Below are 117,654 nucleotides of genomic sequence, written 5' to 3'. Positions count from 1 at the left end.
TCTACCATGTGTCATGACAAGACTGAGAGTGTGATTAAGATGATGGGTGGGCTCATTTAGAATTTGAGATAGGCCAGTTGAGTCTATTAATCAATTTAATGCAGTGTTAAGGCAGTCGTGTAATTAGAATGTTAAACCGTGGCTGGAAGTCTTCAAATAAACCATTGATGTGATCGCAAAGCTGTTTCAAAACAACTCGTGAATTTTTGCAATTAAAAAAAGGTGAGAAATTGGTCTATGACCATCTAAGGCATCTGGATCAAACAAAGGTTGACTATGTAATGGTTTAATTACAACAAATTTAAACCTATCTGGCCTTTTAATTAAAATAAACTGATCATATTTCAAATAAAAGCCCAAATAATGGTAAGACAATCAATTACATCTCTGTCTAGGGTTAGTTCATCAGTAAGGGTTGTTGCCAGTTCTACTCCTTTTAAGTAGGAAATGGATCTTTTAAACCAACATATTCTTCCTTCAAGAAATTAACACTCAAAATAGAATAAATATTAAATAATTTATTAACAAGGACTTGGGAGAGAAAGATAATGTTCAATAAAGTTAAGTATTTTTTTCTGCTGTAAATAATGATTCTATCTATATAAATTATGTTGCTTAAATAGATGTTTAGATTGGCTTGTTAGCTATTCTGGGAGCAGGAAGAGCAGTGAACTACAGAAAGATAAGGAATTTGATGCCACGTCTTCACATTAAATGTTAAAAGATGGGTTTCCAGATCCATTTTAATAAAAGTTTATATAAGCAACTTTCACTCTGTGTAAATATCCATTTCAAAGTTTATCCTAAACCAGTGTGAGGCATCACTGCTTTGACTTGGTCAAATCAATAACGTATCATGAAACTTTAAAGCCAGTTGTTTTCCAGATTTAGTTTTCCAGTTTCTTATTTGAACTACAGCTCTGTGGATTTTCTCCACCATCACTTACACTGACAAGGACCTCGTAATAGCCGGTATGAACAGTAGAAGCTGGAACAAAAACACTCAACATGTTGTTTTAGCTTTTTTTTTTTTTTTAATTGGCTAAGTTTCTGGAAATTTAAGGAAAATGTGGTTTTCTTTTTTCTTTTTTTAAACCTCTTGTTGTCCTTTCTCTCTCCCTCTCTCTCTCTCTCTCTCTCTCCAATATTATTCCGTTATCCTACATTTTTATTCTGTTTCTCAGTTCTGGATTACCTCTGTGCCCCTGTTCTGCATACTTTCATCTGTCCTTCCCTGTCAGTCGTTTGTCTTTTCGTCTTCCAAGCAGTCAGTTTAGTTTCCTTCTCCTGATGTTGTGTTTCCTGATATCACAAAGCAAAGAAGGACATGTTTATGGGCTTAAATTATGAATTCAAATCTTGCTAAAGATAGACCACAGTTAGGGTGCTTCCTAGCCCTAACCATTTTATCATCTTTAAATGTCTCAAAAATGTGTCTAGATGTCATAACATAAAGTGAAATTCATGAGTTAACTAGCTATTTTCCACCATTACTGGGTTTTTTTTCCTATCATATAAACATATATTCTAACATATATTTGCCACTATTTTTACAAACAATTAGATCCAAACAGATCATTTACATAGACGACAGCTTGATTGATAGAATTCTTTATGTCTTTTTGCAATGACATGCAAAGATTTGCAGGCTTAAAAAAAGCCCAATTATTTTGATGCAGATCAAAATAATTTCCCTGAATATTTGCAAAAAGGGATGTTGGGTCTTATGAAGTATTTGTTCTCTAAAAGCCCTTTTAAATCAGAGAAAGAAAGCAATATGCCCTGACTTTTCACCATACTACATTACTTACAGCCTGAAGAGTTCTGTCACACATGGCTGGCTTTATTTTTAAAAAGAAATATAATTTAAAAAAAAATTGTTGACAGTATTCAACCAGAATTTTGATTTATCCAATGTTCACAACTCCATTCTTGGTATTTCTGCATGGTGATGACTATGTGATGTGATTTTACCTGCTTAAATAATGTGCAGATAATGTAAATTTCATGTCCTATAAGGTCGCCTCCTGCCTCAGCTTGACATAAACTTTTTTTTAGCACGTTAAGACAACTAGTGCAAGGCCTGATTGGGAAGAGTGTAACCTGGATCATTTTTTGCAGCTTCATTTTAAAATGGTCACAATATGTTTTTACTCTGCTGGTACATTAACAATCGTTATTGTTATTGCAGCTTTCAGATGTGCAAACTTAACTGATTAAGGGTATTTATAATAATGAACAGATTAGGCTTGACTAAGTCCCAAATGACAGGAAGTGAAATGGTTTAAACCTACAATGCAATGCTTGAGAAATGGTAGGACACTACTAGCCACTATATATATATTTTTAAAAACAAATAAATGAAAAAATAAATAAATAAGCAGAACGATAGCCTCCAGTTTGACAGTTGGATTCACCTCCACATCTTTCTCCAGATCTGTTATCTGCTTGTGATGAAATATTGAGAAAACAGACCCCGCGTGGCCTTGAGCTGCCTGTCAAGCAGCTCTGCAGTTACGCCATTTCGAGTGTAACTCCCAAACAGTAAATGCAATACCTCTGTAAAACCCTTTGAATCTATTTAAAGGTTATTTACTGGTTTAAGACAATTTTTAAAATATGACTTAAAATCCACTGTGGGTGTGCATGCATAGGCAAAAATAGAAAAAATGATATAATTATCCCAAAAAGTTAAACTAACCAGCAAAACCAGGACTAGCTCCACTGTGGGGTCTAGTTGGACCACACGTGGGATTTATGGTGGATAGATCATTTGTGTTTACCAGCACAACAGCTGGAAAATTAACACGGAACAATGATATATTTGTGCTGCTTTCCTTGTTTTTATCAATTAACTTGACAGGAAACACTAAGAGTTCCCTGATTCTGCAGATCAGCTGCAAACGTCCTTCAAGGTAGTCAACTGTGAGAGGGCTGCCTTTCATAAATTCATATAAATGTGCTCCTATTACTGCAACAATTGCTAAACAAGCTAAATTAACCAGAGGTTAGCCTGTTCTACTTCCATTGAACAAATCTATTTAGATTAAGATGCCTTTAAAAGTAATAGCACACTGGCCTTGGTGGAGGTGGGTTGAGAGCACTTTACCAAGTTTAGATAGGGCTTCTTTAACTATGACTGTATTCATTATGTTTGCTATGCTACAGGATTTCCTGACTCCAGCGCTTGACAAATCGGGCACCTTCTCAATAGCCATCAAGTGGGAAAGAATAACTTTGCAGAGTAAAAATATATGACTAGTTTTAAAATAACTTTGCTGTTACCAGTTAGTAACAGATTAGAAGTCCTTTCTCCTCTTTTATTCCCACCAGTTTCTCATGGGTGCTGTTGTTCTGTCCCCCAAAGCATCAGAGCTTCAGAGGGAAGAACAGAGGAGACGGGTCAACCTCTAATCCCACTGTAAATAGCACTACTGCAACCTCACACTGACCCCCCACTCCCCTCTCTTTTCACCTCATCTAACCCTTGCCTTAACCCCCCTCGCAGCGATAGCTGTGGCTGAACTTAAAGAATCGAACCCGGCTGAAAGCACATTCCTGTGAAGTGAACAGTGAGAAAATCAGGCTTACCGCCACCACGAGGGGTTCACCGCTTTCATGTTGCAGTGTGTGATAATGGAAACTAGAGGAGAAACAGAAGGGGAAACAAAAATAGACATGGGATCTGCAATACCAAAAAAATGAGTCACGCGTAGTGGGCACTTAGAGCCGCATTTATTGCATCATGATAATCAGACACTGGAATAAATCCACTCAAAAGTAGAACAGTTTATTTTAAAAGATTCTATTGTTCTCCATGAGAGCTCAGAGTTAAGCAACATCATCTGTTTTTGCTGATTAATCAAGGAAAAATGCAATTTAATGAACATGCTTTTTGGCTAAATTGTAAGTAAAATCCTCAGAAGGATTGTATTTTGTATTGCTGGTGATGCCAAAGCATTTATTAAAACATCTCTTTCAAATAATTTCCACAAAACTGATCGATGATATGCTGAAAAGAGTGCAGACTGCCTCTTTGCAGTTTCTTCCACCTGATGGTGGTGCTGCAGGAGAGGGAGCTCACCAATGATCAGCTACATGCTTATCTGGAGACTTGTATGTGAGAGTTTGTGTAGATTACAGCTCCCTCTACAGGCTTGCCCATGTTGCTTGTCTGTGTTTATTGTGCTATGGTGTGTTGATATCTGTGCATTCCTGTATTATCCTTTTGTGTTACACATTTCGATGTTTTTTTTCCTCGCTACCTAGCCTGACCTGTCTCCCCAATGTGATGTTTGTGTATTGTATGTACGGTCGGCAAGGTCTGTCATCTCATCTCATCATCATCTCATCTAAACATTCCTCATTCCTAGTGTGCTGTTGCAGGGTTTGCTGCTTTTTCCTGGACCAGCACAAATACCTTGGTCCTGACCTCTACTCACTACTATTGGAAAGATTAATGGCACTGCTTGCTCTTAAAATAAGTTGAGATTATCCACCCTGATCTCGAAAATAATAAATAATTTTACAAGAATATGATTAATCCTTACTTAGGGAGCTGAATTTAGTTTTAACACAGTGATGAATTTGGTAAGTAAAATGGGCAAACAGTGTAGAATAAGCCAAAAGTCAAAAATCGAATCCACACAAACTCTGTGCACAGATCATAGATACTTGCGTTTTATGTTATTTAATGATCAGAATGCTAAGAATAAAAATTGCATCAGATTTGATGGGTGTATTGCTAGGGATAAAACTGGATGTTTAAAGTTGGCTGGATTTGTTTTGTTGGGGGGGGGGTCTTCTGTCTTTTTGTTTTTTTTTCTTCGCAATTCAGACAGTATTCACAGTATATGCCAAGGATGTCAAACACCAAACTGTCAAACTGTTAGCTTAAACTGAGGCTACAACTCTCAAAGACTAACAGAAGATGGGCACTAGAAGAATGGAAAAATGTTACCTGGTCTGATGAGCTACTACTGATCAACTACTTTCTGCTTTAACATTTGGACGGTATGGTGAGAATTTGGCATAAACAACATGAAAGCATGGCTCCATCCTGCTAAACTAATACCATAATGGTATGGGGGGATATTCTTATGACACACTTCCGGCCCTCTACTACAAGCTGGAAACTGTTCACAATTAATCAGTAGTGTTTGTGCATCCCTTTATGACCACGGTGTACCCATCTTCTGATGGGTCCTTCCAGCAGGCTAACACACTGTATCAAAAAGCTCAAATCATCTCAAACTGTTTTCTTGAACATGACAGGCCTCCACAGCCAGGCTAGCATTAGGTGATTAGTGAGTGCATTTTACAGCAGGAAGTGTAACGTTTAAATCTTTAAGAATAGATTGCATCATGAGATTGGTTGCCAAAAGAGTTTGAGTCATCGTCACTTTACAACCTACAAAGACAGACATTACAGAAAATGTCCTCCTTTGTTGATAGATAAAACATTAAATGACCGAGGATCTCCTGTTTGTTTTTTGTCTTTTACTTCACAGTGGTCCACATTAATGTGAAATACATGAAAAGATGGTTTGAAAAGATAGTTTTGGTGATTTACGGCAGTAATAACATTAGATTTCCTTAATGTGAAAAACTTAAGCATTACTGAAAGTGCACTTTATTATCAGTTTTAAGAATGAATTATGAAATATGAACATTTTTAGCAAGTACACTAAATGAAAGCGAGTAATTGAATTGAGGGTTTTTTAACAGTTAAAACCACTGGTTTCAGTGGTCGACCTACTTAAGATTTGACATTGTAATGTTTTCAGCAGTTCAGACAACATGGTTAAAAATTTAAAAAAAATAAAAAAATAAAAAATAAAAAAAAGCCAACATCAAATGACCTACCATGACATCTTCCTTTGCTGATGCTAACATCACTGTTATTATAGATTACATCTCTTGCCTTTGTGCTGTGATGTATGGCAGTCACCTGCTGGGGTCTTGTTTTGCTTTCCTCGATACATTAAAATATGGGAAAAAATCACCCAAAACACTCAAACTCAAACCAACTGTGTCTGTGTGTGTCTTCTTCCGTCCACATTTCATGTTCATATATAAACTGAGCAGCTCACAGAGAAACGTGAATGAGCCAGGAGAGCAGAGTCAATTCTCCACAGATAACATGGAACACCTGCTCTCAGGCTTGTACTACTGCACCATCTGTGTGACATTATTCTCTGGATCCCTGCAGGAGTGAGCTGGGTTTTCTGTTGGCTTGCAAATATTTTCAAGCTGCAATGAATGAATAATTATTTCATGATAAACCGAAATTAGCTTCATCCTGGCGTAGATACGAACATCACTAAAGATAAACAAAAACCTCTCACAGTCGACCCTCAAGGAAAAATTGTGACAAACATGGCGCACAACAAGTAGATAAACAGAGATAGTGAAAGGCAATGTTCATCCTCTGAGGCATCAGCCTCAGAAAGCTACATTTTTCCCAGCAAAATAGGAACACACACATCCCAGCATGCAGCAGGACAATAAGGACTAAGTGGAACTTTACTCTGAGACTGAGAGAGAAAGAACATTTCTGCACAACAATGCTTGCCGTCATGCCACAAAGATGCTCTGAGCTGTTCCTATTGTGTCAGGCCAGCAGCCCAATATGTAAACATCCTCTCTTTACCGAATCACGACTATATTCAGACCCCGAGCAGGAAGTGATTTCATATCCAACATCCGCCTCAGCCTTCCTCTTTCAGGTGGTGAACGATCCTGGCACCCGGACTCTCAGATCAAGGAAAGGGAGTGATGGAAGAGCTAGTTAGTCTTTGCAAATGTAATTTAACAGTAAAACCACCAAATGTCTTTCTTAGTTTTATTTGTGATATGTGTAAAATAAACACCTTGATTTTTTACACTGTGTTACGTTTACACACATAAAGCATAAATGCATTTTATAACACAACAGTCCATTTTAGTGTTTTCTTTTCTTCATGCAAATACCAAACGTCAAATAAGGCCGTCAATTAAGCAATCAAAAACATAACCAAAAGATTTATTTGTAGGAGTCTGTATTTATATAAAATATTACATTTTTTATTTTTTTATTTTGCATAGCTAGTTGCTCAGATTTACAAATTAGCCAGTAAGACAACACAAAACGAAATGCATACAAAAATGGTTTGCATTTTGCCGTAATAGAGAACAAAAGAATTGAGGTACACAATCTGAACAAAAGGTTGTTTGCTTTAATGAATAACAGCAAAATCAAATGAATGCATTTATCTGATGCTGTGCATGGAAAGTCACTTAGCGATGAAAAAAACGTGTGTAAAATCTAAACTACAAGTGACTCTGCAGAAGGAAAATAAACAATTTAAATAAATGGATCGTTCTAAAGGTGAAATATTTTAAACAATGCATTTTGTATGCTTTATAAGGCATTGGTTTCCATGGCTGAGCAGCTCCTTGTAATGTAGATATGGTTTCCTTTATTTATATTTCTACTTGTTTTACTTTATTTTGTATATCAATTTCACAGTAGTTGTTACCTTCTATCATACTGTCTTCTATTATATTGATCTATAGTACTCTTCTGCTAGGCTCTTTTTAAATTACAAAATATGGGTAAATAAAATATATCTTATCTACATCGACCCACATAGTTTTGTTTTTGTTTGTTTGTTTATCTTATTTTGTAAAGTGTAGTACTGTAGTATAGTGAAAAACATGTGGCCGTGTCATGTTGAAAGGTCCTCTGTGGATAGATGTAATCAGTGGAGCTGATTACAACAGACCAAATGTAGAAAACGAGCCAGAGAACCTGCCAGGAACTAATAAGCTGATAAAAATGTAAACATACTTGGTTGAATGGAGAACTACATGTATCAATTTAGTACCGTTTTAAAACAAACCTGTAAACTGTGTATGGGAACGACCAAAGAGAAAACCAACGAGAAACAAAACTAAAAATGAAAGAAATAAATGTAACTTTCTAACTCAATTTAAGGGTCATTACATACCTTCATTTAAAAAAAATCACACACAGGAAGAAAATTACTCACTTTGAATCCCAGGATGTACACAGCTCTAAAAACTGGGTTCAATCAATTCACTCCATTAACATCTGCAGAAGCACTGGAGCTGAACGGTGGTGCTGTTATTTTTTAAATGCCCGAATAAATCATTTAGCTATAACCATCTTAGAAAAACACAAGGAACGACATTGGAAGCATATAAAACATAAACAATAGCAAGTTTCAGCACTACAGTATGTGACAAGGAACGATAAAACAGATAAATGTATTTGATTGCTTTTAATGAATCTAGTCTTCTGGGAGCTTTAGGCTCATATATACAAACTTAACAACTCAGAGCTTCAAGAGGACAGCTGAGAACAAAAAGTCTGTTTTCACCTTCAGAGTAACTGGTCTATTCAGTTATGCTTGCTTTGGTGTGTGTAAATGAGTCAGCGTCCTTCAGGTCTAATAGCTAAATAAACACAGACTGATTGTTGGATCAGACTATTCAAACAGGTGTCCAACAACGGCCGGAGCAGAATCTGTACACAACCGATCTCCTCACGATAAAGAGTGTGTCATCTCTACTTGTTTACAACTTGCAGTACTACTGAATAACATCAAAGTCCTACCGGATCAGAAGTAGTAGTGAAATCTATCGCTGCCATGTGTGACTCCCAGCTGTAAAACAAGCTCGCAAACAACTTGTCACACACGGAGCAGGTGAGGGATGAAACGAGGAAAGTGAAAATAAATGAACTGAGGCAGCAACGGTGGGTGGTGGTGAGAAACAAACAAGCAAGAAGTTAGTTTTTACACCCACCTGTTCCATCAGCTGTTCTATACCAGCTACGACAGAAGGGAACAGAGTGTGACAACTGGCGAGTACACCTAACCAAAGAAGCCTTTTCCATGTTCAAGTTTATCATCAGTGGGAAACATATTTGAAGCATCAGAAATATTTTTATGTTACTTATGCTGGTGGCATGTCTCTGGTGATGACACTGTTAGGCTGACAAGTCAGTGATTCTACAGCTTTGATGCAGGCTGAAATATACATACAGCTACTGGGTGGAATATCGTGAGATTTTGCCCAGATCATAAATCAAACTGATCTGAGCTCCTGACTCTTCCTTCAGTGCCACTGGAAGGTTTACAGTCTTGCTTTAAATTAAAAATCTACTTGACAGATTGCCACAAAACTGTGCTGCAACCTTTTTGTGTCTTCTTGAAAATAGAAAACACAAATCCTGTCTATGAAAACAAATTAACAAAATTTGATGTCTGTTTCACTGACACTTGTGCTTCATTAACATCCAGACTGTACTGGAATATATTTACTGAGCCTTTAAAAATTTAAACTCTATCCTTAATGATAGAGATTAACTTCCAGACTTTGGTTTATGCCTAAATTTACATTCCTATTATAATCAGCAACACTTGGGCTTTATGCAGTTGTATTGACTTGCCACGTCAGTACAGGCTCAGGTGTAATGAATAACCTTAAGGATGGCTGAGTTTCATATCAGTAGTTATCCAATACATGTTACGATTGTGCTATTTCTGTGATGAGGCAAAATGCCTCCTAAAACTTTCAGCAACTAAAGTAGCATCATAAATATCAGTCTGTTAGCGTGTTAGCTGAAGAGCCTGTTAGCTTGTTGGCGTTTACCTAAATGCTAAATATAGAGCATTTGCAGTGAGTGTTGATCAGTGATGGGAATAACGGCGTTACAAGTATGAAATATGATTCATTAAACATGTTTGTGGTTGTTACAGTAAAAAATATAACTTTTTCTACTCTGATTTTATGTTTTTTGTCTGATTTTAGATCAATTGTGTTAATACAGTATGTCAAAATGAAAACATAACTGTAAATTCAGACACGTGAGGTTGTGCTGAAAAGGATGAAACCAAACAAGGCAAATAAATCGTTTTTAAAGGGAAAATGTGGAGGGAAAATCCAAAGTAGTTAAAAATGGCCAATTATACCCTGGACCCCAGAGGGTTAAACGTTTTTTTTTAAAGTAACACAATAGTTACTTATCAAGTAATTAATTACTTTTAAAATATTGTAACTCAGTTACTAACTCAGTTACTTTTTTGAAGAAGTAACTAGTAACTATAATTAATTACTTTTTCAAAGTAACTTGCCCAACACTGGTGTTGATATACCTAAACCTGTAAAAAGTGTCCTTGCAGCGTTATCACCAGGCTGTGATTTCCTCTTGGCTTCTTTCCTGTTTTTGTTCACTTTCACAACTCGTATCAATGCTCTTTTCATTTAGCAGGTAGCTCTTTGGCCTCACTGCCGCTAGACAGATGTAGTGAAGAGCTGGTGAACATAAAAGAGCAATTAGCTGCTAAAGAGAAGCTATATCCCATGAGAGATAGCGGAGCCCCACAAAAGCATGAAGGATCATCCAGAAACAAAACCCCAAACAAATATTGCTCTTTGTTTACCAGAAGGGCTAAAAGGTAAGTGTTTGCATACTATATCTGTGCTGCCTTAGTCAGTTAATCTGTAACCGTCTGAGGCCTGATGTGCTAATCTTACACCACCAACCAAGATGTCTTCAGCTTAACTCTGGCTGAGCTAGCAAAAATAAAAAATACAAATAAAATAGCAAAATGCAAATGAAAAATGGCAATGTATGAATTATAACATTATGTGACTGATTAAATATAAAATACTTCAGAATATTGTCTATTTAAATTCTAATTACAAATTCATATATATATGTAGATTTTTTTTAAAGTAATGTGTAACATGTATTTGAAAGATATAACAAAAAACAATTTTAAAAAAGCATTAAATGAAGTAGGAAAACTAGAGAGGAAACAGATGCACCCCCACACACATAGTTCATTATTCTCCTGCTAAAAGCCTTGAAAGGACACTTGGAACTTCAATAGGCAGTAGTTCAGCTGTGAGATAACACTTCATTGCTTCAAGTGTCCCGACAAAGACGGAGAGCGAAAGGTTGCTGAAGCCATCTGCAACCTTTATACCTCGCTACTCATTTACTTACTCTCCCTCCTTTGCTCTTCGACTTCTCCTTTACTCTCCCACACACAGAGTATGCACACGCAAACCGATAAACTTAGAGAGCTGATTGAACTGAGAAAGTGAGCCAGTGCAGACAGCCGACCAAGCCGGGCCAACATGCTGATAAGAGCTGCTAGTAGTCAGGCTGATGATCAATAGCCGGACACCATGTGTACAAGTGTGTGTTTGTTTGCCCCTGGTCACTGCAGTGATGTGCTGCCACCCACACCCCATCCACGGAAAAACAAAAATTCTGCATACACAGAAGAAATGAATGTTTTTGTGCAAAGGATTCACTTCATATAGAGACAACGGCTCAACCTTATCCAAACACATCTGGCAAGTCACAAAATTTTGAGTGAACACATCTGTGAGATGTTAACTGATAATGTGTTTTAAATATGCAGCAAAGCAATTGTGGTTGTAGCTTCTGCTTTAAGAGTTAAACAGCAACTTCAAGTTTCAGAACCACAAACCTTTGAAAAAGAGCAAAATATTGTGTGTATCCACGTAAAAAGGTTTGGGTTTAAGACCGAAAATAGCAGTTACAAAGCGGGGAAAAGGTCTACACACAATTTGTCTTTATTGCAGTCGTCAGACATGCCCGAAGAAGATCCCATTGCCTTTAAAGGATGTTTAGATAAACTGGAGCCACGCAGTGTGCAGACCTTTTCCCCTCTTCCCAGTCTTATCCAGGTTTTGTTAAACCTTACAAAAGCAATGTCTGTGAACAAAAGCAGACTGAATTTTGGAAATCCAACATCCTTAACCCAGATCTTCGTTGGCCATGTGTGGCAGAAAAGCGATGTGTTCACTGCCCCAGAAACAATAAAAATCTCAGGGAAGCCAGCAGTTCCTTCTTTATTGTTATTGGTAATTCAAATATAGAATTTGTCAGACTGCACAACTTGTCTGGTCAATTAAAATCAGTTTGGATTGAAAACCAAACAAATATCAATTTTTTAAGGCAGTAGTGTGAACAAATTTAGAGAGAAGCAGCTGTTTGATGGTGACATCCAAAATCACGTTAAGCCACTTTATGACCGGTAGCCACGGATGGCGCCGTTTCATGTGAGAGCTGGTCCATTTATCAACCTGATAAATCCCACAGCACTGACTGACAGGCTCTTAAGAAAGACAAATGGGCCTGCAGAGGATTGTTAAAGGTGGGAACCTCAGATTTTTCCTTTGGCCAGGAGCAAGATTTGGGGGAGGGGGGCATGGGTCGTCATTATATTTAGCAGTCTTTAAATCTTACTTCTACTCAGAAAGTCCAACACACATTCATACAGACAGAGAGAAACGTGAACCCGTATTAGCGTCTGTGCCTGTGTGCAAACATGACAGAACCGAGGGGATTTTCCCTGTATGGGATTTCAACACTTTATTAGATTTTTCATTACTACATGTGGGGTTTTTTGTTTTTTGTTTTGTTAAATAATATGTCTATATTACATGCTGGGAAATGCTGCAGATGGTGCCAGTGACTGAGAGTGGAGATGAGGTTGAGAGAAAGAATATCAGCATCAGCAGGTTGCAGGAAATCAAGTGATCGGGCTTGTTTTGTGTCCCTGAATGCAACTTAATACTGACCAAGTATAGTCGAGGCGAGACTGGATTTATTTTTCTTGAGTTACTTTAAAAAAAACTCAACCGGTAACAGGGTCACGGCATATCCACGGTGAATTGAAGACGGAGTGCTGTGTATGTAATTCATCTTTCACTCTCTGGCGGCCTTCACACTAAACCTCATCTTGACGCAAAACCCTAAGCGCAGAGCTTTCCTCTCGCACAAATCACAACAGAAGGTATTCATTTTACACCATTTTCACTGTCAGCTGAACAGCCAGCTTACCCATTTTAATGCTGCTGGCCAAACCGACCACCCTCTTTGTCTATCTGTCTTGCACACAATAGATTTCTACTTCTACTACTGCACGGTTTTGTTAGGCTTTTATCTCCGTTGCAGTCCACCCTTCCCTCCTGTTCATCTCCTCATCTATCAGCCTGCAATGTGACTCATATATTATTGTAGTGTTAACACAGGGAAGCGCCCGCTGACCGGAAGATCTGTTTCTGCAGATTGAGCCAGTAACTAAATGACGCTTCCTGTCTCTCACCCCTAATTCCCTTCTCTAATGTTGCCTACAGAACCATTACATCAACATTAAAAGCCTCATGCCACCGTATAGCCCTGCTTAATGATTTTTTATGAATTTGAACTCTAGCTGTGTGCTTATTAAAGCCACGTTTAGACATTTATCTCGTGGCAAATATGCTCTCGAGTCAGTCATACGTACCTGTACAGTGCAGGAAAAAGTCCAGCCATTTTCAGTTATGGGTTTTGCATATTTATGAAAAAAGAAGTGGATTACACGATGACCATTTGTCACATTCAAATGAATCGTGACAGAATAAACATTCAAGGCAAAAGTGCAGAGTTTTTGAGCAGGGAACCCATACGAGACACCCACCTTCTGCACTCAAGGATATTTTCTTTCTGCCACAGACCCCGAGGCAGAATGCCACATGAATCAGAGGTCAGAGTTCACAGCAGGTTTATATTGAATCAAGCGCAAAATACGCCCTAACGCTTGTTACAGATGTATCCTGCTCATTTCGCCGCCAATACATCTACATTTATTTTAAGTCAAGGGAATTGACTAAAAAACATTAAGTCTGGGCCAGCCGGGGTGGACAATCCCAACCAGACTGACCTTGACTGAAAGAATGAGTGAAGGCTCGGGACCAGGGGGATCAAAGACCGGGAACAATTGGAAGATTTTGTTTTGCTGGATCTCAAATGGGAACCGTGCTGAGGTGCTCAGATATCTGTATGCTTTTTTTTTTGTCTTAACCTTTTTCAGGGTGGGGCCGAGTGGGAGGCGAGTCTGCAGGACTGAGATAAATTCAGAAGGGAGTCGATAGGAAGTGCTCTCACATCACTTCCTCTCTTTGTTTCAGCCGCTATTTTCAAGGCTCGGAATGTAGTTCCTGTCAAGTAGGTGAAGGAATTCAAAACAAGTTCATTAACCTCTGCATAAGTAAGATGGGAAAGCACTGTGGGGTCTATTTGTGGGTTGTGTTTGTGAATGAAGGAGTTTTTAGTCGAAGGCTCCCACAAGAATGCTTTTTATGTCTATTTTCTCTTGTCGGAGCGAATCAAGCCAATCACGCGTAGCTGGTTTTGTGTGCGTGTGTGTGTCGTACGCGTCCTGTATGTGTCCCAAGGTCTGTGGGAGACTGAGAAAAACTTGAGCACCACACCCGCTTCACATCCTGTAGCAGGTCTGTCCTTGTTTCCAGACATACCAAGCCATGCAGTCCCAGCACACTGACATAAACACTGACCCCTAAAAGGAAGTCTGTGTGTGTGTGTGTGTGTGTGTGTGTGTGTGTGTGTGTGTGTGTGTGTGTGTGTGTGCATCTCTGCTCATCTGTGCTACACACTGTTCGCAACTTGATGCTTAAAATGTGCGACTCAAATACTTGTTAACATTCCCAAATAAGATGACTGGCTCAGTGGGTTTCCACATCTTCAAACACCTGGCACTTCCATTGTGTTGGTGAAGACAGGATGTAAGTCATGCTGTGCTCACCAACAGCGTGTCTACAGGCTTTTATTTGTAAGTGGGTATATCTCTCCTGGGACATCTCAAGTTATGCCTCATTCTCTGCTCACAGACATGCGGAAATCCACCATTTTTCTCGAGAAAGACTTCAGTCCCACTAATGACTCTCTAGGAAACTGCAGTCAGCAGCAGAGGGATTTGGGCTGAAACTCAGCAAACCTTTTCCACAGCCAGTCTGACGGGCCTTCACAGATGTGAGCCTGAATTCTCACCCTTTTGGGCTGTTGGCAACCGTCACAGGCTTGTGTAATTCAGTGACTTTGGTATAGTTCGACATCTAAAAGCTTGATGTGAAAACAATCTACAATCTTCTGAACTGCACACATGCAAAAGTGAAAAATAAAGAAACATTGTTAAGCAGACTGTCACTTATTTCATCCCATATATAGGAACAGTTTGACATTTTGCACATTCACTCTCCTGCCAAGAGTCAGATGAGGAAACATGAAGCTTTAGCTCAAAGATGGTGAGCTGCTTTCATTAAACATACAGCATAAACTGTGCTAATTAGTGTGTTTAAACATTCTATATTGACCAGTGTTTTAGCTCCAGACATAGTTATATTAACATAAGCTTCATAGTGAGTGCATATGTAATGAGCATTTCCCAAAATGTCAAACAATTTGAGCTATTGTGACACTGTGAAGAATAAACATGGGTGTGTTGTGCACCACACTGCTTTTGGCAAATGGATTAAGGGTTTGTGCTAAAATAGTTTCGTGGCAGACACACACACACACTTTCCCTTCTTTTACTACCCTTCCTTGCCTCCATTTATTTCCTAATGCCATCATCAGCTCCTTGGTGCCATCAGTGCTATTGCATTTGAGACATTTTTGGGACGGTGCAATACCACACACACTTTTGTGGGCACATTAGTGCTCCGCTGCTAATGTCTTTGACAAAGTTGTGAGAGTACTTTGTCTCATAAAGCCCGTGTACAGTAGCTGTAAGCCCCATCAAAGAGAGGCCAATTTGTCTCATCTGGAGAGGTCACTCTATTTGATAATCTTTCTTTTTCAGTGAATTTTGATTGGCACTGTTAGAGGGAAACCAAAGACTATGTTTCCAGTTGGTGGCAATATAATTTAAACAGGTCTGTTTAAAACAATGCTGAGCAAACTGTCAGTTTAAATTTGCCTTGGTTTGCCCTCCATAGATGCTGTGAATGGTCACATTTATCCTAAATCAATGTCAGGGACAATGCAGCTTTAGATCTCGTGTAAAAACAGAGGCAGACAAGAGCTCAAATAGATGTAATGTTGAGACTGTTGTGCAGAGTTTCCGAGGTTCAGCTGCGGTTTGACATAAATCTCCCCTGTTTGATATGCCATAACTGCTTGTCAGCCATCTGTGCTTAGTTAGAGAGCAAGATACCTTTTTAATGAACCTATCATTAAGACTTTAGGAGAAAGCAACAGCATTCAGCTGGTATTCCCTCTGTGGTTTGCCGATGGCTCTGTAAATACAATATTTCAGACAGCACTGTATGTCATTACAGAACTGCACTGCAAGACTGCACTCTCCCTCATAAGCTGTGGTGGTCCACTTTAATGCTCAGTTCACATCAATCAGAATCAAGTTGTAACCTGACAGAAAGAGCACAGCGGGGGTCTCCGAGGTGGATTCTCATAAAACTCTCATCAGTGCAAGAAGTCATGCTGCTTCACTGACAACAGTTGAGTTTTAACTCACACTGATACTGTGTTTTGTCTGCACCAGCTAAAAAAAAAAAAGCAACCCCCCCCCCCCCCCAACCCCCTCCCAAAAAAAAAAAAAACAAACATCCGTGGCCTGCTGAAAGGAAAGTGCCTAAAAGGAGTGCGTCGCTTTCTTTTTAAGTGCACCATGATTTTTTGGACTTTTGTTTGCAAAAGTTACAAAAGAAGTGTAGTTGGTAAAACATTTACCACTGAGATTTTGCTAATCTGTAGTAAGCACTGGGAGCGCTGATGGGAACGTATCGACAGAATCATCGGTTTACTTAACCTTAATTCAAATATGCATGACATATTATTATATACATGACATTAGCATGTTGCTAACTTGTTGAAAGTAAGCAAGAGATTGTGTAGCACATCTTAGGAAGAAACCGCCAATATGTTGGTGGTCTAGCCTTTAATGAACCGTGGACTTTGTCTCAGCGCAGGAACAGATGGCTGCCTGGCTGAACAGAATCCCCCCTCTGCTCCAGCCTGATGTCACTCAGCCTTTTTGGTGCAATATCCCTCCACTCAGCAGTGCAGACAAAATCCTTGTGGCTGTCATCAAAGCGGCTCCAGACTGGCATGCATCAAAATCTATAAAATTGACTAACTTGGCTTCTTTGGTTACTGCAAGAAGGGAATCGATTATGTTGAGCCTCTAACTTTCAGAGCAGACTTTCAGAACTTTTATATGTTGGTTTACGCAGAGCTCACTGTTGATGGCAAAAGGACAAAGTTCAATTAAATTTTGCCCCAATTTTTACAGCGGAACAATTAACAGGTAGCCAACTAGTAGAATTGTTCTTGACCCAAGTGGAGCTTTCATACCCTTTTATTTAGTGCATCTATAATCTGGCCTGAACACTTGCTCTAAGCTACAACCCTGACCATGTTAGTGTAAAATTTAAAAACTGAATAAAATTATTATGAAGACAGTTTTAAGTCTATAACATTGAAAATTGTAAACTTGAAATGTATCAAATATCCAAACTCAAAACTGTAATTTTAAAAAAAGTTCATTTGTATATAACACCAACAGTTATTTCAAAAACATTCAGATGTGGATCTAAATTGTTACCACTGAGTTCTATACTTCTTCTTTTAACAACTCTCTGTAAGTCTTTGGAGAATTTAAAATAATGTGGTATAGAGTTTTACTTAAACAGCATGGTCATTCTTAAAAAAGGCATCTTGGATTTATGGATGTAGCAACAAACCGTGTTCACTGACAGCAGTTTTCAGACATGTCCCTGTACTCCTTTAGTGCCTGTTCTAAGGCACTTTGGTGCCTGAAGATCACAGCCATTAATTATTGGGTTTCAGCCTTATGCCTTGATTTGAGGGTCTTTTCTGATACTTTGAATTTATTGGACCATTGATAATGTTGAAAAATGCTATTTACTGTTGAACCATGTCTCCACACATCTTTTTTTTTTAGGCCTATTAGTTGCTATATATCTTTACACACCTTTTCTAGTCTTGTTGCCTCTCCCCCTTTTTGGTGCTGGCCTAAAATTTCTCATTTCAACATTTGGTCATTTCTGTTTGTCCTAACAAGAAGACAAAGATAGCTAAGGTAGTAAGCATTATCTGATGATGAAACTATAAGCACGTCAAAATCCTGCCAAAATATCTAGTTTGCTCTTTTCTCAGTAAAATAATTGTACACAAGCAGCATGAATTAGGTAGGTAGGTAGGTGAATGCCATTCAAGACTTTAAAGTCACGTAGAGGAATCCTAAAGACTTAAGCAATCTCATCTTGTCCTCTAGCCTCAAAATGTACTCTTTAGAAATCTTTATGAGCAGCACTTGATGGAAAGAAATTACTATTTTAATGTAATATTCTGTAAAGATCATGCCTATTCAGCCAAAGAGAAAATAAATAGCGCTCCTAACGCTCCTATTTCTGCAAATGTTTGAACCCCCCCCCAAAAAAAACCAAAAAAAACCCAGAAGGTAAATCTAAGAATAGCGTAAAAAACCCATCAGTAAAACACCAAATACTGCTGCTGGCAGGCATCATTAGAGCTGGCAATGGTATCGTGAATCTCATATCCAGGACATATTAGCATTTCTCTTCATAAAACATCACTCCTCGCTGTGACACCTCACCTAGGCAATAAATATCTGTGTGTGAACTAACATTAAATCATGCTGGATAAATGGAGAAAATATTTTAGGATTTGTGCGGCTAAGCAATGACAGCACCCACACTTAACACACAACAAGAACAAATGTTGGATCGACTTTAAGCCACAACTAACATGGCCACTGTTCAGAATATCCTCAGAACAGGAGAATGTGATTACTACGGTAAATAAACCAATCAGACTCACATGTGTTTCTGGGGAATGTGCTTAAAGTCCACACTGTTGACAGACTGACACAGAGAGCTGGCAGGAGGAGCAAAAAATTACTCTATGAAAAAGAGGCCATAAAAGGGGGCATATCAATCAGGACAGAAAAGAAAAATGAAAGCAAGCCTTACAGAATAACAGTATTATTTGACACCTTTTCTGCAAAACAGGGCAAGATGAAGAGATCTCTTGTGGCTGATCTAACAAATAGTGGTCTTTTTGTTGAAAACACACCAATTCAATTCAGTTCAGCTTTATTTATATAGCACCACATCAACATCAACAATTGCCATACATTGTAATGTCAAGACCGTATAATAATTGAGAGAATTATTAGATAACCCCCTGTGAGCAAGCACTTGGCAACAGTGGCAATTAAAAAGTCTCTTTTAACAGGAAGAGGCAAGTAACTGCAACAACAAGTTGGGGGTGATGGAAAAAGAAGAGATCAGAGGATAAACAAATGAATAAAATAAATAAACAAACGTAGACAATACTCTACAGGCCTATGCCCTGTTTCAAAAATTAAATAAAGCGGTTCCCAGATCTCATTTCTAAAGCACGACAGTGAAAGAGAGTTTTTTTTTTTAAAGTGACAACCTAATTAACTTATTTCAGTAGAATAGTGTACCAAATGTGTTTTTCAGTGGACAAATACCAGAATATGCCACATTTTAGGAAGTGATTTTTAAGGAACCATATGGAAGTTTGCAAATTTTTCATGAATTTTTTTGGGAGATCTCACAGAGTAAAAAGAGTCGATAAGAAGGACTAACACTGAATCAATATTTTCCTGAAACTTGTTAGAACTAAATAAGACAAATTTTTCATGAGATATTTTATAGTTTTGTTGGGTCTGTAAGAGTTCACAATCAGTCTCAAACTATAGTATGATATAGTCTGGCTCCGGAACAGAGGAAGCACTGAGACCACCAACATGAAGTCATTAACACGATGGTTTTGGAGGATTGCATGCTTTGGCTTTGGGGGTGACAGGGGAGTGATGGTACTAGTGGCAGGACTTGGACAACAGGATGTCCTGCTTGGCTGCTCAGCATGGAAATCAGAGTCTTGTTCAGCAGAACGAATCAGCAGGGCTTTGGCAAAATCAAATACTTCGCAACTCCTCTGTAAATTCCAAGGTTATATTAACACAGAGATTGGAAATAGAGAAACTATGTGCATCTACATACTGTCATACTAACTATTTAACAGTAAAACCTAAAACACAACTTTGGCGTCACTTTTCTAAAATGTTACATCTCACCCTAAAAGTGGCTTTTATGTTGATTATGTTGCTCCACTGGCACACAACACTGATTAAGGATGACGCAAACTTTAAAAAAAAACTTGAAGTAAAACTTGAATTTAACACTTGGTAGGAATGTGGTAGGAAAAAGAATCGTCTCCACACTTACGTTTCTCTAAAAGGTCTGCATGCTTTTGCGAATGGCCTAACAGACTAGCAGGCTCGCTGGGAGCAACAACTCGCTGCTCTTTTAATAATTTAGATTTTCCTTGACTCCCTTTTTAAGAAGTATCTGATGTGCACGCATTAGCCCTGTATTCTTGTAAAAGTTTGCCCATTACTCCCCATTCTCTGCATTCATACTAACGCAGCTTTCTCCTCAGCACTGATTTGGAATCTGTGTTTTCAAAATGCAAGTAATAAGTTATTGAGTTAAATGAGTTATTGTCGGGGAACAGCTGCCCTCTTGTTCATGCCCCATCCAGGGTCACTGCTACTGCCCTTTAGTAAAATCTGTCAGGCCTTCTTTGACGCAGATCCGTTTCCTGTCAAAGTGAGATTTTTATTGTTCCAAGGGAGCAAGCTCCAGAATCTCACTCCCCCAGCCTTTTCCTGTTTCCTTTTGAAGAGGAAGTGCTGCTTTGCTTCTTTTTTTCATCCCCCCCCCCCTCCTCTCCCCCCACCCCACATCTTCTCTGGGACAAATCTGGAACAGTAGCTAAATGATTTTGCTTTTGTCAGCCAAGTCTTGATTTCAAAGAATGAAAGTTCCTTAAAAAAAAGAAAGGAAAAAAGAGGCACCCTCCCACTTTGTTACACAAGCCTTAATATACAAACACACACAGGCTAATGTGCTGACAAACAAGCCCATGCTGATTTTTGCATCTTATTCTAATGCGCCCCCTCTGAGCAATCAGCGCTGAAGGTGCATGCTCACCTGCGACCCCAAAGTCAAAGGTTCCCATGGTGCCTCAGCACGTAGGCTCTTTGTTATCGGAGAAAATAGTTCTTTGTATGCAGGGAGGGTCTGATTTAGTCAATATAAGCTCTTGAACAAACACTTAAAAAAGGGCCAAACATCCCCCACAGCACCATCATTGCATAACAAAGAGAAACAAGCCAGAACACAAATACATATTTTTTAAAAATCAAGGCATTTATCATTAGTGCAGAAGGAAAGTTCCGGTTTCTGCCACTTAAAGCTCACCCTAAATGCACACACTGAAGTTGTCTGAGTGTGCATGCACACATCAATGCATGTGCAGCAGAGCAGCTCTGCACACTAAATCCTTCTCATCGGATTTGTCAAAGTTAAACTCAGTTTAAATGAGAAGGTTGAGGAGCCTGTTGCTGATACAATGTCAGCTGCAGCCACCGAAATGCACTTTGGTTCAAATCAGATTCCTATGAACACAGGCAGGAACACAGGCAGGAACACATCCAACACGCTCCAGGAGCCTTACAAGACTGAGCGCGGCGATTTAACCCAACAAACGAACGAGTTCTCACACGTCAGGCAAACAAACAAGGATTCAAAAAGTGAATCACAAGGAAGGAATTCTAAAGATGGGAATTCTAAAGTGAATTCATGCATCTGGAAAATGTCAGGAGAAGTTTGGGGTTTGCAGTTTATCAAACTGTTGGTCATTACTGTGGAGGTGGGAGTGAGTATAAGGGAGGTGATCAGGAAAGTCTTTTTTTTTTTCTTAATATAATAATAGTGGTCTGACAGGCTACCATTTGTCCCGCTGCACTGCACTGATCTGCAATGGATGCATGCAAGCAGGGAAAAGAATCTACTTCCTTATCATGTAACAAGCTGCAATTTCACAGATTTGATCTGGCAGTGACCTTAAACAGTTGTAAACTTGACTCTACCCTCTAATGGAATAGTAGTAAGTGCTGTTGCACTGGGCCTAGTGCGAGCTTCACTTTTCTCTATATTTGCATAGGCAGCAGGAGGCCGTGAGGTGAGAAGACTGGAGGCACTTGCCTTAAAAAAAAATAAAAATGTCACAATGGACGTGGTGGTGGGGGAGAAAAAAATGCTTCAAAATCAGATTCGCCAAGCGGTTTGAGCAGGATGGAGAGTGTTTGTGCAGGAGAGGGGGTTTTATCAGCGGCAAACACTCACAGGAATTCCGGTTTGGGATTGTCCATCCAATTCCTGCGTTCCACAGGAAGCTTTGCATAAAAAGCAAGTGAAATACGCCCAAAGACATTTCATTTGCCGCCAGTCGACTCAGAGGGAGCACCTCGAATCAAGCGCGAGGGTTTTTTAATTCGATGCACCAACGCTAGAAGCTCTTAAAAGAAACTGGCACCATGGAAATGTCTCGTTACCCGCCGGTCCAGCGGCGCGTGCTCATGGCCGCCGCTCAGCCTGCGCGCACACACGCACCTGACGACCTCATACTGCAAGGGTAAGATTTGTGCCTATTTCAAAGGTCACATTCCTGCAGGTAGGACACTGCACTAACCCGTGTTTCAAAGTTAATGATAGTTTTCACATACTACAAACAGTGGGCTCGTTACTTTTCAGCTCACTCACAGGAGCACTTCAAAGAAGGGAAATTCGTAAGGCTAGCTAGATAAAACAACCTAATTCAAATTCAGCATAGGCTAGCTGTACTGAGAAGAGTTGCTTAGCAAAATTATCCATGTTGTTGATAAAAGCTATCTATACAGGGTTAAAAGTGCCGCAAATCACAAGAGAGTAGTGTATTGATAACACAGAAGTCGTTTTGCGGATCTGTAGGATCACATAATTATATGTGTTATTGCACCGTGTGTGCTTAGAGTAAAACTTCAAATTGGTGGGGATTTTTTTTCGTTTAAAATCACCAGAGTACATGCAAATACCGAATCACAGGCCTGTACAACTTACATACATTAAAAGAGTAATCTGGTAGATAGACCAGGTCCAACACTTTCTGACCTGGATGAAAAAATACGCTGTTTTTCATCAGTGTGGTGACTTTCTGAGCTCATTTCCATTGGTTGGGGGGCGGGGGGGAGTAGCCATTTGTTTTCATATAACAGGGTTGTAATGTTTAAAGTCTCAATAATAGGTTACATGATTTATAAGTATTGTTGATATAGATTTCCTTGGACTATTTTATTTTTTTCAGCTTTAGTAGTTAATTACAGGATTGGATTATTTTGTCCCTGCAATGAGCTGTTTGCGGAATGGGAAACAGCGTGATTCTTGCTTTGTGCAAAACAAAGAAAAAATATTTATTCCAACAAATGTATCGTTTCACAAAAGCAGTGGACGTGTGTGTGTGTGTGTGTGTGAGACAGAGCAGGAGGAGTGATCCCAGCACCCAAAATCTGCCTCCTTGTGATGGGTAAATTGCTTGAAGGGAGGGGCAGCGTGCCTCTCTCGGGTCTCTTTACCAACCAGTCGGCAGTCGATAGTTTATGAATGAAAAAGCTGAGTAGTCTACCTACTGACGTCATACACGAGTGAACCCCCCCACCCCCAGTGAAGGCAAGAGTGAGCTGCGGGACATCCAGCTGGAGAAGTGGGAGGAGGTCCTACCATCGCCCCCCATGCTCTCTGACAGTCCGAGCTCTAGGACAAACCTGAGTAGTGGCGGAGTTTTATCACTGGACTCTCCCCTCACTTGGCGGAATATAAGGAAACTAACTTTTATCAGACCTCCGGCTGTTTCTCTACTGCCAGCAGTGTACGAGTGTGTGTGTGCTTTTTAATTTTTTTTAATTTTTTTGCGGGAGTCATCTTAGAGGAGCTGATTGTTTATTGCACGGTTTGTCATTATTCTTATGTATCCATGCGGGCGCCCCGGAGTTTGGCTCGTGTTTAATGGTGTGTCCGGCATGCCCGCTTGTTCTTTGATGTAGGACTCTTTGGTTTTTCTTTGTATTTATTTCCGATTCTCTCGTGAAACCATGCGTTTAACGTGACTCTGTGTGCGTGAGAATAGCGCGGAGGAGAGAGGGTCTCTTAGACTTTATGTACAGTGCCTGTAAAACAGCGCCCTCTCGCGGTGAATCTAAAAATGGTCCGATTGCTTTTTAATGTGTCAGTAGGCCAGGATTGATTATGCTTTGAAACACTTGCATGTGCATATACAAACATGGATTAAGTCTCTGGTGTTTGTGATGTACTTCCTGGCACCCAAAAGACTTTAAAATAAAGCTGATAAAACTCCCATGTCCTAACCGACACTAACTTTTTGGACAAGTGTTTCCCCCTGTGGCGATCTTCCCCTGCCAGTGTAATGATGCTGAATCGTTAACATCATCTTGAAAGTGGCTACCTCTCTGAAGTGATTTGTGAATGAATGCAGGGCTTTAGAAGTGAATGTCACGTCTTCAGGCACAAAGCCAGCCAGAGATCAGAGAGACATGCAAACTGTCATCCGTGGCTTAGTGTCACCTCCAGGATAACTGAGGACTCTCCAGCAGGCTACGGTCCTGAAAACTGGTGATACCGCCTGGATGGATTTAATGTGCTCTGAGAGATTTCCCAGGGGTTTAGTATCGGCTGTGTTAAAACATGCCTGTAGGCTTACATTAGGGCAGGAGCGGGTCCAAGCTGACTGTCATGCACTCTGACAGTCCTACTTGGGAATGGGTGGCTCAGTCTTTCTTTTAATCCTCTACAGTATGTTATAATCTAATATGGTGTGAGGGTGGATGAACATATCTGTGAAATGAGAGTGCTCTGGCTTTTTTGTCTTTTACCCTGTGACCTCAGAGGCAGGGCAGGTGCAGGTCATCGATGCCTCTCTGTGTTCTTATTGGATGCATTCAAACATCTGCCTAGCAGCGAGATCTCCAATATCTTTCCAGAAGGCTTTTCTGTGTCGTTGGGGATGTCAACTGGACATTTAGGGTTAGCGCAGAAATCCAAATGTACAGTAGGAGCAAATGAACTCTTTAGATGCATGTTAGGTCTTTATTGCTGTTTTCTCATTGCACCCTGTTTAATAACTTTTAGAAACATTCACTGAGAAAAAACCCAACAGCAACAACTTTATTTGTGATATAAAATACAAATCAGGGATGTTAAAAGTTGAAAGTAAAAACTGAAAAGAGTTATAAACGATCCATTTTGTAATTGAGATGTTTCCGGATGTAAAGTCTCTCATTTTTATTTGACACAACCGTGTGTCTCTGTTGCCCAGACCCATACTGCTCAGCTCAAGCTGCTCCCTGCCGTACAAATGTGACCACTTTCCAGTCTCAGCTAGTTTTTTTATTTGCTACTTAATGACTTCCGGGTTCAGTAATCTGCTGTTTCTCAGGCTTCCCCTTTACCTGTCCTCAGCGACCCCACTAATCATAAGTGACAGAGCTTCTCCAGACCCATTAACATTTTCTACACAGATTTAATGGGTGCTAATCCTTTTTTGAAAAGGAGTGCAGAGGCTCTGGTGTGGTCGCCTGTAGAAATCTGCTAATGCAGACATGACACAGCTGACACTGACACCAGAGTCCTTCCCTCTAGTGGTCCATGGCTTCAAAGGAAGTAGGATTTGCTCTGTGGTTGCAAAAGAATGAACTGTATTCCATTTAAGTTCCTTTATTTATACCCTTGTTCGCATAATTTTTTGTTCCGTTTTTTTGCTTTAACACATCCTCTCCCCATGCCCTCTCCTTATAGGTAGCTGGAGTGGTCCTCCTTGAAGGAAACACATAGATATTCAGCGTGAGGAGACTTTGGATTCAATCCACACCCTTCCCCCCGTCACCCCTTCTTCATCCTCCTCTCCTCTTCCCTCCGACTGGCACGGAGAAGAGTCCAAGAGACCCAGCGAGGGAACGTGGGAAAGAGGAAGACGATGTACCAAATACTGCTCCTTTCCTCCTCCCTCTTCATCCTTCAAGTGATGGCCACTCCCCAGTTCTTCGCTCACCACGGGTAATAGCTCACTTAATACTCTTCATGTGTTTGTAATGGCCTGTCATTTAGTCAGTAGCTCTGTCCTGATTTCAGCTGCAGAGCGCCCCTTTAGCTGTCATTCATACTGTGACATTCTCAGCCAATGTGAATGTATACAGATTGGTCAAAGGACCACAGTCTCTGATCCAACTCTTAGATGCACATCAGTATGGGCAGGCTCATTTTGTCCTTTACAGTTGATTTGTACACAGGCCAAAATTAACTGAAAGGTGAATGAAAGGTCAAGTGGCAACATGGAGGTCAAAGATCAGCTCTTAACTCAGACACATTCAGGAGTGATTACATAGGTCATTCAGGAGCAATTAGACTCCAATCTGGAGTTTTTCATGTGAATTGGGGACCACTTAGGGCTTAAATATCTCAAACTGTTTGAACTTGGGTCTGGAATGACGTAAAAGCTGTAAAAATGTCTCCATTTAAAAACCAGCTCAGCTTCCGGTGCAGCTGGAGCGCCTACAAATGTGCACTTCAGGTCAGTTTTTAACATCAAATCTCACGTCTGCCTTTCACAGGAGAAGGGTGTGCGGCAGAGACCTCCGTCACAGTGTTGTCACTACGACAGAGTCGTTCGTCCAGCCAGTGCACAAGCCCTACCTCACCCTGTGTCAGGGGCATCGCCTCTGCAGCACATACAAGTGAGACAAACTCTCTCAGCCCTCCATACACTGAATCAGCACAAAGACACAACAACTAAATCAGACATCTACAGCTTTTTGGGGGCGAAAAACCAGCCGAACTGCACGGTCAGTTTACATCGAGAGTCAGCCTTTATCTGAAGATGTTTAGTTTATTAAGGAGTAAACAGTGCTTGACATGTTTAGGAAGGGAAAGGGTTAGGAATACAATCATAAATAGATCTTGACTTCACACAAACACACACATATACACATACATGTGCATTTTTCACAGAACTGGGTCATGGTGGCACATATTTGGGTAGAATCTAAATATCGAATACTTTGTGTAACGACGGGAAATGAACTGCCCACAGAGACTGGTCGTGTTTATTTTGGACTCTATCTCCCTCCATACTTCTCTCTCTCCCTTTTTCTAGCTCTGACCCACCCAACCCACCCCTACATTCTCCCCATTTTTTTCTCTTTAATTCCTCTTGCCACCAAAATGCAGCTTCACTTTAAAGTATTTGTAACTTGTGTGCTCATTATGTAGACGATTACAGCCCTAGAAAATAGTTCCTTGTTTTGTTTTAAGAAAGCACATCCCAAACTGGTTCCTTTAGCTTTCGGTTCATCACCCCCTGCAAGCTAAACATACCAAGCTCTCAGCAGGCTGCAGCAAAAGCTCTGATTTTCGATACGATCTCCAGCCCCTCTCTCATCTCTGACACACTCTTGGAAGTCAGTGGTCCGTGGTTCAGTATTCCACCAAATTACCATCCTCTCATCAGCATTCCTGCTGTGTGACAGATCATGGAAAAGGCCTCACAGGCTGAATCCCACACGCACACGCACAGACACACACACTTACAGATGAGAGTGATGACAGCATGAATAATTAGAAATGCCTAAATGCTGTGGGTGTCTGTACTTCGTCTCCGCAGGACTACGTACTTGGTGGCATACCGACAGGTGAACAGAGCAGCTTCTCCTTTGCATTTCTACCCAGATTGCTGCCCGGGCTGGAGGAGATTTTACTCTCACAACTGCAACCAAGGTATTTCAGTGGGATGTGATGAGTTTCAGGGTTGTTTACCTCATTTTCTTTCCCTGTGTAGCATCAAGTCTTAATAGAGAGTTTAGAAAAATGCCAATTTGTTTTCTTGCTGAGAGTTAGATAAAGAGCTCGATCCCACCTTTATATGTTTAAATGTAATATGAAGCTGTAGGCTACAGCTAGCTTAATGTAGCATAATAATTAGAATAATGAGGAAAGAGCTATATTAGCCCAGTTTAAAAAAAAAAACTGGATCAGCAGAAATTCCAGGAAGTCAAAGGCCCTGTCCAAGCTCCAGTCTTGGAGGCAGTTAATATAAACAATACAAATGACAAAACTGCAGTTCCTTAAATGTCCACTTTAGGCTTGCTTTTAAAACTCCACATAGATACCCAAATTTAAATGTTCACATTTAGAGCAGAAATAAGCGGATTTACATCCCGCTACACTATTTATAACTGATTTCTTACTCTATTAGAAGTGTAAGGTTGGTAAGGCTTAAAGTTTGCATTATTTGGGGTGTGGCAACTTTTAGTGACAACTGTCATGGCTGCCTGCTAGGCTTCATCTCTGCATTTAAGCTCTTTAACTGGACAGCTCTGTGTTTATGCTGTTTTTGCCTTTTAGAGCATTTTATTGGATTTAAATAATAGCAAATAATATGGGAAGTCATTCTGTATGTTAAAAAGTCGCAGTTACCAACACAAATATAGAGTCGAGCAGATAGCTTGCTAGCAAGCTCTCTGCAGATGGAATGCAGCTACATTTTTTTTGTACAATATTAACTGTGTTTTTTCTGAAGTTCTGAGGTGGTGTATTTTTTTATTGTTTGTATTCATTTACTTTGATTTATTATTTTGATGTCGATCTTTTTGTCTCTGTCTCAGCAAGAACATCTGTTTCATCTCAGTGAGAAAGTGAAACTGCATATTTCCTAGAACTTAGGTCACTTGTACAGATTAAAACAAACTACATTAAATGTGACAACAATTAAAATGTTAGAAAGCCAGGCTAGCATAAACCAACCCTTGCTAACTGTGATACCATGGATCCATATACAAGAGTGATCTCTTAACCAAATGATCACTTCATAAATGTCGTTCACAGCTGTGTGCGGACAACCCTGTTTGAATGGCGGTACCTGTTTAAGACCCGACCAGTGTGCTTGTCCGTTAGGCTGGACGGGACACCAGTGCCAAACAGGTACATGTGCTCATACCATTTACCTGCAAAGCCACTCTCGGGTGTCTGCGTGTATATTCACAGTGGTCTTTCTTGCCTGTCAGATGTGGATGAGTGCAGTGAGCGGCGGCGGTGCACCCAGCAGTGCGTGAACACAGCTGGCAGCTATCGATGTGCATGCAGAGAGGGCTTCGCCCTTGCTGGAGACGGCCGTTCCTGTCAAAGCCTTCCTCCTCCATCTCCTCCTCCTGCCACTCCTACCTCCTCATCACAAAGCAGCCAGGCAACAGTGGGTGTGAGTCATCACACTGATGCAGGTAAATGAACAGGATAGGAGTGTGTCTAATTTTGTGTTACGCAGCAGCAAAGTGTCTGGACAGAAGAGAGGAACATGGCCAGCTTCGCGGTCCATTATTACTTTTGGTACGCGCTATGCCACTCTCAACTCGTACCGTGAGTAATAATGCACTGCGACTGGTGCCGACTCCAGACAGATGTCTTGCGGTCTGGCCCCGTGCGGCGAGACTGGGACCGATTGGGCTTTGATAATGACTCCTATGAGTCCTGTGAGCAAAGCAAACATCTGCCTCTAATAGAGCTCCCGTGCTAATACAGACATATTTTTATCCCACACACTCCATTAGCTCTCTTAAAAAAAGTTTAAATGTTATCTCCTACCAAGAAAAAGTCATTTTTTCCCCGTGTGTGCTTACTGTATCTTAGCAACAACAGAAAAATACAAACCCCCCCCCCCCCCCTCCCTCTCCATGTCTAGAAATGTGGTCGTTGACCCGAGGATGTTCCTTTTAACTCCAATTCTGTGTCAACATTATCTGCTCTCTCAGAAATTTATGTAACATGAAAGTTTAAAGAAGACGTACCTCATCCTGATCTTTCAAACTTGGGGGATTTTTTTGTGAGTCACCACATTGTTAAAATCCAAAAGGAGAGAGCGTCTCCTGTACTTGCAGAAAAAGAAATATTTCTCTGTAAAGTGTGTGAGATTGCCAAATTTCTCAGGCTCTGCTCCAGACTCCCTTCTGTTTATCGAGTTTCACACTGAGCGAGTTTTCTCTGTTCAAAGGAAAGTGCTCGTCTCCGTGACTCGGCGTGATAGATCAGTGGAAGCATTGCTGAGTCTGCGAAAAGGACAGAAAAACACTCAGAGGAAAGGGAAATAAAAAGCCAATATGACAAATTTTTGTACTTTAAGAAAGCAATGTGTTCTGTGTCAGAGGCAAAAACAATTATTGCAATGTTTTTGTAAGATGTCTTTCCTGAGACAGTTTTCTGTTATTTGTGTTCATATGCACATATCAGAGTGATATTATGCCAGGGGTGTTGGACTACATTTCTATGCTGCAGTCTTTACCCCCCCCTCTCGCCTGCATTCTTTTCACCCTGTTCTTGGCCAACACTTGTGTTCTCATTCCAGCCACATCAACCCCGTCTGCTGGGGGCCATCGCCAGCTCCCCCTCCCCTTTCTTCTCCTGAACCTCCACCTCTTCCTCACCCTGTTTCTCAACTTATTCTTGTCTCAGTAATGGGCCACATCTGGCAGAGATTGAAGGCCTGCAGCAGACACATTCCCCTTCGAGTGGAGACAACCAGGCTTTTCCTCACAGTCAAATCACAGGAGGAATGAATGTTTGCCTGTATGTTTCTCATGATCTGTCTTTGAGCTTATCTACTGGCTTTTTGGGCCATTCCCCCCTCTGTGCCCTGGATTCCCCCTCTCTCTCAGCAGCCCTGCTGTCTTCTTCCTGGTTTATACTTTGGAGACATTGCAGTGGTCATGAATCATTCGAGGAGGGACTGAAGGGGGCTTCCTAGATGCTCCAAGGAATCCAATGCAATATATACTCTGCATCATTCTCACGCATCATCACATCCATGCCCTTACCCCTCTCTCTGTTCTGCTCCTCATCAGTTTGTTTCTACAGATTCAGACTGAAGTCACCACGCTCTGATGAGTATGTCTGCATTTGTGTGGTTTTCTATAGATGGAAAGTTTGGCTTGGTGGAGAATGTGACAGAGGAGGTACAGAGCCTGAGGAACCGAGTTGAGCTCCTGGAAAAGGTACACAGGAAAACTCAAGAACACATGTTCAAACATATAAAAGCCACCTACTCTGATACCTCCCAGTCTGGCTCACCAGGAAAACCTCTGAGCCTTGTGTGTGATCTGACGTCTTAGCTGCTCTTTAATCCCCCAACCAAAGATTTTTTAGATATGCCAGACCTGCACAGTGGCTTTTTAAAACTTTCACGAGTTTACTAAAATCCTTCTCATGTTAAACAATTATAAAGAGCAAATGGATGCATATAAAATAACGATGTGTAATGGTCCTCTTGTGGAGCATTTTTCTCTTTTCCCTAACTTCCTCTCATCTCTCTGTTAAGAAGCTGCAGTTGGTGCTGACGCCCTTCAGCAGCTTCTTCCCACTGTCATTGGATGAGGGCCTGTCGGAGAAAACCACCTTGCTATCCCACTCTTTCCAGCAGCTAGATCGCATCGACTCCCTCAGCGAGCAGATTGGCTTTCTGGAGGAGCGCCTTGGCACATGTGAGTGACCACAGACTGACCCTTTTTATTGTTCATAAGTTTACAGCCAGTATTTTCTTGAACTCCATGGGAACTTGGTTTCCTGGGAAAGTAGGACCTGTAACAAAAAAAAGTCAAATTAAAGACAAGAGGCCACACAAAATCTCAAATGTAATAAAATTCACAATCCAATCCATCAATATAATACAATCTTGTGCCTCTAATGTAATAACCTTTGATTATGATGTAATACAGTAAACTGTACAAGCTAAAAATGACACATTTGCTCTTAAAGTTTAACCTAATTAGGCACAGCTGAAGCTCATGGACAGCCATGTTAGATAAACTACGTTGCAGAAATGTTACTATAATTAATCACAAGTTGTGTATTGGTTATACGGAACTGCAGTCTATCCAACTATCATAAAAAAAATACAAACAGTGGCTCTAAAGGAGTAACCAGGGGTTAAATTCAGGTTTAGTATATATCACCGAATCACAACAACAGTCACCAAAAGGTAAAAACGTAACAATGATACAGAGAAAACCTCCTATGAGCAAGCACATGGAAAAAGTGGCAAGGAAAACCTCGCTTTTAACAGGAAGAAACCTCCAACAGAACCAGGAGCAGCAAGGAGCAGCTGTCTGCCACAGCTGGTTTGGGCTGTTGGGAGGGAGACGGGATATAAAAGACAATAAGGAATTTTTGGAGAATGGTGTTCTGTTGAAGAGCTGCTGAAACAGCGTTAGCCATGCGGCAGACATGCCGCTTTTTATTTAAACACTCCAGTCTCTGCTGTGCTCACTAAAAAACACTTTCTTGCTACTGTGCAGCCACACGAGCCCACATCCCATTCGGCTTAACAACCAACGTCATGCTGGTATTTTAAAGTAGATGAAGAATAAATAGCATACAAGATGAAGACAACCAAGTCTTCTATCAAATTTAACTTGTTTTTAACCAGAATACGTTCATCAACATTAGTGTAAATGTTGAATCATATAAACAAACTTAACCAAATTTAGATTGATTGCATTTTAATAATAGCTACTTTGGGAATCCAAACACTTAAATAAAAGCATTTGAAACAAACCTCTTTTCTATTCTTTGAAAAGATCTCCCGAGCCAGGAATACAGTTTTTTTTAAAAAGTAATGTTTTTTTAATGGAAATCCTGATGGATAGCGCCCAGTGTTTTCAATCATATTTCAAAATCCACAGTTATAAACATACCTGTGGTAAGTCTTTTCATCTTCTTCCCTGCAGGTTCATGTCAGGAGAATTAGCCTCTGAACAGGGCCATCATTGTTCCAGTAAAGTTACCGTCCACGCAAACCTGCCAGACTGGACGTCCCAAGACTGCTGGCATTTGCAGCAAAGAGATGGCAGACGTCAGAAAGCGCCTTGGTCCTCGTTATGCCGTGATGTAATCGCCTCGGAAATCATTTGAGATTTTTACTATTGCTGACAGATTCATTTACTTTTCTCATTGAATCACTGTCACGTTGTTGATTTTCTAACAGTACCTGTGGTAGGGGGCAGTTTCACTATTACACCACCCCAGAAACGTCTAAATTAAACTCCCCTGTTAGGGTTAGAGGTCAAACTTGCTACTTAGTTTGTTTGTTTTTCACCAGTGCAGCTTTGTCCCAAAGTGACCTGGGGCATCTGTATTTATGTATTTAAATTATGATTACTTGTAGGTCTGTCTCAGTGCTCCAATAGACATTTATAACTAGTTTTGTAACATTTTGTAATAAAACTTCCTAATCAAAAACACGACTTACTGATTAATGTGTGCAGATATGTGAGCTTGTCTACAATGCTGATGGAAGAGTGCAATTACAAACCTGCTGATCTCATGTGTGTACAGGAAATACTGCAATCAGTGGTAAAAGTATTCAGATACTTCCAGTCAAAGCACACCAGGAAAAATGGGATTTTGAAAAAAAATATATATCTACAGTCCACATTATGAGAAATGATGCTTTACATAGATACAGTTTTGTACAATGATTGTTTTCTGTAGATAAATGGGATCATTGCTTTAGAATCAGAAAATCATTCTAGAAAATTCATAATTCCCTAAAAGTACATCAATGCAATGTCTTTTCCCCCCTTTTTGCTCCATGAAATTAAAATGTTTTAGGTCTCAAAACACTTTTTGTGCTTCACAGTGCAACATGTCTGCAAACACGCAGTCAAATGTCGCAGAGTTAATGTGGAATATTAATATGAAGTAGCAGAAAGTGAAAATAGAAACAAAGTACCTCCAGGTCGTTATGCCCCAACTTTAAGTGGGAGTGTAGTTTGCTGCAACTGTACGAAACTTATGTATGGATCTGGTCTGATGGTGTGCGGTGAACTTTGAGAACTTCTAGAAACAGCTGGAACAAACTAAGTTCTGTCGTGCCTCAGATTAAAGCCATTACTGCCGAGTCTCATACAGTAAGTACCTTTTCCACTGTTGATTTTAAAATGAGTCCCAGAGGAGGGCAAGACAGGCATTTCAGTACACGACCAATTAAGAAAAAACAAAAAGAATTTATTTACTTAATGTTATGCAAGGCATTCACATTTACCCAGAATATGTGAAATCAAGAACACTACATTAAATATTAACCAGATACTTATAATGGGCATCTATACCATGTGTGCATATGTACACACGTACAATAGAGGGCCACACGCGCGCACGCACACACACGGCTCTGCAGGATGTCAGCTGTTTCTCATATCCATCTAAATTAGACTTTAATAGCTTTGGTGAAAACAAACTTCTTTTTTTTCGCCCACGAGAACTCGGCATGAAAAGTGCTTTAAGAATACTTTGAATATTTTCCAATATCTTACACATTAGTTTGTAAACAACGGCCCTATGGGGGAAAAAAGACAAAAGATTAAAAATAAAAATTAAAATAAAGGGAAGAAATTAAACAGGCAGGACTGTTGCAGAGCCTGTTAGCCAAAGCTAACAAATCACAATCTGTTGTACAAAACACCCCCAACACACACAATGAACAGGGAATGAATGGATAGCACGCTCCATTAAATAAATGTATATGGTATAGATTGTTTTTGGAAAGAAACCGATTTGGTAGAGTGCTTTTTGAACATTCGAAACACCTGCTGCAAAGGTAAAAACTGGTCTTAGACAGCCCCCCCCCCCCCAAACAAAACAAAAAGAATAAAAAAAAAAAAATTATAATAATCATAAAATAATAATAATAATAATAATAATAATAATAATAATAATAATAATAATAATGAACAGGTTGGTGAGTTATTAGTATTGATTAATAGTAAGGGCTTATGATCCAAACGGGATTAGGAACTTGTCTGAAATCCGACTCTCACATGTCACCAAAGCAGGGCTCACTAAAAGTAAGTGCACTCAACTACGAACAGCAACGCACGTAGCAGGGCATACTACCAAAGTATCCATAAATCCATTCACATGAGCTCCTCAGGAGGTCAGTGTGCACAACAAGGTTAGACTAAGCCTAACGCCTTGTGCTCAGCCCAATAAGTCACCTACATTTGATGCCAAGTACATGCAAGGCAACATCACACTTTTAATAAAGAAAGCAAAAGTCATTTTTTTCAAAAATTGCAATTAGTAACAAACAACTGTCCTGAATGCTGTGGTACATTCTCAGATTGTGTTTGATGGGCAGAATTAATGATTTTTGTGGCTGTACTCTGAGCGAAGTGAAACTAAGACCTGGGTGTAAACGAAAGCGGTTCAGTCAGTGGTCCGAAGACATTTTCAGTACAAATCATACAACAAATCCATTTCGAGCAAAACTCACCCAACGATGCCAACAATCAAAATTCAGGCCAACTTTTTGCACTTTTTCCTGTTTAAATAATCTAATAGTTTCCAGTGAGGTTAAATAATCAGAACATCATAACTAAATATAATAACTTATTTTCATAGGATTTAAAAACAAAAAAACAAAAACAAAAACAGGGCTTTCCATCACACCCAATCAACATAACACATCTTCAGTCATTAGATCCTTGAGTTTGTTAGTACTTTGGGATTCCTTGATTTAATCCTAATAAATGAACAAATACTAGAGATCTAAATCATCTCATAGGTTCCCTCCTCTTGTTTATGGCAAGAACTGCCTTAAATAATTTCAGTGGGTCACCAGTTAAGTAGACCGTAAACAAAAAAAACCAAACAAACAAAAATAAACCACCCCACGCACATTGGAAACCTCCCAAAACATCTTTGTCATGGCACAGCAGGTAGCTCGCACTTTGGAACAGTAGTAACGTTGAAACAGTTGGACATTGCACTTAAAGAATTCACTTCTTTTGACACTTTGTATATGAGTAGGAGCATAAAGGTGATCCTGAAAAAACAAAACAAAAAAAACAACAAAACAAGAGTGTGAAATTAGAGTTTGAGTTTAGAGCACTGCTGGAGGACACTTGCTGCTCAATGCTGCAGACCGGTTGCTTCAATTCATTTTTGGAGAGAGAGACAAACTGGAAGAATGTACAGGGATACACCAACATACGACACTGAGAACTGATCAGTTCACTTAAGTCCATAAATCCAGTACAGATGGGTGCTGTTGTTATACACGGTATCTTGCATTCCTTGCCTTCTGACATCATGAAGCGTGTCATGGAGCTATTGGTCATTGGGTTGATGAGCCAATGTGGATACAGAGTTCAATCTAGAGCGACAGAGCTATAGAAAGTTGTGGGTGTCCTTTCCTTCCACATGCTCCACACTTTGTGGAGACCCGCACTCGTTTGTCTTTGGGCAAAAGACTGGAATGCATAAAGGGGAGAAACAGAAAAGAACTAAAAGCGAAGAAAGGAGATGGGGTACTTTGATTTTGTGTATGTCTGTTTAAGCATCCGAAGAGAACTAAAACCGAGGCAGCATGAGAGGAAAACATAAATATCCACTGACATTTATGATCAGAAAAAACCCCCCGCAAAGTTTATCTGCTAAACAGAAGGCAAAACGAACAAAAGCAGGTGAAGATAAAAGGCCAAAGAAAAGTAGAAAACAGCAATAAAGTAAGACAATAAGAAAGCTGAGATTTCCAAAGCAAGGATGAAAGGTGGACAGAGCCATCCAAAAGGCATGCATGAACAACACACACCCAGACTGTTCGGCTCGCCGTCCGTCACTCCGCTCACAAAGTGCAGAGCAGCTGCTGCTGCTGGGACAGTGAGGGTCAGGACTGACTGTGCTGTGTGCTCAGGCCAGAGGTGGACCGGACCAGGCGTCAACTAGACATGAAGAGCTTTCGTCACAAAAAGACTTGTGTCACATTGTTTCCTGGCCAGGCGGTGGGACAACCTGGGGCGGAGATTGGGGGGGTCTTGGGGAGGGGTGGATCTCAGACATGGGGCTGAAAAAACAGGGGGCGGGTGGAAGATCAATGTTCAGTGCCTTACAGGCCCGTTGCTCCGGGTTATGGAGTCAGAGATGTCCAGGAAGGCAGCGCGCATCAGGTCAAAGGATTTGTCAGACAGGGATGACACATTGTCTGAAGTCATCCCCTTTGTCTCGATCTTTGGAAGGATCTTCAATCTGATGATTCCTGCAGGGGCAAAAACCCCCAAAAAACTTTAGAGTCAGGAGTCTCGGGGAACATCAAGCTGTTGTTTTCATGTTATTGTCATTTGACCCAACACAAATTAAAAAGTTGAGGACAGTTACCTGATTTGAACTGCTTTTCTTTCCGTAGGTAGAAGTTGCTGTAGGAGGAGAAAACGACAGGTATGATGGGTACCTGGAAGAAAAAAAAAAACAAAGGCAAAAATAAGAAAAGAGACAGAAAAGAAGCCCTAAAAGGAAATGTTTTCTAAACCAATCAAAAAAAGGCCGAAATGCTTGATTAAACCAGCAGCACATTTCTTCAAACACACACAAACTCAGCATGACACAAGCATTCTCCATCTCCTCCACTCCTGCTAATAGAGGCCGAGTTGCTCTGTCTCAAGGCCCCGAGTGGCCCTTCAGCAGGGCTGACTGAGCCAAACGCGGCTCCCCCTGGGGGCTGTCCTGTTTCCACTCAATCTGGCCGGCCGGGTACGAATGAAAAGGCTGGCCTAACTCAGCAGAAGCAAATGCAGATAGAGAAACAGTCTCAAGTGTGTAAAAAAGAAGAAGAAAAAAGCCATCAGGGAAAGGTGAAACAGACTGTATTCAACACATTTCAAATGGAGTTACTCCAGCACTTCAAATGCAAACAGAGTGCTTTTGTTAACATCCACTAAACACTGTTTGGAGAATGCGTTGGCAAGCGCTCTAAAGTGTAAGAACCTCTTACCAAAATATTAATGTGTTTTCTAACGAGGAGCAGCAGGGCTTTATTTTTGCAGACTCTGGTGCACATCTGAACCCGACTGATATCGATCTTCAGCTGCAAGTTACAAAATCTGGGTTCACACATGCACACACCGTTGTAGCTTCATGGCTAGGTCTCATTCGAGAGTGTTTTTCTTTTTGCGTATGTGTAATTTATCCCACCTTTCTGACCCCGAGTGTTGCTATGAAAATATGAATTAACTGGAGAACAGAGACCTCCCACCTGCATGCACGCAGAGATAAAGCTCATAAATTTGCACAGCTGAGCTGCAGCCATTCTGAACTGGAGGTCATGTCTGCTGCTGTCCCATCAATCGTTTTGTGAGAGCGTACTAGCATTGTGTCAAACACAATGCCGAAAAAATATCATAGAAAATGAAAATGACCTGGCTGCAAGTTGTGCTCTCTACTAAATTATGATTTCATAATTTAGTCTTGCCCCACATAAGTCTGCTAGCTCCCCCACGTGTCTGGAATCAGCCCCCTCACTATTGGGAACCCTAAGCTGCCAGAAGCTCCCTGAAATACCAACAGAATCATCACAGCCTGTCAGAGTTAAGAGAATAAACAGGATGTTTACATGTATGGATGAAGCAAACAGCTAGGAGAGCTCTAACACTCCCTCCCTCTACGTACAAGGTAAAATTTAAGATCTTTAAAGCAAATAAATAAACCTACTTGTGCCTGCACTGCCAGATGGAAAGCACCCTTTTTGAAGGGCAGCAGGTCGCCATTTTGGTTACGGGTTCCCTCTGGAAATACCCACAGACGAATCTGTGAAAGTCATAAGACAAGGTTGATTTAATCAGCTCACATTCTCCAACAAAGACTACAACAGAACCTTGAGATGAAGAGGTTTCTTGTGTTAACTGGAGGCAGGTTACCTGGTCGTCCAACATGGTTTTGGCGGAATCAGCCATCACGCTTTTGGCATCGCTCGTCTTCTTGCGGTTGATGAAGACGATCCCGCCCAGCCAGCAAATGAGGCCCACTGTACCGGCATAGATCAGCTCCTTCTTAGCAATTGTGGTGCAGCGGTCTGGTAGGATCTCCATCAAGCCTGAGAGACAAAACAAGAGACTTAACCTTCAGGATCATGAAACTTTTAGAACCATCACAGCTACTGTATGTACATAGTGGGGTTATTTTGGTTTTGGCAAAGAAACAACGGCTCATCATTTCCATTTCCAAGATGTCTTTGTGCAGTGTATGAGAGACAACTCTAGTACAAACAGGGCTTGGCTGTACTTCCATGTAATACCACTTTGAACCACAAGATGGTGCAGTAAGTCCAATCTGCTGTGTCCAAAATGAGATATACCAGATGTTAGCTCAATACTTGTAAAGAGTTCATGATTCTATCACACTCACCTGACTTATTTTGGCAGCTAGAAGAGCACAGAGACTGCAGTTTCTCAAAATTAAACATATTTCAAACGTCCATAAAAAAATAAAAATGTAATGCTATACTACAACCTAGTGAAACGGTGACACCTTGTGGTGACAGTTTTCACAAAAACTACTTTTAAAACTAAAATATAAAAATAATAAATTAAAATAAAAGTTAAAGACATTGCAGTTAAGCGCACAGCTTTCTACTAGCAACTGCTTTGTAGCTTCAAAGTCTGCTAATATGACAAGTTACAGAGAGTCAATAAGAACTTATACTATAATAAATTGTCTTCCTTTCAGTCATTAAATAATACCACAAATGCAATGCACTTATACCATAGAGACTTTAAAAATACGCCCTCTCAAAGCAGAGAGAGTCCACCTTCACGAAGAGCTGGATATGAACCCTGATAAGTGGTCAGAATGGGATATTTGTAGCACCGCTACATGTCTGAAGTGGCGCTTTCTTAGAAGGGGATAACACCCAAACTGAAATCACATGTTTCTGCCTTTTGACTGGAGCTCATTCAGAGAAGGATCAGTGGCCAGATGAAAACATCCATGCTTTGGCCTCTTTGTCTTATCTCTTTATAAGATGTTACTCTGAAAACAGCAGGTGAGCAGATGCGTTTAAACCAAGCTGAAAAGGCAGCTAAGAAAGGTGAAGACACTAATATAACATCCGCTCTAGGATCAGCATCTCCTAATGGCTGGGGTGAAGCAGTCGGCATGGCAACTTGGACGCCAAACAAACCGCATGCTGAGTTTTGTCAGTGCTAATTAGACGCCTAGCTCTCCTCCTGCTATCACTACCCTGGCCTTGAGCCTGCCCTCATCACTCACCGGTGCTGAAAAACCCTCTCCCCCACACACTGATGGAGAGAAATTGTCCCTCAACACTCAGATTTAGAACAGGGAAGAATGAGATACTGTTAAAAGACATCTCAACTATCAACAATACAAGCTGAAGAAAATAAATAAAAGAGGAATCGAAGCCTTTCTACAACATGCTTTTGTTTCCGACCAGTGTGTAGCTCAGACAGGGTTCTGTGAGGCCTACATTTTATTCATACAGTAAGTGATCAGTATGTAAAGAATGTTTAAAAATCCATACCAATGTAACAGGTTCTTTCTGTGGCCGTGCTTTGTATTATTCAGCTTGCTGAGAAGCAAACAGCACGTGATCCTGTATCAACAGAGGTTGTGAAAACTGTTCTGTTCTGACAAGCACTGTGTACCAACACAAAGCTGGAATGCAGTAATCTAACAATTGGCCTAGTTTTAACATGCCTACTGCCTGTCTGACAAACCAGAAAAGGTGCCCGTTGCTTAAGTAGGTGGGAGTGTAAAGTGAGATAAACCTGGAAGGCCTTAACATTTGGTTCCAGTAAGTTGTGAGTAGCCTGTGCAGACTTTCCCTTAATGAACTGAGCTATAAAGCTGTAGATGGTGGCACAGCTAAAGTCTTGCTCCACTGTTTGCTGGCTGAGAAGAACTAAACTGTGACAGGATGAGACCAGATCACAGTCTGGCTCCATCACGGCTGCCGCAGACAATCCTGCAGTCTGATCACAAAGTGTTTTCGCATGGCATAACCCACAATGTAGCTGTTATTATTTACATATTCCCCAGTTCCTGTTTGCATACAAAGGAACGAGCGTTAAAATTGGAGTACGGCTCAGAAATAGTAGCTACTTAGATCCAGAAAAAAGGGAATTGTTATGTATAACCATCGTGACATAGAATAATGATAGTAGTATATGACTTTCAAAAGGAGAGACCAAGGATAAAGTTTGACACAAAAACAAGTTGCATCTGGTACTACATCTGCAGGAACTGAGCCAACTGCAAACATCTGTACCAGTTAGCTGGTTGCTTTTGTGCTTTCACACAGGCTTGAGTTTAGCTATCACTACATGCTGACCACAATACAGGTGACATGAACTCTTCTGATATTCAAGATTCGTTCTTGTATTAGTTAATATGCATATTTTGTGGTTTTGCCAGCGGTTTGCATGAAGATGCCAACTTGTTTGTAGATACCGGGGAACTAACCACAGACCGGTAGTAAAACTTGAAGAAGAGCGATAAACTGGAGCTGCAAAATGCCTCCAAAGTAAAAGTTGGGCCACTGAACACACTTCCAAAAGCACAACATTTTCCTATTTTCAGTTTGTGTTTACAATTCAAATTTTCTTAACTGCTTGGTGATTAGTTGGCAACTGTTTGCAGACAAGTTGGCATCTTCCATCTTACAAAATGTACAGGTGATGAGAGTAATCTGCTAGTGACCAGCGCAATCACAGTAATCCTATACCTCTTTGTGTTCAATTTCACCAAGACACAAAAACGCCCTCCTAAAGCCAGTAGGTAAATACATTTTTAGCCCTTTTGGGTCCCTGATTGGTCTCTTGGCCTGTGTGATTGGAGCAGACATTAAATTAGCCATCAGCCGACGAGGCTCGATATCAGCTTTTCCTTTCCTACTTTAGGTCATGAGGTAGAGATTTGTCACATGTATATTAAGGTGGGACTCAAAAATTCCCATGGTTGGAGCTTAATGGTACAATTCTTCCATCTGGGACTCATGCATCTACTGCAGAGGAATGCTGCTCCTCCAACTAAAATGTTCAGGACCGCATGCATCATATCTGGTATCAAGTTGCTCAGGATGAACTGGACTCACTGTAAAACAACTCTTCCCTGGTGAGGATTCTCTCTTTTTCCTACTCTTGGTTTGTTTTCTTGAGTCTGTAGGGCTTAAAAGCACAAAAACTACAGCTGAGACAAATCTGCCGTCCGCATGACTGCCTTGCTTTATTCCTCCTCTCAGATTAAAAGTCGGTGTATAGTGAGAAACAGATGAGACAGGATGTCACTGCTAAACTTTCAACAAATGTTTCAATCTGATGTTTATGACCATTTATAAGTAGAGAGTTGAATGTGTTTCAAATAACCTTTAAGTGTGTCATCAAACAGGCCTACCTGATGACAGAGCAGTAAAGACACATCCTGCATGGGTGCAAATGCCCCAAGCAGGATCCTAGCAATTCCCAGCCAGCTGGACCTTTACTGCACATATATATTTTTTGCTAAAATGCCAAAAGAAATTGATTGTATGACTGTATTTGAAAGAATTTAAATCAATATCAAAAATGTCTGTCTTCAGAGAAGCACTAAAAGACTCACCCAAAACATCCAGGGAGCTCTGGTGGTTCGAGATGACGACATAGGGACCCTCGGTCTGCAGATGCTCCCAACCGCTCACTTCAAATCGAAGACCCAGCAAATACTTGACGTGTCGAACCATGAAACGGATGATCCTGAGAGAGGGAAAGGTGAAATACAGTGAGTATGTACTGGTTACTTATGATGCCAGTGTATTGCATATTACTAACCAAAGCCCTGTGAAAGGTAGAAACAAAAGCAGAATGCGTCAGGCAATATAATCACAACTATCTTTAAACACATAGGCTAAATTAATCATGTTCAACACCCCTTTGAGCATTGTTTTTTTCCTGGTTGGGGAAATAATTACTTTCACCAAGTATAACGCTCCAGTAACCATTGAGAAAGCAATGTTCATCCACCTGCCTCATGACAAACATTACATAAAAGAACACACAGGCTTTGATTAGTCAAAGTAAATGCACATTTTTATTTATCTGAACATTTAATTTTTTTATCTCGTTGCAAGATAGTCACTATCTGTCTTACTCTGACAGGCAGGTAGTGAACAGTTCGTTTATCAGAGTTAGTCTGCTGACAACAACAAAAACAGCTGTCTTTTGACCTTACAATAGCTTACAAAACTATAGGCTTCCATGGGAGTGCTCTCCAAGTATCACAAAAAAGTAATCTGTTTGTAGTTAGGGTTAAAAGAAAAAAAATGTTACGAGGAAATTTTACTAGAAACTGTCAGGGCATTCATGACCTGAGGTTTGCTGATGCAATGAGGCAATGGACAAGGAAAAAAGGGAAGAAGAAGAAAAAAATTCAACAGAAGGTTTTTTTGGGCTGCACTGTGCATGATTACTCAAGTTCAATAATGACGTGATTACTGTAGCTGTTTGTTAGTCAGCGTGTGCTTGTTTATAAATGTGATTTGATGATCTATCAAAACCATTTTCTTTCCCCCTTGCAACTATTAAAAGCCTGAAACTGTCTGATCCACCAGATGAGATCTATTGGGACGTGTGAAGCTTAACCTTTGTAGACACAAACATGATAACAGCTCTGACCTCTGTTAAGACAAATCCAAGGTGCCCGCTGGCTTGGCTTGGAAAACTTTCAGTGTGATTCTTAACAACCATGATGAGCTCAGGCAGAGTTCACACATCATGTAAATGCTACTTTACATTTGCAGCTAAACAATCATACTCCCATAACATTCTCCATGCTAAACTGTACCACTAATTTTGGATAGCAAACTAGCTGTGTGACACACTAAAACTGGCTTCTGTCAATAATCTGAATGAAATTTCTCCGAAAAAGAGCAGAGGCACTACCAATCCGGCCTCAGGAAGAGGCTATACATAATACTATACATAATACTTACAGAAGAGACCTTGCTCATCCCTGAATCATATTCCCTCTGTTTGCTGTCACAAAAACAACAAACTATCCTTCTTGTAACGTGGGGTAGTTTTCTTGCTAAACCAGCTATTACAGCAACCAAACTCATCTTCAACTCTGCTTTCATTTAAGCTCAGTTTCATAACTGTACACAAAATGTGTCAATGGACTAAAACATCTACCTAACTACTTAAAACCATCTTTGAGCAAGTTTCAGCCATAACGTGCATCTGATGCCACACATACTCATTAAAACTACACCACTAATGCTAATAATGTGCCATGAAGGAGCAGCTTTAAGGATTTAGGCACATCCCAACTCAATACTGCCAACTCGAAAGCAGGAGTGTCAAACATAAGGCTCAGGACCTAGAATTGGTCCGGCAAAGACTCTAGTTCGGTTTGCTAGAGGGCTTTGGAAAAATGGAGGGCAAAAATTTTTATACTTTTAACTGTATTTTTTTTTTTTTTTAAATAAATTTCACACCCTTTTCTGCTGACAAAGGCCTCACATGCATAGTCTTTTAAGAATTTTATAGTGATTCTACTCTACACTTTAAAAATTAAATAAAAAAAAGAAAAAAAGAACTACCAGACTATTCTTTTTTTCGAATATACACTGGACCTAGTTTCTTACTAAAATACAGCAAAAAAAAAAAAAGTCTTGAACCACACTTCATGTCTTTAGATTTTGGTAGGAAATATAGGACATAAGTACTGTGTATACTGTGTATTGTGTATTTGTTGTACAGTTATTTTATTTTTCAACTTTAACTTATATATTTTATCTTATTCTTTCCCAGTTAAATTTACCCTTCATTCTAATTTGTGTTGTACAGTTATTTCATTTTTAACTTTAATTTTTATATTTTATTTTATTCCTTCCTAGTTAAATTTACCCTTTTTAATTTTCATATTTATTTCCTATCTTATTCATAGCCTTTTCTTTTTTTCTTTAGGTCACGAGCAGTTGTCTAAGCATTTCACTGCATATCGTACTGTGTATGACTGTGTACGTGACAAATAAAATTTGAATTTGAATTTGTATTTACTGAAATGTGCAAGCATACATGCAACTACAACATAAAGAGCAAAAAAACTGAGTTTGCGCAATTCTAACAAGCTGCAATGTTAATATTTGGTATGACCAGCTTTATTCTTCAACACAGCCTAAACTCTCTTAGACAATCGTTCTTCACCATTTGAACAATTTAAAATTGGTTCTTTGATAAGTTATAATGTCTGGACATAACAGGTGCCCTTTTTTATGTTTTAAGCGACCTTCAGGCAGAACCATTACTCAACCACTTCTAAATAAAAATGCAACACAGTCCGGCTCCTTATAAGCAAAATATAAAGTAGTAAGTGGTGGTATGCTATTTCTCAGAACCATCTTCTGATGACTGTAGTAGACTTTGTTTCCACTTGCGCTTGACTGGTAATCTACAGGAAAAATCTTGTTGACCTTTAAACTAGAGTAGTCTTTTGGTTATCTTACATCATAGTGGTGCAGTGATAACACATTCGGTCTGAAGTAAAAGCCACAGGTTATGCAACGATATAGTATTGCAGCAACTCTATGTTCAAGGGTAATGAGTGACCGCTGTTGAATTATATTTTATGATCAGTCCACTAAGCATTTACTTTGGTTCACTTCATTATCTGCAACCCTGAGAGTGCAATCAAATTTGAACAAGAGGATAAATCATATGCAATGTGGCCACTCCAAAGGTCAGCCTGACCTGTTTCGCCAAAATGTAAAACTGCCAAGCTTATTGAGTTTACTCACAAGTTTAAGGTCAGTAGGTTGTACAAAGGACAGGCATCTAATCACAGTCTCAGGGTGACAGCTAACAATTACTTCCATCAGAAATACTATGGCAAAAAACTGGTTGTTTTCAATACAGTAAGTTGAGTGGCAATATTACTCCTTTACCAAAAAGACAGGGCCACTGATCTCCCACTGATGTTCGACACCATTACACAGCACAGAACATGAGCTCATGCAATTGTGAGTGAGAAAACTAAACCCCTGTCCTTTATCTGTTGTCATGAGATCCTACCTAATAACTAACCCATACCCAGAAGTAACCATTCACATAAGTGACGGATAAAACAGTTTCAATTAAACGTAAATTAATGGATGCGTTTCAAGAAATGAAAGCACAACACAAGCTGTAACTTGATGCTTTACAGATGTTATTGACTGAGCGAACTCATGGATACCTGCTGTGGCCTACAGGTTTAATTCAGAGGTAAAGTGACTGGAAAGCAAGTCTTCAGGCTTTGGTGTAACAGTAAATTTAGGTGACAGAACCCTCTGAATTACAGTGCTCTCTCTTCCAGTCCTGTCTGCCGTGTAGAATATCCATCCAAAAAGTCTATTCATTCATCTAAGGTCTGACCTCAGTTCGGTCACTTTGTCACAGACAACCGGTCCAGATAACCTCTGCACTGATGGAACGGTACACTGGTGCAACATGACACCACTGGCACAGCTAACATGACTGTGACACTGTTATTCCTGGAGCACTGAGGCGGTAAGGTCTGCTGTTGTAACCGACATTGCTGCTGTCAGCAGTTCAGGGCCAAGTGAGGTTGCATTGAGGATGGGTCTCATAACTATTCAGTAACCCAGCTCCAATCAGGGGAAAGTGCCATCTGGCATCTGTCTCTTCAGGGTAATTACTGAAATGCAGTCATTTGTGTGCAGCAAGCCATCACCACTGACTAGATTTAACCAACCACACAACAACACCCCCTACAACGTGAACACCAACACTGAAGATGTGTTACATTCCTACAGTAAGGATCAGTTTTGGTGACTGATTTTGGTGTCAGGTGTAAAATAACGCCTTTGTAAAATGTTTAACATTCTGCCCCCAACACAGATGTAAACTGAGGCAGATAATCAGAATCAGAATTGTGTTTATTGGCCAAGTATATGTGCAGACACATACAAGGAATTTGGTTCTGGTAGATGGTGGCTCTCAAGCACAGCAATGTAAATCACACACACACACACGTGTCTATATATACACACATTACACATACATACACAACGCTGTGTAAACCAACTATAAATAACTAATCTAAACTTATATACATAAAATACAGAAATGAAATGAGGTGGAATAAGACAGAAATATAAAGTTAAATCAGCACTACTAGTAACTATGGATTCAATAAATGAGTCACTCCTTTATACACACACACAGATTTAAAAAGACAGGACAAATTGAGCGGATACAGTGCTAGATTACCCGTTCAGAGGGCACAAGTTAGTGGACACTTGTATGGGTTGGGATTCTAAGAAAGTGCCTGCAGAAAATACATTGAAAATATCCGTCATCTAAAGATATTATTGCTTTTCTTGCGTTAAGATTTACCAAACATTAACCCAGCATGAACGCAACGTCACATTAGCACCCTGATTTTTAGCTAATGTCCACACGCCGCTACTGCCAATGTGTCAAGCGAGCTAATAGTAGCATATGAATGATAAAGAAAAATGCATTGGGGATTTCTTCATTTTCTGCTTATTTCTTTCTTTCAAATTTCACACAGTTTGGCAGGAAACACCTCCTGCACCACATTGCTGTAACGCCAACTTAACTCCTCGCAACAATGAGGCCATTATTGTTTCTGCTGAGATTAAAAACCCAAATGCTTCAATATAAACAACCACGGTTGCTAGCCAGCTAACGAGCTAGCGAGGGCTAGCTGTCAGACGGCGCCGCGAGCGACATTTCTGCAAAACTCACCTCATGTTTTCAATGTCTCTGCCTCCGCTCTTTAGTATGCACAGAGGTATACCGATGAGGGCCAAGACCATCATCCAGGCCACGTAAAAGAACTTTTTGAAATAAAAAACAAACGTGCTGCTGGTGCACATCAGGAGCGGAATAATCATGAGCAGCAGCAGCGGTATCATCCACAGCACATCCATAGCGAAACCGCCGCAGAAACTAGCAGCAGCACTGACTCACGCGGGGTGTTTCTGGATGAGGAAGCCGCTAACGGTTTCAGCCAGCTACGGCGCAAGGGACGGAAGGACGGACCGCAACCCCGACAAATATTTACACAGTGAAGTATTCCCTCAGGAAACCACGGCAGCGGCTGTGCTTCACTCTGGCCCAACAAAATGAACATGAAGCGCTGCTCATCTGTTGCTAAATGGTATCATGAGGTGGAGTCAAATCGTCATCGGTTGTGAGTTTTTCTATTTCCGGTTGCTTGACCACTAAATGGTCCGATGTCACTAGAGATAGTCAAGTATCGACAGAGATTTGGGCGTTACAAACCACACATCAATTATTATGCCAGTAGGCGTTTAAACTTGGAAATAATTTCTAGGTACAACCACAGCTTTCCTATTTATTTATTTATGTGGTACGACTGCATGTTCAAAAATTTTAATTCAGTCTCCAAATGGTCATCCTTACTTACAGTAGTTTCACAGCCGATTACAGCACACCATGTGTAATTGGATTAGCAGTGATAATCCAGTCCTCAGCTATAATCTCACACTGTCCGTAGCCATGATCGTGAAGTTTCAGCGACGTCCAAGAGCTCTGCTTGACATGATTTGGAAGATTAGGATCAATCGGTCATTAATCCTAATTTAATATCCTAATCAAGGACTTTAAACTTGGCACTAGAGGCAGTAGCAAGGCTGTCTAATTTGCACTTTGTGTAAGCAGTGAATAAAATGTAATGTGTAGGCTTATGAAAACAAAACTGTGATAAAAACATTAATGGAATATTTTGATCAGCATGTTTTTTTGTTTTGTAATTGTTTTTTTTATGTCGACTTTATATTACCCACAAATTAAATGACTTAACTGTGTTTACAAGTTGGTAATGTTTGCTTTTTCACTGGTAGGGTGTGATGGTGTTTAAACTGGAGTTTAAGCAAACACACTGGTCATGGGTGAAATATTCAAACAGAAACCACAGGCTCACTCTTTCACTGTAAAAGATGCATGTATAGACATCTGCACACTTATATGTATATAATGGCTCACATGTTCACAGTTGAATTTTTTAACAGTACAATTTATTGTCAGAAATACAATATATGACTTTCCAAGTTAAAGAGGGTAAACAGTGAAGCGATTAAAGGTCGTTTAGTGATATCTTTAGTACGGTACCGTACTAAATGTGTACGGTATAACTCCACTTGATAATGTAGCAGTGGTTATGAGTTCATCCATTTGGATGGGTAAAGCAAGGTGGACACGGTGGAAACTGGCAGTCTGAATGTGCAGTGGAACCACTGCTTAGGAAAGGTGGCATGATTTTGCAATTTGCAATAGAGCTGGAGGTTATCCAAGCTCTCTGTTGCACTAAATACACACTGAGGTTCAAAGCACAGGGGAGATCTGGTGATTCTAAATTGGTATAGATGTGAGGTAGATAAAATGCCACAGATAGTAAGATGACATTAAACTGATGCAGAGTTTTCATCCACATTATGATTATAGTCAAGATTGAAATCTCAGTGCTATATAAATGTTGGATCAATGTTAAAATACTGATGAAATCTGACAGTGTATGTGTATGACAGTGTGATTTATAGTTGAAAAGTTGTGGCTTTCTAGTTAACCGGGAAATAAAAGCTATTATCAGTTAGACTGTTCCATCGCACCCCTCTCACAGTGGTACACCCCATCTGTACATATATTGCTGAACATGCAATACATTGACACATATTGTAGATGTATGACTGTCACCATGGTCATTATTAGACACATCAAAAATGTCATTAACTGAAGTTAGATTGCTAACGTAACTGATACTTCAGGCGGATTATATTAGCTAGGATGAGTTAGTGAAACAGAGAGAGGTCTTAGGTGGAAAATTTCAAATCTGACCAAATTATGCCCTTTCCTTAACTTTTTCATGTCCGTCAGTCACTTTTTGGTTTTGGTTTCTTTTGTAGATGAGGTGACTCTGCAAATTGAAGCAGTAACAGTCTGTGAGTTCTCCTTTAACTATAGGTAGCTCACAGTTAGGATCTAGACCAGAGAAGGACATCATTCAGTGCAGGAGTGAATTCACCAAAATGATTGTAAACTAATCTTGATTTCATAAATTAAATAGCCTGATGTTAAGTTGTCTTTTGCTGCTTATATGTTAGAGCCAGTCTTTAATAGAACTGTTAAAATGTTTTAATCAACACCATTACATCATTAATCGGAATATTAGATAAGTAAAATACATTAATCTGAAGTATTTTAAGTAATTTGTTTTGTTTAACATCAGTTGAATTTCCACTTATGTCCTCTTGGTCTTTAGTAGTTACTTTCACATTGTTTTAATATTAACTGAGGGTGCAAAAGTGGTCAGAATTCAATGAAAATTAAGTTGACAGCGTGGCGGACCATCAGGGGACTCCACATACACCCAGCAAGAAGAAAAGTGGGAGGAGTAATGTCTCTGGGTTCTAGGAGATGTTTTGGCACCTTGTGAAACCAGTTGAGTGAAGCTCAGATTAAAGTTGGAGGAAAATGTGATAAGTTCTCGTGTCATCCTTACATACCTCTATAACAGTATAACTCTGATTTAACGTATATTAAATTATTGTTTGCTTTCTGGGGTGACTAGTGACAACAGTGACGATTAGTTGCCCACGTTAAATTATTTGGCTGCCATGAGCAAATTTGACAATGGAAAAAAAGAACCACAGTAATGAAATTACAACTACTCACACTCATGTGAATACAATTCCCAATTGTATAAAATACAATTCACACCAAACCATATTATCCTGGGTTACAATATCCTATTACACATTATATAAAAAACAAATGCATATTAGTACTGTCAATAGATTTAAAAAATTAACTAATTAATTGCACAATTTTCTGTAATTAATCGTGATTAATCGCAATTACTTGATCAGTAGCCCGGTTGCAATTACATTTTTTCAACTTTATATTTAAGCATGTAACTGAAATTTATGCAATATAATGAAGTAAATGCAGAATAAACACAAAGAATGTGTGCTTAAATTCAAAGAGAATTTGAATTGTTTTCTTCAGTCTTTTAGCATAGGTTATCTCCTGTGAAGTACAACTGTTTAAAAAACCTATATTAACAGGTAAGTATATACTAATATATTATATATACTAGTGCTGTCAAACAATTAAAAAATATAATCAGATTCATCACAGGGTTACTGTGGATTAATTTTGATTAATCACGATTAGATATCATCCATTTTTATTCTATATTAATTGCATTTCATTTTGCATGAGCAAACAGAATCGAGAAAAAAGGGAAAATTTACGCACTTAATATGTTTATTGAACATCTTGAACATTCATGTTAACAAAACACTCTGTAAACATTTATCCACTCTCTCTCTGTCACTCTTTGGGGAGGCACTTCAAGTCCTTGAAAGGAGGAACCAAGGCTATGTAAAGAGCGTGTTCTCAACCAGTGTTGGGAAGGTTACTTTTAAAATGTAACATCTTAAAATACCAAAATGATGAAATCCTGAGAAAGAACACAGTGCTCGAGGGACAGAATAAGAACTTAAACTACAAATACAGTGAAATCCTAAAAAAGAGCACAGTGCTTGAGGAACTTAATAACAACTTAAAATACAAAAACAAGAAAATGCTCAAGGAAAACACAGAACTTGAGGAAATTAATAAGAATTTAAAGTGCAAAAACAACGAAATGCTTAGGAAAAACACTGAGCTTAAGAAACTTAATCAGAACCTAAAATACAAAAACAATGAAATGCCCAGGAAAAACACAGAGCTCGAGAAACTTAATAAGAACTTAAAATGCAGAAACAAGGAAATGCTCAGGAAAAACACAGAGCTCAAGAAACTTAATAACAACTTAAAGTGCAAAAAAAATGAAATTCTCAGGAAAAACAGAACTTAATAACAACTTGATGTGCAAAGACAATGAAATGCAGGTGCAAGAGCAAGAACTGGAGAAAACACGTAATGACCTGCACTTTACGCTTGAGGAAATCCAGAGCAGAAATCGACAAAGTATAACACCGGAATACAGATATTCATGCTAATACAGGAGGCAAAATCTAAAGATCTGAAAGAAAAGAGTGAAGAAGAACAAGCAAAATTACAAGAACTAGAGGAAAAATGCAAGAAATTTGAGGAGGAAAATGCAATGACAATAGAAGAACTGAGCTCCAGGAACAGTGCCTGAAAAAGAAGGAAAAACGCTTCCGCTTTTTCAGGAGGAGGAGGGGCCCTTCTGCTTCCTCACTTGATTACATGAAGGCATAGCCTCCTCTTCATCCACCTCTTTTCTACCTCCCTTCTCTCCCTTTCTCCCCTACCAACTCTCCATCACTCCCCGTTTTTTCTTTCTCCCCTCTCCTCTTCATCCTTTTTCTTTTCTTTTCTTTTTTCCCCCCTACCCCCCAACTAGTCATGGCAGATGACCCTCACTGAGCCTGGTTCTGCAATAGGTTTCTTCCTTTTAAAAGGAAGTTTTTCCTAACCACAGTCGCCTAGTGCATGCTCAGAGGGGATTGTTGGGGTTTTCTCTCCTCTGTCTCTTTCCTCCTTTATATCCCTTTATTTTCATCTCTTCTCCCTTTCTCTCCTACCACCTCTCCATTTTTTTCTTTCTCCCCTGCCTTCTTCATCCTTTTTCTTTTCTTTTTTCACCCTCACTTAACTTTTCTTAACTAACAATAAAGGAAAAATTGGAGCTCGCCACGGTGGGAGGGTCCATACCAAGTGCTTCTGACCACTCCAACTGCCTGCAAAATAGCGGAGAGACCCTCCTGGATACATCAGAGCCACTGCAAAAAAGTTGAGGTCCCCGAGGATTCCACTTCCTTCACAGAAATCAGCTAGTAAAGGAAAGTCTCACCCTCACTTGGTTGCTTCAGTGGTGAGGGGGAAGTGCTGATTGGGCGCCCGTAGGGAATTGCTCGCACTTCAACCTCCAGCCGCTGATCAACTCTAGGGCGGCCAAGTGACACGGTGTGACAGACCTGTGTGCAACCATGGGAAGGTGGACCCTCTTGGTTACCTTGAGTACGACGCTCACCCTTACAGGACCCCAGCTGACGCCAACAACAGCCGAACCACGAGGCAGACAGAAAAGATGGACGCACGACAACTCCCACCTAAGAGACATGACGCAAGACCACATACACCCTTGGATGAACAATGGCTGGTACCGTTATATCCACGACAGGACCAAGGCGGAATCGGCAAATACAGACTGTTATGTCTGTTCTCATATGCCCAGCACATCGACACACCCCACACTATATGGTGAATATATGAACAACACTCAAGCAAAGTGTGCAGCCAGCTTCGCTGGCATTGGATTCCAACACAGCCGAATCATCACCAACGACACAATCCCACACGCTGTTGGACTTAGTAATGGAACATGTGATCGACTCTTCTGGATCGATTTCAACGTGACAAACTGGAATACATCCACTTCCCAGTGTTTCTGGACCAACTCCCAGGGAAGAACCACTCCATGTGTTATCAACAAGAGAAAGGTAACACACCCGTTGGAAACACGACAAACTGTGTCCAAACTTCAGGCCACGGAGAGGGCGCCCCTGTGAATATGAGTGGACCTTCTAACGGCACGTACTGGGTGCAAGGAATGGCCTGGCTATGTGGACAACGGGCATATTTCATACTGCCCCCAGGCTGGACAGGAACATGTGCATATTAACATATTCCTGTCAGACCACACTTTCAGGATGACCGCAGTAAACACCACTTCTACAGCACGCCGGAAAAGAAGATCAACGTTCCCTAAACTTCAACCACATGACCCGATATGGGGAAGCAACGTACCCAAGGAATTCAAACTGTGGACTACCGGACAGAAAGTACTCCACACATTGTTCCCCTGGGTGGGAACCGAAAAAAACATGCTGAGGATCGAAACTCTGGACTACCGCTTTGGACTCTTCTTGAACGCTTCGTGCAAGATCAACGATCAGCAGAATCAGGAAATCAATGCATTACGGATCGCAGTGATGCAACATCGAGTAGCTTTGGACATGATACTAGCAGAGAAAGGGGGACTTTGCGTCCTCTTCAACAACGCCTGCTGCACTTACATACCAGACAATGTACACTCATCAAACATGACTGGCGCCCTGAACGCCTTGAGACGGATCCAGCAGGCCCAAAATCAGGACTATATAAGTGATACAAGTGACTGGTTTTCTTGGCTTTACACTGGCTCCTGGCTACAGGTGCTAAACTACTACTGCCTTTTCACTGTGCAATACTTTTTGTTAATAACCAACGGTGCAATAGACTTCAATGCTTGAAATTAGAGCTGGGCGATAGAACGATAACGATATGTATTGCGAAATAACTTTTTCTCGATAGAAAAATTAAACTAAATGGAAATGAGTGTGCCGACTAGAGAAAAATCAACCGAGAGCTTGGGTGACCAGGTTACCGAAGAGAACACAGATGACGGTTCCAATGCCGGAGAGATTGTCAAAAGGAAAGGCCAGAGAAGTTCCGTAGTGTTTAACTCTTTTTTTTTGTGGAAATAATAAAATTGTTAAACAATACAAATCAACACAAAATCACAGAGATCTGCACTGTCATGAACAAATGTTTCACAAAAAATTTAAGCCTAATTTTTCACGCTTCATCGGGTTAACCCTCAGGATTCCACGGCTCAATGCACTATTTTTGACTACTTTTAATTTTACCTTTATATTTCACCTTTAAAACGATTTGCCTTGTTCAGTATCATTCTTTCCTCATGTCTAATTTTACAATTATTTTTTCATTGGCATACTGTATTAATACAACTGAACTACAATCACACAAAATCCAAGTAGCAAAAAGTTATATTTTGTTACTTTGAAAACCATAAACATGTTTAGCAAATTATTTTGATAATTTGAAATGACACTTAAGCACAAAATTTGCAAACAAAGTTATTATTAGTTACAATTATTTACATCAAAGTGTTTGGTGATATAAATGTACAGTACATTAGGGTATTTCAGTTCCACTTAAAGTTTTTTCTCTATTGCTATGGAGCAATTATTTAATTTGATGGTTTTTCATGTGTCTGTTACTAAATGTTTTACCAAGAGGAGACTTAAAGGTCAGGAAACAGTTAAAGTCAGAACTGTCCCATCATGACACAAATCAATAGATTCATGACTTAATATCTCACTGATATTTATTTTTCATCCTTAGAAACGACCTACAGAAAACCTCTCCTCTTTCTGTATACCACACAACATATTACTGCATCATTATCAACAGGTAGGTCTGAAGTTTTCTCTCCTACAGTGTCAGTGAATTGAGCCAACACAGCCAGCAGATGGCAGTGCAGACACTCATATCATCATAAGCTGCATTTAAAAAAATATTTAATAAACTTAATAAAAGTCTTAATAATTGCAATTTTCAAAACAATTCAAGTTGTTCGAGTCCAATGAATAGTGTGAAATGGTGGAAAAATTAAGTGGTGAACTGCCAGAGGTTAAAAGAGTAAGGTTACCCAAAACTGAAAAATAATCTACATTTCAGAATTATACAAAAAGGCCTTTTTCAGCTAACATAAAATGGGTTAATAATTTAAAGTTGTTAAAGCAATAGAGGTTGATCAAGCCTTGAAAGCTGGTGCTATTTCCAACTTTTCTGGATTACTTACAACCCCCTCTGTCTGCATTGTTGGAACACACTGTGGTACCATACCCTCGTGAGCATCAGTTGAAAAGTGTTGCACTGCAGAAAGTAGTGTGTTGCTACAAAAATGGCGGGAAAAAAAGACAATTAAGAGAATTGAAGAGAGACATACCATCATAACACTTAAAAATGTAGGTCTTTCCTACAGAGAAATGGCAAAGAAAGTGAAGGTGTCAGCGAGTAGTTTCCTTCACCATCAAAAGGCACTCAGAAACTGGGGCAAACTGTGACAGGAAGAGGTTTGGCAGACCCAAAGCCATAACTGAATCAGAGGACAAGTTTCTGAGAGTTAACAGCTTGTGTGAAAGGCGTCTCACAGAATCTATATACTATTTATATATATATATATATATATATATATATATATATATATAATGTTCTTCCTCTACCCCCCCCCCCCCCCCCCCCCCCCCCCCCAGAATTTAACTGGATGATATAACTGGATATGTCAAAACAGTCAAATCTGTGTGAAAGGAACCTTTTAGCACAGTTATTTCACACAACAATTTTACAGAATAGAAAAATTATTTATGTTATCAGACTTGCAAGCAAGTTGAGCATTGACAAAGTGAAGTCGGACATAGAAACAAAAAAGGAAATGTGATTGTGTTTAAAACATTTCTAAACATATGAAAAACAGATTGTTTCCCCTAAATGACATTTAAAGATACTTGTAGACTTGATAACATTTTTATGATTATGTTCAGATTGGGACGTTTGCACAGCAGTTGGGGTCTCTAAAGTTGAGAACCTGCTGGCTGAGTATTTTATAATATTGATTTAGACTGATTCAATTATTTTCTTATATAAAGATAAATAAAAACATGCAACACTTTATGGTTCTATAAGTCTCTGCAAGTATTTACATTTTCAAATGATCACATGTACAACATTGTCACTTGCCACTAACAATTTTTAACAAATCATGCACTATGTTGCACCATGTTTGCACAGATGATCACTTATGTAACAAAGAAAAATCAAGTTATGATGTTACTGAACTTGTCACCAAATCTGCAGCATTTTTTTTAAATGATCATATAGTACATTTAACGAACACATCTGTTTTTCAATATTTAAATCCAACTTTACCATGACATTGTCATGTTGCCACTGAGAACATCTGGTATTGCTTTCTTTGTATGTTAGTGGGGACCCTGGCATTGCGTGCTGTTCAAAGTGCAGCACCCTTTTTCTCTATAAATGCACAGAGAAAATGTTCGTCTGGACTTGTTGCATCATGTCAGCAACAATCTTATCTTTGTCTTGGAGCTCACCGTTCAAATAGTCCAGTTTTCCAGTAATGTCCGTTAAAAATGCAAGATCAAGTGTCGACTCAGTGTCCTCCATCAGCGACGTGTCTTCGCCTTTGGATTGCACGATGTTTTCATCATCTCCTCCTCTTTGCTGACAGCTAGCTTGTCTCCACGGCAACCGTTGCTGTGAAAACCAGTAGTCCTGATCTAAAATGAAACACTTGTTGTTGTTGTTTAAATTAAAAAAATAAAAAAATCTAATTTAGACCAATGCAAGTGTGATTTTTTTTTTTAAAAAAGAATAGCAACAAAAATCGTAGATGCTGCTCACTGCTAAGTGGCGCTATGGTGAGCTATTTTTAGAACAGGCCGCTGGTGACTCGTGGTCCTTGTGGCCGTGGGCACCATGTTGGTGACCCCTGATCTAAAATAATAAAATGTTTTGATTGAAATTATTTTGTGTTGTGCTCTGGAGAACTTGTATTATATGTTGATGTACAGTGATATAGTCCAAGAATATAAATATGGAGCTTGACAAGAGGTAACATTTCCACTCTAACAAGCGCAAAGGTAACAAATAAGACACGGCTTGTTTCATTCAAAGTCCCCCAAAACCGTGCACAATTAAAAACTACTTCAAAATCATCTGATCCTTATGAGTATTTTAATCCAGGCATCACAAACACGATCCCTGTTCTCTTTTTGTAGTGCTTTTCTGTTTTCTTTAATCTGTGCTGATACGCACAGTGGTTGGACTGGTGTGTCTGTGTTTTCTGCCAACAGATGGCGGTGTTGCTATAGTAACGGAGGAAAGCATAGTGCGTGACTGAAATGTTTTCTAATAAAGACGATCGACATAAATCATCACAATAAATGTGATGGCCATTACAGGTGTCTGATTAGACCAATGTTTACGCCTGGATGATATGTTGAATATGAAAATAATTCCCTATTTGTAACATATAGTTATATTTATACTTAATGTGCGTATATTGTAGGGAACATAAAAATATCATTTGGAACAAGAGGGAGCAAGTATAAGGTGCTTTTTATTTGAGAACTAAACTAGTTTAGCTACCCTAAGTAGTTTTATGTATAATTGCGCTAGATGACGCAAACAACGGCCACCTGTCGCTACGCAAAGTTTTAAGTAGATAGAAAATATACATCAAACCTATAAGTATGTAACATATTGTGGATCTTGTGAGGTACATGTTACATTAAAGGCGTTGTCGGCGTCATGCGTGATCGCCATGGCTCATCAGACAAGGGGTGGGGGGGAACCCTGACAAAAGACGAGAGAGAAAGTAGGGTTTGTTGGCCAGAAGTTACTCCGAAACCCTCTGGGACTATTCAATGCAACATCTGCCAAGGGTGGCGACCCCTTTCACACCACCCCCCTGCGTTCATATAGCATTTCTAAACGGGCTTTTCACCAGTGCAATGACACAGCGAGGAGTGAGCGAGCAGAGATATCGGTAAAGGCTTTATTGGGCAACCCCGCAGTGACACCCCCCACCAGGCTTTTTTTTTCTTCTCGGCTGTGCGCGCGCAGGAGCAGCTGTCATTGGCGCTTGTGCCCGCGCGCTGCATTTAGCGAGACTATCCTGTTTGAAGATTATGCTGCAGCTCTTGGCCATCTTGTGTCAGACAGGATGAGAGTGTGAAAAAAACACCTACAAGGAGAGGAGCGTTTTTTTTTCTTCTCAACGTTGACAGGCGAATACCACAGAGGCAAAATCACGTCTGCTATCGGCGCTGTGTGTGTTGGAAAGACCTCGTACGAGCTGTGGATTATTCCTAGGACATCACACTGAAACCATGAGCTGGGGGACAGAGCTATGGGTGAGTCCTGGTGCACTTGTAACGTTTGCTCTCGCTTTATCATTGAGTCCTTGTGCGTGCGTATAACGGTTCTCAGAATAAACACGCGTGTGACAATGCGCAGTACCCCGCTTTTTTCCGCTAAAAACGATGTCTAGCGAGCACGTCTTTATGCGTGTTAGTGTTCGATGACATAAGCTAAAGGGGGGCTAATTTGTAGCAGTTATTGCGTGAGATTGTGTGTTTTATTACTACGAGGTGGTATGGTGTTGTTAGCAAGAAGGGAATGGTGCATAAATATGGGCAGCTAGCGTTAGCTCGCCATCCATTTTAGTTTACATTTGAGCCTTTCAAACCACGCTTTTGCACACACCCCCTCGCAATATAACATGGCAATTCCCGTTTCCCAGCGCAGACAAATCGTTGTGGCTGTTTGTTCTCTTTGCGGCGACGGTTGCCTTTTTTTTCTCTTTGCTTGTTACCGTGTAATGCGTGGTTAACCCGCAGATAAATGCGCTCATCTCACAGGCTGCATTATCAAAGCAAGCAGAGGAAGTAGATAAGGTTAAGTTCCCCTAGTTGTGCATCTCTGATCGTGAGGTTACTAAAACCAGAGGCAAATGTTGAACTCGTTCTTCCACTAAGTAGCAGGTTACACTCATTTCACTACTTATGGATTTATTACAGTCGCTACTTTTAAGCCCCCCAGCTGTGTAGTTATTTGCATTCTCTAAAAAGTATTTGCATCTACAGAGAGATTTCAGATAGATTTTGAAGTAAAAAGTTTTGCCATAGTAGCTATTTCGAAATAGCAGGTTAACGCAGGTGTTGCTAATCACATTAGCGAAGGATCAGAGGTGTAATTAATGTGATTAGTAACACCTCTTATTTCATGTCAAGATAGTTGCTGTGAAAAAAAAAGAAACCGCATACTACATAGGCCTGGCTGAAAAGACAATAATATGGTTCCTGGAGTCACCAAGACCTTTATGAGCAGCAGCAGAAGACAAAGTAGAAGCCCAGTGATACAATAAATTCCTCTACCATGATGTCACTTTTAAGCCTATTCCTCTTTGAAATTGACTTTCAGGCAGTGTTGAACTTCTTACAACCTGGAAGTAGCCCTCATCAAGCTAGCTGGCATTTCCTAATTTGTATTCAGACACATGCTCACACTTGTAAGGCAACCCTGTAAAGAAAAAGGAAAAAGCAAAGCAGTAATGAAGATTACAGCACCACTCTTTTTTTTATGACTAGATAATAGGTAGTTGTTGCAAGTGTGAAAGAGTGATTCTTCTCCCCCCAGAGGTGCTTGCTTGTTGGCTGTTTCACAATTAATTGCACGTTTTAAATATAGCACATGTGCTAGTTTGTGCTTTGGCACAGACATGCATGAAGCCAAGAGTATAGATTTGAACCCGCCAGGAGGGTCAGAGTGTATTTACATAAACTCACGTTGCACCGTTTTTCATGCAAATATTTATAGCAAACACAGCTTCTTTTAATATGAGGTGTTCAGCTTGAGAAATTTATTTGCTTGGTTTTTACCTGTGTGCAATACATCACATTACAGTCTCTCTAGGATTTCCCTGACACACACAGCAGTCTAAAGTCAATGTTATAAGTTTGATTTTTTTTTCTTCTAGTAGACATCAAGGGGTCTGGAGATAGTTAACGTAGGGATGTTTTTTCATTTCAGAAAAAAAGGAGGGGGAGCCACTCACTGAATTCTCCAGTAATTTACCTGGTCCAAAGTTCACAAAGAAAACCAATGGCACTCCACATTTTTTTTGCAGTTTTTCTGTGCTCTCTGTGTATTTTCACTTTTGTACCACAATGCTTGGCCGACAAATGCTATTGCCTAGGTAGTCATGCATAGCCAACATACCCTTGAGGTACTTTACAGACTTTCATGTGTACCTTTTGGTCTGGAAAGCATTTACAAGTTTTTAAACGTAGTCTGGCTTTTTGCAGAGAATAATGTATTACAACCAGATGCTTGCTTTTTTTCTTAGCAGGCTGAATAGAGTCCAGACACTTGATTCTTCAACATGCCATAGGGATGCAGGCTGATTTGAGCAGTGCTCTGCAGGTGGACAATGCACACAGCTAATTTAGCTGTCGTCCCAACCCAGCAACCTCAGCTATGCTATTGTAGCAGCACCCACACTTTTAAGTAGAACAAGGATGTAACTAACCAGTATGTTGTTGGTTAGATTGCATGTACATTTAGTTGTGCCCTGCATCTATGCACGATCTTTATTATGTACAATCCAGTTACTTAGATGTTTATTAAACAAATATAAGTAGACATCCCTCACATTTGAAGAGCTATAGGCAGAAAAGTTTTCACAATAAAATGGTTATCATAATAACTGTTTTAAGATGAGTGCACGGTTTCTGCCAGTGTAATATGAGCATTAGCTGTCACGAGGCTCGAGTGTAATGTTGCACTCACTTAATGCAATGCTATCCATTTGCTATAAATCTAGAGAGAACAGCATAGCTGAACATGAATGGATGAATATCAAAAATTCTGCTTGCGTAAACCATCCATTGCTTAATCATTGCAGCTGTAGTTATTAGCCTGGCACAACACAAAGTACTGGACATTAGCCTTAAAAGGAGCATGCAGCGTGACAGATGAAGGTTGAGTCACGACATGCACTGAACTTTTTCAACAAGCTCATCCTGTTGTTTCTCGCTTTGAACAGGAAAGTGTATGATATTTCAGGAAGTGAAGTAAAAGTAGAGCACAGTTTCTAAACTCTTAGCCACATAGTGAGGTAGTGCAAACAGATCTTATGGCGATATTTCTCCCTTTGCTGCTTTGTGGAGACAGTAGAGTATAACTGAAACTTTATCACAATAGAGAATAAAGTGTTAGCAGAACTGTATCAAATTACTTTTGTGGCTTGCAAATGTGAGCGTTAGACAGACTAACAGGGTAAATAAATGAACTTGACTTGTGGTGGGTCTTTATTGTTTGAACTGCATTACTCACAATGAGTAAAGCACCAACCAGTCAACTCCAAAATGTTGAATACCTTTGGTGCAACATCACAGCACCGATAATAGCATTCACTGTGTTCTTAAAGAAAGGTTTTGAGAATGTTTACTGGCATGCCATCACACTCATGTCCTTGTCACAGTACCAGTTAGATGCTCAGTGTTACAGAAACAGTGTGTCAGAAGAGCCTTGCTGTGGTTTGCAACATTTTTTCTAAGCAGCATTTGCCACTGACAATACAACCTAACCAGGATATTAAACGTCATTACATTCTGACAAAATGCTATAAAAAGTAAGTTGGCATCAGAGTCTTTGCAAGATTGTTAGGAAATAACTGGCTTTCTTTTTGTGAAAGCAGAGAATTGAGTAAAACAATTAGAATCACATGCATGCACAAAAGGGAATAAGCATTATGTACAAATGTGACCGAATGGAACAAAACAAGAAGGAAGTCAAATGTGGTCTAACTTGTGACTGTTTCAATGTGGACCTGGTGTCAGAAAAAAATTAAAATTTTGTTCCTAACTATAGAGGTCTTGTCGCCTTTAATTAAAAAAAAAAAAATCTAAATCAAGTCAGATTGAAGTATTGAAGAAAGCAAGACCGCAGCATTTCCTCTGAGATGTTGCTCAGATGCACAGTGTAGAGCTGGTGCTTTAAGCTGCAGAGGTGCTACTATATGAAGATCAATGAAAGAAGAAGATGCACATAATATTCTCAAAAACCAAAGTTGCATAGCTGTGAAAACTGAAAAAAGAAGTTAACCTCACCTTCTGGCTTTACAATGTGACTATAGAGCTTTCCATTATGACACACCTTGAATGTTTCACTTCTCTCGTGTGGATAATTTGGGAACTGGACAGAAGCTGCTTTTCTCACAGTTATGTTGGAGTCCACTAAGTCTGCACTGCCTGTAGGATGTAAAAGTGTCTTTTCCTGTGACATAACTAATTGATGAGGCAACATGGACAAGGCTGAAACTCTACTCAGAGAGCAGCAGCTTAAGGTGAGTTGAGCTTTACAGAAGCATCACTGGATTTATGAATGAGGACACAATATCCCACAGAAGTGAAGTGCACTTTCCCAGTTTCTTTGATCGTGCATTGTATTGTATTGCCAGTTTCACCCAAGACATGGATCTGTGTATTGGCCATCAAAAGGGAAAGTTGTACATTTTGGAGAGGATTTGTAAACTTGCTTGCTTTCTCTTATATTTTTAATTGGAAATTTTAAGTCAACACCTGATGGTTTTAGTCTTGCATTTGCAGCAGTGAAGTATTCAGGGCTCTTTTCCTGGTGGTGTTTTTCGAGTCTAGTGTTAGGCAGATATTTCCCCAGTGTCTTCTGCTGTTCCATTTCATCTTGATTCAAGCTCCCCTGGGGTCTAGCCTCATCCCTCCTGGTGTTCTCTTGATATTCAGGGCACTTCCAGGACTGAAACCTGAGCTAGCTTGTTTCTTTCTATCAGTGTGTTGGAGTCAGTGGGGGTCAGAGCCTGAAACCCTTGGCAGACTACAACTACCATTGCTCTCACCATTAAATCTTGTACCCGTCACCACCCACCTGCTGACTCAGTGATACCACTTCCAGTCCATTTCCTCTTCTCCTCCTTCTTTAAGCTCTTGTGATGCTAAAACAAAGATGAATGAATCTGGATTTGTTCTAAAGGCTCTTAAGGAGTGAAGAGCAGAAGAAAGTGGTATTCATACAGAATTGTCTCACAGCATTTTTTAAAATTAGCTAGACCATTTAAAGTAGAATTGGATTTGATTCCCATTTGCTGGTTTCTTAAATGTGAAAATTTGGTGCTTTTCAGATGACACGTGACTTCCTCCACAATGGGAGCGGTTTAGGCTGTTTTGTCATGTTGTCCATGGAAATGTGACTCATTTCCTCCCACCACAGAGTGTAACTGTAACCTCTAATCTTTAGTCACCACCTCTTTTGTTATTTGTAAAGTCAGACTCTAATCATTGCTGTGACAGTGGCAAATATACAGCTGTTGAACTGCAGTCACTCCAAGTTGACATGTTGTCACCTGAACCTTGTAGCTGTCTGTATTATCCTAATTGCTGTTATATTGTACTGCATACTGTAAGTGTGACTTGTAGTGCATTTATTGTTTGTTATTTTTGCGGCTTTTACATTTTGGTTATCCCCAAAGACAAACTGTATGTGATAGCACAGATGTTACATATAACCATCTAGGAAGCATCAGGGTGTGTGTGTGTGAGAACGTGCTGAAAACACGAGTTTAGTGGTTGTTGTGAATGCACTTCCTGATACTTTGCCTTCTGGAAATCTGTTCATTTTTATTCAAGATGTGGTCAGACCATATTATCAGTTACTTCAAGACTTTATTCATGTCAAATGATTTAGTGGTAATAAAAACTGGACCATGCAGACATCCAGTTACTACACGTTTGTCTCCCACTTTTTTAACTGCGGGACTCCATTTCTACCAATTACTCTAGCCCACTCATACCTTTCTTTAATATTGCTCAGTAGCTCTTGTCTCTTACGCTCTTTTCATGTTCACTCATTTGGAAACAGCTTTAAAATACTGTTTGTTTGCTTTGACCATGTCAATACAGCATTTATGTGTTGTAGTTTTTTGGGGGGGATGCACCAACTTCTTAAACAGGCATTGGTTCATCAGCCTCAGTCCCTTCAGTTTTGATTATATCTGTGATATTCCTTCCTTTACAGTTAGAAGAAGAAGAAGAACTGACTTCATATTTTATGGTTAATAAGTGACTGTGTGAGCTTTTTTGAGGCTTCCTTGGAAAACTACAGTGTTGTAATGGATTCTGCTTTTGCAGGATTCTGCATTAAACCTATTTTGTCTCAGCTAGACTGGTATTTTGAATAAGGTGGAAGGTAAATTGTGTGCACTTACATTAATAATTAATAGTTAATGATGCCAGACGGAGAGGACAGAGAGCACTGATTGTAGTACTCTCTGTCCTTTAACAGTAAATGCCATTTAAATCTTTAACCCTGATTCCCATTCAGTAACAGCTATGTCCCTCACATTTCTCCCTGAATAGGTGTTGCCCTCCATATACTGTACATTAAAATAGAAAATACTGCATAGAACTTAGAATTGTCAACGTGTTTTTTTTGTGTAAGCGCCTCCATGATGAGTAATCTGCCTGTCTTGTCAGGCAGCCCCTAAAAAGAGGCATTTTTACTCATATCCTGAGATGAGGCATGTTAGGGTGGAGCAAAACGACTGCCACATAATTTAGAGATTGCCTGGGAAACTGTAGCACATATCTCAGCTCATTTAGATAAGTGAAAGTACTCCATGTTCCCTAAGGCCTTTACCTTGTGGAGAAGTAGTACACATACAATAACATGAGCGTAAAAGAGAGAGAAATGAATGGATTTATAAAATCCAGTTATGGTCCCACAGTTTGTGTGGCCTGTTAGCAGATTACTGGCTTTTGTTCAGCTGTGTTGGTTTAACAAGTACACTAGTGAAAAACAAAAAAAAAAACAAGTACACTAGTGAAAAACAGCGCTCTCTGTTGTATTAGCAACACTGCTTCTGACTGCGCTAGCAGTAGTTGTATGACTTCACTTTTAAATTGTGTTATGCCACTCAAGTATAAATGACTTCTTGCTGATGTGCGCCTTCACCTTAAAGAAAGTGGTTTGACCCTTGTTATCTGAAGCTAAGCTGGAGTGAGTTGGAAGCATTTGCAATAAATGTTCCCTGTCACTTCTGAAGAAAGTCTCTAGCAAGACAGTTGGGTCAAAGTGTAAAATACATAAGATGCAAACATGTTTAATCTAGTCTCTCATTTACAACCACAATGTTTGCCAGCAGACTTAATTATAAGGTAGTGCAGTTTGTTTGTGTTATTTTTTTTAAATTACACAAGTCCCATGGCAGCCATAATTTGATTTTAAGACTTGTTGACAAAGATGTGCAGTGATCTCAGACAGTATAGTTTGAGCCACTGCAAAGGAACATGTTGTTAGTATGTTATCCAGTGGAAAGTATTTAAATCGGGCATGTCATGGCAACATGTAGCATGACTGCCTTGAAACCCGGCATCTATACTATTAGGGACAGCTGAGCAGGGGTGTCATTTAGAACCTGAAGTCAGTATTAACTCACTGCTTTGGCATGTGTCTGTATTTATTTACCAAGCAGCAACCTCTGGGCTTGTAAAAATGAAGCCAATGTCCAAGTGCCAAAGGAGCATTTCCTTAAATGGCCAATTGAGGCTGGTTCCAAAGATGAGCAATCTGCAGCTGTGCAGTTACCACTCTCATTTAAAGTGTCTTCACACTTAAAAGTTATTTATGTTTGAGACATGGTTGCTTTTAATGCAAGGTGGGTGCTGAGACTGTTTTGGTGCATGTTGGAGCTTTTTTAAGCTCATTATTTTACATTATCTGACACTAGACCGACAGACACTGCAAGAAGTCTTTTCATAGCTTATTTATTTATAGGGGATGAAATTCTAGTTGTATTTTTTCTATTTTAGCAATGACGAGAGGGATTGTGTTTGTGTAATACACCCTTAGCTATGGATGCCTTGAGCTGGTCAAACTGGTGATAACTTAGCACTGCCATTAGCACTTAGCACTCCTCTCATAATTTAGCTGTTAAAAAATAAAACAAAACAAAAAGTAGCAATAGTAATTAACGCTGAAATCTTTAAAACAGTAGTTCAGGTAACGAGTTCACAGAGGATCTTTCCTATGTGCTATAATAGCATATATCTGCAATAAGCTAATATCAGAAAATGCTGTTATAGGTTGATTCAATTGCAAGTTGTTTGCAAATTAGAGTGCCAGATTTAGGTAAAGTATAGATCAGCCTATATGTAATGGACAGTCAGTACACCTCTTGCTTTAGTGATCCATTTATATAATCTTATGAAGCTTATGGACAGGGAATCTATCACAGTTAAATGTAGATAACATTCAGCTTGAAGAAATGAGAGATGATTATCAACTGACAGACTAAAATATAAATTCATTACAGTTCATTCAAATTGGGCATTTTCCAAAGTTCAAAGTTTCCTTCATTCCACAGACCATGTTATATAAAGAATTAAAGAGCTTTATCCTCCAAAAAGAAGAAAAACAGCTCAGCAGGAACAATGGCTAATGTGTGTTTGCAGGATTAGCCACAAAGCAGCCTATTGGGTAGTAAAGGTAGAAGGGGGTGTAGTAATCAGATTAATGACTTCATGGTTTAATCAAGTTCTGTGCTAGTTCCTTCTCATTATGCTTCTTATTATTGGTGCATTCTTGGAGTTTACACTGGCCCCTGTGAAATGAAAATGTTTGCGTATTAGGTATTATCAAGAGTCTTTGCACCACTGTATTCTGGATCTTCAAACTATCAGCACTCAATTATTATTCCAGGACAGGTTTTTCTTTACTATTTTATCCCAGTGAGACGGATTAATTTGCGACTTATTTTCCTCTCCTGTTGCTTCATGAAAACAGTGACCATGTTGCGGAGAAGAAGTGAGTTTTTTGTTTTTCTGGACAGTGCTCTTTCTGTGATTACACAAAAAGAGGAACAGAAAGAAGAGCCACCGCTGAGCCCTAGTGACGAGTATCTACAGGTGCTACTGCAGATGAAAACGACCAGTGCTGTAAGTCAAGTATTTCTGACTTCAGTCATATTTGCACAGTGATTCGTTTAGTTCAGACAAACAGCAGGATTAGTCAAAGGTATGGGTAACAGTCATAAAGGGTTCTGATATACTGTCTGAGTGAAAGAAGAGACGCCGAGCTGCAGCAGAACTTTCCATTTGATGTCCAAACTTTCCTTCTTGAGTTGGCTATGACTAACAACTGACATGCAGAAATGTCCTGTTACATAAATGCCACAAGAAGCTCTTCTTATTAAAGGAGCAAACCTATGAGAGCTCATACTTCTTACCAGTGTTACAAGACAGAAGTAAATAACAAGCTAGCACAGTAAAAAAAAACTATAGCTTAAAGCAAGAGTGCATTATACACATGTGCATGAATCAACTTCCATTCTTAAATTTTCAGATCATCAGAGGAGTTATTTCTATAAATACCTGCATGGCATGCAAACAAGAGTTGTTTTACTTAAGGTCATCCACCGCCTCAAACAGCTGTTCATATTTTACAGGAAGTTTTGCGTGTATGGTTGCTGCACATGTGTGCATTTGCCCTGGACACGTGTGCCTTGTACTTTCACAGTTATTTTCATATTACCTAACATGAGACAGTTGATAGCTGATCCTAAAAAGTGATAATAAAAATTGTTTTCATATCATCATCAGTTTTGTTGTTGTTGGTAAGGCTGAGGCAGGGGGGCACTGTATTTGAAGAGTGTTCTACCTGCTAGTCTTTTTTTAGCTTTAATTCATTATGAGGACATAGGTAAATTTAGTGCGTACACCATTATAAGTCCTTTTAACCCAAGTTATGATGCCTCTGGGTGTACTTTCTTTCTTTAAAGTTGCCATTGCCCGTAAGTTTGCAGGTAGGCTACTTATTGACTTTTGTAACTCACTGAATTTTGTGCTATTTAAATATGAACATATGTTCATTCTTTTGAATGAACATATGTTGCTACTCCACGCTGCAGCTGGTGGAGCTGTGATTGAATACGTGTACCATTTACAAAACTATTATTAGACCAAACCTACTTTGAAGTAATCATCATAATTTCACACTCAAAGCCTTAAACATTTAACATTAAAGTTAGTGTAACATCCTAACACAGACCCGCTTTTAGATGGTGTTTGATAATGATTTTGTTCATAGTTGGAGACGAGTGACGAGTAACTACAGCTCGTGCTGCAGATGAAAATAATTTTGTTTTGAGCTGTAGTATGCAAACTAATGCAAAATTTACACTTGACTGCTTATTTTAACAAAATGAAGCAACACATCTGTGACCTGGTGTCAGGTAGTTTTCAGCTGACTAAAAGTAAACTCAGTAATTTTACTAATTAAGCCATTTGGTTTGGGGGGAATTTGTTTACCACAGTTGTGAAAACACCGTGGATTTAAAGATGTAGCTCTTTAGTTTAAATCAATCGTGACCAATTTCTCCTCCTGGACTAGGGGGTCATACCGAGCTATGGAAGCATTGTTCCACCCCACTTTATTGGACAAAGCCTGATGTGTGTCAGAGAGAGGGTTTGGCATCTCCACCAAATATTTGTTCTTGCAGCTGAACGCCCACTGTCGTGAGGAGGCACAAGAAAACACTGCATTGACCCACTCAGGGGGACATCAGTTTTCACTCCATCTCTGAGGGTGGTGCTTTTGTCTGGTCAGTAAAAAGCTGTATGTAACGTTCTGAATAATCACTTAATAAACCAGACCAGGACATTTTGTGCAACTTTGTTTTTTTTAAAGTTGAGGCTACATTTGGTAGAACAATTGGGCTATTTGTTTTTTTTTCTTTCTTTGGTGTGACCCTCACAGCTTAATGACCAGTTCTCAGTGAAAGCAGATTCTTCCTCACTCTTCTCATTCGGGACAGGGTTTGTCAGCTAATGAGACTCAAAATAGCTTGCTCATATTTCCCGTGATTAGAGTTTAAAGCTGTTCTGATACCCATAACACTAGTTTGGTGTGAAACAAAACAAAAACCTCTGCAACTCAGACAGTCAGTGGTCTGTGTAGGAATCCCCGTCATTATATACCTTGCATGATTCGCTTCCACCAGCAAAAGTCTAGACAAGTCGAAAAGAAAGAGCTCCTCCTTTGACAGCACAGGCCTGCTGTTCTTGCTCTTCAGTCAACGCATTGACCCTTCAAAATAAAGGCAAAAGCATCCATGGACTTTTGCACTGCTCCCTCTCTAGGTGAGCATCTGTCTCCTCGACCTCTCCGGGTTACCCTCTGTGCTCGTGTGACCTCATCACTTTCTGTTCTTTCTTTTCATTCAAAGCCTTTCAGTGGGTGGTTAGACCTCCTATGTTTAAAGTTGAAATCCGATTAAAGGCTTAATTGGAATTTTGCAATTGCATAAATAAAAAAAAATTAAAAGCGATGCATCAAAATAATTTCAGTAAAACATTTCCCAGTGGGGACTTATTGTTATTTTTAATTTATTTTTCATTTACTGTAGAATTGACTACGTTGCAGAGAGAAATAAATGAAGCACATTATACAAACTCTTTACTAACAAAACAAAGCCAAACATAATTCATACTTTCATTTTTTAAAGTTATTAGTCTGTTATTCCTTTTCATGTTCTTTCCTCTGAGTTGACAAGTGAAATAGCCCCCCCTCGCCCCTTTTCTTTATTCTTGTGCTTTAATGGCATATTGATTTTTACTGTGATCAGCAGAGCAGCAAACTGACCTCTTCAGGGTTGGTATGAGTCCAGTAATATAAGAAGTGTGCCCAGAAGTTTGCTGATGTAACACAGGGCCTGTTTCAGGTGCTTTTTCCATGATCTCATTATCCTGGCTGTACAAAAGGAGAGATAACTATGCTAAATGGTTCCCCTTTGGTGCTCCCCGCATTCCTTCATGAAGTGAAAAGTCTAGGGCTGTCCTAAATACTCACATTTAGCTTAGCAGCTTTGGTAGTAATCAAAAGCAAATATCTCAATCTTTAACCTCTTAAGCCCCAAGCCTAACTGATCTCCTGCCTTTTGCCCCCGTATCAGGGGTGCGTTGGGGCTTAAGAGGTTAACAAAACCTGGGGAGCAGGGTGCTAAAGATGATTGATCTGATGCCTTGTTCTTTAAACATAATTTTTATTTTAGGCTAATTATTTTAATTGTTGATTCTAAGCTTACTAAATATCTGAATGTAAGCGTGCTGCTACTCTCTACTGTCTGCTGCTGAAGAAAGGAGAACAGACAGTAGGCCAGAAAATAATTTTTCTGCTTCAATACTATTTGTATATGATTTTACTACATTTCTTTTGACAGTTAAAGAAATATATACTGCTTAAAAGGTGCATTTGTTATTCAAAATCATTCAGTGGTTAGGAACTGATTATTAGGATAAGACTATTTTATTGTTTCCCATAGGATAGATAATAAAATCTTCATAGATTAGGCCACTGTTGCATCCAAAAACGCGTAACATCAAAGATAACAAAAAAAACCCTGAATGGATTACTCCAAATCCCTTCAAATAGCTCTTATTGCTAATGTTGTTACGATAAGAAAAGAAGCCCCTTCTTTCAGTTGAAGGAAGAAGTGTAAGGTATACATCATGGAAGCAATGAAATGGCCTGGAAATTTTTATTTTAAAGCTACTGAGACCCAGATTGGGTTAAAAGATTAGTTTTGACTTTGAATACCACTAAATTCATAGCAATTGTGAAATTTAGCCTGAGGTCTTCGTGAGGTTTGATTTAATTACACTGGTTTTCAAAAGCTCTGCTATGATCAGAGACTTTGGAGTGATATTTTAAGGGCCTGAATGTTGGTGGGTTTTTTTTTTGTTTTTTTTAAATACTAGTCACTGTTCATATATAACTTGTGCCCTTTTTTTCATTAGATTTTGCATAGAGGGAGAAGTTCCAACCACATAATATCATATATTGTTTACAAAGTAAAATATTTCTGTGAATTTAATCCAACAGGAATTTGTAACCATTCCAGTGAAACTGGCTCATCTTTGCCTCAGATGAGTTGATGTGTTGAGAAAGCCTGTCTTTAAATGGGGAGCAAGGCAATGGCCTGGGCCTTTATTATTTGTGGGATTGCAAAAGTTGTTGTTCAATAGTATGTATTAGTTCAGATTAAGTGGCAGTCTGATACCTGCACTGTAATCTTCCTAAAACGCTCAAGAATAACTAGAGTTTATGAGGCTGACCCTTATACAGATATGCATTAGTTTTCTTACAGCCCATGGACCACCTACGTAAATTTAGTAAGTGCTAATGTTCCCTTTGTTCTCAGTTTGAATCTGTTTTCCATTTCCTGAATAATAAAAAACATTTAGTCACACAGTTATATTTATTTTCTTTTACATACGACCACACTAGTACATGTGGCTCACTGACTGGGACGGTATCCTGAAAAAATAAGTGCAGTGGACCTGGGTCATCTCCTGAAGGGATTCCAGCATATTGGCTTTGATAGCAATAAAGTCAGGTGTCCGAGGCAGCAGATGAAAGGATGGTTGTCATAAGTTATTAGTACAAGGGGCAGTAGGAGGATTAATGGAATGGATTGTTTCAAATTTAATGTCTGTTAGAGGTTTTGTTTGTATTCAAACCACTTTTGTTATCATATTCCGTATTTCTACTTGAATTTTTCTCGTGTTTTTTAGGGCTACAACTAATTACACTTGATTGAATTTTGGCAGTCATTCATTTAGTGTGTTCCGTGTCAAAAACTAGTTACGTTTTCACAATTCTGCAGAGCAAATGTATGTATTATATTGGCTAATATTGGCTTAGTTGACTGGTGTCGGTTTTTTGGCAAGTAGCATGACATTTAATCAGAGACGGTGAGCAATTTTAATCTGTTGGATCACATCTATTTTGTGATTCCTAAATCAGACATGTGGAGACCTTGCCCAAAAAGAGCCAGCAGCAAGATACATAAGTCAGTCATGTTGAGCTTCAGCTTCAGCTGTGCAGTGACAGGCCTATTTCTTGTTATTGTAATAAACAGTGTTGTGAAAAAGTCTTTGCTCCATACTGGTTTACTATTCTTTGTATGTTTGTCACAATTAAATGTTTTAGATCATCAAACAAATTAAATAAGATAACACAAATGTAAACAAAAGGTCTAATGTCACACTTTTTCACACAGGGCTATATAGGTTTGGATGTTTTTCTCCCTTAATAATAAACACATTCATAATGTAGCATAAGCGTATGCTTTAAAAACTTTTTTGTGGCTTACTAGTTCTTTAAATTGAATCAGCGTCTTCAATGGTCTCATGGGATTAGCATCTCTGCTCATCACGCTGACACTGTGGTTTGAGCCGTCAACTTGTGAATCTGTGCACATGCATAGTGGAAGTTTTAAAGTTTTTAATTGAGCAGTTCTATATATGCACGTTTTATGTTCCTCTATCCATTGAAATGAAAGTTATGCCTGAGTCTACATTCATATAAATAGAGCCTTCAAAATACCTGACCTTTTATTTGATGCCTGTCAAGTAGAGGTACTTACTTTGAAATATGTGGGGTCAAAACCTCCCAGCAGAAAGGTCAAGTCTGCCCCACCTGATACCTTTGGGAAGTCAGTAACTCCAGTTTATCAATAAAATCAGCTTGAGATGCTCCTGTTGTTGAGATCATGGCAATACAATACAGGATTGAAAATGTGGTGTGACCTAATGATAAAGTATGAGTATATGCTTGTGTCTTACTTTCACATAATGCATTTCTTTCTTTGATCGCACTCTCTTCTAATTCATAATTTATTAATACACTTTTTCTCTTGTAGCCTGCAAATTGCTTGGTTGATGGCTTTTCCATTTTACTTCAGGAAGTGTCTCTTGATTCGTGATCTCAGAATGACTCATCATTATCATGGATCCATTTTTTTATTTATTTTTTTATTTTTTTAAATTAGATAAATGGTAAAGTGAACAAGGTGACAATGTTTACAAGACCCCAGCAACGTGGGCTAGTCCCTCTTGTAATTTTAATCCCCTCGCATATAATCCCGCCTCTTCTGCCATTTCCATTCTTTTCATGCCCCCTCCCTCTGTTTTTCCGCTCTCTCTCACTGTCCTCTCTCATCCCACTTATTCCACCTTACGGCTGATGGAGCATTAAGCCTGAATGCTGTGGGCAGCCATAGCTTCAGATTCAGAGCGTGCACTTGAGTGAGCCACTGCTGCGCGAGTTCCTCCCCTGGTCTTTCACATTCTTGCTGTTTCTGGATAATCAGGAATTACTTGCTTGAACTGGCCAGTTTCTGTTGTTATTGTGTAGAAGTGGCGGTTCATTGTTCCCCATGACGTTACCCCTTTAACTGTGGATATCTAGAGCATGGTCTTGTGGATGCCCTCTCCAAATTAACCACAGCTTTTTGGTGCTCTAATTTGGAGGACATCGGATGGACATTTTCTGGATTTGGATATTTTTGAATGATTCCACGACGAGACACAGTGGATAAGATGGTGCCCCTACAAAAAAGGGTAATCTGAGTTATGTGTGCAGAGGAGGAGAGGAGGGTTTTGTGTGCATGATGTGGGTGCAGCTACGTGTGCTTATTGTTTTCTGTTTCGTGGCCTGAATGCTGGATGTCTGTAATAATTTTCATCATGAAGTAAATATTGTTAATTGCTTTAATTGGAACATGGCGTCTCAGAGTGAGCATGTGCTTGGGCGATAACAACAAGCAGTGGATGGGTGTCTGAAAGTATAGACTTTAGGATTGATGAGGCAGAGTTTAATTTCAGTAAAAATGTGTAAATCTGTTGATTTGATCTTCTGCTGAGTGGCTCGTTGATGAGGAGTGATTGCTCATTGAAACTGACTAACAATGCAGAGTGCACCGCTACCCCTCACCCCCACCCTTCTCACATTGTTTTTGCTTGAGTAGCAGTTAATTGTGTGAAGGCTTGTTCAAAGGTGTGCAAGAAATTTTGATCACCCTCTAGACAACATTTTGTGGCTTCAGTAAAGCTAGAAATATATTTTCCTGAAGTGTTTGAATATTTTGCACTTCTAACAAATAAGCCAGTTTAACACACCTTCTCATAGGCTACACTACACCTCTTAAACTTTTCATCACCACAACCACTTCCTGTGTCTAGGGTAAGAAAGCGCTCTTTGTGGAGGATGTTCTAAAGTGCCCTGCATGGTTTGCGTTGAGAATTAGAAAGAACTTTTTGCACTGTGCTTAAGAGCAATTATCTGCACTCAGGAAGACTACCGACATGTTAGAAGAGAGGATGGGAGATTGTTGGAGCCGCACTAAGGTTGTCCGTGTCTTCTTTGTTGTTCACCTTTGGAATTATTTTGTAATTCTCTTGGAATTAAGCACACGATTGTTAGTGAAACTTTGCACGTATGTAAATCGATATTCCAGATGAAGGCTTTTCTTTTTTGAAGTGATGAATTTCAAGACGTGACCTCAGCCAACTAAAGGCTCATTTTTTCCTCACAAGTCATGAACGAATCATGAAGAATGAGTTCAGTCTGAGCAGCTGTGTTTGGTTATCAGTAGTGAGGATTGCTGCTGCTGCTGCTGCCTGTTTTTACTATGAGCTCTACTTTTTCTCTGTGACAGACCACAATTTGAAATTAAATTAAGAGTAGCAAGGGGAAACTTGCTGGAAAATGACTCGGTGTCAGGAGGACAGTTGCAGGCTTATTCCAGGAAACACGTCCTTTGAAGAGTTTAAATCACAATTTAGATTGTTTGAGTTCAATTACTGAGAATAAACCAATGCGTGGCCTGTGGGAAGCCAGATGAGCAGTAGTCTACAAACAGAAGTTAAATTTTAATAAACTTAATGATTAGTATGAGCAGTGCTCAACTGCAAAGGTCTTTGGTAAAAATGCAAGTGGGCCAGAGTAAGTGAGCAAAAGATCGACAGTAGGTCCCTTGCAGTGCCGTCATTGAACTGATTGACTCGTTTGTAATGCTTAACTTTCTTATTACAGTGTAAGTGGCATTACAGAGTGCTTTATTTTCCTTCTTGAATGATGTAATCACCATCTTCTTCTTTTCTGCAGGATCAGTTTGACAACTTGGAAAAGCATACACAGTGGGGGATCGAGTTTGTGGAAAAGTACACCAAATTTGTCAAGGAGAGATCAGAAATTGAAACCAACTATGCAAAACAGATTAGGTGAGTATTTAAGTTTACTCAGAATCATATTGTGGGTTGCAGAAGCAGTTGTAATAATGGTGAATGTTTTCCTCTTGATGACATAGATAAAAAAGACACACACAGAAACAGACACTACAGCAGGATTTGACCTACCGAAGTGCCCTTGAGACTGAATCTTAAACACCACATTTTGAAGCTGACCTTGACCTCTGGCCTCCCATAGGAAGAGGAGACTAAATGAACAATCCCATGTGGGAAACCGTGCATTGGAATACAAGTTATCAAGAAATTCTCTTATTTTCACAGCAGTGTTGTTGTTTGACTGCAAGGAATCAGAATTACCTTATGTAACTGCAGAACCAAACATGCAAGCGGAAGAGGTTGTCTATTCCCCTCCATCCTTTTTGTCTGTGAAGAGTCTGTCTGCTGCTTTGCACTCTCTCCTGCATGCTGTCTGATTGTGTTGCTAGCTTCAGTTTCAGGCAAGAGGAAGTCAGGTTGTGGGGGAAGGGGGTGAAGCTTGTGTTTCCATAGAGATTACTAGGTATCAGCATTATCAACCCCAGGTCTGACCCAGATTTTTTCCCCCCTCCAATCACAAGTGTTGGTCCTGCCCCCTCCACTGTGTTTTTCTGCAGTCACTTATTTTTTTCAGGGGAAGTAGTGGGAGTGTATTCGGTCCTGCATTGACAGGATGCGCTTCACAAGACCTCTTGCATCCATGCACAGTGGGAGATACCCCCCAAATCCACAATCCTCCTATTTAAAGAGGCCAGGCAATATGGCTAATGCTTTAAGTATTGACCCCCAACCCCCAGTTTCACAGAATCTAGCCACTACCATTCCAGTATTCACAATGAAGGCCTCTGTAACACGCCCTGTGATCCTGTATGCAGACCTTGCCATGCCTGTTTCTTGATAATTAAGTCAGCTTGAGATAATAGGACTATCTGTCTGTGTTTATATGCATGCATTACCTACATATCTCTGTATTCACTAACTTTTCAGACCTAAATACGGACACATGCAAACAGAGGTGTTTTTTTAATTGGTGCATATAGTTTTCCTAACTATTAATTTTGTTCTGTTCTTTTCTTTCTGCAAATCTGCTAAATAATAATGTTGAACTTTAAGTATTTAAGGTCCTCTTTTATTGTCTGGATCATTTTAATTGCATGTAAAATACATTGCCTCACTTAAATAAAATTAGTTAAATTAAAGCACCGCATTAGTAAAATAAGGTGGACCTAAGGTGGGCTTGTATGTAAACAAATATAGATATCCAATAATTCTGTTAGTTACTAGCAACTGTCACTGTGTGTTCCGCTCATCTAGCTATAGTAGGTTTATTGACCTGGAGGCTCTCCAGATGGTCCGAATGTTTTCAGGGCTTACTGTTATCTAGCATACACATACACACACAGATATATGTGCATATCGACATGCTTGACAGAAAAGCTAAAATGAGATAGTTAGGACATTAAGACAGAGGTTTTGCGACTCATTGAGTTTTCTATTGTTTTCAACACACTGGTTCTTTGTTGTGGTGCTACTTGGCCATACCTCAGGACTAATTACCCTCTGTAATCAACTTGATTTGTGACATCAGGTATAATCTATTGGGCACACTCATGCTAAAAAAAAAATGCAGAGCTCTTAAATCTAATAAACTAATGGAACTAATCCTTTGATCTAGTCCTCCTTTCTCTCAGCTGTGTTGTTGGGCAGATTTTCAGGCTCAGAGGTAACGTCTTTCATCACAGTAGACAACTTGACAAGTCACAACAGGAAATGCACAGGTGTATTTAAAGACATTGCTTAACCTTGTGCAAGTTTATAGTTATGGTTTAACTTGCTGGGTTGCATATGAATCAGTTTTTTAATTAAAAAAAAAACTAATTCAAATAATTCTTTGTTCACCCAGATGTTATATCTGGGTGAACAAAGACTCACATTTTATATTCCTCTAGGCCAAAGGATTAAGAGAGAAAATGTTTGTCAGATCAATAAGCCTGCAGAAATGGGCCAATTATGGGGGAGGAATCATCAATAAGTGAGGCCACAGTTTTAATACAGTTGCAACAAATGCTATGTGAAACATATGCAACACTTTGCTTTTCTAAAGAACTGAATGCCATGTATGGCTATAAATCTACTTTACACCATTTCATCACCATACCAACCACACTGCACTAATCCATGAATAATCCTCTTTCCCTGAATTGGTGTAAACATGCACAATGCTTCAGTGTAGTCATTGCAGGGGCAGTGCATTAATGCCCCACCCTCCTCTCCCCTAGAGTCCAGTCTGGAGTAATCCAAATCAAAGTGGGAATAAAATCTTGCTGAAAACACACTGGTAGAGGGAGAAAATGTTATCAACTGCTTCAGAGATTTTGCCTCAGTAACTGTACAGAAAAATATGGAGACATATCCTCTAAAGTTGCCCCAAACCCCATTTAACCATCCTCATTTAAAGCTAGTTGTTACCCTAGTTTCAACACATTTGCTAAATATGTTGCTGAGTTGAGTGGGACACATACAGTCTGACACGTGGCTTCTGGCTGTGAGTGAATGAATGAGTGAGTGGGAGCTAGGGCTATAATTAGAGGTTGGGTGAAAAGGAGAGAGAGATAGGCACATAGATCTGCCTAGCAACAGTGCAAACACCACTGGAAAGTCGTGTGGGGGATGTGGGTATGAGAGAGCTGGATGGAGTTCATGCAGACCCACATTATATCTTTCTTAATACATTTATTATTTATTTCGGCATGAATTAAGCAAGCTCTTGTGCAAGCTGAGGCATTTAGGTCCCATCACTGAACAAACTGCTGGAATCCCAGATCAAACACAGTCACCAATGACTGTAATCAGCTCTTTGCATCAGTTTACATTGACATGGTGTAATAATTTGGACAATAATGCCACCAAAGGTTCATGACATTAGACTGGAAAATTTCACTTTCTCTTTTTCATGTTTTTTTTCTGTATCAGTTAACAAATTTGTGGCTTTTTCCTTTTGGTATGTCTTTTTTTTGTTAGTCCACAGCTTGGATATTCATTTTTAATTCGACAACAGTTCCTCTAAATTAGACAAAGGGTCCTAAAGGTGCAAGCACACAGTGTGCTCAAATCTTTCAGAACATTGAGTATGTTATTATGATTTGGTGACAGAGTCCCAGTTGGCTGATGATGAGTCTGGCACAGTGTCTTTATGAAACGAGTGACATGATGTACTGTAGCCTGCAATGCATCACGTTGCTGGGCTGCATGAAAGACAGTGATAAATGCTGCTGTAATGACATTAAAGGTTGTTATTTGTGTTCCACACACAAAACTAACCATGCATCTATAGTTACAACCATGTTTTATTTCATCTTTACACATCCCTGTTCACTATATGTCTCATTTTCCCTCCCCCTCTCGGCCCTGCTCTAGTCACATACTGCTAACATACAGCCAGAGTCAAAACAAGGGTAATGGCTGCTTTAGAACAGCTTTATTCTGGTGACTGGCTCTGCATGCATGCTCCTTAAGGGCAATGATTTATGACATGAAGAGAGAGACCGTAGCAGCAGGAGCAGAAAGCACTCTGCTGAATTGAATGGTGTACTTGAATGATCCTTTGGCAGGTCCATAAGGGCAGTGTCAGGGAAATATAATGGCAGGGGTGCACTACTGGTCTGAAGATAGGGCTCTTTGTAAGAGTTCCAGTAAGGAATATCTGACTGGAATCTTTTTCTTTACAGGAATCTATCAAAGAAATATCAGCCCAAGAAGAACTCCAAAGAAGAAGAAGAGAGCAAGTAAGTTAAATGATGCTGCATACGAGGTAAAAGGAATGCTGTGAAATTTTGAGGTGGAGAGAAGAGCCAGCAATTTTTTAATGAGTAGAAATCACTGGAAACATTTAATAGAAATATATAAAGTCATAAAGCATCATTTAAATGGGGATTTGTTATGTTTTTGCTGTAGTCTTGTATATAATTGGCAGATATGAGAGTGGTATCCTCTCATTATCTCTGTATTTAAAAACATTTAACTATTCCTTTTACTTGTTCTCACAGAGGTCGTTTTCTTTCAAAAATGAGCCATGTTTTTGGTAGCCATGTCTTTCCTCTGACTTCATTTCCTGTGGCCCACTAGGTACACCTTCTGTCGAGCCTTCCTAACAACACTGAACGAGTTAAATGATTACGCAGGTCAACACGAAGTTATTTCTGAGAACCTGACATCTCTTATCATCACCGAACTTGCGCGCTACCTACAAGAACTCAAGACTGAGAGAAAATCGGTGAGAGCTTTTGATATCGGATCTTTGGTTATTTTCTTTTTCTCGGTATTTGATTTCTGTTTCTTCTATTCCTCTGTTCCTATGCCATAAAAAACTAACTTTGACTTCAGACAATAGGATATGTTTAAGGAAAACAGACACAATGGGCTTTTTAACAGTGCTTCCCCTTTGCATGTTCTGTTCTCCATGAACCGAGGTCATCCCAGAGTAAATATAGATACACCCAAAGGCTCACCAGAAGAGCAAAACGTGACTGAGTGAGTCCTTTTTATGGAACACAGTCTTCGTCTCTCTGTCATTACACACTTATTCCTTCTTTTAAACCAACTAAATATCGGTACACCACATGCTATTCTTAAACATTTAAATCACTTTTATCATTACCATTATAAAGTGATTAGAAAGAGTGGTGCACTTGCATTGTGTGATGCATAGAAATCAAATCCATACAGGTGGTGGAAGAGCAGAAAGCGAGAGAGAGGATGAGACCTAGCCACCTGGGAAAGTGTTCTGAAAATCTTTCATGAGCTCTTTTGTCTTGGAAGTCCTGCTGGGGGAACTGGAGTGGAAACCCAAAACCAGAGTGCTGCTCAAAGGCTCAGTGACCTTTTTTTAGATTGCGTTTTCATTCGCACAGGCACAGACATCAAGGCTCCTACATTTAGTCTATGGACCACATCATTAGTGATCATAATGAATTTTAAGCTAAGTTTTAGATGGAGATGCTACAGAAAAAAATGGGAATTTCCCATATTTGCAAAGAGAAATCACACAGCCCAATTCATTTTTTACTTTGGTTTAGCCTGCTTAATACAGCAAAGATCACATACAGACTTCAGATTTGTCTCTTGTTGTAAAGGTTGATTAGAGAGACTCCTGCTGCTCGCAGGCTGCAGAATGTCACTTTGACCCCACTGTTCCTTCTCATCTCTCTGCACGGTTCCTCTTTTTCTACTTTATTTAATTCTTAAATATATCTGTTTGTCCCTTTTTGATCCTTTCTCATCATTTTTACCCATTCTTTTCTTTAGTCATGTGTCTTAACTAAAGAAGCCTAAAGCAGTATTTCTTCAGTTAGCTAGTACTGGGGGTTCCCCTTCATAGCATAGCCATAAAACAAGTTTTATGGCTATGCTATATCCCCTGTCCAGATCAGATAGCTTGTTCTGTACAGAGGATCATTTCATCTAAATTCATTGGGTTTCTCATGTTTTGTACAGTGTCCTTGTGGAGTAAATTTAACCTGTTAAGCTTTCAGTCATTTAAATGATTTTGCATTGAGATTCAAAAGCACATTCATACAACTCCTGAGTACTGGGGTGTGACTTTGGCTTATTTTAAGTGTTGAAAAGCCTGCTCACAAAAGCAAATTTCCAGCTACAGAAAAACATAGCACTACCAGAGAAAGTGATATATTGGGTGTTGTTTGTAAAGCCCCCAGCTTCCTATCATCCACTTGTCAGTTTTTTCCCTTATTTCTAAGCACTACTCAGTGTCCCCTCTGCAGCATTTTGTTTGTGTTAGACAAAGCCGTGTAGGCAGACCCAGACAGTGGGATTAGAGGCTGAAGCTGGCCCCTCCAGGGTTTATAGGAAGCTTACTGCGCAGGTAAAAGCCACATTACAAACCCGGAAATGAAAAAAAAATCCTCATTAAGTTCTCATATGGACTTGTTTTGTAACTTTCTACACTTCCCCTTTGCTGTCTTCTTGAGTGAATCGCTTGCTAAACTCAGCTCGGGGTGGCATAAGAGGTGGCCAGCAATGTTCTCCTAAAAGGTTTAACATAGCAAATCTAGGTGTTTTTACAAAGGTAGAATCACATTTTATATGCTGGACTAAAGCTGTTGTAAGCACAGTAAGAAATATTTTAAATATTTCACAGTTATGACAACATACTTTCTTGTTTTTGCATTGCTTAATGCCTTAAAGTGTAATATGAAATGTTGAAGAGGGGGCAGGGTTAATATGGGATGAAGACTCTTTAAGTCTCACTGGACTGTTTGTGCTGAGGAATCATAATAAGGTGTTCAGTCAGCATACTGCTGTCCTTACCAGGTCTCTGACCACAAGGCTTAACTGGCCTCTCTAATGAAGACTGCCGAAGACCCTTAGACTGTGCAAGACTTCCTATAACTCATCATAGGTTCCCTTTTTTATATAAGTATGTGACATATTCAGCGAGGTAGAAAATTAAAAAAAAGAAAGACACTAGCTCATTTAGCTGCAAAGCCCAGAAAAAAATGCATTGCATTTAGTGGAAAAGCAATAGACATTAGGTGCTTTTGTGCCAGAAAATATCATCCTTGTTGTTCTCGTTGAGGCAGGCAAGAAAGAGAAATCATGGTAAAAACAGTGCATCACTCTGGGCTGTCCTCAAATGCCTTCTTGTGTTGAGTGGAAAAGCAAATAGGAAGGTGAGAGGGAGAATTGATCGTTGGATCTTCCAGTAGTCTCTGCATGCATATATCAATCCAGAATGACTTCAGTATAAACAAAAGCTGCAGTACCACTAGGTTTGAACTGTTGCTTAATGGATTCGACATGAGGAGAAACGTCCCAGTGGAGCTTTCATAGGGTTTAATCATCTCTGTCGTCTCTAGAACTCCACACAACTTGTGGCTATTTCCAGTACCTAATGATTATATGCATGCTGACAGCTGTATGAGGCTGCAGGTTCACATTCCTATGACCCAAGTCAAGTCAATGAATGAGTAATATATCATATGCACAGATGTGCATGTGCACATCTTGACTCAAGTGAGCTTAAAGATGCACATGCTAAGCAGTAAAGAGGTTTTCTCTTTTACGTGTCAGAGAATACAGATTTTTACAGTGGATAAGGCAGCTTGTGAGTGCACATCACACTCAGCTCAGCCTGGAAAAGGATGCCAGTAAAAAGAGGCATGTAAGGATCATGGTTGTGAAAACCCAAATCTCTGTCCTTAGATGCCTCGTATCTTTGTCAAGTGCTATGGTACCTGGATGGCATTAGAGAGTCTGTGTCGCAGCATGAGGAATTCCTTTATTTATGAAGGATGTGTCACAGTCATGAAAAAGCATTCTACTTTCCATTATTAAGTGAATATTCAACTTTGATCTTTGATCTCATATTATCTAATCCCACTTTTATTAAACTTTAACCTCCTAAGACCCGAACTCTTTCATGTCATGCATTTTTAATTTCTCTTTGCTATTTGGGCTGATTGGGACCTGATGAATGTAAAAACAAAGAATTACCAGATTTTATTTTATTTTTTACCAGATTTTTGTTTCTGAGAGAAATGAGATCCACATATGAGGACATTCATTTTAAAATTTGATAGAACAGTAGCAGTATAATGTCCTCGTAAGTGGATATCAGGCCCTTGTAGAGCAAAATTTAGTATTTTGGTCTAGACAACCCAAAATGTGATGTTCACATATGTGGACGCCAGGTCCTAGGAGGTTAAATATGAATGCAGCAAAAGGATGAATTCTGGGTCAAGAATCTTTTAGGCCTTTTTCTCTCACTTGTTCTGGTAATGGAAATGGCTTGAGGTCACTGAACTGCTCTCAAATGTCACTGCAGTCACATGCTGTTATTGATTAGCATGAATGGAAAAAAGATGACATGCTCATTGAGTTCTGAATGGGCTCCGAGGGATATTTGTATCACTAGGGTCTGTTAATTTAAACACTGAGAAACCAGTACGGCAGAGCATCTGCTCTGATCGCTGTATATGTGCCGTCCCAGGTGGCTGATGGCTCTTTTTATTGTGTTTGAAAGTAAAACTGCCCCATTTGTCCCTGTAGTCAGTAAATCTTCATCCTCCAGCAGATCTTGTAAACCTGATGGAGCTGTTTATCGCAGTTTGTTTATCTCCATAGATATTTATGTTTTTTTTAAAAACCAGATGATGTGCAGATTTCTTTTTTATAAATGTGGTTATAGAGGTAAATATTTGGTTGAACGAATTCTCCATAGTAACAGTGATGTCATACGGTCTGTGAGCTTGTGTTGTGTGGAGAGGCTTCACATTCACTTATCAATTACCAAGAATTACTTTCAGAGTACATGATTGAAAAGTTGGTGTTATTAAACAGTTACCTGCAGGTCCTGGTTAGCAGATTTTTTTTTTTAAAAAAAGGCTAGTTAAATGTTGCATTGTTGGGAGCTGACTTTAGCAGTTCCACAGTGTCCTGTTTTTTTTTTTTGTAACGCTCAAATACTTCCTCTGAAACACTGGAACACTTCCTTATTTTACTCAGCTTCCCTCGAAACTTTGGGAAATGGGAAGTGTGAATGCCTGAGGTACACCAGGTTGCATTCTCACTTACTACTGTCATGTCATTCAAGTAAGATGAACTTTTAAGCCTCCTGCATCAGTTGTAATTTCACATCTCTTGCTTATTTAATCAGAATACCAACTTCCTTGTGCTTCCCAAGCACTGAAATACCAGCAGCGTACAAACAGCAGCTTTCTGTTCTTTATAATAGCCTGGGTCCGTTATTGAATAGCAGCATCGATATTCAACTCAGCTACTGGTCCCAGCTTCCGCAGTCTGCGTTACTATGGGATACCGCATTAATAGTCAAGTCCCTGTGCCATTTTCATTTTCATTTGATTGTTTTTGAAGTCCTGTGAAGATTAATCTTTCTGTCAGCAGTTAAAGAAGTATTTGCATGCTTTATAGCTAATCGCAATCTATTAAAAAAGAAAAAGTTTAGATTGTACCCGTGTGTTTGCAGTTCCAGGGGATTTGGCTGTGATCCACACAGAGAGCTGTAGAGGGATGTGCTCTGTCGTCGGGCCAAGTGCACGTTAGTAGGCTAAGCGAGGCCATGTACAAAAAGCACAGCGTATTTGCTGTACAAGTTTAGACCAGCAGCTGCCACCTAGTCCTCTCCAATATGCTACAGTTGACATTGCCAAAATCCTTCATTGTGTGTTTGCCTCTAAATAGTTTCTATGATTTAATTCATGCCTTGTTCTCTGTAAATTTCTATTTTATGTTGCTTCAGCTGCTATTATAGAACTTCATCAGTTAGCCTTTATCTGTTTCTTATTCTGCCCACTTTGCTCTGGCTGTTACTATCATGTTTATTAATACAGTTTTTTTTGGGAAAGTACAAACTTTACCTGGTAATGGCTCTAAAACAGTTAGGGGAATACCAACATGATTACTGCTTAATCAGACATCAGAGCTGTCAGAGAAAAGGGGGATCATCAGACTAATCATTAATATTGTTTGTAGGTCACAGTATTGCAGTGTTTGACCAACAGAATTTCCCTCATCCAACAGTAGATTCATGCTTTTAGTAGTTTCTTTCAACACGCTTTCTAATAAGCTGTTTATAACTTCTTGGTCTTATGGATATATTTTTTTAACTATTTCTGGTAAGAAAAAAGTAGGATTTAGTAAGTTTTATCAAATAATATGCATTCTGTATTTGCATGACCCTCAACAGAGAGCAGAGAGGACTGCTTTTTAAAAACAGAAACCTTTGGTGCACAGCTCTGCTATGAGCATGGTGCTTTGTGAAAACAACTCTGTGTACAGTATCTTTGACTGGTTTTAATGATTTTACTGTTAATCTGTTTTTGTCACTGTTACACACTTTCTCTGGAGCTGTGTTGGTACCCCTGTGGTGAGCCTGTGGTTAATATTTCATCAAACAGAGTTTTAGCCTCCTGCTCAAGCTTGAATATATCTCTGAGCGCTAAGCTCGTGGGTTCTATGGTTGTAATTTTTAGAGTATGTACAATACAGTGTCTATTTGAATTTGCACAGTTGACACTAATACTTCACTGTCACAGTGTAGGAACTATTCATAGTGGTTAATGATTACCTCATCTAATTTGTAAACCCGACTATATCAAAGACATGTTCATCTGATTTTAAATCCCTTGAGCTCATAAATAATATGAGAGAAATTAACAATTCTGTACTTTGTCTGTTTTCTCTTGCAGCACTTCCATGATGGGCGTAAGGCACAGCAGCACATTGAAAGCTCGTGGAAACAGCTGGAAGCGGTAAGTGAACCTATTTACGTGCAGTTCCACAGTTGTGCACTAGTTGCAACAAATACATACTGAGCTTGCATCATTTGCAACTATAACATTATGAAATTATAAATGACTAAAATAAACCATTTTTTCTGGATCGCTTGTGAGTTTCTCTTGGCTAGGGAGCCAGAGGCACTTCAGATTTTAGTGGCAGCCTAACCCAACCTAGAAATGAGTGTAACACAAGATGAAAAAAACAAACAAAAAAAAAGCAATATTTCTTTGAACAAACAAATATCTGTTTCTTTATGAACGATTTGCTCCAGGCATTGTAGATCATTCCAGTTATTTCCCAGGCGAAGAGTTGCTACCAGTCAGCAGTAATAAAGTAAAATATATAAAGCACATCATTATCAAAAACTGCCAGACATGAGGTGTTAGTGGGAAAAATGTAAATCAGCAGAGGTCCTTGTACAGAAAAACCTCCTGTTATGTCCTAAAATCTCAGTGTACATTTTCTTTTACATGCGGTGAGGGGGACAGAAGTCACACACTGTAAATAATAATAATGACATCAGATGAATTGATTGATACACACACTGCTGAGGTGCACCTAGTACTGAAGACTGAAACACTGAAGTATAATGTAAATATCAGCTGCTGGCAAGATTTTAAGTACATTGTTTCTCGTGTTGAAAAAGTGCAGGTCCAGGATTTCTGTTTGTATTTGTAGTAAAGAAGCTCGAAGAGAAATTGCACAGAACACTACTTCTTATCTCTGGCTGGCCCCTTTGACGGGGGAGAGAAAGCGTGTGAGAGAGATGCCTTGTCCTCCTCAAACTTCTCTGTGGACTCAATGGATACCATTGTATGTGAGGCAGATAGGCATAGTTCAGAGTGCACACTAGCCCAACAAACACTGATTGTTCAGTTAGAGGGGTCGAAAGAGGGTTGGATGAATGCTTGTTTTTCTGTACACAAATGACCACTATGAACATTTGTTTAATCTGCAGACTGCAGACTTTAACAAACCCTGTTCCTGTGTCAGTTGACATAAACTGACCTCTGCTGCACACAACGCCAGGCCTTAAATGTATTTGACGTACACGTACACATTATGACGTCCATTACTGTGCTTATTTAAAAGTCAAGTAATATAGCGTTCTGCTATAGCTCGTGGCAGGAATTGACTGATGTAATGTGTGTGATCTCATTAAATCATTAAACCCTCTTATTTCAGAGTAAAAAACGGTTTGAGAGGGAGTGTAAAGAGGCAGAAAGAGCACAGCAGTACTTTGAGAAGATGGATGCTGACATTAACGTGACTAAGGCTGACGTGGAAAAGGTATGTGTTGTGTCACCTCATATCCAATGAGCTTGCCCTGTACCCTTCATGCTTAACACGACTGCCTGGGCTTCTCACCCTCCCACCTAGCAACCTTTTTGTCACGATTTTCTTTTCCACGTATTCCCCCTTTTATGCCCCGATCCTGAATCCTCGTTCCAATGAGCCTAAAAGACAGCAAAGACTGACTGATGACGTTCTTGATGCCAGGAACTGTGCGAAGAAGCTGGCATTGTCCCAGCAGCACAGTGATCTGCTGCTAAACAAAGCTGATAGCAGCAACAAGTCTGTATTATCTATGTAGAACAGCCACCAAACATCTTTGTTTAGTATAAAAAGGTTTGGTTCTCTTATGTGTCTTTCGGTTTATACATGTAGGTTTGTTTTTACTTTTTGACTGTGAAAAACTAAATAAGTAGTGTGCCGTTTTAGAGATTATATGTCCTGTTCAATAAATCATCACAAGGAGCAATCATCCGATTCTCAGAACTTGCAGCCCACAGTCTCCTGGGCCCGTAGCTGATGTCATTTCCTGTTGTCATGACCAATTAAAAGAGCCCTGAAAATCTCAGACCCACACAGCTCCCACGCCCGCAAGGCATCATGGGTCAGCAGCGCATGTTCCTGCTGCTTCATCAGCTGTTGGAGCAGAGCTGAGGCTCACAGTTGACACAGTTCAGACCTGATTATTATGCAAATATAGGCTGGAATAAAGAGCCTTTCTACACTCTGGACATGCAGCCAGAGAACTACAGTCATCTTAAGAGAGCACTGAACTCAGCTGGAAAGACCCGGCACAGCAGCTCAAGAATCTATTGTTGAAGCAGGAGTTGCTGTACTCATATTAGAGTTATGTTTATTATCACACAACATTCATAAATTACACACGATATCAGCAAATGAAAGGATCATTTGATTTTCACGTTATTTGAGTTTAGCCTGTTTGTAAAGTGGGGACATAAACTGCGTCATAGTATGCCAGATTCTTCACAAAATAGTCTTAATCTTAGATTATAGGTACATATGCAAGCAATGTTCATGAACAGTGTATGAACCGTAGTTAACTGGACAAACCCATTAAAACCACTGATATTGCCCTTTTATTTAAATACATCTCTCACATTACATATCATTTAATTGTGCTTTAGTCCTCTCCTAGTCCTTCTCCTTTGGATCATTTGGGTGAACTTGGCTTGCTTTTTTACTTACTCGTGTTTCAGTTGTACAGAAATGAAGAATTCGGAATAGGAAAACCTGAAAGATGATCTTGTCAGCGTCTTTCTATAACAGGTACTTTTCTTCCAAAAAGTACAAAAAAGCAGAGCTTAGTGTTCTTAGTAAGATATAGAGTATAGCCACTTAGACACTTGCGTTATTACATTTGCTGCAAAATACATGCACAGTTTAAAGGTACCCAGATGAAATGTCACAACCACAGCTTAGTTTGCATTTTAGTCATAGTGAAAAATGTTGCTCCGTGAGGAGGTTTGGGGTGAACAGATAGGTGGTGGCATGGTGGTAGGAAAAGCAGAGAAAGAAGAAGTCATGTATATTTTGACCTGTCCAAATCAGTATTTTCCAGCTGAGTTGGCTAAATATTTAACAGAGATGTATTTTGAAAGTTCACTTCAACTAGATGCTTTTGTCGGTCATGCAATGCCCTTAATGCAAAAGAGCTGCTGTTTGTCGAGCTGGAGTTTTGTGGTTTTAAGCACAGCTGGAGCAAACCTCTAAGTGTCCTCTCTCCACCTCTGGCAAACAAATCCCTTAATTAGGGGTTTGGATTTGCAGCCCAGATATCCACAAACACAGTTACGGTTCTTTGAGGGACCCTCGGCCCTCACACACACTGACAGACTTCCCTGTTGTGGATTCTCCGTCATAAAGTATAGGGATACAACATATTGCCTTCCTCTCAACTGTTCAGCCTCTACCAGTAGCGGAGAACAGCAGCTTAAAATCCCACTACTTTAGTGGTGATCATGTTTGTTTATTCTGATACCAGCTTCCTTTTTATAGCGATGATTCTCGAGGTGGTGCAGGAAGTGCATCTATAGCAACTTCTTGTTTAGCTGGAAACAGCTAATAATTCTTTTGTGTGTATGTGTGTGTTTGTAAATTTATTTTATGCCATGCCTTGAAGCGAAGTTTCCATAAGGTAGGTCCAGCGAGCAGAGAACCCGTATCTGTCGGAACACACACTGTCTCGACTTGTGTCTCGATATACACACGGTCTCCTGTAGAGTCTGACACATAGCCTCAACCAGGTCTGTTACCACGCCCTGTCCTGTCTGACTGTGGCTTATCGTCTGCTGCTGTACACTTTCCCACTCTTGATTTTTATGTGTAAGAAATATGAGAGAAAGGCTGATTATGCTAAGGTAAACCTTTATAAACACTCATGCAGTTTCTTTGTGTTCCACATCCTCATTATTTCATCAAACTCTTCTTTAAAATCCACATTTGACAGCTAGATAAATAACTTGAAATGTGTAAATATGTATTTATACCCATTAGTGACAGCTAGCAAAACAGGTAATTTCCAGAAAATGACAACAGGATGTGATGTGGCTGCAGGCACAGCAACTCGTTTTGAAGCACTGGCAAAGTTACCATGGTGATAGCGCGTACCCTCATTATTTCTAAACACATTCAATACACTTTGCATGCACCTACACTTGCAAAGCACATACGCTAAATGCATGCTCACATGCTGGCGTTTAGAATTTAAACAGCTGGACTTCTCCATGTGCTTTTTAGCTTTTCTCTAGATTTCACGTTCCTTGTCTTTCGTAGGCTGTGTGACTCACAGCCAATCATTTTCCACTGAGGTATCATTTGTCATCCCTCATGTGCTGGAAATAATGTACCTTTGTATCTGACGTGTGTCTCGACTCTGATGTACTGTGTGTGTGTGTGTGTGTGTGTGTGTGTGTGTGTGTGTGTGTGTGAATGTGAGTAAATGAGTTAGAGATACTCTGCTCTTGCTCTTAGATCGGTGTGTAGGTGAAAACTGGATGAAGTCCTTTAAATGTTTCCTCTTCACTATGAGAGATCAGGGTTATGTTTCCTTGGCTGGCTCATACAGTTATACAGCTGCTCTTTTTTCTGTGTAGCCTTCAGCAGATTAAATGCTGATCACAATCACAGGTTCATGAGGTAACTCTTTGTTACAGATGACCCATTGAAATCAGTATTTATGTGAGGACGGCCTTAGGTCTGATGGAAAGAGGAAACAGATAGGAGTACTTAGCTGCACGCAACACTAACGCACATACACACAACCCGCACAGGCTGTCTAGCTGAGATAATCTCATCTCCATCTGCTTAGATTCGTAATAGGCCTCTCCTGCAGCATTTCTGACTGCCTTCCTTCCTTCCCTTAGACTAGCTTAAAATAATCAACATTATCGACAGCAGAGGCAGGCCAGACGGGGCGGACAGAGAAAATCCAAATCCCTCCATTCTGCAGCCTGTGCAGGCTGTTGTCGTCTTCTTTATTTGTTTGTTCTGCCCTACATATAATCTAATGCCAAAGGCTGTTGCTGCTTCACAACTCTGAATTGCACCTTTAGATATGCATTCACAAGCTCTCTGTGAATATGTGTGTACATGTACATGCATGAGTGCTCATATACACAAATAGTTGACTCATTTAGGTTTTTATGCTCTGGCTGTGTCTGTGGTCTGTTTTCATCAGGGGACACGAGGTTAGTGAAGAGAATGTGGTTGTGATATATGTGCTTGTGTGTGTGTTTTTTCTTCAGGCACGACAGCAAGCTCAGATGAGGCACCAGATGGCTAGTGACAGTAAGAGCGAATATGCCGCCTACCTGGAGAAGTTCAACAAGGAACAGAATGAACATTACTATACAATTATTCCCAACATATTCCAGGTACATACAACAGCTCTACAGTGTATGATTTACCTCAGCCGATTTGTCATAAAGCTGGTTTTGGTTCATCAGTGTCACCATTAAATAGAAATTATTTACTCTTCCCACGTGAGAATATTAACACCTCCAAAATTATTGCATTTTTTTCATTATTTTCTGTTTTTTCTCACGTAACTAATGATTGCACAGTAATGCACTTTTATCTTGTGAATTCAAAGTTGTTTGCAACTCGCTACACTCAACCCCCCCTGCAGGTCTGTTGCTAAAATTACATTTTTGTCATGCAGGAAACACTGACAGAAGCAAGCAGTCCTTATTTAAAGTGCAGTTATTTTTGTCTTATTTTCATCTTACAGTTACAAAGTTTGTGACTTTGAATTCACTGTTTTGTAAAGTTCATGATTTTTGAGCGCTCCCATTTCCAGTGTTGTTTGGTCTGACCAGCCTTTGTTGCTCAGCATGAAAAGACAGCACTTTGAGATAGATTAAAGGGTTTTTGATTTTTTCAGTCAAACTCTACCCACACTTTTGTTTATGTATAAATATGCTTGTATCGAACTGTAGAAACTTCAAGACATGGAGGAGAAAAGAATTGAGAGGATATCAGTGTGCATGAAGACATTTGCAGACGTGGATCGCCAGGTGCTGCCCATTGTGGGAAAATGTTTAGATGGCATGACAAATGCTGCCGAGTCCATTGAGCCCAAGGCTGTGAGTATCTGTCTATTTATCCATTTAGTCAATTATTTCCTTGTGGTAACAATACTAATTGGTAATAAATCCTTGAAAAGCCTGTGTATTTCCCCTTAAATGGTGCCACAATAGTAAGGAAAATGCATTTGTGGGTTGAGTATCAGAGAATGTGGGTTTTGCTAATGAAAAACTTGGAAGATCTTTTGGATGACTGAAGTCTAAAGAAACAAAACATACTGGCAATTAAACAATTTCTTCATTTAACAAACAGGGCCTCGGTAGCATGTGGAAGAAGCATATACAGCATATACAGCTGCTCTACAGCCTCTCTCTGTATATATTATAATATCTGGGTGGTCTTTATCCTTCAAACTTGGGTCCAGCTTGGGGGTTACTGCTCCATTACCATGGAGACCACTCTTACCTTCATCCTGCACATCTTCTCTAGCTCCTCTCTCAGCCTTTGTTGCTTCTTGAGCTTGCTGTGTTCCTTCTTCCAGATGTTGCTATCACTCGGTATAGCTGTATCTGTCACTACAGTCGTCTTCTCTGCTTGTCCACCACTGCTATGTCCAGTTGGTTAGCCATCACCAGTTTGTCTGTCTGTATCTGGAAGTCCCACAGAGTTTTAGCGTACTCATTCTCAGCCACCCTGGGGGCCTGGGGGGGTTATCCCATTTTCATCTTGAGACTTCCAGGCTATACTCAGCAGAGATGTTCCTGTATACTATGCCAGAAAACTGGTTATGGCATTCCATATACGCCCTGCCTGTTAGCATCTTGAACCCCTACTATTATATGTTGGATTGTCTCAGGAGCACCTCTGCACAGTCTGCACCCAGTGTCTTGCCAGCTATATATGTATAGTATATACCTCTTAACCAGGTCTTGGTTAACCCATCACTGTATGGAGATTTATAACTCAATCAGCCAGTCTATCACTGACAACCCACACAATCCCAATTATGCTTTCACTTAAACAACAAGTAGTTGAAGTTTTGGGGGACTTGTTAAAAGGTGAAAACACCTCACCTCTCCAAACAAAGTGGGAGGACCTTGTCGTAAAAGAGAAAAGCTGTACAAGCTGATTCAATTAGTATAGTCCCCTCTTATAGTAAGGAAAATTAGTGACATACATTTCTTTAGCTTGTATGTCACTAATTCTTTAGCTTTCTGTGTTAAAAATACTCACTGTAGTCCTCCTTAAAGGGGTATTACACTGATATTAGACAGAAAATTCCATTAATCCCTCAACAGATGTACTTCACACCTGGTGAAAGCAATTGTGTAATATGTGTGGTTTTGGAAGGAAACTTATAAAGACTGAAATAGTAAGAGTGATTGTGTCATTAGGATTATATCCATTTTGGCTTTAGGATTACCATTTCTGACAGAGCTGCACACTGGGGATGTGAAATCTGAAAGACACATGTATTTAGGAGCATTTATCAAGTGAAGGCGTTTTTGAGAATATATTACGAAAAGTCACAGAGAATTAGGCCTTTAGTGCTTCCTTTTTGGCTACTCTTTTTTATTCAAATATGTTTAAAGTGGATCTGAATAAAATTCAAACTTCAACACTGTTAGTTTTTTACCTTAAAGATGATGAATGTCGGTTAACAGACATGGTTTTTAGTTGAACAGAGTAACACAGAGTTAGGTAGCCTAACTCTGGTAAATGGTAACAAAGGCTAGCTATGAGTAGCTGTAAAGCGCACTCATTAATGTGTTAAATCTTGCCCCGTTTCTAGTCTTTATGCTAAGTTTAGAAATCTGGCCAGCTGCTGCGGCTTCATATTTCATAGGCAGATGTGAGAGGTTTATCAGTCTTGTCATTTATCTCTCCTGGAAAGAGAACAAGGCAATTTCTAATATGTCAGACAATTCCTTAAAGAAAACGTAAACCAAGAATTAAGGTTGTGTCTCATTGCTTATAGTTATTTATTATTTAAATAGGTAAAAGGAGAGCAGCATTTGCCTGTGTTTAAAAGTGTGATATATTGAGCTGTCACATGTTGGCTGCCTGCTGTATGACAAAAAAACCCAAAACCATCCTCAGGGATCACATAGTTTGTGTATGTGTAGCTGTGTATGTGTGTGTCCTTGGCTAGGCTCCAGGAAGATGACTCTGTGCTGGAGTAAACAACGGCAGGGAATAACACATCACATGCTACTCTTCCTCTGGCAGATACTCTTCCTCTTTTCTTCTTCTCTCACATATGGAGGACACAAGAGCAGATCTCTGACCCCCTGATCCTAACTCCAACCAGACCCTTTGCTATTATCAGTTCAGATAGGCTGGTGTGCACAGCAACTGATGAATGTGCTTCTTCCTGTGTCTGAGACGCCTGGCTGTATCCCCGACCTCAGTGTTTGCTCATAACTCCTGCCTGACAGATTTAGGCCTTTTCCTCTTTCTTCTGCAGGCCACAAACTGAGTAATTCCAGCTTCTCTTCTTTCTTGACACACTCTTGAATTGTTATCAGAGAGAAAGTGATATAAACAACTGAGTCACCGGGCCACATTTGTGTTGCATATAATCACCAGACCTATGATGCTCGAGACATTCTCAAACAACAAAGACCCTCCCTTTAGTTATTGTTTGGTATCTGAAAAGCTACTTTGAGTCGTTGACGCAATTAAAGAGGTTCCAGGATTAAGGGTTCTGCTAACTGCTGCAACTGTCGTCTCTCACTAGGACTCTAAGCAGGTGGTGGAGTCCTTCAAGTCCGGTTTCGAGCCCCCAGGAGATGTAGAGTTTGAGGACTATGGCCAGGCCATGAAGAGGACAGTATCTGAAACCAGCCTGTCCAACACCAAAGAGAGCAAAGAGAAGCCTGGTGTCAAGGCCAAAAGCAAACTGTGGCCTTTCATTAAGAACAAGAACAAGGTAACACATGAATGAACACCTTACTCAAAAATCACTGCTACACCCGAACGTATTGCAAAACATCACTAGTTGTGGTGCAGTTTCCTCGCCTGGAGCTCACTTTGCACTTTCGGGAGATTTATATGGGCTGGGATGGAGGGATATTACAGGTCCCATTATGTTTGTTCTTATGACTTTTTATTTAGTGGCTGTAGAAATATATGTGTTCAGTGTTTGTAGTGTGTGTTACAGTCTTGGCGCTGATTCTGTATTAAATTTATCTATTTTTAATAGATTTTTTTGACTTTTGTTCACTATGTTAGCTTCAGAATTTATTGCTAGTTCTCTGTTATTATTGCCATTTTTGTTGTTATTATTTGCCACCCGTTTCCTCCCCTGGCAATCACCCTCACCGATTTTGGAGCCTCCCTTTCATAACACACACTAATATATTTCTACTTTTCACTCTATGAACGGACTCAAGTGGCAGATATTAACTTCCTCTTGGATCTGATGTAACAGTCTTCCCTCAGTACTTTTCCACTGACTGATCATCCTTGAGTAGCTTCCTTTAGCTTCCTGTGTCTAAACATCAAGACTGATCTCTGGCTGTTTTATGGGCTGGTGGCACTGTTGGTATTGAATTAGAACAGAGTGTGATTGAGCAATCGTTTGTGAGTGTGTGCGTGTGTGTGTGTGCACGTCTGTGTGGGTGAGGGAGAAAGCGAGTTTGTGCAATGCTACATGAGAAACCCTGGTGTGCAGAAAATGGTGCAACCTCCCAAAAGTAAGGCAAACTTGTAAAGGCAGAATTTGGGAGCACAGTGTACAGAGAGGTATTTACACTGTACATGCACACAAGGACACATGCATGCCAACAGAAACACAAAACTAATATTGGTTTACAGAGTAAAAAAAAAAAAAGATTTCTTAATCGCGCACCAGTGCATGTGCAATGTGCATCATGTGGTATCCTAAAACTCATCACTGCTTCACTCTCTCTCCTTAACTGCTGGTTGATGAATTATGCAGTCAGATGTTTTAGAGCCGCAATTAGATTAGGCTGATGATGGCCTCAAATTCAGCAGCTGTTATCCTCGGGGATGTGGTGAATTACTCGTCTTAGCTGGCATGTTGACGAGGTTGGGAAAGTAAAAAAACAAAACTCAAACGGAGGTTTCTAAAATGGAAGCCGGCATGCGCTTTGAAACTCTTCGCTGTTTGCTTTGTGCATCTGCTTGCTTTAACACGTTTGTGCGCTTTCTACTCACTCTGGTCATTTTGTTCTTTTTAATTCTTTAATTTTTTTATGTTTTATGTGTTGAACAGTTAATTTTTTCCCACAACATAACTGCTACTCTGGGTTTGACATCCCTTTGGTTGTCTTTTATGTTCCTTTGGGTTTTCTGTTGCGTGTGTTTATTTTTTAATATTTGTAGGAGGCTTATTTATTTTGTTTTGTGTTCCCTCCTCCTTTTCCTCCTTTGTCTTTTTTCGTTGGATTCTCGACCCCTTCTTCTTCTTCTTCTTCCACGTTTTTCCTCTTCCTCTCCGTCACGGCTCCCTCTCTTATTGGTAGCTTATGTCCCTGTTAACGTCCCCCCACCAGCCCCCACCTGCCCCCCCAGCCTCATCCCCACCCTCACCCTCTGCTGTTCCCAACGACCCCCAGTCTCCCAAGCAGCACAAGGAGCCCCTCTCCCACCGCCTCAACGACTTCATGGCCTCCAAACCCAAAATGCACTGCCTCCGGAGCCTGAGGCGAGGGGTAAGTGTGTGTGTGTCCAAGCCAGCTTTGTGCCTGTGTTTGTGTGTCCGTACCTGTACCTGAGCTGTGTGGCTGCTACACTGTATGAGTGAATAATCCAAAGACGTGCTGAGCTTTCTTGGATGGTCATGATGGCTACAGCATCATTATTACTTCTGTTGCCAGTAACCGATCAAGTGTAAGCAACGCGACCTCCAACAAGTGTCCCACCTTCACTCATACAGTGCTCAGCTTTTGTGCTTCTCTAGCATGCTTCTGTAGAGCATTACCATTACCTATTGACTCCATGGTATGTGTCCTACTCACCAACAGTCTCTTCATCTTGTCCCTTCATTCTTCAGATTAACTGTGCTCACAATGACAGTCCCTCTCTACCACCTTCCCCTTCTGACAGAAACTAAGGAGCCTAAGCAGTGTTGGCAGTAGCATGAAGACTGCACTTGCTCCCTGTGCTCTTCTCTGCAGTCTATGCTGGAGGCAGATTGTTTTGGGTTTTGCACGTGCTAGGAACCAAGAAGAAGGTTAAACCTTCAAGTATGAATCAAGCGATTGGTATGGTGGGAGAGTAAGTTTAGACAACTTCCTGAGGGATGGTTTTATCAGCACCTCTCCAGTGCCCTTGTGTGTGTCATCACAATTTCTGCTCTAAAGTCCAGTGCGTGTTTTGTAGAGATACAGGCGACAGTTGCTGGGGAAGGTCACAGCATGCTTTCCTGTCCTTTCTTACTTCACTCTCCAGTTGTCCGTGACCTCAGGAATGGGCTGTAACTCCCAATGTTCCTTCCGGACTCCACAAATATCGTTTTTTTGTTTATGCTCATAATTTGAAATGGGAGCAGTTCAGAGTAAAAACATTGGTTTGAATTGGTGCTAACATGACGTCTGAAAAGGCAAAAGAACAATGTGTTGCAGTAGTGCAGTGTGTGAGTATCGAAGAGGAAATGATTAAAATGAGGCAGTGCAGAGGGAAGTGCGTATTTTTTTCGAGCAGGTCTATCAGGAAGTGCACGTTTCTAAAAGCGGATGTGTTGCAACAGCTCATGAGAAGACTGATAAAAAGAGTTAAATCAGATGCATTGTTTTCAACTATGCACAGATTAAACAGTGAAGTTTGACCTTATTCTAACATTTCATGGTATAAGAAAGGCTGAATAAAGGTTTAAAGGTTAAAAGCTTTATCAGACCAGAAAGCCTTGTGGAGATCTTTAAATTCATCAGTACTGCTTTCCATTCCTCACGAGGGTGCATTGAATTGATCTGTAGGTGTTTTTACATCTAGTGGAAGTTTATTTTCTGTGTTTAGATGCTGGTTGATGTAGATTACCGTGTTAAAATATTGCTTTCTTTTTGGAATAAATCTAATAAAACATCAAAAATGTAGGTAACCATGGTAACAAGCACTTTATCACCATTTGGAGGTAAAAGGCTTATTTTCTCTTCCTTTTTCTTCTACTGTCTTTTCAAACTAGGGTCATCATCATAAGTCTGTAGGAAGTCTAAATATATTGGACTAATGTATGTGGTAATGTTAAGATGTGGTTTTGTACGTGCCTGTGACCTCTCAGCGATGTTACTCACTGAATCAAAAAGTGGTATTGTGACAGAAGACAGTGCATGTGCAGAAGGCTTCGGAGAGCTAGAGTAGGGAGCTCACCATGTCATAATGGGAAAAGGTAATTTGCCTAAAGCCCTACATGATAAAAACCATTTATCATTGCTTAATCCATCCATCCTTTTTGTGTTGCGTATATGGGTACACAGCATTTAATTTGATTCAGAAAATGTTTAACCTAAAAAGTAATATAATATACTAAATAATTACTTTCCCTTGGTTATTGTCTTGAAAAGACTCAAATGTAACTCCAGCATAATCCCTGTTTGAAAATCCACCAATAAAATCTCTTACAGTCACATTCTGTCATTACAGCTGTAGGAAAACAAATAAAATACACAAGTGTTGCTGTGACACCTCCCACAAGGAGAACACATTTAGGATTAGTGTAGTCGTGTCTGTGGGGGTGGGGTGTTGTGTCTCCGCGCAATGGCAGGATGTCTACCCCTGCAGCAGAGCTTGTGTGCACTGCATATGAGATGTCTAATTCATCCCCAGTCACTGTATGTGTGCGTGCACGTGTGTTGCTTCTGAGAAAAAAGAAAATGCGTCTGTGTCTTGAGAGTCAAATTAAGGCAGTATACAGTATAAGAGCTCAAGCACATCAGTGTTGTTTCCCAAGTTCTTATTGACAAAGCTTTATTCTCTCTGATGACCACACAGCAACAATCTCCGCGCTCTCTCATTTATCACAAAGAGCTAATGAAGAGGACTCTGGGCAGACCCACGTATGCTTTTGAAGCAAGGCAATATGTTGTAAGTGTGTGTGTGTGTGTGTGTGTGTGTGTGTGTGTGTGTGTGTGTGTGTGTGTTGGGCTTCAATGAGCACCACACCAGATATGTGTGTGTGTGTGTTGGGTGTGTGTGTGTGTGAGAGAGAGACAGCAGGTGTGTATTTGGCGTGTATAAACATTGAATAGTTGTGGATGTGTGTGATTAGTAAAAGCCATGTATAACACAGGCAGTAGCCTCATTAATAATTGTCTGAGGAAATTTTCCCCATTAATGAGGCAAAACATGCTCACAAAGGAGGCTAGTGTCTGTGTTTGGCTCAGTATTGATCACATGGTTGTGACATGTGCAGAGTGGGAAGAATGATTTTAGAAAATGATGACTTCATCCCTCATCACATGTGCCAGCTTGGGGTCTGCTGTGTCTCGCAGCTGTTTCAGGGCTTCCCCACTGAGCATCTACAAGGGGTCAATTCACAAAGTGTCACAAGCACCTGAGGATGTGAGAGTTATAAAGACGCTATTTATGATACTGAGGAATTACCCCTCCTTACTTATTAAACCTCATGTGGCTGTATGACATGAGGTGCTGGTTACACTTTGGGTCTGGGTCCAGCTTACAGTACCCAGAATTTACCCCTCTGGGGCTTTCTTTGTGCTGGTGTGCCATAGTGCAGCAGTGTTATCTGTCTGTAATATAACTGTTGATCTGTGTCTGTCTCAAGAACAAATCTAAAACGCTCTTTACGGAAAGCTGCAGCTTTTAAGTGGTCCCATGATAAATCACACATAAACTTAGTAATAAAACAAACAGTTAGAGACATAAATGTAAAAATGAACAGCAGTTATTGACTCAAGCTGCTAATTTATAGGAAACCCACTGTAAACAAAACCGAAAGCAACCGACAGCAGAAAAGAAGTTATGATGCTCGTCAGGTAGCGCTGAGAAATCCTGAAAGCCAGGCTGATGAGTGCAAACAGTTTTGTTCAAAGGAAAACAAGTCCTCAATGCAATGATGAATGCAAAAGTCAAAGCTAGCTTAAAAGGCTAATTTTCACATTTTTTTCTGGCCTGTTGTTAGAAAGGGAGCATAAAATTGGAGTATAATGTGTCGTACAGAAGCAAACCAGCTTAGACTTTTTAGGTAATTATTCTATAAACATTTTAATTTCACAAAAACATCAAACATAGCTTTTATTTAGATTGTGAGAAAGAATATGAAAGGATCTTTTGGACCAGCTTTACTTGATTCTTTCACTTCAGTTTTTATCAACTTTCAGTCAAAAATTTCTCTTTTTCATTTCCGGATACAAAGTCCATATATGACCCACCGGTGACAGAAGCAAAGGCCTGTGTCTTTGCCTGCACTTCTACAAAAGCAGTTTTTATACATGTGAAGGTGTGTGTGTGTGTGGGGGGGAATCACATAGCAATGACCATAAAAGGCCATTCACAGGTGGATGACTTGATTAGTGGATCTAAGTGAGTAGAGCTCCTCGGTGCACCAGCATGTGACCTTTTAACAGGATTACAAGTCATCTGCTCTGGCTCTACCAACCAGTTGTTGTTAACCTGCTCTGTTCTTTGTATTCAGAACCATATCCTCTCCGAAGTCCCTCGCCAAATTCTATCGCTGTTTTAATTTTTGGCTTTCACTGAGCCACTTGAGTTTGCAAAATTTAGAGACCCGTCTATTTCTAAGCTGTTCTTCATGAGTGTGAATATTTGGTTTCTGAAAGCATCTCTCCAGTTTGTCTGTGTACAGTATCTGCCTCCATGTCAACATATGGACCTGCTAATGTGGTAACATGCTTTTGGCGCCCTCTGCTGTGCCCTGTGTGTCATTGTGTTGGCAGCAGAGCGGGATCAAGAAGTAAAGGGTACATTGTCCTCTGTCGTCGTTGTCACTCTCCCTCTACTTCTTAATTTGCATCTGTCTTCCCTTAATTTTTCTCAGTGACTTCATGCTTTTGCAGTAGGTTGGCCTGTTAGCCAACTTTTTTCCCCATTTCTCATGAATTCATCATGTTAGAAATGTTAAACTTCATCACATAAAAAAAAAGAGCGGGGTTTTAGTAGCTAAAATTGTTTCTGATAGAGCTTTTTTTGTAATTACACAGCTAGTATATAAATCAGATTCTTGAAGTTTTAACTACTTTACCCTCTTTTCCTTTTATGGTGAAGTCTGGCAGAGTAAAACATTATTATAAAAATCACAGAAACTATTTTTGTTGAAAGGAAAATAAAACAAATGGCTGTAATATTCTCCTCATGTTGACTTTTATCTGTTGTCTGTTTCTCTCTCCTGCTCTTTGCCATTTTTCTCTCTTCTCCCCCCATGAAGCTTTCTCTCAAGCTGGTAAGCATGACCGTATAACTGCACGACCGTAGCAGCATGACCATAGCACGCATGTCACGTTGTCCCAGTAACACAGTCTTAATAACGTTCTGTACGCTGATATGTTTTTGGTGTGCTCTTTTTTTTCTCATTTTATTTGTTTTGGATCTAATTTAATTATTAATTACGTTTTGCTGTAACACAACAATGGACCTGAGACTCACGTCGCTGTCTCATTTTTGTGTTATGTTTGTTTGTTTGTTTTTATGTTGTGATTGTGTTCCCGTTTTGTCTCTCCCAAAATGTGTCTGTGGTCTCTGTGATGCAGATCACACTCAATTCCCACGTCCGGAATCTCATTGAGGTGATCAGATTTACTCTGTGTTTTATTCGTCTGTCTCTTAGTCTGTCTCGTAGTCCTTCTTGTCTCAGCTGATTGTATGTCCCTGTAACATATACTAATTGCCGATCTGTAGAAAGCGAGCTCCTGTCCTTACACTGCATGCCACTTCGGTTCCATTTATTGATTTATTGATATTTTTGTGTGTGGTTTGTAAATCTAACACTAGCGAGGATTTCCTCAAAACATAAGGATTAGTGAAATTGTTTAATACTTTTGGGAATCCTTTTCATATTTTGAAACATTCACTTTATGGTGTGTTAAGGGATAATAGTGATACACACTGGAAGTACTGGGAAACAGCTGTCCTGGCTTTATGCAGAAAAACCTAAAAGTTCTCTAATAGTACTTTATCTGTTTTACCTGTTTAAATATGTAAAAAAAACAACAAAATGGACTAATTAGGTATTGGCAATAAGACGAGAAACTCATATCTGTTTTTAGGGCTAACTGGTATATCCCAGTTGGAGAAATGGCCTGCCTGCTTTGCCTGTGACTCGCCTTTAGTATCAAAGCGGATCAGAGAGAATCTCTTTGTGTTTCCGGCAAACAAAACTAAAAAGCTTTAAGTGGATAATTAAGCAAAATTCATTTTCAAAAATCCACACGAGTCTGAGTCGTGTCTCTCTGTTGCTTTGTAAGTTGCTTTGCACAGGGGGGAGTGTTGATGGGATGGTGCATAGCTTCAAAGAAGAAGTAGTTGATGTAACATAACATCAGAGTATCGCCCTTCAGGCAAGGCAGAAAGGAGGAGATCTTCCCCTCTGGACAGCCGTTTCCCTGTCCTTCCAGTCTTTATGTTAAGCATATTTGTACAGACATGAGTTTCTTTTCTGAAAAGAAAGTCAACAAGTGCATTTTCGCAAATTTTAAACAGTTTAAAATTTTTTTTTTTAAATGTTGACATTTTACAGCATATGCTTGGTTTGTTTTTGTACGTCAGTGCCTGAGTCAAATAAGACTGATCAGTTTGAACCTTTTCTAACAGTCCATCAACTTTATTGACTACAACATCAAGTTACTAAATGCCTGCATATAGTTTTAGTTTGTTTATTGATTAAATTTAATCACGTAGAATAAATTTACATTTAGATCGTAGTGCCTCACTAGTCTGAGGATACGTGGATACGTAAACACTAATGAGTCATTTCTGTACTGTGATGTTTCACCGATACGAGAGCATGACATGCCTGCATGCTGACTGACAGATCTTTGTTGTGTTGCATGCCTTTAAGTGTTGCATGCTGATACGGGGAGAAGGGGTAAGGTTGCCGTGGTAACTATCTGGCTCATGTGATGTGAATCCTGACCTCCAGGCTGTAGATCCAGCATTTATTTCCTGTGGTGCCACTGTGACCCATCTCAATGAGATCCAATCACAGGCCTTGACCTCTTCAGTCTACACAGTTCAAAGATTTTCTGCCGATATGTCACTATTTTCGTTCTTTTTTTTCCAGCTAATCATAAACTCACTGAACCACAATGCTGCCCCAAATGGAGTAACAATATAAAACAAAGGCCTCATTGCATCTTATTGCAAAATCCTATCATTAAAACCTATGGATAGTCAATTATTTTTAAACAACAACAGTAGCTTGAACGCAGTATATATATAGGGTCCAGAAACTGAAACCATGTATCAAGTAAGCTGTACTGCAGTACCAGCATTTCTGAGTTATTCCAAGACTTACAGAAGCAGCTAGTTAATTACCTTATCCTTACTGATCAATTTATTTATTAGTTTTGATGCTTTGTTTACAGATGTTTACAGAAAGACTGAGAGGCAGCGGAGCAGCATGACTCATTCTATTCAGTATTACAGTCTCAGCAGGAAACATGACTCCTGTCAAGCCAACCTCTTGCAGCTCATATAACCTTCATTTTAAGAAAGAGCCGTTCCTGTCAGAGAACAGATCCATTAGCTAGCTGACCCTGAAACACTGTATGCAATGAAAGGATGTGGCCAAAACTTTATTACATTTCCGTTGCATTTACAGAGCTCTAAATTAGGTGTGGCGACTGAATAGGTGAAAGGCCTCAAGTCTACAGAGCTAAACATCCTAAATATCACAGAATGTGTTAGAGAGCGGCTGCAGTATCTCCTTCAGTGATTCAGTTAAAGCCTAACAGGAGCTCCATTTATTTACCCTGATACCCATTTATCCCTGAGTCTTGTTTCACAGGGTTAAAAAAAAAAAATTGAAAAAACCCCAAAAACAGAGAGAGATACTGCACCTATCAAAAACTGATTCCTGCTAAGGCACAAAAAGGATTATTGAAGTTGGTTATTTTCTTTGAGTTTTTAAAAAAGTTTCCATGGTGTGATTTTTTTTTTTCAGGGTTCTGTACCGGAGGACTTCAGTCACCTGCCGCCAGAGCAGAGGAGGAAGAAGCTGCAGGGCAAGATCGATGAGCTGAGTAAAGACATACAAAAAGAAATGGACCAGAGGTATTCAGAGGGGTTTTAATCTAGCGTTATAAATCTTTCCATTCTGTTCTGAAGCGTCAAAGACTTACAAATACTTGCTCTTCCAGAGATGCTTTGACTAAGATGAAAGACGTGTATATAAAGAACCCTCAGATGGGAGACCCGGCCAGTGTGGACCCCCGGCTAACAGAAATAGGTCAAAACATTGAGAAGCTCCAGTCTGAAGTACAGAAATTTGAGGTAAGTTCAGTGTCTGTCTGAGCCCCTATTCCTTTTTGAGTGTTAATGTTGGCAAGGCTGTGTTGTTTGGTTTATCTGAAACAGTAAATAATGAGGAGCTCAGACACACATCTCCAGCTGGGGTAATTCCAAAGAAGACTGTCGCTTATCCATATTAGGAGAAGATGCAAGGCAGCTGCAGGGATTGGCTGCATGTTCCATGTTCTCTGTGCAGAGAGAGAAGTCCCAGAACAATGGCCTGGTTTAACCGTGTAAATAAATGGGGGAATGCAAGGATGAGGTGTTCGTTCTGTGCTAGGTCCTTGCCGAATGTAAAGTTATCACAGATAAAAAGAATTCCTCAAGTTGTCATTCGTCCAAGTTGTCATGTAATAAAAATAAAAAGCTAGAGCCAAATAATGATTGCGTGTGTTTCAGGGCTGGTTAGCAGAGGTGGAGGAGAGGATGCCGTCTAAGAGTGATTCACACCGGAAAAGCGGACTCTATGAGACCCAGAATAGCACAACAGTGAGCAACAACTGTGCACAGGACAGAGAGAGGTATGGTATACTTTGGCAAAAAGCAGCCACAGAGCCCAGAGTTTGTAACACACATGACTTTTTGGGAAGAAATCGATGTGTGTTTTCACAGTATATTTACTGTGTGTGTGTTGGCCCCTGAGCAGCCCGGATGGCAGCTACACAGAGGAGCAGAATTCAGAGGTTCAGGTCAAAGCCCAACCCATCCCCACCCCAACCACCACGACGGAGTTCGATGACGAGTTTGATGATGAGGAGGTCCTGCCTACCATCGGCACCTGCAAAGCCTTGTATCCCTTCGAAGGTAACTGCAGCCACATTGGTTTAAAATAAAAACGGTCAATGTAAGTATGAAGCCTGCTCGTTGGCTGGTGGCTGCTGCTGAGGTCCCGTTATTTCTGGAAATAAGCTGAACCTGAGTCTGATGGAAAACGGGTGGAGGAGTTTGTTTCCTCTGAATGAGGAGGAGGAGTAGGGATGTGATCTTTGTGTTCAAATGTGTGGAGGAGTATGAATAAAAATACACTCATTTCTCAGGTGCACTTTTTCAAAATCAAATTTGGAAAATTATTCAAAGCTGCTAAACATAAAGCTCAGTGCATATAAAGAGGCAGTAAAGATCTATCTGGTGTATTCTATTGGCATATGCTTACTTTAGCTGTAGCGATTGCTGGGTTAACGGTGAAATTGTGGTTCATTGTATAGGTTAAACTAGTTTTTCAGTTGTGTAAGACCTTTGATGAGTCATAATCATGAATATTAGAATAGCAGTAATAAAGTAATTCTGTAATACTGCAGTCATTCAGTCATTCTGGAGGGTTTTTCTTTCAGCAAGGCTACATAACCAAATGCTACCCACCCTACTGGCAACAAGAAATGAGAGAAAAGTCCCAGGAATAACCCCAGTCCCTACTGTTGCGGATTACAGTCACGTAAATGAATTACAGTTACACATATTTCCAGAGAGCTCACCGCCCTGTATACCTTGTGTTTTGGCATAAAACCTTCATACTCAAACATTTGTTCAAAAGTAAAAAAGGAGTGTACTCTCAAAAAAGCAATTTGATTACAGATAAGGTTTCCACGTAATTGTGTTACGCAAGTGCAGCGTAAAAGCTTAAACTTACTGGAATCTGGTCTATTGAGATCTACTTGAGCAAAGCACAACATTTAACAAAGCAGCAAAGTTTAACCACATAACGACATCACAAAAAACAAATAAACTGTCACACAATAACGTTCATCTTGGAGTTGTATTCCCTTAATTATCGTGTTATGGTTTTTTGTAGGGTCTCAAACATCTTGGTTCCCCAACCCCAGCCCCCCAGCTCCAAAACTGAATAAGAGGGGCTTACACTGAGTAACACTTTCCTAACTAATGTATCCATAAATGTTTACTTTTCAGAAATCGATTAAATTTAGAATTTCTGTTAAAATGGGTGGATCACATGAAGCACTACTAATTGTTAAAACTACCTGTGCTTATTCATATATGTTGACTCAGGACATGTTAAAGTGCCTGTGCAGTTTCTACAAGTAGTCTCTGACTATATCCCTGCTGTACAGCAGGGATATAGTCTCTGACTATATCCCTGCTGTACAGCATCTGGTTTTGCTTCCTCTTTTCTTGCATCTCTGATTTTCAAAGTGCGCTACTAATCAACATGGTTCCTGTTATTATACAAAGCCAGCGTTCTTATCTTCTGTTGGTTTGCGGCTGTTCTCTCCTGCAGGTCACAATGAGGGCACCATCTCCGTGGCTGAGGGTGAGCTGTTGTACGTCATAGAAGAAGACAAAGGAGATGGCTGGACACGCGTGCGGAGGAACGAGGATGAGGAGGGATACGTGCCCACATCCTACGTTGAAGTGTTTTTGGAAACGAATGCCAAAGGTGCTATGACATACATTTAACTCAGCAAGTTCTTGCTATGACAGTTTTTGTTACTCTGTATTCCATTCACGTGCTGAACGAGTGGGGCAAGTTACAGAGATTATAGATGCTAGTTCAGACACACACACACAGACACTTCACGCCGCTCCACAAAGAAGGAGCAATCGGATTTGTCCATTGTGCCTCATAACAGTTGGAAAAGTTGTTTCTGGTAGCGTGAGCTGTGCCAATCAGATATCATGTCTAAGAAGTGTTTGAGGTGAAGCCTGTTGTTATCTCATCTCTTATTCACGGCAGTGCCGCCTAGTGGTCATTGAAAATAAAACATGGCACACTCAAAGCTCATGATGGCGCAAATCAGCACCTAACAGTGATCACCTGTACATTTGAGACATTCAGTATTTGATTTTCTTTTAGGTTTTAAAATGTTGAACAACAATATTCTACTCAAATAAAAACACTGTTAATTAAGACTTTGAGCCAGAACTGTGGCCAAAGCTGAATCTGTGTGGTGATAAATCAGCTGAGTGAATGTAAGCACCATGTGAAGAGGCAGTGACCATCAACTCAAAGTTACATTTTTAGAAGTTATTGTGTTTTGGTCACTTGACGTACCTAAAAAGAAAGAATGCTCAATGTGCAATCAAGCAAATGTAATTTAAATCATCTGTACAGTATGAAGACATATCAAGAGATATTTTTGTAGGTTAAATAGATTAAAAATCATGCTGCTGCCTCTCAAGTGTTGCATGCTCTAGATAAATTACAGTGTTGTTACAACAAGAACAAGTTATTTTCCCCTGTAAGGGGTCATTTTTTAAAATATTGTCCAGTTTAATAACATTAATAGCCGCCTTATAATGTTTCCTTTTTCTAAATTCACCTTTTGATAATGACAGTGTTGGGCTGTTCTGGTCCTTTTTTGCAGGCCAGTGGTAAAAGAATAAAGGACTGAGAATTAGCTGAAGTAAACTATGTATGGTGAGGCTGAGCTGGGATATGGAGCTGGTCATGACTCTAAAGCTTTGTGGTTTGTTTGCATTGGTCTCTGAAGTGTTTACTCTAAAAGCATGGCGTGTGTAGCCTCTGGGTCGTTTCACTGCTCTGTTACTCTTTTCCAAGATCAGGGCTCTCTCAAAAATCATACCAGAGCCTTTGTTTAACTCTCATTCTTTTAAAGACACAACTCACCTCAAAATAGAATTCACACATTTTTCCTCTGGCCTCTAGTGCTATTTTCTTACTGTGCAACTACATCCACTAACTGTAAAAACCATGCAGCTAGCTAACATTAGCAGAGGGGGGCACCATTGATGTAAATGGTAAATGGCCTGTATTTGTATAGCGCTTTACTTAGTCCCTAAGGACCCCAAAATGCTTTACACTACATTCAGTCATCCACCCATTCACACACTGGTGATGGCAAGCTACGTTGTAGCCACAGCTACAGCCACACTGACAGAGGCAAGGCTGCCAGTCACTGGCGCCACCGTGCCCTCTGACCACCACCAGTAGGGTGAAGTGTCTTGCCTAAGAACACAACGACTGAGACTATCCGAGCCGGGGCTCAAACGGCAACCTTCCGATTACAAGACGAACTACTAACTCCTGAGCCACGATCGTACATGCTGTCACTCTGCTATGAATGCCCAGTGAGACAGTTTAGGTAAACAGGTTTTACATAAATCTGCTCGCACCAAAACAGTCTAGATCAGGGATGACAAAAGCATTTCACACTGTGGACCACATATAGCTGCATACCCATTCTACTCCCCTTTCTGTAAGTGTAAAAAAAGTCAAATTACACATTTAAACTTTGAGATATCTTAATATAATTTTTTAAAATAAGGTGCAATTTCAACGGGACATCTCAGTTTTTTGTACATAATAAAGAAAAGCTGCTGTAGTAAATGACAGAAATCTGTTAGAATGACTCTTTGTTTCTTACCATTTAAGCCCAAATTACAGAAAAAGTTTTAGGTGTAGCACATTGGCTGCCCTGTAATTAATAGCATTTTTCTTTTGTTAATTCACAGAAAATACCTTTTTTTTTTCTTACTGTATACACATTGTAAAAAAAAAAAACCAAAAACGTTTCTGTCGTTTCATTTTTTTTTTCTATAACCTAATTACTTTAGTGTAGTGTGAATAGTTATAGGCTGTTTTTTATCATTAAAGATTAAGCTGGAAAACTTATAAAAAAATTTCCAAAGCTGTCCAGTGGGCCTGGTTAGGAGTCTTTGCCAGGCCGATTCTGGACCCTTGGTCTTATGTTTGACACCACAGATCTAAAAATAGTACTACAGGCCAGATATAGTATGATTTTGGGAGTTGAAGGGTCCCTTGTATCAGTTTTGAAGATTTGTTACAGCCATAGCATGGCCGTGTCTGCGAGGTGTAACTTTACATCAGGTTTAACACACAGAAATTGTGAAATTTGGTGTGTGCTGTGGCGTTTGTGGGAGTTTTATCGTAACAGGATTACAGCGTGTTGTGATAGTACAGCCATTTCATTCTAACATGCATTCAAGCCCAGTGGTTTTAGTTAAACAGATGCATGTTTGTGTTAATTCAGGTCGTACAACACACGACTTTCTTGGAGATACAGTAGTAGTACCAGTTTAATGTAGTCTCATATTTAATGCAATGACCTCCTCTCCATATCTGAATATATGGGTTGGTCTTCACTTCTTTTTAAAGCTAACTCTTCTTTTTGTTATTTTTTGTTGTTTGTATTTTCCTTTTTGAATTACAGATTCCTAAAAGTGTGAGGCTGGCTGAGGAATGGCAGGGCAAGCAGCCTCGGAGAAACCACCACGTTCCTCACATGCTCACAGAGTCAGAGAGAAAGATGACCTGAGTCTAAAAGAAAGAGAGAGACGGCCGATTAGAACGCATCTGAATTTTCCAAACAAACAAACAAACAAAAAGAAAAAGTTTAGATAGAACGCATCGAAAATTTAGTGCTCATAACTTCTCCATTTTTAACCCCCATTCAGCAGTCACAGCCGCAGTACACAAACGGCTTTATGTTGTTTGCAGCAACGCTTTGCTTTTTAATGTAACTAACTGCTCGCACCATGTGCGGTCATGACTGAGGCTGCTGGCTTCCCTGGCTCTGCCACTTCTCTTTTTTCCTTCCCTTTGCCCTGTGACACACAAACACACACACATACATGGAGGAGGGTGTGGTCAGAGACAGGACGGAGACCGACAGGAGCAGACGGACAGAAGAACCAGGTGGACGAAACGCTCGCTCGCTCACTGACTCAAGACAGAATCATCCCAGGTTCATCTGACGCAACAAGATGCTCATATTCACGCCTTCCACTTAAATCAGCTCTATATTTGCAGGTTTCACTTAACTGGAATCAGAAGAACTGAAGGTGCTAATCATCCGTCTTTGTGTCCTGTGCTTCTCATGTACGTTCGTTTGATCTCAGTGGTCGTTGGTCTTTTGTGTCACAGTTTCCACTTTCCTCCTCACCAAGATCACTTCCACATATCCAGGACCAGCTGAAGGGGCAGAACTCTAGATGATGGTGTCATCCACCATCCATACCATCCAGCCATTTCTTGTTCTGTCACTGGTGCCTGTTCCTCTCTCTGACCACACCCCACCCCCTTCCTCACCTCCACAGCCCTTCCCCCCTCCCTCAGGCTATGGCGGCTCAGGCTAGCTCCCTTGGCTGCTTTAAGCCTTTTTTTGTTTTTTTTTTCTTTTGCAACAGCTCGGGGGGCGGGGGTCCCTCAGCATTGTGGTGTGCTGCATGCTTGCCCTGTCTTCCTCCTCGCCCCTGTGCTGGCGGGTTGGAGGAGGCGGTGGGGGTGTTAAGCCTGCTTACGCCCCTTCCTTCCAGCCTTTAAGTTCAGTTAACCCTCATTGCCTAGTCATACTGTTTGAATTAACCTGAATGCTATTGTTTGGGTTTGGTGCCTGTGGGTCTTTTTTTTTTCTTTTTTTTAAATTACGTACATGTTTTTTCAGTCATCTGTTCAGAAAGCATGTTTCCCTGTTTTTAACAGAAAGTAAGTGATCTCAAATTTGTGTAGTTTAATCACAAAAAAGGACGATAGGAACCCGAACTGTCATTTTGTTTTTTTCTTTTCTTTTTCCTGAATGATCTCATGCATAGATAGGTCAAGGTTGTTTTGTTTTTTTGTAAGTACAGTACGTATGAAAAGTGTTAGTTTGCTATGTTTTGATCAGAGCGTCTAATGCAAGTTGTTAGTTTAAGGTTAATCACCTTGTGGAAGTGGCTCCACTTGGTCCAAGAAGCACCCAAAAATGAAACCTATGAAGATATGAGTTACACCCGATGTTTGTAACAAGCTCCACCTACTGTCTACTGTATATGAAAATATACTGTGATCGTTTTCCTGTGAGTTTTTGACTGAAATGTGACAACACGCCGATCATCACCCGTTTTGGGCCTTAACCAGGTTTCACTGAGAGGAGGAACGATGCTGACGTTCGCTGTGGTATGGTGAGGAGACGAAGATGTGATTATCTCGAGGGGGCAAATTTCTAATCATGAAACTGTCAGGGTAGAGAAATGATGTCCACTGATTCCCCCTGCTCAATGGCACATAATGCACGTGATTTTTAACATTTTTGTTTTATATATGACGAGTGAAGATTCTCTCTTTTTCTTCCTTTTTTTTCCTCTCTTCTTTTTTTAAAGCTGGAATGATATGTTGTTGCTTATTGTACCTGAATGGGACTAAAATCCCTTAACTGCAAACATGAGTAACCGTTACATTGTTTTTATGTTTTGGATGAAGCCATCGTATATTTGTCTAATGCAGAATTTTATGAACACTCCCCATGTGGAGGAATGATGGACGTACTGATCATTTGGACTGCTGATGTAAGGAATGATCAAATCCCTGCTGAATCAAATACCATGTTTGCTTTCGCCCCTCTCATCGCTTCACACATCACGGTGATCAAACAATGTCTGGCAAATGATATGATTAAATCCGATGAGGCAGCAGTAGCTTTAGGGCAGGCTTTTGCCTGCCAGTGCTCTGACACGAGACCACCACAAACCTTTTCTGTCGATGCCCCAGAATAACCCGCGTGTACAGTGGAAATGGCGTGATGGAATTAGAGAAAATATATATGAGTATATAAATAAAGTTTAAAAAGGAAAACATCTATTTTAACTATGGAGAGTCTTACCATTACTTTATCTGCTTTGCAAAGTAAGACTTCTTTTCCTTTGTAAGGTCTACCAGATGGTGTGTTTTTGCACTTTTTCGTTTGTGTTCCATTCGGTAGGCCATGCTTGTGTTTTGGAGCACTGAATACTTTGTATTGTGTTTACTGTGCCAATTAAATATGCCTGGAGAGTAAACGGTGTATTGTCTGCTTGTTTTTCTTCTCTCGATGAGCCACAAAAGTCACATCAATCACCACTAACTGCATCAGCAACTTAAACCATAAAACACAATGTGAATGGAGACAGATAAAGTGTGATGGCAGGGCTTTATGATTTAATTACTCTTAACACAGACCACTTGTAACACACTTTGTTTTATAACTAAAGATTCTTCTTGTCATTTTTATACTCGTGTTTTAATAATTTAGCCCATTAAAATTATGCAAGTATAAAAAATGACAAAAGCATTACGAGTTGTGAGGGCGCAGAAGGACTTGCTCATATTTCTTCTTTTGTTGGAACAACAATCCAAATGTGAAACCAGTTAACTGACTTTTTCTTACTCTGCTTTTCACCATACAAATGTGGATAATTTATTATATTATTAGTCATTAGTCATTTTAATGAATACATCAACCATTCCTGTGATTAAAGGCACAACATTTGGATTTAGTCATCTACTATCAGAAAAGGCAACGCACTACCTTTTACAAGTCTCTTTTACAGCAGTGGTGTACCCAAAGCTACTCATGCCCCCCAGAGGTCTGTCAGCTTTAAACCCTTTCATCCACCCCTCCTCTCATGTTCACATGTGTTCAACAAACGCTGAACTCATTTTTCAGTCTGGTCTCTGGACTGCTTTCAGTTTATCATTTACTACAGTTAGACATTGCTGGTTAGCAAGCTGCCATTAATTTGTGACTTTAGTTGCGCTCAAACAGTTCTTTATGTTTATTGACGACAGCTGTTTACCGTGATTACTGATGGTAATCCACACTTCACATAAAGCTAATATTTCAAGACGGCTATAGCCATGTCATTCACGTCTTTAGTAAAATATTCCATATTTTTATTCATAATTTCAACAATTTTTGCTGCTTATTTGTTTAGCTTCGCAAGCAATTTTAATGCTAACACAGATTTGCTTACCTATACTGGTAGCAGCAGTTTTTACACCTCATACATGGCTTTAACATTCAGCATTTGGCCCTATATCCGACCCCACTGTGCAGTGGTCCACTGGGCAACGTGTAGCCCGGTTTGGAATCTGTGTGCTAATATGTACAACTGCAACATAGCCTGAGCACACTTGCATTGTTAAGCCCCCCGCCCCCATGCCACACTGCACTGTGGTTACACAAAGCTTTGTATATCAAAAACTTTCCTTTTTAGCTCCAGATGCAGTCCCCCATCTCGTCCAGCAGAGGGTAGTCGTGCTCCATTCTCAGCTATTGTAATGTCACTTGAATGGTTGGGAGTGTTACACTTTTTATTGCCTTATTTTTCAGCAACAGTGCTGGAAAAAAAAAGGAAGTATTTTTCAGGGATGGAGCTGAAAAATAAAACGCAGATGGTTCTTGAATTATGTTTAGTGCTCACTGGACAGACCTCAGTTTGGATCATGTTGTGTTTACTTAACTCTCTCTCTCTGTCTCGTAGCATTTTATGTCCAGTGTACTTTTTAAAAAAGGTGTTCTTACTAACTGTACTGTTATTGGATTGCATCTGGCGGTCAGACACTGGCAGTAGTCACATATATTGATTCTGGACCACTAAGCTGCAGCCTGATAAATCCCAGCTGCCCCACAGTATGCAGGTGCATGCTGTGTAGCAGATGCAGCACTCACTTCCTCCACCACACTTCACCACACTTTCAAAAAGCCTCATTGGCTTTTGCTCCCTAGAACTCCCCAGTAGCCTGAAAGGGCTAAAGAAAATTAATTGCTTCAGTGGATCCTACAGGACAAGGAAGTTTGTGTCGCCAACACGATTCAGAGCTTCTTCCACTTTGCTTTTTTTAAATTGGTTTATTCAGGAGCGAGTTTATATCACATGCAGGAGGTGCCCTGCAATAGCAACATTTTCATCTGTAGTCACGTGCAGGAAGGAAGGCATGTTGCAGCCATGTGTGTCATCCTCAAAGTGCAACATCACACAGTACATGTGAAACAGATGACAAGAGAACAGACGAAAATTGAATTACAAGACATAACTGTAACCAGCTAGCTTTTGAATTATTACATTAAAGGTGAAAATAAGTAGATGGCAGCAAAGCGTTACATGTTCATTTCTTTCATTCGCCTGGTTGGCAGGTTTACTTCATTTGCTTTCTGTGGAGATGATCACACCATTAAAATAGGGCCACTGCTTCTAGCTTTAAGGATTGATGATTAAAGCTGCCTCAGACTAATCTTCCATCTGTCTTGGAGCCCAAATAAGTCAGGGAACAGTCTTTACAGATTTATGGGCTAGTATCGCTCACTCGCTGATGGATCGTCACACCTTTGTAGGAAGTCATGTACGTTTTATTGTAACCAACAACAAGTGAAAATGGTTTGCTGTTAGCTACACACAAACTGATATGTTGCTTTTGCTTTGATGACTCTGGGTATCCATTTATAACATATGTGTTTACTCTATAAGGCTGGTTCTAAAGAGGCATTTTTATTGTTGTTATTTACGTTACGCATTATTTCTAGCTCCCACTAGGGGGCGATACGCATGGTAACAAAAATACTTTGAATTCTTTAGATTGTCAATGGGAAAACAACCCTTGGCTCTGACCTCAGTAAACACTTTCTTGGTGAGTTTTATTGAATAAAACGAATAAAGTCAGTTTTATGAATTTTGGCCATTTTCAGTGTCGAAAAGAAGGATTATTCAGGCTATGCTCACTTGTGATTAACCAAGGATGTTAGATAATGAGCATGTGGCATTTTGAGATTTATACTGTCTATGCTGTGCTCTCCTATAATACTCCATGGCTTTGTTCATACAGTACAACTGTTAGTTGCTTCAGTGTTCCAACACCCTCTACTAAGAAACACAGCAGTGCAGCAGGATGAAAGTAAGGCAGGAGAAGATTCTGCTCTGCACAATCAACTGACTATTCAGTCCTAAAAATTGGACTGAATGTGGATGCTGATGCTATGGCTCTAGGGTCAGTCAGACCACTAGTTTGTTCCAGGCTTTACAACACTGTACAAATATAAATGGGGCACAGAAGCTGGGAATAATACTTTTACTGTAATGGCACAAAGAAGTTGGCATTTGCTTTCTTTAGTTAGTAATTACCATGAAATCTGCTAGAGGTCATATCCAAGTTAATACGCATTGTAACAAGTTGGAGCATTAACTAAGAGTATTCCTGTCAACTTTCAGATCTATTTTTTTTTTTGCAAAACTTAATGCCTGCTGAACATCAGCATGTTATCTCTTTCTTTTATCTTTGTTGGCTTGTTAGCATGCTGACATTAGCATTTAGCAAAAAGCATAGCATGCTTACAGCAGCTAGTTTTTATTTTCTGAAAGGTGTAGATTTAGATTTAGTATAATCTTACATCTAAATGACCCTGTTATTCTTTACTCAGACTTCCTCTGTAATTTTACTTATGTAGCCAGAAGCATGAACTTAAGTAAAACCATATATTTGATGATTTTAGAGTGATCTCCACAAAACCCCTCCAGAAAAAGATGGTCTCATGACTTGGACTTTGGCATGGTGACTTCAAAGATTCAAAATCCTTGAAAATCCCAAACTGGCCAACTCTTCATACGTCACAAATTTAAAAAGGGTGTCGACTTGAACACTCTATGCTACTGTTGCACTGTCAGGCTTTTTCCAGCAAATCAATAAACCCGGTGTATAAATTCAGCAGCTTGTTTGGAGGTTTGTAAGAGACTTTTTGCCACTTACCACAGTCTGCTTTACCTGCTGCTTTCGCTCTGTTCCATTACTGCTATGTTCCTGTCTGGCCTGGAGTGAGAGCAGGCCGCCTGATGGGGAAAACACACCTCTGGAGATCAGCCCAGTCTGTCCCATCATTAACAGCCGGTGGGGGCTGGCGTCCATCTGTGAAATGAATCAAGGCTGTCACCTCATAAGCTACCTTTGCAGCTTGTTTCATTCATTTATTCATGTATTTTTTACTTCAAATTTGGCATTGTAGTTCAAAAGGTCCTTTCATTTTAGTGCTGTTTGAGCATTTTTCATGTGTTAAGTCACCACAGCCTATTTCAACTTCCTGAACAATTATGATTGCTACATATGATCAAAAATATTTAATGTTAGTACATGTTCTTCATGTCCTTTAAGCGATGGCAGCCGAAAGGCCCTGCGGGCCTCGTGGACCTCTTTCTCCTGTCCTTCTAATGACGCTGAGCGTTAATACAGCGCAGGTCCACACAACGAGGAAGGCTGTTCACAGGTTTTGCAATAGCAACGTCAAATTAATCCTGAAACAAGTAAACAGCTTTCATTTGTGAACAGCGCTCAGCTCCTGGCCTGCCGCTGCTCCGTCTTCTTCACTGGGACCATCTTCAACTTTGGCAAATTTCTCAAAGCCAAAATATGCTGAATCCTTTCCAAAGGTATGACAAATGTGGGAAAGGAAGACACAAACCACCAGTAAACAAAAGAAGCTTGGCTACCTCACACCGCTTGGCGGATATCAACCTTTGCAGACACAAAGGCCATTAATAGCCAGTGCTTCAAAATTTAAAAACAAACAAAATGACGTCAGCAGTGGCATTTCTCAAAATTAAAGTGCAGATGTTTCTCCAGTGTAACAAACCGAGCCAAAGAGGAAAGATAGTTCCTCCATCTGGAATAGCTATGCTGTCTGCAGACCGGGTCCTGAGCTGAGCTAATACTTGGAGTGTGGTGCTTGGTTTCTAAATTTTTAATATCTTGCACATTACAGCCAGGACTGTCAAGTCAGCATTGTACAATACAACCTCTTGCCACTGCCATTTGGCAATAAGCACTCAACATGGCTAACAAACATCTAACTACGGAGCAAAGATCTCTGATTTATGCTTGTCTGTCATTTGGACTCAAGTGCAGTCATTTGGCTGAGCTGTCCTCTTTTGGCCAGAAGCCGTTTCCTGTTAGGTAAGACAGGCAACTGGGGGCACTCAAGGAGCTGACTGAGTGTGGGAGCTGCTGTGGCTACAACATTCACGCGGCGGATGAATGCAATGACATTCCAGTTGGAAACCTCCCTGAAGGGGCCCTCCTCCTAGCCACCTGGCAGGTGTATTGCTGTTTGATGGAGCGGTCCAGCGTCAGTGCCGGCATGGCGTTATCTCCAGGTGCTCATGATTCCAACTACAGTCCAAGGCATGCTTGTTTGTGAGTGACAAACTCCCCAGAGCAATGCAATGGGCTGTGTTGTGTGTTTATATGTGTGTGTGTGCGCTAATAGGCACATTTACCGACTGCTCCTTCTAAACGCAAACTATGCAGAAACTTGAGTTGTATGTTTTAGATGCACTCTGTTTCATCCTCGCAGTGGCCATGTCAAAGCAAGCAACCAATAAAAGTCATGTTTCTGCTTGACTGTTTAGCAGTGGCTGCCTCAGTTAGCATCCTTTGTTTATCGGCAGCTTCCCAGCAAGTATTTCAGCGTTGAATAGTCGGTGGCCGTCTTTTCAGGACATCTAGTCAAGGTTGAAAGATAGTTCCGAAATCAAAGTCGTGTCGACGTCGAGGCACAACTTCACCGTGGAAATCTCCCGGACTTTCTTTTTTTACTTCCCAGCAAAAGAAAGTTAGTCTTTAAAAATTCTTTCATATCAGTAAGTACATTTTTTGCTATAGCACATTTAAACTAAAGTGCTTCACACTAAAAGTTTTATTTTTTTATCGCTAAACAGTACAACTAGCTTCCATGCTTACTGTTTCTTATGAAAACATGACAAAACCCCTTTTTTTTGTTCAACTGAACTACCTATGACTACACATTCACAATGTGTAACCTGTGTTTTGATCACAGGTTTACGATGGTGTCAACGGGGGCAGCAAGGCAACGACTGGAACGGTTTGGCATGTTAAACTCATCATAAGTGACTGTGGAGACAATTTGAGCTTCCTGATCTCATTGTCAGGTTCAGGAAACCAGTTTGAGATGATCTGAGCATTGTGCAATGGATGTAATTGGTAAACTGATGACCATAAAATGACGGACGTAAACAGTAATAATACTCAGGTAGGCTGTAGCGTTTCAATAATGATCAGTTGGTACTAAGATGCCCAATGTGTGCCAATTAAATATCCTCACATCATTACACCACCACCATCAGCCTGAACCTTTGATACG

The 117,654-nt window shown here is 40.0% G+C and overlaps 3 protein-coding genes across 25 annotated transcripts; 2 read left to right on the top strand and 1 right to left on the bottom strand.

The window, feature by feature from the left end:
- The first annotated feature begins 22,194 nt into the window (after window positions 1–22,194).
- On the top strand, window positions 22,195–34,487 carry egfl7 (EGF-like-domain, multiple 7). 5 transcript variants are annotated; one of them, XM_084935679.1, is made up of 9 exons: window positions 22,195–22,405; window positions 25,618–25,875; window positions 26,430–26,552; window positions 27,479–27,591; window positions 28,699–28,794; window positions 28,878–29,090; window positions 30,778–30,854; window positions 31,178–31,340; window positions 32,586–34,487. In XM_084935679.1, the coding sequence occupies exons 2-9, from the start codon at window positions 25,796–25,798 to the stop codon at window positions 32,603–32,605; spliced, it is 885 nt and encodes a 294-aa protein (XP_084791805.1). In that variant the 5' UTR covers window positions 22,195–22,405; window positions 25,618–25,795; the 3' UTR covers window positions 32,606–34,487. The 5 variants fall into 5 exon arrangements, with proteins under 5 accessions (XP_084791805.1, XP_084791809.1, XP_084791808.1 ...); XM_084935682.1 differs by lacking the exon at window positions 22,195–22,405 and adding an exon at window positions 23,126–23,674; XM_084935681.1 differs by lacking the exon at window positions 22,195–22,405 and adding an exon at window positions 23,126–23,682.
- Window positions 33,844–47,865, bottom strand: agpat2 (1-acylglycerol-3-phosphate O-acyltransferase 2 (lysophosphatidic acid acyltransferase, beta)). The gene is made up of 6 exons (XM_084935685.1): window positions 47,397–47,865; window positions 42,247–42,380; window positions 38,550–38,725; window positions 38,344–38,439; window positions 37,015–37,087; window positions 33,844–36,895 (listed from the first exon to the last, which is right to left on the bottom strand). The coding sequence occupies exons 1-6, from the start codon at window positions 47,579–47,581 to the stop codon at window positions 36,738–36,740; spliced, it is 822 nt and encodes a 273-aa protein (XP_084791811.1). The 5' UTR covers window positions 47,582–47,865; the 3' UTR covers window positions 33,844–36,737.
- Window positions 47,866–57,941: 10,076 nt separating this feature from the next.
- On the top strand, window positions 57,942–111,534 carry fnbp1b (formin binding protein 1b). Of its 19 annotated transcripts, XM_084935661.1 has the most exons (19): window positions 73,124–73,510; window positions 75,057–75,172; window positions 78,904–78,960; window positions 79,301–79,448; window positions 85,402–85,464; window positions 86,678–86,782; window positions 88,926–88,940; window positions 90,550–90,678; window positions 91,243–91,389; window positions 94,071–94,262; window positions 95,821–96,009; window positions 100,698–100,712; window positions 101,020–101,055; window positions 103,431–103,540; window positions 103,627–103,759; window positions 104,177–104,299; window positions 104,413–104,581; window positions 106,011–106,169; window positions 108,925–111,534. In XM_084935661.1, exons 1-19 carry the CDS (start codon window positions 73,460–73,462, stop codon window positions 108,930–108,932), a joined length of 1,965 nt encoding a protein of 654 aa, XP_084791787.1. In that variant the 5' UTR covers window positions 73,124–73,459; the 3' UTR covers window positions 108,933–111,534. The 19 variants fall into 19 exon arrangements, with proteins under 19 accessions (XP_084791790.1, XP_084791804.1, XP_084791785.1 ...); XM_084935664.1 differs by lacking the exon at window positions 73,124–73,510 and adding an exon at window positions 57,942–58,429 and having other exon boundaries at window positions 106,011–111,534; XM_084935678.1 differs by lacking the exon at window positions 73,124–73,510 and adding an exon at window positions 66,621–67,045 and having other exon boundaries at window positions 104,177–104,298; window positions 104,424–104,581; window positions 106,011–111,534.
- The last annotated feature ends 6,120 nt before the right edge of the window (window positions 111,535–117,654 follow it).

The sequence above is a fragment of the Perissodus microlepis genome, chromosome 7, assembly GCF_051167445.1.
Source record: "Perissodus microlepis isolate ML-2025 ecotype Zambia chromosome 7, ASM5116744v1, whole genome shotgun sequence".
Classification (NCBI taxonomy): Eukaryota; Metazoa; Chordata; class Actinopteri; order Cichliformes; family Cichlidae; genus Perissodus; species Perissodus microlepis.
Note: the sequence above shows the minus strand (reverse complement) of the source record. Positions and strands in the feature narration are given on the sequence as shown.

Coding starts and splice junctions, on each gene's coding strand:
- egfl7 (XM_084935679.1), top strand. CDS start 25,796: ATGTACCAAATACTGCTCCTTTCCTCCTCCCTCTTCATCCTTCAAGTG. Junction 28,795..28,877: donor GGGACACCAGTGCCAAACAG/GTACATGTGCTC, acceptor CTTGCCTGTCAG/ATGTGGATGAGTGCAGTGAG. Junction 31,341..32,585: donor GGAGGAGCGCCTTGGCACAT/GTGAGTGACCAC, acceptor TCTTCCCTGCAG/GTTCATGTCAGGAGAATTAG.
- fnbp1b (XM_084935678.1), top strand. CDS start 66,884: ATGAAAACAGTGACCATGTTGCGGAGAAGAAGTGAGTTTTTTGTTTTT. Junction 94,263..95,820: donor TCATTAAGAACAAGAACAAG/GTAACACATGAA, acceptor TCTTATTGGTAG/CTTATGTCCCTGTTAACGTC. Junction 104,582..106,010: donor AGCCTTGTATCCCTTCGAAG/GTAACTGCAGCC, acceptor TCTCTCCTGCAG/GTCACAATGAGGGCACCATC.
- agpat2 (XM_084935685.1), bottom strand. CDS start 47,581: ATGGATGTGCTGTGGATGATACCGCTGCTGCTGCTCATGATTATTCCG. Junction 42,381..47,396: donor AGAGACATTGAAAACATGAG/GTGAGTTTTGCA, acceptor TCCCTCTCTCAG/GATCATCCGTTTCATGGTTC. Junction 36,896..37,014: donor AGAAAAGCAGTTCAAATCAG/GTAACTGTCCTC, acceptor TTGCCCCTGCAG/GAATCATCAGATTGAAGATC.